The sequence below is a fragment of the Octodon degus genome, unplaced genomic scaffold (assembly GCF_000260255.1).
Source record: "Octodon degus isolate 3935 unplaced genomic scaffold, OctDeg1.0 scaffold00031, whole genome shotgun sequence".
Taxonomy (NCBI): Eukaryota; Metazoa; Chordata; class Mammalia; order Rodentia; family Octodontidae; genus Octodon; species Octodon degus.
The window spans coordinates 424,171-546,599 of NW_004524607.1; the positions used below are offsets into that span (position 1 = coordinate 424,171).

At 43.7% G+C, this 122,429-nt stretch overlaps 4 protein-coding genes and 1 non-coding gene across 11 annotated transcripts in view; 2 read left to right on the top strand and 3 right to left on the bottom strand.

The window, feature by feature from the left end:
- Positions 1–1,812: 1,812 nt before the first annotated feature.
- On the bottom strand, positions 1,813–16,230 carry LOC101569321 (retinitis pigmentosa 9 protein). Of its 3 annotated transcripts, none has more exons than XM_023713444.1 (6): positions 16,052–16,230; positions 13,720–13,750; positions 12,128–12,257; positions 5,932–6,023; positions 3,213–3,274; positions 1,813–2,366 (listed from the first exon to the last, which is right to left on the bottom strand). In XM_023713444.1, exons 1-6 carry the CDS (start codon positions 16,198–16,200, stop codon positions 2,168–2,170), a joined length of 663 nt encoding a protein of 220 aa, XP_023569212.1. In that variant the 5' UTR covers positions 16,201–16,230; the 3' UTR covers positions 1,813–2,167. The 3 variants fall into 3 exon arrangements, with proteins under 3 accessions (XP_023569212.1, XP_023569213.1, XP_023569214.1); XM_023713445.1 differs by having other exon boundaries at positions 2,254–2,416; XM_023713446.1 differs by having other exon boundaries at positions 2,339–2,420.
- A 6,181-nt stretch (positions 16,231–22,411) lies between these two features.
- On the top strand, positions 22,412–49,514 carry Fkbp9 (FK506 binding protein 9). Its single transcript, XM_004629648.2, has 10 exons — positions 22,412–22,701; positions 31,957–32,102; positions 32,460–32,649; positions 33,223–33,368; positions 35,998–36,187; positions 38,821–38,966; positions 44,708–44,894; positions 45,797–45,942; positions 47,536–47,699; positions 48,421–49,514. Exons 1-10 carry the CDS (start codon positions 22,475–22,477, stop codon positions 48,595–48,597), a joined length of 1,719 nt encoding a protein of 572 aa, XP_004629705.1. The 5' UTR covers positions 22,412–22,474; the 3' UTR covers positions 48,598–49,514.
- A 6,072-nt stretch (positions 49,515–55,586) lies between these two features.
- Nt5c3a (5'-nucleotidase, cytosolic IIIA) lies at positions 55,587–106,756 on the bottom strand. Of its 5 annotated transcripts, none has more exons than XM_023713441.1 (10): positions 106,518–106,671; positions 76,236–76,290; positions 68,164–68,262; positions 66,471–66,540; positions 62,500–62,546; positions 61,371–61,456; positions 59,313–59,402; positions 57,891–58,053; positions 56,361–56,561; positions 55,587–55,884 (listed from the first exon to the last, which is right to left on the bottom strand). In XM_023713441.1, the coding sequence occupies exons 2-10, from the start codon at positions 76,269–76,271 to the stop codon at positions 55,783–55,785; spliced, it is 894 nt and encodes a 297-aa protein (XP_023569209.1). In that variant the 5' UTR covers positions 76,272–76,290; positions 106,518–106,671; the 3' UTR covers positions 55,587–55,782. The 5 variants fall into 5 exon arrangements, with proteins under 5 accessions (XP_023569209.1, XP_004629611.1, XP_004629610.1 ...); XM_004629554.2 differs by lacking the exon at positions 106,518–106,671 and adding an exon at positions 79,733–79,788; XM_004629553.2 differs by lacking the exon at positions 76,236–76,290 and having other exon boundaries at positions 106,518–106,756.
- On the top strand, positions 103,751–103,854 carry LOC111816400. The gene has a single exon (XR_002820804.1). It is a non-coding gene; the product is annotated as a U6 spliceosomal RNA (small nuclear RNA).
- An 11,109-nt stretch (positions 106,757–117,865) lies between the features above and the next one.
- The window catches only part of LOC101592894 (RP9, pre-mRNA splicing factor), a 10,911-nt gene continuing 6,347 nt past the window's right edge, over positions 117,866–122,429 (bottom strand). Inside the window, 3 exon segments of the mRNA XM_004648900.2 lie at positions 117,866–119,043; positions 120,065–120,126; positions 122,353–122,429. Coding sequence (XP_004648957.1) covers positions 118,845–119,043; positions 120,065–120,126; positions 122,353–122,429 — 338 coding nt within the window. The 3' untranslated portion in view covers positions 117,866–118,844.

The window sequence follows — 122,429 nt, forward strand, 5'->3', positions numbered from 1 at the left end:
GGGCTGGCTGGCATGTGGTGCTGGGGGATTGAACCGTGGTCCCCGTGCTTTGCTAAGCTTGTTCTAAGTAGGTGCTTTAGACCACTGAGCCATCTCACCAGCCCCCTCTCATTACTTTTAATCTTTTCCCTGACAGGCCTGAGGGGAGGAGGGAAACCCAATTCAATGCATGACCAAAACCAATGCTAGTGATGATGCCACAGGCTTGTCACTTAGGCAGGCTCATGACCAAAACCAAGCTACTAGAGGGCTGGGCTCCTACCCAGAGGCCTCTGGGAGAGACCCTGCACACTTGTGAGGTTGGTGAGCACAGCTCCTGTGGCTGTGAGACTGAGGTACCCATTTGCTCATCAGCACCTGGAGTCATCATATGGCCCTGCGCCTTCACCATTAAAGCCAGCAAAGGCACATGGAGTCTCTCGCAGGCTGAGAACCTGATGTCCTCTTTGGTTACCAGCCAGGGAAAACTCTGGGGCTCTCGTGGTTTAATTGGAACACTGATCACCTCCTTCTCCCTGTCTTGTAACACTTCAGTGCCAGTCCTGGAGAAGCAGGAAGAGGGGGCCTGGGCTGTGCTGGACGCGCTGCACACCACAGGGCAGGCCAGGTTGGGAAGATGGGCTGGCGGGTAAGGGGTGGTGTTGGTGAAGTAAGTGCTGTTCAGATGTTCCAAGTCCCGGGCTGGGACAGGCAGGGAGCCAAGCTGTGGCTTACGAGTTGGCTTTATGAGCTCAGGTCCTGCTCAGTTTGGAGGTAACAGATGTATGGGAACATCAGTGAGCGTGGCTGATTGTGTGTGTGTGTGTTTGCGCACGTGTGTGTGTATTGTTGGGGATGGAACTCAGAGGCTTGGGCATGCTCATGAAGTACACTAACTGAGTTCTAGCCCTGTGTGATTTGTTATCTAGTAGCCTTGGTGTGGGATCCAAAACTTAATAATGACGAGTGGAAGGTGACTCCCCTCACCTTTTTGTTTGTAGAAGTCTTAAGGACACAGTGGTAGATCATTTGCCTTGTCTGTGGCAAGCCTGGAGTTCGAGCCGCAGAAAAAAGGAAAAAAAAGTTAAAGCAAAGTTAAGTCCTCAGAGTTCTACCCTGGACCATGTGTGTCTGGGAAGTCCTTTTCAAGACCTAGACCAGTAGCACTGGCAGATCAGTGGGATGGGTTCATTTGGTCCTGGACTGGCTGCTCTTTAAAAAGGAAGAGGAAGAAGTGGCAGTGTTTCTGGAACTCTGACTGAGACACACTGCCTTGGAGCAGGATCCAGCACACTGTAGCTCAGTGAGGACAGATACGCTGTTCTCCCGGCACCTGCCCACCCTGCCTCTGTAGCCAGAGTTCAGAGATGACTGCTTGAGCAGACTGGGCTTAGGCAGCAGGAGGGGAGTGGCCAAGCTAGCCCCACGTCCTTGGACCTCTTGAGTCACGGACTAAGAATTCTGGGACTCCAGCAGTGAGGTCTAGGCAAGCTGAGTATAGCGTAGCCATGTGAGGCTTCGTTGCTGTCAGTCACCTCTGTCCCCAGAGCAGTGAATTGTGTCAGGTCAGATAGCAGCACAGCTGTATGTGAGCTGTATGTGGGGACAGCCGGTTCACACTGCTGAGTCTTAAAGGGTCACGTGGACCTGTGCAGCAGCTGTGTGAAAAGCCCTCCCTGTCCATGTGATGAGTCCAAAAAACATCACCACACATTGGTGACAATGGTAGGCCTTTTGGAAGGACTTGGGTAAAGGAAGGAGTGTGAGTTTTCATGGCTAAAGTATTCTTAGCTTGAACCATATGCTTGGGTTCTTCAGAAATAAATGACTATGTTTGAAAAATAAATCACAAGCTTTTATTATCCTCAACAACACAGACAGCCAACCTGAAGCCAGGGGACGGAGCTACACTAGAACAGCGCACTCTAGACCAGGGCAGGCCCACATGGCCACCCAGAGTCCCTGGTCCTACTGCTCATGAAGGCCACAAAGAGGTCCCAGGTTCCTAGACATTAAGAGCTCTCCTGTGTGACATCAGGGAGGCCTGGCACGGGGAAACAGTGCAGCGTAACTCAGGAAGTGGTGAATATCTCCACAGACCTGATGTCCTCTCCTCACTGCTCTCCATAGGTCCCCTCCATTCAGGCCACAATGCTGGGTTTCTGAGGGGCTCAGCATGGTGTCTACCTTACTCCGAGTCCGAACTCTCATTTGACTTGGAAGATTTCTGCTTCCTTTTCTTCTTCTTTTTCTTTTCCTTCTTCCTTTTCTTGTGCTTCTCCTTCTTCTTCTTCCTCTTGTGCTTCTCTCTACACTCTGAGGACCCGGAGCTGCTCTCGTCGTCTTCTGAGGTGGAATCGGCCAGGAGCTGTTTCAGCTGCTGGATCCTAGGCGTGCAAGATCGGGCAAAGGACTCTTGAGTTTCCACTCAAGGCAGCTTCCTCAAATGAGTAAATGACTTAAAATAAGTATTAGGGTAGGGGGAGCTGTAATAACCTTGCTAAACACAATATTGATTTTCACCGTCCTAGTATCTCTCCATGTTTGTGGAGCCACTGAACTGTGACTTCTAACAGCCACATGCACTGAAGGTCCCCTACCACTCAATCTGCCAGTCATCACCCTCCCAAAGGGGTATGATTCCATGCAACCAACTGAAAACAAGCCCCTCTTTTGAGCACTCTATTTAATCATATCGAAGAATAAATTATAACAGAAAACACCTATAATCCCAGGTCCTAAGGCAGCTGAGACAGAAGGAAGACTTGAACCCATGAATTCCAGACCAGCCTGGATAACATAGCTCACTCTGAAAAAGATCAAGGCTGGGCATGTGGCTCTACGGTAGAGAAATTGCCTAACACATGAGGCCTTGGGTTTCATCCCTAGCATCACATACTAAAAAGTTCAGATCCTCAGTGATATTGGCAAAGATAAACCAAATCACATGAAAGAATAAACTGTACAATGCAAGCAGATGCCAAATAGCAGTGCCAATTGAATTCCAGTGGCACAAGTAGGCCTGGCCATGCCCACCACTGGACCCAGGCCCCATGGGAGCATACTGGCACGCCTGTCCCTGCTCTGGCTGCCCAACCCCACATTGGCCCGCTCAGCCTCACTTTCCCTGCCACTTACAGCTCAAGCCCGAGGTTCCAATATCACATGAGAACGGTTGTTCCAAGTCCTACTCAGTTTAAGACCAAGCAGATATCACCACTACCAGGACTCACCTCACGTCCTTCTCATGTCTCTTGTTCTCCCGAATGATGTCGTACATGGGATCTTCATGTGCCTTAAGGGTCAGAGAAAGGTAAGGTTTGGTTAGGCTTCATGGACACTAGTGAAGTAAGAAATATATGCCACCAAAATAAACAAGGTTTCTGGGGTTTTTTTGGTACTGGGGATCGAACTCAGGACCTGGCACTTGCCAGGCAGGCACTTTTGACGCTGAGATGCATCACCAGCCCTTAAACCAGGCTTTTAAATCATTTGATATAACTTTATACATAACATACTCAATTCATTTTTTAAAAGCCCCATCAATGTAAACTTACCAAAGATACAAAAGAAACTTTCCAATTAGATAAACACAGGGAATACCTAAATATTCTTGATGAGGAAATAACTGCATAATACAGTGGCATGGTCCCAGAATAAGAAAGTAGCCAAGTTGAGAATTACTGGGCAGATGACCAAGACACAATATTAAGTGAAGCAAATGCATTGCAATATGCTACAGAAGAATGACTCATCCATGTGTACATGTTGTAGACCCAAGTAAGTCAGGAAATACATATATAACACCCCTGACACCACTCTGCGGAGGGAGGCAGGAATGGAGTTGGTGGTAAAAATCCTAAGGCGAGGTTCCCATTTAATAAGGCAAATATGTTCTGTCTTTAATTAGTCTTTTTGAATCAAGGTTTCACCATGAAGTTCAGGCTGGCCTTGAACTCACTTTGCAGCCCAGGCTGGCCTCAAACTTGCAGTGATTCTCCTGTCTCTGCCTCCTTAGTGCTGGGATTACAGGTGTGCACTACTATGCTCAGCTTGGCAAATATATTCTTATATCATTTAGATGATTTAAAGTGGCTTTATATGTAGGGAAAATGCCACGCAAAGTATCTCAAGTGCCTTTTTAAAAAGCACATGTTTCTCATACAAATTACCAAAACACTAAAAAATTTTAAATCTTTTTCTATGAAGAGATAATTACTATTAACATTTATTATGGTAATGTATGCCATTTTGCCCTTTACAATTTTTTTTTTTTTTTTTTTGTGGAACCGGGGATTGAACTCAGGCCCTTGCGCTTGCCAGGGAAGCGCTTATTCTACTGAGCCATCTCCCCGGCCCTACAAGCATTTTTATACATTCTTCTAAAACATAATTGCTAATGTCTAAAAACTTACTACATTACAATGTTGTTATACTAAGATGCTGTTTCTTATATTACTTTAGTTTATTTTTTCTTAATCATATCAATATATAGTTGCTAATATTAGGCCTATATGGGACAGGGAGATAGCTCTGCAGGCTAAGCAACTGCCTGGCATGTGCAAGGACCCAGATTTGATCCCTGGTACCACATGCTGTGTTGGCCACTGAAACCAGGCATAGTACTGCAGGGCTATAATCCCTACTCTGGAGAGGCTGAGATAGCAGTCCTATAATCCCAGCTCTGCAGAGGCTGAGATAGCAGGATCACTCTAAGTCCAAACTACATAGTGAGACCCTGTATCAAATGAATGAATGAATGAACGAATGAATAAAAGATTTTTGAAAAAAAATTAGGCCTATAAGAGTTTTGTGATATAAGATAGCTCAGTGGCTTAAAAACCTGCCTGGCAAATACAAGGTCCTGAGTTTGATCCCTGGTACCAAAAAAAAATAAATAGTTTTGTAGGTACGGGCATTACATCCATATGGTAAATTTTTAGCAGTTGAACAACCAACTTAAAAAATATGTTAAGGTTTTTAAGATTTATCAACAAATTGTATTTCATATTATCTATACAAACTGACATCTTACCTTCATTCTCCTAGGTCCAGAATTGTTTTTCAAGTTGGGGACAGCATCTGCAGGCAGAGATGCTGTGGGATGTCCCCCTCCACACACAGTTGTCTGGAAGCTGACAAACTCTTTTTTTTTTTCTTTTTGCAGTACTGGGGATTGAACTCAGGACCCTGCACTTGCCAGGCAAGTGCTTATTCTACTGAGCTATCTCCCTGGCCCCATAATTGTTTTTCAAGTAAAACGAAAATGCAAAACTGGAGGCTGGGGAGATAGTTCAGTGGCATAAGTGCCTGCCTGGCAGGTACAAGGTTTTGAGTTCGATCCCCAGTTACTAACCACAACCACCACCACCCTGCCAGAAAGCCCCCACAAAACTTAGAAAGTCCTAAAAAGTCTGGAGGAGTCTTCAGGCTTGTGACATATGCTGAAAACCCAGTACAGTCACCAAGCAGCCCAGGCCACAGGACAGAAGCAGTCACTGAATGGTGAGGTGCCACCAGGACCCCTGGGAGTAGATTCTGTTAAAGTGAGAAAATGACATCTGCTCTACCATCATCCAGACAGGACACACACACACACACACACACACACACACACACACTTCTACCTGAAAATAGGAAGACAATCTTTAGATAAAACCTGAGAAATAAAAGTTCTGACTTTAATTATGAAACATGACTTTTTATTAAATGGGAGTTGAATAGATAATGTCTGCTTTAGGAAAAGTCACTGTTTCCAAGGCAGAAGCAAACAGTGTAATATGTAGTTTTTTGATAGAGTTAACTCACACAAATGCGTCACAGTGGAGAAGTCAATGTCACACACCCTGGCCAAGAGTCTTTGGGGAACAGGTATAGAGTGTAGGGCGCCGGCCAACTCACCAGTGGTCACCATTGCTGAGAAATGTAAACTGACACTTCAGGTTTACTCACCACTCTGAACTGTTCCAACTTTTGGTTGCCTTTGATAAAGAAAGGGCATTCTTTGTCACCTGTTCGGTGACCATACCGTTTGCAACGCCAACCTAAAAACAAATAAAGAGAAATATACCTATTAAGAGCTTCACCAAAGAGGTCATTTCAGTAGATTAAAGTTTTTCTTCAGTAGCTTAAACTTTAAAAGCAAAGGCAACCAGTGGATGGATGGCTTTTGTAAGCATCCTTGACTACTGCAGTTTGAGAAATATTCCATCACCAAGTATTTGTGAAGCAATTCAGTCACTTAGACCACTGAACTATCTCCCCAGGCCTTTTGTAAAGCAACTCAATATATCACTAAAAGCAAATTAATTTTTACATATCTCAGTATATTTTGGAGAGTATTTTCCATTAATCAAGTGGCTCTGATTTTCACTTATAAATTTAGACACAAGAACAGATAGATTATTTCTCAGGTTGAATCAACTACTATACAGATCCCTTACCTTCAAGTAAATAAAGTTACTAATTCTCTTAAGATGTTAATGCTGTCAGAATGCTAATGTAAGTTTATGCAGAATAGGGAAACTTTTTGAAGAGGTTTATGAGAAATAACAAAGCCCTCACAAAGGAGTATGAGGAATACACAAGCACGTTTCAAGGCCACATGGAGAAATGACATCTTCAGTGAGTATCAGTGATTATGGACAACAGGCATTGAGCTCTGGGGAAAAGGAACTAGGAACACAGCCAACTTCTCTCACCCGTGTTCGTCACTCATTTCCATCTGGATGTGGGTCAGCACCCAAATAGGTTCTTACTGAGCTCGCTGTTTTCATACAGTCTCCTAATTTGCTCTACAGTCAGATGAACTGGGCAGATGAACACAGGTGGATGTGAAGCAAGTTAGGAGACTATATGAAAACAGCAAGCTCAGAAAGAACCTGTCTGGGTTCTTTGAGTACTGATCAACATCAGGAAGCAGGAAGCCAGACCCCAGGGACGATCGGCCAATTTTTTTTTTTTTAAATGTATTTAGTGGGCTGGGGAGGTGGCTCAGTAGGATAAGTGCTTGACTGACAAACTCAAGGATCTGAGTTCAATCCCTGGTTCTGCAAAAAAAAGAAAAAAAAAAATGAAGACAGATATAATGAAAACACAGAATCAAAAATTACACTATGTTAAATGTATTTAGTACAGGTCTACAGGGTCTCACTACATAGATCAGACTTGTAGTGATCCTCCTGTTTTCAGCCTCTTAAGTGCTGGGATTACAGGCATGCACCACCACAGCCAGTCTCATTTGCTGGCCCAGCAGGGTGGGGATCGAACCCTAGTCACTGTGTTCTGCCTAAGCAGGCACTTTAGTCCACTGAGCTATCTGGCTAGCCCAAGATCAGTCAGTTAGGTTTGTAATGGCAACCACAGAAAACTTGTATGATACTGAAAGAAACAACTTGGCAAGGCGGCACATGTCAGTAATCCCAGCTACTCAGGAGGCTGAGACAGGAAAAGTACAAGTTGAAGACCAGCCTGGGCAATTTAAAGGAATTCTATCTCAAAATTAAATTAAAAAATGGCTGGGGATAGATAGCGCTCGAATGCTAAAATGCTGGTCTAACATATGTGAAGTCCTGGGTTTAATCCCCAGTGACACACAAAAAAAGGGAGAATTTTCCCTATTTTTTATTGGAGCAGATGCAGGAATTATTGAAAAGGGAATTCTGAGGAAGAAGTGTCTGTCTCTGTGGGAAAGATGAGTGGATGTGAGAAGCCGTGGAACACCGGTGCTAAGATAAGCACTAGATACCTGAGATACTGTTTCTGCTTAAAATCAATGTCCGATTCCAGGGAATATGACTGGTGCAATCCCATGCATGGTCCACAGCAAAGGGACGGCTCAACAAGAGACTTAGTCATGCAGGCTCTTAGGCTACTCAGGAATAATGATAAATAATTTGGGTTTGAGAAGATGTACGAGGGGCCTCCTGAGAGTGCAGCTCAGTGGTTAAGTGCTTATCTGTGTGTGAGGCCCTGGGTTTGACTCCTTGGCACTGTAAAAAATAAAATAAAGAAAAAAGATGCACTGGCTGACAAGATCCTGAGTTCTACCCCCAGCACCACAAAAGATAAGTAAAGCTGCACTGGTGATTTGTAGACAAGTTAAAAGTTCTAGAATCAGTTTTCTAATTAATGCCCAAGTTCTAGAACTCAATGCAAGTGTGTGCGTGCGTACATTTTCTCATCTGAGAGGGGTCTGAGTTTAATCAGATTTATATTATGTGGAAGAAAAGAGCAGCAAAGGCCGCTCAGGATCCAAAAGCAAAAATATCCCACTTTGGAAACTACCACTTGTGACCACGTGGATACATTACTTGGGGTTCTCCAGAGCCTTAAAAGGAACAAGTCAGGGAGATGAAACATAAGCTCCATTAACTTCTTAATAAGAATACTTGTGAGGGCTGGGATGTCACTTACTAGGAGGGCATTTGCCCAGCATGTGCCAGGAGCTGGGTTCAACCCCAGCACTGCAGGAGAAATGTGAAATCTTTAGCAAAATACAAGTTACTATATCTCCATACGAAACAGCATGGAGGGCTGAACTGGGATCCTCACACTGAGGTGCACCCCTAGCTCCTTTTGTGGTTTTTTTGAAACAGGATCCTGCTAAGTTCTCAAGTAGGCTCGAGTTAAAATTACCATCTTTGTGCCTTGGCCTCTGGATTACAGGTAAAATTTTTTAAAAGAAAAAAATTACAGATCTCTAGGTGATAGTGGGAACTTTTCTGCTTTCATCTCCTTCCATAAAAGTGATGACGATTCAGGCTAGGGAGATAGCAGGTGGTCATACCTGCCTGGCAAGCACAAGGACCCGGGTTTGATCCCTGGTACCACATGCTGTGCCCACCCTAGAACAAACTCTGAGTGTACTGCCAGTCACCGAAAGTGGGTGTGTTGGTGCATGCCTGTAATCTCAGCACTGGGGAGGCTGGGGCAGGAGGATCACTACGGAGTCCAAACTGTGTAGTGAGACCCTGTACCAAACAGAGATAGATGGATAAATGATTTTTAAAAATGATGAAGACTCATCTAAAAAATGATATACCATAGTGAGGCATGGTGATGTACATCTATTACTCAGTTACTACGGAGGCGGAGGCAAGAGGATTCCAAGTTTGAAGCCAGACTGGGCAACTTAGTATGAGTCTGCTCTCAAAAAATAAAAAGGGCTGGGGTGCTGGGCATGGTAGTGGACGCCTGGGTTAGATGACCAATACTGTGAAAACTTTGTCCTCCTGCATGAGCCATCCAAACAGCTGGGATTCCAGGTGTGTACTATCACATCCAGCCTAAAGGCCACTCCCAGAGGAATCATCCTACCAGAAGAAGAGAATGCAGAGACAAAAGGTGTGGAGGGAACACTCAGACACAGGAAAACAGGAGGCAGGAAGGAGAACTGGCGGACGGTGTGTCTATCCTGTGAGGCTGCCATACTGAACGCTACCACTAATGGCTTAAGGATAGAAACCATTTCCAGCTATGGAGGTCAGATTTCTGAGATCAGAGCAAGGCAAGTCTGTGGCACTGGTGTGGAACGGCAGTTCTTTCCTGCTTGCAGATGACTGTCCTCTCCCTTTGTCTTCCCAGGGCAGAGAGGAAAAGAGAGCTCAAGACTGACAGAAGAAAAAGGGGGATAGAGACTGACAGGTTCTGGCTCTAGTATAATTTGTTAAATCATCATGGTGGTCACCTAATATGGCTAAAGCCCTTGAAACAAAAGCCCATCTTCCCCAAGACCACCTGCTCCCTTCTTTTCCAACTTAGCCCAGGGTACAATTTCCTTTCATTCTTCCTGCCACCTCAAGGAAGACCCCCAATCAGCTCCCTCAGGTATATCTAAACATCCTCAAACTTCACCCTTGACAAAAGGCCATAAAAGCCTCAGCCTCCCTTTGTTCCAATTGAGAGAATTCCTTATCTTCTGCACATTCTCTCCGTGTCCTCAAAGACAATAAAGCCCCTTTCCTTTTTCTTTCTGCCTGTTTCTCTGCTGCACCAGGCACCTGAAAAAACATGAAGCTTTCTAGTGACTTTTTTTAAAAAAAAGGTTACTAATCACATCATGATAGCCTCAATCTCATGACCTCACCCAACCCAATTCCTGTGCTTCAAGATATGAATTTGGGAGAGACAGGTGGGAGTAGATGGTAAAGGCAGGTCCCTGCACAGCGAACCAGACGATGAAACTTACAGAACACCTCAAGTGTCAGAATCAAAGGTCTTGGATTCAAGATTGAGAATAAATTGATGTTGATTTAAAAACTAATATATGGAAAAAAATAGCAAAACTAAACTAAAAAATACTGTAGCATTCATTTTGGGATGGGGACATTATGTAGGATAGAGGGAAAGTAATCTGTTTATTCTGACTTACCTCTGAATATAACACAACAAATACCAAATTAACCACTGGGACATAATTACTGGGAAAATGAGATTCAGTAAGGGTACTTGTCTAATGAGGGCAAATGCAACAGCCACATTCTCATCTTTCATTGCACAATCAAGAAGTAATACCTAGATGGCATGGTGGTGCGTAGTTACAGTGCAGATCTAAAATGTAACTCTTAAGTCTCCAAATTCAGAGATACGACTTTCCAAAGGTAACTGGATCATGAAGTGCTGTACTCATCAATGGATTCACCCATCAGTGAGTCTATCACTCAACGTGCTGTGAGGAGATGGGGCTGGCTTGGAGGTGGACCACGGGCAGGTGGCCTAGCAGGTGCACTCCTGTCACGGTTCCTCCCTTACTTACTCCGCTTGCTCCATACCATACAGTGGGCAGTTGTTCTGTTAGGCCTTACTGCCATGGTGTTTCTGCTGCAGTGCCAGCTAATTATGAGCTGAATCCACTGCAGCCGTGAAATAAATGACTAACAGGGCCAGGGAGATGGCTCATTAGAAAAAGCGCTTGCCTGGCAAGCACAAGGGCCTGAGTTCAATCCCTGGTTCTGCAAAAAACAAACAAACAAATAAAAGACTAACACAGACAGATACCATGTAATCTCAGCTATATGAGAAGTTGAGGCAAGAGGACTGCAAGTTGGTGAGTGCAATCTCTAGTACAGAGAAAGAAAGAGGGAGTGAGGAAGAGCAAGACATGAGAAAAAAAGAAGAAAACCAAGTCTAAACCTAAAACAACAATAACAACAAAAGCTTTTTCTTTTTTTGTTGAAATTAGGATCCTCTCACTAAGCCATATGCCCTTTCCCCATCCTCCTTTTTTTAAAATTTTGAGAAAGGATCACACTAAGTTGCTTAAGCAAGACTTGAACTTCTGATCCTCCTTTCTTTTTTTTTTTTTTTTTGAAATTATTATTATTATTATTTTTATATATTTTTTAATTGAGAAATAAATATGAACGAGACAGTTTCACAGCTGATTAATTGATCCTCCTGTCTTAGCCTCCCAAGTGGCTGTCCCACCATGCCTAGCTAGAAAGCTCCTTGTGTTTTTGACACTTTCACAATGAATTCCTAGAACCAGGCTTGGTTTTCTCATGGACAGATTTAGAAAACACATAACCACTATTTGCCTTGCTGACATTTTTCTCATTTTAGACAATCTTATAAAAACAAATCCGTCGAGACAGCCTGGGACCCACGACAGGCAGGGTTTAGTGCTTTCCCACTTACTTGTTAGCAGGAGCTGGGACAGCCTGGTTTTGCCAGAGGCTGTCTTGTAGGACAGTCTGTGACACATCAGACACTGTTCATTCCAACTCCTCACACCTGCCCAGAAGGCAGCTATACAGGACCCTACATGTGTGCAGACCAACCTATGGAAATGGCTTTGTTCTGGAGGACAGTTCTTGTGCTCCTGAGGGGCCTGGTGACATGAGAAAAAGTACCACTCACACTCTTGACAGAGGGGACCAATATGCCAGGCTGCCCTTCTGCACGCCTGAGTGTATTCCCATGAGTATGCTTTGTGGGGTACCCCGGGCAGCCTAGTTCCCAGGAAGGACCCAGGATGGGCACAACAAGCCAGGAACTGAAACTGTGCAGCACCTCCTCCTCTAGCCATGGACACCAGGCCTTGGCTGTGACACAGATGCATAGAGGTCACAGAAAGGAGCAAATGCGTCTGTACAGTGTGCACGTGACTAATGTGTAACAGGTGCTCCTGGAGCCCCACTGTACTCACACTGCATCACTTTGACCTCCTTTCCCAGTGGCATCCAGAGTCCTTTTGTGGGCGCGTGAGCCAGGAACTCCCGGGCGTGCTCATTGCCTGGCACGTCAGGAATGCAGTCTTCTGGCTTGCTCTCATCTTCCTGCACGGAGGTGGGAGCACGTCAGCAACCTGTGCTAAAGCTTGGGCTCGCTCCTTCCTGCCTGGAACCCACAGGCCTGGCCTGCTCCTGCTCATCCTCACTAGCCTCGTGAACCACAGAGAAAAGCAAGTCACACCTAACAGGAGAGATGAGGAGGCAGGTAGGAAAGGGCTACACCAGAAACAGATACTGGTAGAGGAAAGCTCCTGGTGAAGCCCTGCCTGTCCTCCACATAACCCACGAAGGATCTGTGAGCTCCACATTCTCACTCCTAGAGCCATCTCAGCACTTTGGGAGGCCAAGGCAGGAAGATTGCAAGTTTGAGGCTAGCCAAAAATAACTTAGATCTTGCCTCAAAAAATAAAAAGTAGAGAAGGGCTGGGGATAAAAGTTCAGTGTAAAGGCCCTGGGCTCAATCTCCATTACTACAAGAAAAAAAACAACAACAACAAAAAAAAAAAAACAATCAAGATCAAAAAAGGTTCCCAACCTGCAAATTGTGGAGTGTGCCCAGGTATAGGAACTAACACACCCAGGTTTCTAGAACAATGGAGGGTGCAAGTTATGTCACAACTGCTCGCTATGCTGAAGGCCACAGCCATGCAGTGACCAGTAAGTAACTACACTTAAAACTGAGCTGCTTTTATTCTTCCTTTCTGATTTTTAAAAAATGTTCCTGTGAGTATTAAATCTATACTAGAGGAGCTGGGTATGGTAGTACACACCTATAATCCCCCAAATTCAAAAGACTAAGGCAGAAGGATGGCCATGAGAGTCAGGCCAGCTGTGGCTACATACGTAATTCTTTTATTTGTCTTTCTGAGACCAGGTCTTGCTATCCAGCTCAGGCTGGCCTTGAGCTCACTTTGTAGCACAGGATGCTCTTGAACTTGCAACCATTCTCCTGAGGGCTGGGATTACAGGTGTGCTCTACCGCACATAGCCTTATGTAGTTAATTCAAGGCCAGCCTGAACCACATAGCAAGACCCTGTCTCAAAACAAAGAATAAATAATTTATACTAAAAATAATGATTTTTAGAAGTGTTTTTTTTTTTTTAAATTGCAAGGTACCTATAAGATGAGACAGATTTCTTGGCTTTTGCCTGTGGCTGTTGATCCTCCCATGCAGCAGTCCCCGACGGCACCTGGCAAGGGTTACTACTGCCCAGAGGCTGCAGTGGTATCTAGGCTTCCTCAGGGGGCACTGTCTGAGCTAAGGACCATAGAGACCCCAACACAGTAGCCTGAGAAGCTGGGGGAGCAGACAAGGAAAGTGGTGTGGCACTCAGGACTGCAGGTTGGCACAGCACAGCCCTCAGCGGTGCCTGTCTGGTGGCTGCGGGGCAGAAGCAGGGGGCTCAGGACGGCAGGTTCACAGGCTGTGCACCCATCTCCCAGAGCAAGTTACTGCGTCTGCAGCACATGGAGCAGAACAACCAAGAGTGCAGGCATCGCACTGACCTTGATCAGCCCAGGAGGAGGCTTCTCATAACTGGAAAGCAAACACAAAACCAAAACTCCGTCAGCCACGTTGGCAGGAACATAGCACACTTCAAAGCATGAAAGGTAACTTCCAGGTCAGAATGCAAAGGCTGTTTTTAGTAAAACTTAAGGCCGTATTATAATCTGTTAACAAAACAGGCTGAGCATGCCGACCCTATGTAAACCAACTGGTACTATTACATCACAGCCTGCAGAGATCCAGAATTTAAATTCACTGCAAGAGTCAAGTATTGTCCCAAAATAGTGATTTTAATTTAGAAGGAGAGAAAGCAACAGAATGCAGAAGGTGATTCCAGGACCATGGTGGCTCTGTCTGGTGATCTACCTAGCTCCCTACCATGACTCTCCAGAAGTCAGGTGCCAGGGAAAGGGTGCTCTGTGTTCTACCACAGCTGGGGGAGCCAGGGCAGAGGCCCAGAGGTGGGCCTGCTCCTGCTCAGCCCTCCCCCCATGCCTTCTGCTATGTCTGGGTTCCAAATGACCCAAGGCTCATGCATTCAGAGTGGGTCTCTGGGAGGCAGCTGGATCAGGGGGCATCACACTCAGCAGTGGATGTGTCCACATGTAGTTCCAGCTGACTGTGCTAGAGGAGCAGAGGCCTGGCTGAAGGTGAGGAGCCCAGCTGACCTGGGTGTGCTCCTGTCCCCAGCTCCTCCCTCTCTGTCTCCCTCTCTGTTGTGCCATTTCATTAGGTCATAAGTCTCAGAACACAAGAGTGACTGCAATACTCTCCCTTGGCAGATGTATGTGCCCTGAGGATCCTATCCACAAGCTATAGCCCATTCCCTAAGACACTGTGGGAGTCGTAGGGCCCTGGCATCCAGAAGTCGCAATCCAGGCCTGCACTCTGGCCCACTTTCACTTTCTGTCACTCTGCTGAGACAGAAGAGGCTGCTAAGTTTAATTTGTCAAAAGTTTTAGTTTTAATACTTTCTTTGATTGAGTAGCAAACACCATGTAGGCCAATGATCACTTTCTGACTTAGTAGCCATGAGGGGTAAAGCACCTCATGCCAGAGCACAGGCCAAGGTAAGGCTGCTGTAGAGGTGATGGGCTTCTGCCAGTCACTGTGTGCCCGCCTCCACAGCAAGCCTTACCTGTATACAATCATTAATGTAGCTAGAATCCAAGAATGTTCTACTGTATGTTTGTCACTGGTGAGGACAACATAAATATTTTACAGAGCTTGAGTCCAGCTTTTTCTAAATTTTTTCCTACCACGATCACTGCTCATTTATTTGCATTAAGAGAGACTGGCTGTGGTGGTCCATACCTGTAATGCCAGCACCCAGGAGCTGAGGCAAGAAGACTGCCCCACATTCGAGGCCAGCCTGGGCTACACAGTGAGTTTAAGGTTGGCCTGGACTATGCAGTGAGACCCTAACCCAAAAATCAAAAAAGAAATGAGAGGTAAGAAGGGACATTAAGGAGGGATGAGGAGGGAAAGGGGAGGAGTGGAGAAGGGAAGGGAAGACAAAGAGGGGAAAGAGGGGCAACACCTCTAGAGAGCAAGGAGCTAAGGATGTTGCTCAGTGATAGGCCACTTAGGCCTTGGGTTCAACTGCTAGAACTCCCACAATGTGTACGTGCATGGCTCCTAAGTTTAGACAACACCCACCCAAAGGAAAACTGCTGTCGGGAGGAGAAACGGAAACTGTCTGGCCGTCTCTAAAGCAGGGGCTGAGCAGAAACTAAAACCACACCTGCGTGTTGATATCTGAACCACCATATGGTGGGTGCACAATTAATTTAAGGAGAGGAAAAACGTCCAGCCAAGGTACTGGAGGCACACACCAACAGATGTCAAACTGACAGAAACCAAATCTATAGTTTTTAATCAGATTTTCTTCTTGCGGCTCTTGAACACCAGCACCCCAAAACACAACTGCAGGACACCTGACCATCCCTGGTTGGCACATTGATTATCTGGAGCAAGCATTGTTGATAAATTGCAGATACACGAACAGGTCTGAACAGCTGGGTTTCGTCTAAAATGGACCACTACCTAGGACGTGCTCGGGAATGACGGCGCGAGCCCTCGTGCCACCGAGGTCCGGAGGCTCGGCGGGGACAACCCGCAGCGCCCAGCCAGAAACACCCACCCCGCCCCCGCCGTCCCCAGCCCCCCGCCCCCGTCAGTGACACAGACCGCCCCACGCGACGCCCCGCGTGCGACCTCCACGACTGGACCTCTGTGGTTGTCTCCCCGCCGCGAGCCCGCGAAGCCCCCCACCCGGCCGCGCGGCCACAGGCCCGGTGGCTCCCGTCCCGTAAGAGCGGCCGCGCTCACAAGTGCTCCAGGTGTCGCAGCTCCCGCAGCTGCTCCGCGTCCCGTCGCTTTCGCTTCTGCTCCCGGCGCCGCCGCAACTCGTGCTCGGGTTCCCGCGGCCGCCGCACGGCGCCCGCCCTCGCGCCGCCGGGCTCCGGCCGGGACGACATAGCAGACCCGCGCCGCGCCGCGGCCAAGATGGCCCCGCCTCCGCGCCGCGCGTCCTTTCCCGACCGCTGTCGCCCCCTGGCGGAACAAGGCGGAGCCGAGTAGGGATTGGCCGCGACCCTAGCAGGGGCGGGGCAGGGCGGGGCGGAAAGGGAGAGCTGACGAAACTTCCCTGGGACGGAGAAGGGCGGGGCCTGAGGGGCGGGGCCAGCGTGAAGCCTGGGCGGGATCTGAGCGACGCCCGAGGGGCTTCTTGGGGCCCTAAGTAGGGCGGGAGGGGGCGTGGCGCGCGCCAGGGAGTGCGCCGGGGCGGGGCGGGGCGGGGCGCGAGATTCGGGGCTGCCTGACTCTTTGGCCCCGGTCTCTTTACACAGATGAGACTCGTAGTGATCCTCTTTCTCACAGCCTCCCAAGTTTTGGGATTACGGACGCGCCGCACCACGCCCAGTCTCCATCGCCCTCTCAGCGCCCGGGGGGTGGGGCGGGGCCGGCATAGCTTGCGGGTATTTATTTATTTTTTTGGCGGAACCGGGGATTGAACGCAGGCTCTTGTGCTTGCCAGTGAAGTGCTTAGTCTGCTGAGCCGTTTCTCCGGCCCCGCGCTGTCCATTTTAGAAGTCAAGGCTCTAGGTGTAAATGCTCTAGTTTTCCTAAGCATGTGATTCAAAGTTCAAACATAGTGTATGCTGTCCTCACCAAGGTTTGGCTGCTGGAAGTGAGTTAAACCCTTAATAAAACTGATTTCATCGATTTTCCCCCCAGGGTTGGGCTGAAACCCAGGTCCTCACCGCCAGGTAGGCAACAGCTGTCGGACTGAGCTACTACCCTAATCGCAGAATTACTTCCATTTAAAAAGCGTAACTTCAGGGCTGGGGATGTAACTCAGTGGTAGGCAGCTTCGCTAGACCGCGCCAGGCCCTGGGAACAATCTCTAGGATCAAAATAATTAATAAAAAAAACCAATATATCCGCGGATGGTATCCTGATTTTATAGGCTCAGAGAAGAAAGTTACATGCCCAGTGACATAACTATTAAGGTGGGATACTGAAGTGTCAGGATGTGTGCAGAAAATGAAATGAAACTTTAACATAATGAAATAATCTAAAAAGGAAGTGAAAATAACAGCACAGAGACCCACTTGCCTTAAAAGTGGTATTCTCTGTGGCTAATACCTAAAATATATAAGGGGCTTTTTAATTTTATTTTTAAAATATTTTTAGGGAAGAGTTTACGGGGTGTTCAGGGTCTCACTACTAGATCGGACTCGTAGTGATCCTCTTGTTTACAGCCTCCCAAGAGCTGGGATTACAGGCGCCTGCCACCACGCCCAGTGTCAACTGCTTTCTCAGCAAGCCCCAGGGGTGGGGCTGGCATGGCAGGCCTGGGGAATCTAACTCCTGGCCCCTGCGCCTGCTTGCAGGCACTTTAATCCGCTGAGCTATTTGGCTGGCCCTTAAAGAGCTTTTTAAAATTTAGAATGGAAACTCTGAAGTGGATGTACAAAAGCCATGAAGAGATGTGACAAAAGTTCCATTTGGAAACAATACAAAGTTGGTGATCAGAACTTAGAAACCAGGGTGAGCATATTTGCACACACCTGCAATCCTAGTGCCTGGGAGGTTGAGACAAGAAGATCTCTGTGAGTTCGAAGCCATCCTAGGCTACATAGTGAGTCCAGAGCAGCCCGAACTATACAGGCCTGTAAATGGCCTGTAAAGACCTTCCCAGACATGGCTTGGCACCCTTGTTAAAATAACCTAGCCACATACATGATGGCTTATTTTGGGCTCTCTGTACTATTCTATTTGTCTGTATGGCTGTATGTTAGTGCCACACCATTTTGAAAATTATAGTTTTATAGTAAGTTTTAAATCAGAAAATGTAATGCTCCCACATTTGTTTTTTGGTCAAGATCTGTTTGGCTATTTGGAGTCTCTTCAATTCCTGTATGCATTTTAGGATGAGTTTTACATTTCTGCATTAAGTTGCATTGATATTTTGATATCAATTGCATTGACTGTATGGATCATTTCTGGTAGAATTGATGTCCTACCAATATTAAGCTTTTCAATCTATGAGCATGAGTTGCATTCCCTTAGTTTCCTTCCACAGTATTTTACGTGTTTCATTATACAAACCCACCTCCTTGGTTACAACTACTATATTCCTTACTATTTCTTTTCTTTTTATGCATTTGGTACAGGGTTTACAGGGACTCCAGGATTTCACTACATAGATCAGACATTCTCCTGTGTTCAGCTTCTGAAGGGCTGAGATTACAGGCATGCGCCACCAGTCTTAACCTCCATCTCAGCGCACCTGGGAGGGAAGAGCCAGCATGGCACGCAGGGGATCAAACCCCAGCCGCTGCGCTCTGCCCAAGCAGGCGCTTTAGTCCTCTGAGCTATCTGGCCAGCCATACTATTTCTTTTTGATATTATTATCAATGGAATTACTTTGACAATATTTCACATTCTTCATTGTTGGCGTATACAAACACAGCTGATTTATGTGGGTTTGTTTGTATCCTGAGATTTTTACCAAATTCATTGATTAGTTCTAACAGAGTGGCCCTAAGTTTTATTGAATTTGGGGTAGTGTCTTAGTTACTTTTCTCCTAGCTGAGACAAAATACCCAATGCCCAATATTAAAGGAGGAAAGGTTTATTTGGCTAACAGTTTGTACAGGCTCAGTTCATAATCAACTGGCTCCAACGAAGGGTGGCACATGGCAGAGGGGCAACCGCTCGAGTAAAGGAAGAGGCAACAAGAGAGAAGAAGGGTCAAGACTCTTTCTGTCCCTTATATTGTATATACCCCACCCTTAATCCCAGCATTGGGCCATGAATCAGTGACAAACTCTAGATTCAGCCACCTCTGAAAGGCTGCCCTGTGTGACTGCATGAGGCTTTGGGGGGACATCTAGACACCAGCCATAACAAGTGGGCCCCAGGTGACCTTCCTGCACAAGGTCCAGGGCTTCATGTGGCTTGAGCTTCCTCTCTGGTGCCAGGTGAAGGAGTGTGTGCTTTTTAATCAGCTCTCCCACCTGTGGGGCAGAGAGGACAGTGGAGGTAGAGCCTGAAGTTGTATATGGTTGAACAACAAAACTGGATTCAGCCGGGCACTGTGGCATGTGACTGTATTATGCACTCCTGATGATGCCAAGGCAGGAGGATTGCTTGGGTCCAAGGTTTTGGGACCAGCATGGGCAACAGAGACCCTGTTTCAATCTAATAATAGCAACAACAACAATAATAAGAGAAAGAATGATAGTAACAGAATCAGGACCACCTCAAGTCCAGTCCAGTTTTCTGATAGCGATGCAGTCAATGCAGTGGTGTCCCATTTACTAACCAATGAGACACAGGAATTCTTTCCCTGGTGGTCATAATTGTGAAATGTTATCTTTACCCATCACCCCTTAAGTGTGTGGCTTCAGAGCGGGTATAGTGCAGTTTGTCTCCAGAGGGCCAGGAGTGCACTGGGGATACACTGCCCTTGTGCTCAGGCGCCTCTTCCAGGTAAGGGTCTGGAAACACTGTGTACTCCATCCCAGTGTGCACCATGTTTGTGATCCCCTTAATCTCTTCTATTCTTCATCCCCCTTTTAAGGTATAAGTCATTCTTTTTTGTTCTAGGGCTCAAATTTGAGGCCTCACCTATGCTAAACAATACTGTATCATTGAGCTACACTGCCAGTTCTAGGTTTATTTTTCTCTTATTGTTTTGGTTTTTTGTTTTTTTTGGTGACAGGATCTCACTATGTTATTCAGGCTGACTTGGAACTCACTGTGTAGCTCACATTGGCCTGGAATTAGCATCAACCCTTCTGCCTCAGCCTCCTGAGTGCTGGGGTTGCAAGTGTGCACCACTGTGCCTGGCTCCAGATTTATTTTTTGATGCCAGCCAAGTGGCTTTGGCGTTGGTCCAATCATGGTGGGGCAGTTTAGCTGTTCCTTGACTGATAGAAGGACTTTCAGAATGAATAGTGGAAGTGTAAGCAAGACCACAGTTTTTTCTGCTGTACTGATCTCCTTTCATATTCTTTTGCTCTTAAGGTGTATTTTTGGAGTGGTTATTGCATCAGTGATCTTTTTCCCGCTGGGGAGGCAAGGAAAGGAAAACAGTGGGTAAAAGGGAAAGATGACATCCTACTGTATATTAAAGAATCATGGCCAGGTTAAAATTGGTTTGGTTGTTTTCTTGGTTTTTGTTGTTGTTTTTTGTTTGTTTCTGTTGTTGAATTGTTTGAGACCCTTCTATGTTCTAGAAATTAATCCCTTGTCGATGAAATATTTTGAAAATATGGTCTCTCATTCTGGAAGCTGGCTCTTAGTGGATTGCTTCTGTAGTCTTAGTTTCCTTCTTTTCAGTTTGATGGAATCCATGTGGAGTTCTGCTTTGTTTTCAGTGCTTTGGGGGCCTATCCTAGCCAAACAATCCTTGCCCAGATCGATGGTCCTGAAGGTTCCCATGTTTTCTTCCATTAGTTTTGTATCTTACACTTACACTTTTGATTCGATTTTAGTTGATATTTTACATATGACAAAAGATAGGAGTCTAGTTTCTTTCTCCTGGATATACATATCCGGTTTTTCAAGTACCATTTATTGAAGAGACTGTCCTTTATCTAAGATACGTTCTTGCTTCCTTTGGCAAAAATCAAGATAGCTGTAAGTATGTGCCTTCTTTCCTTCCTTTTTCCTCTCCCTTTCTTTTGTTCTTCCCTCTCACTTTTCTTTTTCTCTTTCTTCCCTTCCTTTCCCACCCACCTCCTTTCTTTCTCCCACTTCCCTTTCCTCTCCTCTCCTCCTCCCCCTCTTTTTTTTTTTTTTTTTTTCCTGGAGAGTGAACTCAGAGCCACACACATACATGCCAGCAAGCACTCTACCACTGACATATACCCTGACCCCCCTTTTCTTTTTCTTTTTTAGTTTTTCAGATCGAGTCTCTTTGTGGTCAGGCTAACCACAAAATCCTAGGTTCAGGCCAGGAAGATAGCTCAGCAGCTTAAGTTCCTGCCTGGGAAACGCAGGGTCCTGAGTTAGATCCCTGGAAAAAGTAACTAACTCACTCACTCTAGTCTCAAGGAATCCTCCGGTATCAGCTTCTGCAGCAGCTGCATGGGAATCAGGTCTGGCCACAGAAGTTTCTACTGCTTTTTGCTTTTACTAAAAGCAGAATCAGATGTGACTGTCTTCAGGACACAGAAAACAATGGGGAGCTGCGTTTTGTTTTTCTTTGTTGCTTTAGCTTAAAGCTATAAATTAACTTTTCTTATCTGTTTCATTCTTCTGTCTCTGGGCTGTAACTTAGGTTATCTCAGATTTCTTTCCACCAGAATAAGCTCTAATAGAAACAATAAACGTTTCTTTGTGTTGCCTGTAGTTTCTTGTTAAATCCCTAGAATCTAAAATAATCAGATCTATATTGTAATCATGTTTTTTATTTTTATTTTATAGGACACTGACACTTTATTAACTTACAGAAGGAATCCAAAGAATAAATCATGTATTTCATTTTTCCTTTAATACATTGTTGAATTCAATTTGTCCATTGAATTTATTATTAAATTCATTTATTAGTATTTTTGCTTTTGTGTTTATAAATTTGAATGCTGCTCCGTTTTCTCTACCTCCCTCGCTCTTTTTGCTGTCTTTGCTACATTTTGGTATCTGGATTATGTTTGTTCACAAAAATAAAAAGGGCTTTTGGGCTTCACTTTTATTATTACGAAGTTTTAACAAACGCTACAGCCTGTTTCGAAGCGAGGGTGCGTTTGGCTCCACGACACCCTGTGGCACTGGGTCTCAACCCCAGATCCTGCGCACACCGCGGGGGACGCTTGAGGTTCCGACGCTGAGTCGCTCACACCCTTGCGCTTGCGCCTTCCCTGGGGCTGCGGTCCGCAGCGTCCCTCACAGCGCTCTCCTTAGCTATTCAGAAACACCCTGGAGTCTCCTGCTGCGCAGAACCACCCCTGTAACTAAGTTAAAAAGAAAAACGGCTCTAAATCTCGGCCCTGCAGCCTCGCTGGAACTTCTCGCGGCTCCAAACCCAAGGTGGCCCAGAGGAGGGCGGCGTGGGGCGGGGCTTCGGACGGCGCCTTGAGGTGCCGCCCCTCCGCGGCCCCCTGCCCTCCCCTCCTTCCCTCCCCTCCTTCCCCCCGCCTCACCCCTCCCCTTTCCTCTCGCGGCCCCACCCCTCGTTCCCCCTCCCCGCGCGGGCGCACGCTGTCCACGTCCCCACCGCCGTCCCGGTGTTCCAGCTCCATGGCGCCCCCGGTCCTTCGCCGTCCGCCGCCGCCCCTGGTCCTGCTGCTGCTCTGGGTCACGGGGCAGGCGGCGCCCGTGGCTGGGCTGGGCCTGGACCCCGAGTCCGAGCTGCAGATCGAGCGGCGCTCCGTGCCCGCCGAGTGCCCGCGCGCCGTGCGCCCAGGCGACTTCGTGCGCTACCACTACGTGGGCACCCTGCGCGACGGTCGCCGCTTCGACGCCAGGTACAAGGGCACCCCCCGTCCTCCCACACCCGCACCCAGGACCACCCCTCCCCCTCGGGCTCGTTCCCGGAGATCCGGCGGCCTCGTTCTCTGGGCGGATTCCCCCCAGCATCCACACAGCGGGCGCTTACACCCCTGGTTAACGGGCCACGCTGGAGGCCGAGAGTCGCTGCCGGTGTCCGCTGGTCGCCGAGTGCCCCCCGGCCCTTGCCAAGATGCCGCCGACACTGGCCTAGCCTAGGACTGGGCGCACGTGCCCCGCGATGACTACCCCCCGCGGTTCTCCCTGCGATCCAGGGGGCCCCAGTGCTTTCCCAGGTCCCCGAAGTTGCAGCGTGGCCCTGCTCTCCCCAAGCTGCCCTTTAGGCTTCTGCAGTGCCCACTGGGCGCGTGCAAGCAGTATCGGGCCCTGTCTGCCTGCAAATTCCAGAGAGCCAGTGAATAAACAAAAGCTGTGCAGCGCTGAGAGTGGTGTGCATCAGGCAATAGCTTGGAAACACTCTTGCTACTTAATTATTGGTTCTGATCTGGGGATGAACCTAGTGCCTTGCACACTTGAGGTAGGTGCTGTGAACGGCACCCACCCTATCTGTGCTTACTAACGCTTCAGTTGCACCTTTTAAAGCTGCAGCTCTAAGATGTAATTCCTATACAGTTCACCCATGTACAGTGTTAAATTCAGTGGTTTCCATATATTCATACAAACATCGCAACTATCTAATTCTAGAACACTTATATCTCTCCGTCGGGAAAAGAAAGGCTGCATTCACAGCGGGCCCTTCCCATCTCCACCCACTTACCCTCCCTCCTTGGGAACCTCTGATCTATTCTGTTGACTCCACAGATTTGCCGTTCTGCACATTCTATATGCATTGAATCATGCAACTTGTGGCGCTTTCTGTCTATTTTTCACATAGTGTAATGTTTGCAAACTCTGTGGTGTTGGGGGGGGCGGTACTTCTGTTTCCTGGTTGTGTATATAACACTTGATTGTATGTCGTACCCTGTTTCCTCATCCATCCCATTCACCCACCATTTGGTTCACTGACACTTTTTGGCTGTTGTGAAGAGTGATCCTATGGATGCTCATTACAGGAGCTTGGGTGGGCACTTCTTTTGGGTGGATTTATACCTAGGAGTGGAGTGGAGGTTCATATGGAGTGCCAAACTGTTTTCCACCACCTTCACACTGCTTTTCATTCCCTCCAGAAGCGTTCTCCATTCTCTGTACTCTTGCGCACAGTAAGTAGTCTTTGTCCTTTTAATCAGGACGACCTGGTGAGCAGGGGGGCATTATCTCACTGTGATTTTGATCAATTCAACATTCTCCTAATGTTGAATTGTATCCATCACCTTTCCCTGTTCGTTGGCCATGTGTGTATCTTCCACGTATTCCATTTGCTACAGTACAGAGACTCTCAACCCACCTTTTCCCTCCTCTCCCCCTCCTTTCTCTCCTTGAGATAGGGGTCTTGTTATGTTGCCCAGGCTGACCTTCAGCTCACCGTCTTCCTGCCTCAGCCCTCTTCAAGCTGGCTGTGGAGAATTTTTGGTTGATGGTAATGAGTAATTCATGTTGCTCTGCCCGTTGGGAAGCACTGTGAGATAATAGAAATGCCCAAAGGAACTGTGGGCCTGCAGTGTGACCCCACTCTGGCCCACAGATGCTGGTGGAGTGGGGACAGTAACAAGAGTGGCACATGCAGACTGCGGGATTCCTACATAGTCTTAAAAGGATTCATTGAATCTCGAGACAGTGAGGAAAATGTCTCATTACAGATAAAAAAAAAAGTGAGGTTTGTGATTGTCAAATGGCATGCCCAGAACTCCTGACTACAGGGTGACAAGAGGACATGTTAACCCTAATGGGTTATGGCAATAACCTGTGGTCTATAGTTTCTTGATAGATATGGTAGATGAAAAGCATGAGCCCCTGAGAACACTCCTGTCTTGACTCTGTTGTGTGTGAAGCAGGGCAGGCATGTCAGAAGAGTCCTGGGACTCAGGGATAAAATCTGAGGACTAGTTACAGTTTTTCCAGGGAGGAGGAGCTGCAGGCAGAAGGGAGGCTGGGAAACTGAGTTGTCAGTGTGGGCTAACCTTGGAGGAGAGGTGAGAGATCAGGGGTGAAGGGACAGGTGGAAGGAAGCCAGAGAGGAAGGGTGAGCTAGTCTGCTTGGAATGGCTTCATCAACAAGTTTTAATAAATAGATGAGAACTATATGTATTCATGGGCACAGTGATTGTCAAGGGCCAGCTTTGGAGCCGAGGTGCTCCCTGGTGGAGGCTTTGTCTAAGGGATCAATGGCGAGCCATTGAAGGAGAGACTAACGGGTTCAGAGGCCCCTGCATTTGCAGGTAGGATGGAGTGGAGTCTGCAAGGGCACAAAGGCCTCACTCAGAGACCTCTTTTCCTTTGGGAATTTGTGACCTGTTAGGACTTGGCATTGAACCCCGGAGCAGATTGCAAGGAAGTTGGAATGGAGGATGTCACAGTTATTTTTTACTCCTTGCTGGGACAAAATACCTGACACCCAAAGTTAAGGAAGGAAAGGTTTGTTTAGCTCACAGTTTGCGGAGGTTTCAGTCTATACTTGGCTGGCTCTCTGGCACAGTGGTACATGGCAGAGGGCAGCAGTAAATGGCAGCAGAAAGCAGTGAAGAGCAAAATGGATGAGGAGCAAAGCTGCTTCTAACTAGCCTGTTTCCCCTCCTTGCAGGTAGGATGGAGTGGAGTCTGCCAAGCTACCCCCAAGCTACCCTGGGGCTGGGGTGTAGAGCTCACACAATGTCCATGCCCTCCTCATGCTCAGGATGAGGATGTTTACAAACTCAGGATCCTGGCTTTCTGCTGAGTCACTTAATTAAACTGCTAAACTTCACAAGTTGATACAATGTATCAACCAGTACAGAGGAATTTAAGGTTTGGCTACAGATCTGGGGACTTTGCCCAGAAGAACCCAGGGGTTTTGACTTTAACAATGCCACCCATGGGCCACAGAGGTCTTCATTCTCTGGAGCTTTTTCTCCAAGGCTTTGCCTGGCCCTGGGCAGAGGGTACCTTCTTGGCTATTCAGTGCCACTCACAAACCTCTCCCCTTGGCTGGCACTGACCAGGCATCATTTGATTTTGGTCTCTATGTGCTTGTTAAGAGTTGTGCAGGGCCACTGTCCTGGTGACTGGGTGGCAGCTGAAGTCCTCTCAGCCCACCTGGCTCTGCTGCTTAGGGATCAGCAGTTAACAGTGAGGAGAGACCATTGCCTTCTGGGGACAAAGTGAAACCTGTTCTACTGTTTCTATGCTGGTGGGTTAGTGTCCCATTGAGCCCCAGGGCCGGTGGGTTAGTGTTCCTTGAGGTCTGGGCATCAGGGAATAGGTTGGGTGCCCACCTGCTGCCTCTGCCTTGAGAGTGTATGGAGTCGAGGACGCTCGAACCCTTGTGTTCACACCTTGCCCAAATCAGAGCCACCTGCAGTGCTGTGCATACCCAGCTTTCCACTCAGCAGCTCTGAATGAGACCTGAGAAGTCACGTCTGTGCAAAGTTCCCAGTTGGTGTTGGTGGTCTGAGGAGTACCCGTTGGGGACCTTGGCTCTCAAAGAATATTAGGTTAGCAGGGTGTGCTAGTACATCTGTGTAACCCCATCTACTCAGGAGGCTGAGGCAAGAGGAATGCAAGTTTGAGGCCAGTCTGAGCAGTTTAGCAAGACTCTGTTTCAAAAAGAAAAAAAAAATCATAGACTAATTAGGAGAGGCCAACTCTATCTATGTATCTACGTATCTACGTATCTATGTATGTATCTAGCTACGTATCTTATCTATCTTTTTGAGATAGGGTCCTGCTATGCAGTTCAGGCTGACCTTGAGCTCACTTTGTAGCCCAGGCTTGTCTTGAACTTGGAATGATCCTCCTTCCTCAGTCTTCCGAGTGCCAGGATTACAGGCATGCACCACCACAAATGGCATTTAAATTCATTTATTTGCTCAATAAATATGTAGTGTGTGGCCACTCTTCTGAGTGCTGGAGCTGTAGCAGTGAGTAACACAGAAGCGCCTGCTGTGCAGAGCTCCCACTCTCCAGGGCTCAAGGGAGGCCGGATGCTCTGAACTCCAAGCTGTGCTGTGAGATAGAAGGTGGCGAGCGCTAAGGGGTTGGGGAGAAAGCCAGCGAGTGCTTCCTGAGCTCTGGGATGGGTTGGCAGGGATAGGCAGCCACCTTTGCCAGTTGTGTGGAGAGGAGGAACTTTTTGCAGAGGGAGGCCCTAGGGAAGGAAGGTTTGGGAGGAGCTGATGGGGGGATGGTCATCAACTTCTAGCATCAAAATGAATAAAAGTAATTATATGTGCAGACTTTTAAAGACTGGTTAGAAGCAATGACACACATTTGTAATCCCAGCAGTCAGGGAGCTGAGGCAGGAGGGTTGCTGTGAGTTTAAGGCCAGCCTGAACTACATAGCAAGACCTTACCTCAAAACAAACGAATGAACCAACAACTCCCCCCAAACCAAGGTTGGCTAATTCTGTAAAGCTTAAAATGGTAGTTGCCCAGCTGCTGATTGTGGGGTAGGGCTGAGTGGAGTCCCACTCCACATTCACCCTGGGGCACCCACTCTGTGACCCCAGCCACATCCCTGCTGCACCCCTAGACCTGTGTCTTCCCCACAGGCCAGCTCTGCACCTTTGCTCACTTCCCACCTCCCACAAGTTTGTTGTCGTCCCTGAGCTGTCTATTTGGGGCTGGCATAGCCTTGAAGGGCTTCATAGAGGAAGTGGGTTCACTTTGATCATTTTTTTCTGTTTGTTTTTTATGTGTCTGAAACAGGGTCCACAATGTAGTCCAGGCTGGCCTTGACCTTGACAGTCTTCCTGCCTCAGCCTCCAAAGATCTGGGTTTACAAGCCAGTCCCACTATCCCTGATTGTGCCGTTTGTTCTTCTAAAAATTCTTTCTTGCTATAGAGGCAGTTTACTCTTGGAAGTAGAGTCACAGTCTGTGCTTTAAGAAAAGAGCCACCTGGCTATTGATCATATGTAACATGTGGCGTGATAATGTGTCTCTGGAGACAGTTGATGGTGTAGTGACTTGGATATGGAAAGTTTTGCAAAGTGTCTCCTGCCTTAGTTGTCCTTGGGTGGATATTTTGTGCATGCGTGGTGTGTGTGTGTGTGTGTGTGTGTGTGTGTGTGTGTGTTGGGGGAGGATCCTGGGAACTGAACCTAGGACATTTGCACTGGGTCATGACCCCAGTTCTTTTCTTTTGTTTTTTTACTTTGAGATGGAATCTTGCTAAGTTGCTCAGTGAGGGTCCAAACTTGTGATCCTCTTTCCTCAGCCTCCCCAAGTGCCAAGATCACAGGTGTGCTGCTACACGGGGGCTCTTGGGTGGCTCCTTTTGAAAAGCATCATTGGAGGTTGTAGCGGGACCTCCTATCCTCCTGGGGTAGGCAGGAAAGGGTCTGCTGCAGGGTGTGAGCCAGTACAGAGGAAGGAGTGCAGAAAGCACGGGATGCTTTTCATTGCTTTCCTGAACCCTCTCTGCATCTGCTCTGCAGAACTCACTGTGAGAACCACACTCTGGGTTACATTAAGGACCTCACAGCGCTGTTATGTGGGGTCAGCAGAAGGTAGCAGCAGATGGGATGGGCGGGTCAGGTGGAGGTGTTTGTTCTCCTTGCTCCCTGCCTGCAGGGTCACTAAGGCTGTCCCTAACTAAACCAAAGCCTGTGTTCCTGCTGATAGCCCTGGCACTTCTCTGGCCCGAATGAGTAACAGTGCCCCCTACCCAGTCCCATCGGTACTGCACTGTGCCCTTTGCACACCTCTCTGATCGATGTCTTTGTCTTTCCTTTCAGCAATGTTCCTTCAGTTTGCAGTGCGTAAGTCTTTTGGCTACTTGTGTAAGCTTATTCCTAAGTAAATTGATGCATTTTTAAATAGGATTGTATTCTTAATTTCCTTTTCAAGTTATTCAGTGTTAGCATAGAAATGCAAACTTATCTCTGTGTTGGTTTTGTATCCTGTAACTTTGCCAAATTCATTCATCAGTCCTAATAGCTTTTTAAAGGATACATTGGGATTTTTTTTTTCTTGTGGAACTGGGGATTGAACTCAGGCCCTTGTGCTTGCCAGGCAAGTGCTTATTCTAGTGAACTATCTCCCTGGTCCCCATTGGGATTTTATACATTGGGATATCATTGATTTTATTTTTTATAATTTGTACTGTGAATTGGACTCAGGGTCCAATGAGCTATATTCCCAGCCCCCATATTATTTCATTGGTGAACAGCGAAATACTTTCTTCTGTCCCATTGGGATTCCTTGAATTTCATTTTCTTGCCTGATGTCTCTGGCTAGGAGTTCCAGGACTGCCCTGAATAGATGTGGAAAGGTGGGGCTTGGGCCCTATTACTGATCACAGGGGAAAGTTCTTTGGGTTTCACCATTGATGATGAGGTTGGCTGCATATGTTCCTTTATTAACTTTCCTGGAACCGCCCAGGTTGGGTGTGTCCTGTGTTTCGCCCAGGACCTGGGCTGGATGGCTGTCAAAGATATAAACAAGCCAGATGTGGGGACCAGCTGTGTAAGTGCTTAGTTAGTTCAGACTTTGCAAATATAATTTCCATGACCAGCTCTGGGCTTGATGCTGCCCAGGAATTGGTGCCAGTTGCCCTGATCAGCATAAATTTCCTATGAACAACTTTATTTTTCCATATGATAGTAGTTTTAAGCAATAGATAAGGCTGGATACTTCCATTTATAAGTGCAGGCATTTCCTTACAGAAAGGAAGTCTTTGCTTTTAACACTCTTCTGCTTTGTTGTTCAAGTGCTGAGGCAGTTATCAAGTGAGAAATTAATGCTGTCAGGCAGTAATGATTTTTACACACCATTTGGGAGGCCTTGTGCCAGGAGCTGAAGCATTTGACAGTCCTTGATGTTAGCTTTTTTCCCATCTGGCTGTGAGCTTGGGGGAAAATTTAATCCCCATCCACCTTGCAGTGTTGTATGAGGATTAAGTGAGATAATATCTGTGAAGAGCTAACCTTGCTCCCAGGCCTGACGCATACTAAATGTTCTGTAAATGATAGTTACCTTTAAGAGTTTTCATTAAATTTGAAGCAAAAAGGCTTTGACTCCACCTTTGCCATGTCTATTCAGGGAAGCCCTGGAACTCCTAGCCAGAGAAGGTAGGCAAGAAAGAAGTTCAAGGAATCCCAATGGGAGAGAAATAAATATCTCTGTTCAGAGATGAAATCATATGTATAAATTCCCAGTGCATCCTTAAAATTCAGTACTCCAGAAGCTCTGAAGAGTATGTTTTTAAAGTAACTGCCTAGCTGAGCATGGTGGTGCATGCCTGTAGTCGCATCACTCTAGGAGGCTGAGGCAGGAGGATCAAAAATTGGAGCCAGCCTCGGCAACTTAGTGACTTAGCAAGACCTTGTCTCAACACACACACACACACACACACACACACACACACACACACACACACACGAAAATGACCTGGGCATGTAGCTCAGTGATAAGGTCCTGGGCTCAGTCTCCAGCACCACTGATGAGGCGGATGCAGCTTTCTGTGTAGGCACATTGCTGTCTGCATGCACCCTGCACTCACAAGCCTTTGCAGCCCGGCTTTCTGCCCGTTGTTTTAACCCCAGGGAACTGTGGTGTCTGCGTGGCACAGAGTGGTCCAGTCAGAGGTGGAGGCTGGCGCTCTGAGGCATGGGCACAGAGCTAGCCATGTGCTCTTGTCTGCTGGCCTGGCTTGGACTTGGAATGCTGCTTTCTCTGTGGCCTTGTGGAAAGAAAGGCAGAATGGGCAGGAAAACCAACAGCAGTGCCTGAGGGCTGGATCTGAGGGCCTTTGGGCCAGGAGTGGACTGCAAGGCTCATCTAAGAAATATAGCATCAGAGTGGCTGTCCTGAAGAAGGGAGTCCCAGTGGCACCTTCGTTTTAGTGTCCAAGTAATTATAGGATCATTCTGAAGAGTGAGAGAGAATTTAAAGAGAAACAAATCCAGTCACCCAAACTCCTCTACCCACAGACTATACTGGTAATGTGTTTGCAACTGCCTTGTGGAGCTTTTCCTACATGTCTGTATATAGAAATTGAAAATGGGATTATTTTATCTGTGGCTTCTAACCTGCCCTTACACCTATTGTGTGTGTGTCCTTATATACCAATAAGGAGAAATCTGTTATGAAATGACAGAGCATTTGTATGTCTTTGCCTTCGATGCAATCAGGGTCATACCCTTCATTGTTGAATTTCTTAAGCACTGAGATTGAACCTAGGGAATGCTGAACTACTTCTTCAACCCTTTTATTATTATTAATTAGGTAATTTATTTAATGCATTTATTTTTTTTCAGACAAGATCTCACTATGTAGCTCAGGCTAGCATACTACAGTCTCCTAATGGGCAAACTTTTGTTGATTTCTAAATGCTTATTTGTGTATCTGCTTGTTTTTGTTTTGAGACAGCGTCTCCCTGCATAGTCTAGGTTGGCCTTCAACTTGAAATCCTCCTGTCCCAGTCTAGCACTACAGGTGTTCCACCAGACCCAGCTGCTTACTGAATTTGACATTGAACAAGCTGAGGACATAGGGCACAACCATGACATTATTTTCTGATGTGAAGACATCAGCTGTCAGCCTTCAAAACATATATGAATGATGGCAAGATTTCCTCAGTTAATTATTTATCATCAATATAAAAATGTTGGTATAAGCCTAAGGTTTCCAGTGTACTCTTCACCTTGTATAGCTCCTGAAATCCTGGATATAGCAGTTTGTATTCCTGTTTTTCAGTAGAGGAAGCTGAGAGAACTCCTTGCCTTTAAGAGAACTTTTTGCTTTATCATGCTGACCTGTGTTTGTCTCACCTGTATGATGTGTGTGTGTATGTGTGTGTGCATATGTGTTGAACTTGGGCCATTAATATTTCTCTATTGCTTTTAGGTACCAGACACATAGAAAATAGAAGACTCCATGGCAATTTCATAAAACTAACTTAACATCATTTTATTTCTTTCCATAGGAAGAGTAGAGCCAGTGCTAGTGGAACTGATTTTGCTAGCAGTGTTCAAGGGTATCTGAAAATCCCGACTGTGCCAGTACTGTCCAGGGCAGAGCTGTGCTGTACCAGGGGCTCCTTGGCAGCCGTCCCTGCTGTGCCCCGCATGAGTATATTTTCACAGATTCTTTCAATGAGGACAGAACTGTTTATACTTGTCTTTCCTCCATCCTCAGCTATGACAGAGACTCCACTTTTAATGTGTTTGTGGGGAAAGGACAGCTGATTGCAGGGATGGACCAGGCCCTGGTCGGGATGTGTGTAAACGAAAGGCGCTTTGTGACGATCCCCCCGAAACTTGCCTATGGGAGTGAAGGAGTTGGTAAGTTTTCACTGTGGGATACATCTGTAGAGAAGTAGGCCCTGTGCCAGCCACCAAAGTCATAAACCAGAAGAAGCAAAGGCAGTAAGCACGGTTAAAGTCTCCATCTTCAGTTTATCTCTTCTAAATGTGAGAGAAGGGGTCATTAACACATACGGTCAATGAGAGCCTTAAGGGGACAAGAATCTTGTTTCTTTCTTTTTTAATATCACTAAAGACAGGAGGAATGGGTCATTTTGGAATTGTGTGTCCACTGAATCTCTTCTGGTTTTTATTTGCCTTGACTGCATCCTGGGTATTTCATTATCTGGCTCAAAAGGCAGTAATTTCTCAGTGTGAATTCTTTTTGTTTTATAGCTGATGTGATTCCTCCGAACTCTGTGCTCCATTTCGATGTGCTTCTGGTGGATATTTGGAATTCTGAGGACCAGGTGCAGATTCATACTTACTTCAAGCCACCAAGTTGCCCTCGGACTGTCCAGGTGTCTGACTTCGTGAGGTACCACTACAACGGCACCTTCTTGGATGGCACACTCTTCGATTCCAGGTGGGTTCCACTGGTGGCCGTGTCCAAAAAAGGTACCTTAGCTCTTTCTTTTGTGCCTGCTTTTTGTGTTGTGAAGAAAACAGGAAAGGATGCTTGCCACTTGTAACCAGTATCAGACATTACAGAGAACTTTAGGATTAGTGTTTCACACATCTTGATGTCAGAGTCAACATTTAATACATGTTAGAAAAGTCTGGAAGCAAGGTTTGTCTTATTTAACAGTATTTTGAGACCTGACCATTCTGCAAAGGTTTGAGTGTTTGTTGCTTCATTCTTGTAGTTTTCCCATGGAGGGAGAAGGAAGAATGAAGCTGTGGGGAGGCTTGTGTGTGTGTGTGGTTGGTGGAATAGCTTGGCCTTTTTCCTTCAGTCACTGTAATGTAAATATGGGCTTTTTGCTTCTTCTTGGCCTTGAGGAATTCTTTGTGTGGGGAGTACAGATCTGTCTGGACCTGCCTTTCTTTAGGGCTGTTTGTAGGCTCCTTGTTTAGCAAGGATGCGGGTGACAAAATCCCTCCCCAGGAGGAGTTTGAAACACAGTGTAGAACTTCTCCCTTTCTCATTGGTTCTCAGTCACAATCGCATGAAAACCTATGACACCTACGTGGGAATTGGCTGGCTGATTCCTGGCATGGACAAAGGACTGCTGGGGATGTGTGTGGGAGAGAAGCGCATCATCACTGTACCGCCTTTCCTGGCCTATGGCGAAGATGGCGATGGTAAGCCCTGCCCCTTCTGGGATCCTCTTTTATCCTCCTCCCACCCCCATCTTTTTGCAGTGATTAACTCAGTTGTGACTACATGAAGCCCACCAGGTAGGCACCAAAGTGGTGCATACCTGTAATCACAGTACTCTCGGAGGCTGAGACAGGAGGTTCAAAGGCTTGAGCCCAGCTTAAGCAACTTAGTGAAACAAATGTCTGAAACATGAAAAAGGGCTGGGGGTGTAGCTCCATGTGAAGACCCTGGGTTCAGTTCCCTTATAGTGGAAAGAAATGAAGAGGAAGAAGGAAAGGGAGGAGAAGGAGAATGAGAAGAAATCGAATGTTTTGCAAGCTGTTTCTTGCTCTTGTAAGTACACAGAGCAGGAGAGAGGGAGTAGGTAGAATAGATGGAGTCAGTGTCTCCCTGTTCACTGCAACTTTTTCATGTCTTACGTGCTCAAGGTGCAGCACGTTTCTTAAAAGGAAGGTGGGTGGGTGGAATGCCCTACTAAAAGAAAAATGAAGCTCAAAAACCACTGCCATCAGTGCATCTTGCTTTCTTCCTCCCTGAGAAAGAAGTTATTGTTCTTTTGTGTGTTCACATGGTGCTGGGGTTTGAACCCGGGCCTCGTGGATGCTGAGCAAGTGCTTTACTATTTAGGTACAGCATCAGCTGCATGTGCAGGTTTCAGTGGGTGGATTGTATGGTACTTGAATTATATCTCAGTAAAGACGTATAGTATTGTGCAATTAGTACATGTTAATGCCAGAAAAAATTAAACCTGTTTAAGGACCTGTTAGTTATTTCAAAGCCTCTGTTTTCTAGCCTGGGAAGGACTTTCTTTTCAATGGCAAGAACACCTGCCTTGAATACTCAGGCTTCAGGATCAGACCTCAGTACCACAAAAAAGGGAGGGGAGAGATTACATTTTTCCTTGTCTATAGTTAAAAGATAAAGTATGCTCTTGTATCCAGGCTGCACTGGAGGCTGTGGTGGCTGCCTGCTTGCATGCATTCAGCACCTTCTGAGGGGAGGAGGTGCAGGCAGGGCTCTGCCCAGCTGGGAAGCTCGAGGTGCTCCTGCCACCAGGTCACTTCCCCCCAGGATTCTTGCACGGCACAACAAACTGCAAGGGGCAGGCACACTGAGGAGTTGGCTTGTTGCTCAGCTTGATGTTAGGCATCTTGCTGCCGTGGTTGTTTCTTGGTGGACACTGCTCCCTTCTGGAGGAACTAGTTCTCTGTGGGGTTATGGGAATGAATCCTGTTGCAGAAAGGTCCCGACTTGTGTGAGGAAGTGCTAGCCCCTGCCTCCTTGCACCCTGGCTTGGGGTTCCAGTTTCTCCATCCCTGTGAACTTCAGACAGTCTAAGGCAGTGGTGGCGAATCTATGACACCCGTGCCACAGCTGGCTGCTTGCTATCATTGAAAGCTTTAAAAGTTTTCCATCACTGGTCTACGGCTTCAGACACTGAGGGAGAAATGCAGCCGTGTGATGCTAACTTCTGAAGGCCTACCATTATAAATGCTTTCCTCAGGGCCAGTATGAGTCCAGCTCTGTCCTGCTGCCCTGTAGGGCTTGGTTCCAGGACCTCTTGTGGGTACCAGCATCCTTGACTGCTCAGTCCTTTGTATGAAACCAGAATGGTGCTCCTTCTGTGTACTTGAGGTGGCTTATGACATCTCATACAGTGTACATGCTGTGTGAAAATTCCTTTGCCATACTGTTTCAGAGAATAAACACAGGAGAAAAAGTCTATATAAGTTAGGTGGAAACATTTTATTTTCTATCCCAGGGATCAAAGCCAAGGGTGCTCTACCACTGACCTACATCCCCAACACTCTTTTATTTTTTGAGACAGGGTCTTCCTAACTTGCCCAAGGGGGACTTGAACTTTTAATTCTCCTGCCTCAGCCTCCCTCAGTTCTGGGATTATAGATATGCACCATCATGCTCAACTCAGACATGATTATTTTCTTGACTATTTTCTACCAGCAGTTGGTTGAATCCATGACTGTGGAGTTGTTGATAGGGAAGGCAGATTGTGCTCAGTACACCCTCACCCTAGGCACATGTCTTTCTTCTCTTAGTTTATGAAACTAGGGCCTTTATATTGAGCTACTTCCTCAACCTTTTAAAAGTACTGCATTTATTTTTGAGGCTGTCTCAGTGAGTTGCTAAATTGCCCAGGGTAAGCTGAAACTTGTGATTTTCCTGCCTTAGCCTCCCCAAGTACTGAGATTCTAAAGTGTGTGCTGCCCCACCGGCCTGCCAAGAGTGTGTGGAACCAGATCAGAGCTTTGGAATTGGCGTCCTTAGGTGTCTACACAAACAAAAACCTCTAGAAGAGTGTATTTGAGTTGCCTGTGGTTTCATAACCCCCTACCCTTGACTTCTGACGGTGGAAGAGCCCCGACTATCTGGTGGCTGCTTTGCCTGTGTAAGTCAGGCTTCACTGTGTCATGAACCTGCGGGTGGAGACTGGTGAGACCCTGCAGTGAAGATGGAGCTGCGCAAAGCCTCTGTGTCTGCAGTGTGAGAACTTCAAGGGATGAACATGACCAGCATGGGGTATAGTTATGGGGGTTCAGCCTTTCCTCGGTCTTGTGTCCTGATGGCGACCACATCCTCTGCTGCACCCAGGGAAGGACATCCCTGGGCAGGCTTCGCTGGTATTTGATGTGGTGCTGCTGGACCTCCATAACCCCAAGGACAGCATTTCCATTGAGAACCAAGAGGTGCCAGAGAACTGCGTGCGCAGGAGCCAGAGCGGGGACTTCCTCCGGTATCACTACAATGGCACTCTGCTGGACGGCACCCTTTTTGACTCCAGGTGAGTGGCCTCAACCATTTGCATGACTTCTCGGGTCGTAAGTCAGTCTGCACCGGTGAGCTGGGCAGGGTGTGCTGTGCACACTGGCCCCACATTCATCTCCAGGACCTGACCTTTCTGACTCCGAGGTTTTTCATGGGCTGACTGGACAGAGGGTTGGTGCAGAGATGCCTTCGGTAAAGTGAGGAGATTCTCCCCAGATGCCAACCCCGGTCACCTTTGCTCACTCAGGAGGGGCCGGCAGGAAGGACCAGGAGGCAGGGCCACTGTCTGGGTGCATTGGCTATGGCGGATCGCAGTCACCTTGGCCTTTCTCAGCTCCCAGTGCTTCCCTATATTCCTGCTGCAGCCGGGTTGAGTGGCTGGGCTCAGGAGACAGGCATGACAGTGCCCACAGGGGCTGCAAAGCCTCTTCCTGGGAGTCTCCTTCCTCAGGTCCCTTGTTTGTACAGCTGGGCCAGGTGTCAGGAGCATGTGGCAGAGTGTGGAATGTATTTCCTTGAAGCCTCTCCTTTGCCTTCCTATAAACAAGTAGTGTGGCACCCACCTGCCTACCTCTCTAGGTATCAGACTTCTAGTTTAGTCATCCTAAAGCCTCACAGAATGATTTTTTCTATGGCATTACTGTATTTTACTTCAATAATCTATTATCCTTAGTCCTAAGATCTTCTTTTACATTTCTCATTCACTTGCTTGTCAAATAGCTCAGTGGATTAAAGTGCTTGCAAGCAGGTGCGGGGGCCAGAGGTTCGATCCCCAGGCCTGCCATGCTGGCCCCGCCCCAGGGATGTGCTGAGACTACAATTGAGACTGGGCATGGTGGTGCATGCTTATAATCCCAGCCTCTTGGGAGGCTATAAACAGGCGGATATATAAATCCGATCTAGTAGTGAGACCCTGAGCACCCTGTAGACCCTTTCCTAAAGAACAAAAATACAAAAAAAAAAAAAAAAAGGTAACGGTCACATAATTCCAAATCAAAACACAGTAGGGTACAACACTGTGTGCCTGGCTTTGTCTGCTTTTCAAGTTCCTGCCCACACCACTGAGGTAATTAACCATTTTATTTGTTTCATTAGTTTCTTTTAAACAGGTGTGCTGGTACATGCCTATAATCCCAGCACTCAGGAGAGTGAGGCAGGAGGATTGTTGCAAATTTGAAACCAGACTGGGCTGTGAATATCAAGACCCTGCATATCAAGACCCTGTCTCAAACAAAAAAATCAATTCATTTCTTTTCATTCATCTATTGTGTAGACTTTTTTAAATGTAAATTTAATTTTCTCTCCTTTATAGTATATGGCACATAGAATATTACATATATAAAACATATATTCTATGGTGTATAGAATCTACAGTGTAGATTTGCCTTAGCTTAGGCAGGCAGTCTCTGCAGATTGTCATTTATTTTTTATTTATTTTATTTTATTTTTTATGTATTTGGTGCAGGGTCTCTGCACAGCTGGGACTCATAGTGATCCTCCTGTTTTCAGCCTCTCCAGGGCTGAGATTACAGGTGTGTGTGCCACCACACCTGGTTTTGGTGGCTGACTTAGTGCACTTGTGGGTGGGGTCAGGATAGTTGGTCATTTGTGTTGTTTCCTACCTTTTGAGATTTAGGTAGTAGATAGTGAAACATTGAAGTACACAACTGTTTCCTTGGGATAAATTTCTAGAGGAATCTTCAGGTCAGAAGTTATGTGATTTTTTAACAATTTCTGATTAATTGAAGTTACTGACTTAAAGTTATAATTTGAGGTTGTCCTTGGGGGAGGTTTTACTGCACCTCCTATGCAGGCTCAGTAACAATGTGCATCTTTTTTGGGAAGCTTTGCTGACTTGGAAACTACTGAAACTGATATCTTCTTTTGTGAATTATTGGTTTGTGTTCCATTCCCATTTAAAATTTTTTATTTTATTATTTAGCAGTAAACTAGTGCTTGAACCCAAGGCCTCATCGTATATGCTGGGCAAGTCCTTTAGACCACTTAGCTACATCTCCAGTCTTTTTGGATTTTTTTGAGATGGTGTCTCACTAAATTCCCCTCACTGACCTTGAACTTGTAATCTTCCTGCCTCCACCTTCGAGAGTGCTGGGATTACAGATGTGCACCAGCACCCCCACCCCTGTATGAGGTTTTATTATGTAGGCTTGGGGAGTAGGTCTTTCTTTTCACCAGACTTGAAGGAACCAGACTCAGCAGCTGGCACACAGCGTCTGTGTATTGAGCGGGGCAGAAGGGTTTCAGGGTTCTCGCCATAGGGAGCTCGGCGACCGGGTGCTGTGGCAGACACTCAGTCCTGCTGTGTCAGGACTGCAGGATCACACTGCTCCTGCTGTTATTCCGACAATCAGAGCACTCACCTCTGGAGCTGGCGGCATAGTGCAGAAGTAGAGCAAGCCCAGCATGCAGAGGCCCTGGGTTTAAGGCTCAGCATTAGAAAACTAAGAAAAGAAACTTGATGTTCCCAGACAGAGATTCTCCCCTTGAGAGGCAGGAGGCTGAGTGCAGGTTGCGTCCTCAGACCCAGTGTCCCCCATCCTGGGGTCTGGGGTCTTTTGGCATCCTGGTTCCCAATGCTATCCTGCTGCTGTGGTGCCCTCATGATCCCTTTGCCTTCTCCTGTCCTAGCTACTCTCGGAATCGCACCTTTGACACATACATCGGGCAGGGCTACGTGATTCCCGGCATGGACGAGGGGCTGCTGGGTGTATGCATCGGAGAGAGGCGGAGGATTGTGGTGCCTCCACACCTGGGGTACGGAGAGGAAGGGAGAGGTGAGTGTGCCTGGTTCTGCATTAATAGCAGCTTCCAGACAGGCAGCAGAGTGACCACAGCTCAGTCCAAGGCGTGACTGCCAGGTGGGTTTAGTTTCTAGAGTTCTGTTATTTTATGTCTCTTGTTCCCTCTAACCATTTTTATTTTCCTTTGGAAGAAAATTTTTTTGCAGTACTGAAGATTAAACCCAGGCCCTTGCACATGTTATGCATGTGCCCGACCACTGAGCTACAGTTTCCCCCCTGCTTTTCCATAAAATTTTGAGAAAGTCTTATTAAGTTGCCTAGGTTGGGTTCAAACTTGTGATCCTCCTGCCTCAGCCTCCCAAGTAACTGGGATTCTAGAAGGAGCTACCATACCTTTTGAAAAATTTTAGGCCTACCTCAGAGTTGCAAACTATATAGTGAATTCCATTCCATCTCACCAATTCTGAACATTTTGCTGAACCTTATGTTTAAATCTCTTTGCGCTAAACTTTGAAAGTAAGTAACTGTCTTTTTGGCTTTTGTTTTGTGTACCATGAGATTCACCCCTTTATGTATACGATCCAGTGACTTCTACTATGTTGAGTGAGTTATATACCGATCACCATAATTGGGTTTATCTTGGTTATTTTTTGTGTGTTGTTGCTGAGACAAAATACCCATCCCTTGGGGCAGGGGATATAACTTGGTCTAAGTGCCTGCATGGCAAGCACAAGGGCCCGGGTTTGATTCCTGGTACCACATGTCATGCCGGCCACTGAAACCGGATGTGGTGGTGCATGCCTATAATCCCAGCACTGGGGAGACTGAAAACAGGAGGATTACTAAAATTCTGAGCTGCATAGTGAGATCTTATACCAAATAAACAAATGAAAAATAAAAAAAATATATTTTGCTTTTAGAAAAAGAAAATGCAAATAAAACAGAAATCTCCTGTAATCTTACTATCCAGAATACATTTTTTTTTTTTTTTTTTTTTTTCCGGAACCAGGGATTGAACACAGGCCCTTGTGCTTGCCAGGGAAGCACTTATTCCACTGAGCCATCTCCCCGGCCCCAATAATACACATTGTTAACATGGTAGGCAGAAGATTGGCCTCCAAAGAGGTCCACGTTTGAATCCCAGAACTTGTCTTACTAAGAGGGACTTTATAGTTGCTAGTAAATTCAGAGTCTCGAAACAGGGACAATAATACTCTGTCCCATCCAGATGGCTTCCTTGTAAGAGGAAGGCAGGGGTGGGACTGGGGGACAGAAAAGGCCACAGGAAGTCAGGGGGGTCCAGAAGCCAGAAAAGGTGAAGAAGCAGGTGCGCCCCAAACCCACCAAGCAGAGCATGCTCTTGCCCAGACTTTGATGTACACTTGTGACTCTGGAGGCCTGAGAATTGGTTTGCATTGTTTTTTCTCCACTGTTGAGATAACTTTTCATAGCAAGAAAACTAATGCAACCAGCAAGGGTACGTTCTTCTGTATCTTTGAGTGTATGTACATGTTAAAATAGAAATACATGGTTACCTACACCAGTAAGGACTGGCAAAATGGGACCATGTCACTTTGGGATTAATTTGGGATATGGTCTCTATGTCACTATAATTTCTCTCACCACCTCATTTGTTGGGAAGGGCAGATATGTTGTGAACAACTTTCTTTTTTTTTGTTTTTTTAATGTATTTAGTACGGGGTCTGCCAGGTCTCACTACACAGATTGAATTTGTAGTGATCCTCTTATTTTCAGCCTCCCAAACGCTGGGATTATAGGTGTATGCCACCACACCCAGTCTTAATCCCAGTCTCAGCAGGCCCTGGGGACAGGGTCAGCATAGCACATGGGGATTGAATCCTGGTCCCTACGCCTGCGCAGATGCTTTAATGCACTGAGCTATCTGGCCAGCCCTTGTGAACAACTTTCTATGCCAACAAATACTTTCAGTGGCTGCCGAGTATTTTAGTTCTTTGTTGTTATTGTTGTCATATTTTTGCTTTTTTTTTATTTTTTAAAGACAATCTTGCTCTGTAGTTGAGGCTGGGCAGGGATTTACCCTAGAGGGATGCAAATATTCTTTTTTAGTATGTGTTTGCAGTACTCGCAGTTTATAGTCATTTTGGGAGTTGGAGCACATAACATTTTATAGCTTGTTTCTTTTTTTAATCTGATTCCTTCCTGTATCCCTCCTTCTTCTTCTAAATCTCCTTTTTCCATTTTCATCATTAGCTCGTGTTTATGACATACAGTGTTTATATTCATTGAGGTTACTAAGCTCCTGTACCTGGCACAGCTTTATTTTACTTATTTGCCCTTTTCCTCTCCCTCTGGCAATCCTCCTGCCTCGGCCTCCTCAGTTCTGGAATTACAGGTATGTGCCACCACAACCAGCTTCATATACCACTTTTTGCTGACTTGCTTATGAATGGTTGATGCAGTATTTGCTTTCCTTTTGTTTCCTTTTTGCTGGTGGAGTTCTTGCTGGTCTTGCTGGCTGTACTCCATTTCTCTTGATGTGTACTGTTTGGATCCTGGGAATTTTCCCTGTGGGGTTCATCCTAGAGGAACTAAGAAACATCAAGCTGGTAGGAAATGATTTATACTGGGGAGAAACTCTTCTTAATCCCTGATTTGAATTTCTGGTTTAAGCTGTAATGGATCAGCCTGAGTTGCACCCTGCTGGCTGTGCTTGCCCTCCTGTCCTCTAGAGTCTCAGCACAGCAGCCAGAAGCAGATCAGCAACTTCCTGCATCTGCCTCTTTCTTTATGACTGAGAGGACTGATCTTTCCTTACTCTGGAAAGAATGCACTGATGAAAACCATTTCCTGATGTTTTTTTCCTTTTGACTTTCCACCAAGTATGAGACAGAGTTCAGCTGCCTCCACAGGCAGCACTGGGAGGCGCAAAGGCCTGTGAGTTTCCTGAGTGTGGGATCTACCACGTAGTGGAGAAGGCACCTGGATGTGAGAGCCAGGCTCCCACGTGGGACCACGCCTGTCAGGTCCTCGGCAGCACCTGTGCCTCTGTGAGGCCCTTCGGACCCACACCAGTCAGGCTTCAGGACATAGATGTGTCTCGTTTTATCTTCTTCATCAGGGAGCAGAAGGCCAGGGACACGCAGCATGGCAGGAACGACGCCGGGCTCTGTGCAGTGGTCAGCATTTCTGTGTATCTTGCAAATGGTTCCTCTGCAGGAGGGTGGGAGAAGCCGCCTCTTTCTGTCGCAGGAACTTTCCAAATGCTTCTGTCATCTGTGTGTTGCTGAAGGGTTGTCCTGAAGCCCAGATTCCCTGAGGCAGGATGGTTCTGCCTGCAGGTTGCACAACCATTGCCTCCTTGGGTTGCTGTTGTCTGGCTCCCATATCAGCTTTTGAGGACTCAGATGAGAGAATGAGGAAAAGAGCCCCTGGGAATGTGCCCAGGCCCATGCCTGCCGGGCAGGGCTCCCACAGCACCTCCTTGTGTCCCAACAACAACGTCTGCTTCATTGTCCTTGGTGTTTAGGTGAAGTGATGAGGTCCATGGCACAAAGGTTGTTGGTGACAGGGCCAGAACAGGACCCAGGGTTCCGACCTCCTGTGTCACAGGCAGAGGGTGATGAGGAGGCAGTGACTCGTTGACAGTTGCGTGTAGGAAACAGAACTGAGTCAGAGGTCCCAGGGCTCTTCCAGAAAGCCCACAGCCTCCAGGAGCAGGTGGCACTGCCTCCTCTCCTCTTTGTCATCTATATCCCAACTTCTACCCTGGTGAAGAGCTCCCCTTCGGTGGAGGCTGGCATCAGGCCACAGCGAGGTGGCAGACTGTCTGTGCCAGTTTGCTGAGGGTGCATGCCCGTTCCACATGCAGCCCAGCGGTGGAACTGCAGCCATCCTGATGTCCACTCTGCAGCCCCAGAACTCCATGCACCACCAAGGGCTTGCTTGTGTGATTTTTGTTGGTTTGAGATGATGTTATGACTTTTTTCTTTTATTAGGTACAATTGAAATATACGGTGGATGTTTAAAAATTTAAATACATTAAATGCATCCCTCCTCACTTGGAACATATTAATCCAATCATTCTTGCCACTGTCTGCAGCAGTTCTGAAGTCCTCTTTCCTGAGGGTCTTCCACTATACTGACCTGGGATGCAGCATGTTTCCCTTTCATGTCATTTTGACCTTGGAGGAGCGCACAAGGTCTTGCAGTACGGGAGCTGGAGGAGAGACTGACTGAGGAGGCAGTGACTTGGGTACTGGATACTGCTACTGGGTGTGGGTACATTTTGGGAGATGGTGGTAGCAACCACATTGAATTGTGAGCTTTAAAACTCAAGTGGAGCCTTGGGAACAGGTCCCATGTCTGGCCCCATCCACTTCCAACAATCCTGTGCCTTGTGCCGACCACCCAAGCACATTCTCTTTCACTTTGGAGAGTTTAGTGAATAGCTCCTCTTGTTTCCCATGCCCGCTGCAGCAGCCAGTGGCCTGGGCTTTGTCCCTGGATTTGCCCGGCCTTTCTTGTCAGTGGCCTTGAGCAGCCCCTGCTGTGCATGGTCTGCCACTCCTGGTCTTCTGGGGAAGAGACTCAGGGCTCACACTCCTCCTCCCATAGTCCTGCTGGGTGGCTGCGCCCTCTGGTGCTCAGGTTTGCTTCTCCAGCATTGCCTGGAGCTTGGGCCAAGCTCCAAAATTGTGCCTTAGTTTCCTTGTCTGTAAATTGGGACTATCAGGTTATAAGAATTCATCGCCGAACGTGGTGGTACAGGCCTGTAATCCCAGCATCCTGTGAGTGGGCAACTGAATGGCTGAATAGCAAACCCTGTCTCAAAAATAAATAAATAAATAAATAAATAAATAAATAAATAAATAAAGGCAGACAGGCAGGCTAGGTTCAATTCTAGAACAACAAAAAAGTGCTGCAGGAGTTCACTGAAAGATTGTATGTGAAAACTGTTATAGCTCAAAAATCAGATGACAACGAGGCAAGTCCAAAAGTTAAAAGAAGCGCTTTATTTTAGCTGGTACCCAGTGGCGGTCTTTATGCAAGGTGCAAAGAGGCGCACCAGGCATTGACAAGGGGTCAGTATTTAAGCTTGAAAACCGCAAAAACAGGGAAGGGGTGGAGAGGAAGAAATGGCAGGGTCATTAGTTCATTAGGTGGTCCTTATTGGGTGGGGTGCTGAATTGGCAGTCATGAGTACATCGAGTGGGTGCATTGGGTGGGGGTGCTGAAATCACGCAGAGTTCTGCAGGACAAGATAAGGTTTGGGGAGCAAATATAAGACTTGAGTCACAGGGGTGAGGAATTGGAGGAATTGGGAAATTGGAGGAATTGGGAGGGGTGGGCGCATACAGAACAGGAACTCGGCGGGGTTAGAAGGGCAACAAAATGGAGTCAATTTTAACAGGGTATAACAAAAACCATGTTTGTTTGTTTTAAGACAAAGCCCCACGGTGCAGTGTAGGTTAGCCTTGAACTTGCAGAGATTCTCCTGCCTCCCCAGTGCTGGGACCACAGGCGTGTGCCACCATCTCAACAGAAAAATACTTCTATGAACTCTAAAACCTTACTCAGATGAGAGAAACCGTTTTCAAAGGTGGAGACGGGCCAGCCGAGCCGTGTGTGTGCTGGGCGCTGCGTGCATTCCTTTCTTCCTAACCAGCCCACCTCCCTCAGAGTGTGTGGGGCTCAGAACTTACTCTGTGACCCTAGATATGCCCATGCCTCAGTTTCTCTGCACAGCACCAGCTCCCAGGGTCCCATACTCTGCATCCCGTCTCTGTCTCTAGGGAACATACCGGGCTCGGCTGTGCTGGTGTTTGATGTGCATGTGATCGACTTCCACAACCCCTCGGATTCTGTCAGTGTCACCTCACACTACAGGCCACCTGACTGCTCGGTGCTGAGCAAGAAGGGTGACTTCCTCAAGTACCACTATAATGCGTCACTGCTGGATGGGACTCTGCTAGACTCCACGTAAGGCTGGGGGTCTCCCCTCTGGGCCTCCAGGACCAGGGCGGCCTCTCTGTTCCTGTATTGTGCTGTTCCCCTTGCACAACCCCAAACCATGACACTCAGGGACATCTGTTGGCCCCACACCTGGGCACTTACTGCCCCCATGCTACCACTCTGAGTCATACTGAGCTCTGCCAGTGGATTATCACTGGCCCTTTCCAGGGTCCCTGCGAGAGAGCTGATCTTATCTCCATTTATAAATGCATGAGGCCCTGGGTTCTGTCTCTAGCCCTGCCAAAAAGAAAAACACCAGAAAAGAAACTGAGAGACTTCACAGGGTCACACTGGGTGACAGACCCTGGATTCCAATTTGGGTATTGTACCAGTACTCCATGATGAGCAGAATCCTTACGTACTGCACCCAGGAATGGATACAAATAAAGAAATTCAGGTCTTGCTGAAACTAAAATCCAGGGTCTTAACTCTAATATGTAAAACAGAAAAATCCTCATGAAAATGCCTGGGCAAAAATCCCCACAAAAACACTTCCCATGGGATGATGGCTCTCGTGCCCCGTGTTTTCCCTTTTTGGCCACACTGAGAATGAACCTAGAGTCTTTCTAGATGCTAGCCAGAGTTGTGTCCTTGCTACTTCGAGTACCTGGGACACTCCTAAGGTGCTGGGACACTCCTAGGATGGCCTGTGCAGCCCAGGACCACCACTAAATTCGTAAAGTCCTCAGACCCTACCAGAGAGTCCCTTCTAGTGCCCCTCCACTTTGGGACAGTCCCTGGGAGTGACTGCCATCTAGCTGAGCCAGCTGTCTCTCTCTGAGGCTCTACTGCAGATGTGTCCTGGGGCAGCATCTCATCCGGGGGATGCCCCAGTGACTGTGACTAATGGCTCTCCAATTCGCTTTCAGGTGGAATTTAGGCAAAACTTACAACATTGTGTTGGGATTTGGACAAGTTGTGCTGGGGATGGACATGGGTCTCAGAGAGATGTGTGTGGGCGAGAAGCGGACGGTGATCATCCCACCCCACCTGGGCTACGGGGAGGCCGGTGTGGGTAAGTGGAAGCGCATGGGGTGGTGGGACACTTCCTTTTTACCTTTTTATAATTTTATTTTGAGAGTGGGACTTGGTAAGTTGGTAAATTGTCCAGGTTGGGTTCCGGCTTGGAAATCTTCCCGTGTCAGCCTTCCAGAGTGCTGGGATTGTAGGTGTGCACCACCATTCGTGGTTTGTGACACACTTACTATCTGAACTTTGTGTTCGGGGGTGCCATAGGAGAATTTCTGTGTGGGGTTTTGGATTGCATTTTTCTTTTTTAAGTTTTTGGTTAAAGACCCGAGGCACTCTGCAAGCCACTATTAAGAGTAGCGTCTACCCTCTAGAGAAGGCAGCTTTGGAAAGAAGCTGCCTTTCCACTCTGGAGGAGCCCTGCTGGGTCCAGCTCCAGCGCTGCCTCAGGCAGGGAGAAAGCGGCCACTGGAGCCTCTCCTTGCGCCTGACCTCCAAGCCAGCTAGGAAAATACCCTTTTGGCAGAGATTACTTTCACATTCTGGAAAAACTGGTTTCACTGTGTGGTACAGTGGTTGTGTGTGACTTTATGATCCCGTCTCCCAGTCTTTACGGTGCTCTCACTGTGGATACCCAGACCAAAGTCCCGACTGTGAAAGTGATTGGGTGCATCTCTCTCTGTCTCTCAGTCTCTGTCTCTGTCTGTCTGTCTGTCTGTCTGTCTGTCTGTCTGTCTGTGTCTGTCTGTCTGTCTGTCTCTCTCTCCCCCTCCTCTTTCTCTTTCCTTCTCTGTCTCCCCTTCCTCCCTCCCCCTCAATATTGGGGATTAAACCCCAGGCCCTTCACACTGAACTATGTCCTCAGCCTCTTTTTATTTTGAGAGAGAGTCTTCCTGTGTGCCATGAATTTGAGATCTTTCTGGCTCAGCCTCCCAGGTGCTGCAATTACAGGTGTGGGGTACCTTGACCAACTTATTATTCTTCCAAGTTCTACTGTTAGGTTTATTTAAAAGTTCTACCACTGTAGACTCTACTGTTGACTCTCAGATATTTTTCACTGAGACACACAGTAAGAAATACATCTTTTTTTCCAATTTATATTATACATAAACGTGTAGTTTAGATACTTAGCTTGAAAAATAAAATTGAAATAAAAGTTCCATGAAGAATACCAATTCTAGAGGGCAGGGACCTAGAACCATTGCACTGAGCTACAACCCAGCCCATTTTTTAATTTTTGAGACAGTCCTGCTAACTTTAAGTTCCCTGGGCTGGTAGTAGTGACCCTTCTGCCTCAGCCTCCACAGTGCTGGGGTGCTAGGTGTGCCACCACACTCTTCTGCCTGTCTTTCTTGACTGATTTATTTGAAGTGCTGTGGAGGCTGGGGGTGTAGCTCAGTGGCACAAGTGCCTGCTTGGCAAGTGCAAGGTCCTGAGTTTGATTCCCAGTACCAAAAAATAAAAAAATGAAAAAACGAAAAATGAAGTGCTGTGGGCAGAGCTCACAACTGCTGAGGGCTCACTGCCCATGTTGCCAGCCAACAGGCCCTGCCACCCTTGTCCCCGGCTGGAGCCTGGCCACAGTAAGGCTGGCCTGCTGGGCTGTAGCTGTGCTGACCCGTGTCCTTGTCTCGAGCAGCAGGGGAGGTGCCGGGAAGTGCTGTGCTGGTGTTCGACATCGAGCTGCTGGAGCTGGTGGCCGGCCTGCCTGAGGGCTATATGTTCGTGTGGAATGGCGAGGTATCCCCCAATCTCTTTGAGGAGATTGACAAGGATGGCAATGGCGATGTCCTGCTGGAAGAGGTAAGGAATCTGGGTGGAGGGGTGGGGCCTGTGGATGATACACTGTCACTCAGGACCTGGCAGCACGGGGAACAGACCAGGCCTGGGTGGTATTGCTGGACACCCGCCCCATGGCCCTGAGTCCTGCAGCAGGTGTCCGGCCACACATCACCTTGGCCACCTCCCTGGATGTTCTGAAGAAGTCGCACAGAGATGGCAGTGGGTTGCTCATATCACAGCCACCCAGAGCTTGACTATCTCTACTCTCAGTTCAGCCCTGCCGATGATCACTGTGCCCTCCCTCCTGGGGATTCAGCTGCTCCTGGCTCCCTGCTCCTCTTCACAGGAGCACTTCAGCTTCCTTCTCCCTTTGTGTCCCCTCCCTTCCCCTCCCCTCCCCTCTGTTCAGCATCTTATTTTCCCCTTTGTATTGCTCTTCCTTTGCCCATCCCTTCTCCTGCTCCAGTGAAGTTTGGCACGGGACAGGGTGTGATGTATTCTGGGTCCAAATCAGGCTTGTGGTGGTTTCCACTGTGGAAGAAGGCAGAGAAGGGACCCCAGGCTCTAGAGTCCTTGGTCTGTAGGTTTTCCACCTGCATCTTGCCAGTTCCAGGACAGTCCTGTCTGCTGTGGACTCTCACACTTAACCCAGCTTCAGCCCCCTTGGGTGGTTCCCAGTTCTGGCAGAGGCTTTGTGATCCCCACTGCTGGCTCACCTCTGTCCTGTCCCCTCTCTCCCCAGTTCTCAGAGTATATCCATGCCCAGGTGGCAACTGGCAAAGGGAAGCTAGCTCCTGGATTTGACGCCGAGATGATTGTGAAGAATATGTTCACCAACCAGGACCGGAATGGAGACGGGAAGGTTACGGCTGAGGAGTTTAAGCTCAAGGACCAGGAAACCAAGCACGATGAGCTGTAGTGCACAGCTGAGCTGGCTGGTGCCACAGAGCACATGCCACCCACCTCTGTCACGCTACAAGGGTACGAGGGTCTCCAGAAGTGAATGTCAGCGCTAGCAAGCGGGTCTGTGGTGCCTGGTGCACACGTGGGGTGGGTCTGGACCAAATCTGGGTGGGGCCTTGGCCTGGAGGACTGGAAAGGCTACCTTGCCAACCTTTGTCCGTGTGCCTTCCAGGACTCTGTAAGTAACGGGAAATGGCATCATCTTGGAGGAACAGGAGACCAAGTGTCTGGCATCTGCCTACAGAGATTAAAGTGTGTTTTTATGGTCAGTGTCTTAAACATGTTCTCCATGTGGGCAGAAAGGATGAGGGGCACATGGGCCCCAGCGTGATGCCCAACAGTGAGCCTAGGCTCTGCCCTCTCCGCAGCCAGCCCACAGGGCCCCTGCTGTGGCAGTGCTACTCTGGTCTGGAGGCGCTGTGCCACCCAGAGGATAAGGTGGGGAGCAGGGAGTGGATCCTGCAGCTGCTGCTCACATTTCCCTGTGCCCCTCTCACCATCCTGCCCCCTTCTGCACTCTCTTCCAGACGTGGGCACGTGAGGGCTGGTGGCTGGGCCTTGCTGAGATGGGCTTGTCCCCAAAGCTGCTGAACATACATGGAAGCTCCGTCCTGTCCCTAGTATATGCCCCAGGGCAGATCGGGGGCTGGGGAGCCACCCTGTCATAAAAGTGATGACACACACCTGGCACCCTGTCCCTCATCACACAGTGGTTACTCTGTCCCCAAGGGAAATCAGCACTTACCCTGAAGTATTAAAAGTCTTTTCCTTTTCAACTTATCCATTAATTTAAATTGTTTATCCTGATGTCCCGGGGTAGTTTGTGAAAATGCTATGCGCCTGTTTCACACAATAAATGTCAGAAATTTGGTCTTTTCTGGTATAAAGTACTGTTTTATTGCAAGGCTGCATGGTTGGAAACTCCTTGCTGGAAACTCAGGCCTATGCCACCCTGGTGGGGAGAGCATCAAGGCCCTGTGGTGTAGGGACCTTCACTTGCTGTCCTGGCTGGAAGTCAGGGGTTAGAGGATCCTGTGATATCAGTGTCAGCCACAGAGGCCATGGGAGGCAGTGGGGCTCCAAGCAGAGCCCTCAGGTGGACAAAGCTCCAGAACTGGGTTGGCACCATAGCCAAGGAGGTACCCAGACAAAGGGCCTCAGGGATCCTTGAAGACCAGGCAGAGAAGGGTGGGGTTAGCCCAGGGTAGGAATGACAGCAGCTAACCTGTTGACCATGGTTCTGCCCTGCAGCAGGGACTCCAGGTGAGCCCAGAGATGCCCTGGATGCTGGCACTTCTTGGCTCTGTCACCTCACTCTGTCGCAGATGTTTTCTGTGACAGCTCCTGAGTACTGTGGAGGTTAAGTGACCCTGCTCCTTGAAGGCTGGGCTTGCAGCGGACCCCATGCCCTGTGCTCGCAGCCTTCGTGAGGATAAAACCATATGCTCAGTTTTATTCATCCCTGTTTGGATGTCTTTGTGGGCTGCTTTGGATGGTGGTGGGTTACGGTTTGCAGAACCAGAAGTTTTTCAGGGAAAGGAGAGGGAGGCTTAGAACTCAGGAAAAGAGGCCATCAGGTGCTTCTGTTCTGCTGGAGGCTCAGAGGGCCCAGCTGAGCTGTGGCTTTGTGGGACACAGGACACGCAGGCAGGCAGGCTTTCTGCTGCCACTGCATATCTGCTGTATGTGTGTGTGGCCATGATTTAGGGTCTGGTGGGCTTGCACGATTGGACATGCAAAGGTCAAATTCAGGGTGGAGACCTTGGGCTCCTTGTCTCATCGTTATTGCTGCTGCTTACGGCAGGAGCTTCTGTGACACCCAGCTTCTGCCTGAGACAGCCTGAACTTTGGTCCTAGACACAAAGCGCTGAACTAAGACGTTGCAGGCATCCGTTTTGGTGGTACTGGGGATTGAACTCAGGAGCTTGTGCTTGCCAGGCAAGCGCTTATTCTACTGAGCTATCTCCCCGGCCCCAACACCAATGAACTCGGACCTCTGGTTGTTTACCAATTTTTGCTTTTCAAAATACTTTAAAAAAGACACCATTAGCTGGTCTGAATGCAAGACCTTAGAGCTAAGTGCGGCTCCCTGCCTCATACGTGACTTTATTAGCTGAAGTTTCTAGGAACAAACCACTTCTTTTGCATCCTGTTTCCTTGGTTCTTTTGGGAATCTGGAGACTCTTTATTTAATAACAAACTGATTTTGATTATTTATGGCTAGTTGCAGATGTGATTTACTAGTGTTTGGTTTTGTGTGCTCCTCATTATCGTTAGGCTTTTTGTTTGGTCAGCTTACCCTGGCCACATCTAAATCTCAGGTGCTGCTGTATGTTAGGAAGGTGGTGGGAGGAGGCAGGGCCTATGGGCCCTCTGGTCACTGGGGTGGGTCCATGCCCTGAGCAGACCTGCATAGTCTGTCTCCCACTTGCTGGCCATGTAGTGAGTGGCTTTGCTGTCACATGCGCCCATCATTGTGTCCCCCTTGCCACAGGCCCAAAGCCATGGGGCTGACAGAAGGTCAGACAGAACCATGCTCTACACAGAACCATGATGAAACCTCCCCCTTTGTGAGTTGGTTGTCTCGGGTTTTCTCTGGAGTAATGGAAAACTAACACCATACAGACAACACCAAACTTATACTTTCTGCTGAATTTCTCCTTTGTGCTCCAGGCTGTTTAGTGTCTCTCCTGTAGCTCTCCAGACACTTGTCACTCTGGGTGGCCAGGTGGGACATTCCTACCCCTCCAGAGGACTCCTGCTCTTCTCCTGTCTCCTGACACCCACCTTCTCCTCTTCCAGCTGGTGAATGCAACACAGCTGTCCCCCAGATCTACCCATATTTGCTGGCGTGGTGGCCATACAGCCCCTAATGGGTGTTCCTGTTTCACCCTGCCTGCTGTTCATTCTCCACATGTAGGGTAGGAGCTTTGTGCCATAGGGAGGCCAGAGAACCCAGTGCATGCGATCTGCGCTTCCCTGGGTGGCCCAGCAGCTACCACCCTCACCTCACTCCTTCCCATCCCCCATCATTGTTACCCCACCTCTCAGCTGTATATAAACACTGTGTGACCCCAAGGTCTCTGCTGGAACATCTGTCCTCCACCCACATGGCCACTGCTCCCTCCTTTCAGGGTTCTACTCCAGCATTGTCTCAGAGGAGCTTCCTCTATCCATCATCCCGTTGCCTGGGTTTTCTGTACAGCACATATCTTGTTATCTCCTTTTTCCTTGTCTTCCACTAGCAGTGGATGCTACATGAGAGCAGGAAGCCCAGCCCATTAACTTCTCGAGAAGCTGATGTGACTAGCTCTTTGCTTTGTCCTCACCCCTGCTCCTCAGTGCAGATGAGACACGGAGACTTAGAAGCTTGGTCCAGTCACAGAACACCTTGGCTCCAAGTGGATGCTTCATGTAGTTGGTTTTTTTTGTGATAGTATCTTGCTATGTAATCCAGAATAACCTCCAATACTCAATCTTCCTGCCTCAGCCTTCTGAGTGGCTGTGATTACAGGTGTGTGCCAACACACCCAGTGCCTAGCAGAGGTGACTTTTCTAAGTGTGTATCCCTTATGCCTTGAGTACTTTTTATCTGTCAAACTTTTACTGAAACACCAGATTAACTGTGAAAGTTTGCATAATGCTTGAATTACACGGTGACCATGGAGTGGTTTCAGTATTTGTCATCAAGATTATGTTCATCTTTTCTTTGGTGACTCTCCTTAATGTATGCCTTATAGGCTGCCTAAACTGACCGTCAGCAATCTTCATTTTGGTGTCTATTATGTACACCATGAGATGTAGACTTTTTGTGAAATTGCCCTGGAGAGTTGGTATCACCAATGATTGTTTTTCTCCTTTTTAAGTCAAAATTGTTCTAGCATTTCAAACTACTTTACCTGAGAAGGTAGTACTTAAATCCATGCAGGAGTGGTGGTGCACACCTGTAATCCCAACACTCAGGAGCTGAAGCAGGAAGAGCATGAACCTGAGCCCAGCCTGGGCTACACCATGAGGCCTTAGCTCAATAATCAAAAAAGGATTAGGGCTGCAGCTCAGTTCTATAGCACTTGCCTAGTGGGAACATGAGTTCTAATCTCCAGTACCTCTTCCTGCAATAATAATGGTAAAATTCAACCACTGGATGGCAAATGTGGTAGTTAGTAAACAATAGCAATGTTTATAGGAGCTGCAAAAGGCACTTCTGCTATACTGACTCAACCAGACAAAGGCTAGAGGGGAGGAGTGGAGTTCACTTAAAAAAAAAAAAAAATGTATTTAGTACAGGGTCTCACTACACAGATCAGACTTGCATGATCCTCCTGTTTTCAGCCTCCCAAGCATTGGGATTACAGGTGTGTGCCACCAAGCCCAGTCTCAGTTGCCATCTCAGCATGCCCTGGGGGTGAGGCCCGCACAGCATGCCAGGGATCAAACCTAAGCAGGTGTTTTAATCTGGAGAAGTTCACTTTTATGGACATAACAATATTGAATGGTTGGCCTCTGTTCTAAATTCAGACACATTTGAAATGCATGCAGAGGGAGCATATCCAATCCTCACACTCACTTCATAGATGGGCACATTGGGATACTGTGCAATAACTTATTTTCAGTGCTGATCATCCCAAAAGACCCAATCCTAAACCATCCTGGTTCAAACCTGCTAAACTCGGGATGAACAAAACCAGAAGTCTGATGCCACAGCCTATTTTTCAACAGCTGTAGTAAACTTTAAATTTTTTTAAAAATCATTTATTTATTTGGCACAGGGTCTCACTATGCAGCTTGGACTTGTAGTAATCCTCCTCTCTCAGCCTCCCCAGTGCTGGGATTATAGGCATGCACAACCAGCTGGTTTTGGTGGCCAACACAGTACACCCAGGGTTCCATGGCTGGCACGGCATGCAGCACTGGGGATCAAACCCAGGTCCTTGCGTTTGCCAGGCAGGCGCTTATATCACTGAGCTATCTCCCCAGCCCAGCTGCAGTACACTTCTGACACCAGAACTTGAGTACGAAATTATAAACATCAGTAGCATCACGCGTGAGATGTAACAGGTCACATGCCTGTCGCAGGAGACAGCACAGGGACCTTGGAGATACAGCACTATAGGCACATGCTGCGCTGAGGGCTGAGCCCCGAAGGGACAGAGGTAATCAAAATTTATAAAAAATGCTTAAATTTTAAAAATCTGTCATGTAAGACATTGCTGTGAATCTTCCTCAAAATCTTCCATGATTCAAACACTTGTACCATAGCTTTTGCCACTTTCTGAAGCAGTTCTAGAATTCTTCATGTGTCTTTACAAGGTAAGATAAAAAATATGATGAATACTGCCACTGAGGACCATCCAATAGAAAAAGCCAGGCTCATAAAAACGTGACACTGTGTCCTTGTCCACCTTATGCACCAGATCTGAAATCATGCAATTTTTTGCTTTTCCCTAAAGTCAAAATGACTGTGAAACATCAACATTTTGAATCAATTCAGACATCGTCAGCCACGAAAGTGTAACAAAAGACACAAAAGACTCCCAGAGCTGCATCAAAGTGCCAATTAAAAAAATTAAACATTCACTATACTTGATGATAATTTGGATCCATTCTATTTTTTACTCTTGCTTTTTGAGACAGTTTCACACTGTAGCAGGCTGGCCTTCAGCTCGCTGTGTAGTCTAAGCTGGTCTTAAATTCATAGCGATCGGGCTGGGGAGATGGCTCAGTAGAATAAGTGCATGCCTGGCAAGCACAAGGGCCTGAGTTCAATCCCCAGTTCCGAGAAAAAAAAAAAAAAAAAAGATCTTTAAATTCATGGCGATCTTCCTGCTGCCAGAGTGGCATTAGTGGGGCATGCACCAGCATGCCCAGCTGCTCGTGCATATATTGTCTCATTGTTTATTGTAAAAGGAACGAATGGCAGAGACTAACAATGGGTGCTGTAGGCCATGTGACTTTTCCTTTCTGTCACTTTGTCACTCTCCTGGGCCAGAAGCCCCATCCACAGCCAAAGTTCAGAGCCATCTGCTCCAGCTGTGTGGACTTCAGTTCGGAGGTCACAAGGAACCAGCAGGCTGCTGTGGGATGGGGAGGACCTGGAGAGGGAGTCGGAGGGCTGCAGGTGAGTCTCCTGCGTGAGGGTCTGCGCTGCTCAGCTTGTTTGTGATGTTTTGAGAATAAAGCACTTACTTTCCTCCATATTTTCAACTGGGGAAATAATTTTCATAAGCCTTGGTATGTTCTGAAGGGCAGAATAAACCTCTCCCACAAGTATCTTTTTATGCTTGAATTTATAAACATAAGAGCCACTATGACAAGGATGTTATAATTCACATGTACAAAATGAAAGAGCGAGAGGAACAAACAACAGGTAGGGTAGTAAATACAGTACTTGTTGAACAGTCTTTTTTGGTGTGTGTGGGGGCACTGAGCCAGAGTCCCCTGTGGAGACCAGCCTTGCCTGGTGCGTGCAAGGCTCCTGTCTGCCTCAGGCTCCCATGCACTGAGATTACAGGCATATGCCATGCCCGGCCTAAATAAGTCTTGACAGCAGAATTAACAAAGTTTTCATTTCATGTTTATTATCAGTGCTTCAACAGAACATTTTGTAGATTAGCAAGTGACATGTGGATACCAACAGTTTTTGCCAAGCTTCTGGTGAACAGTGATTTTGCTCAGACTGAATAACCAAATTTAATACAATGTTGGGAGATGGTGGAAACACTGGCACAATCCACCCAAATTACAAAATGACAATACTTAAAATCATGCACATTATTTCACCATTTCATAAAACACTTTAAATTCTACAAACTTTCTTGTTACAAAAAAAAAAAAAAAACCCTCAAAAATTGCATGATACCATGGAACTACAAAATTTACCTTGGAAAAGTAGGAAGTTACTTTTCCAATTCTGGCTGTAAAATTTCTTTCTTCCTTTTTCTTTTTAAGTTGGTTAAAAAACATGGTAAGGAGTGTGTTGAGAGGTGGGAGCGGAGTTACCAGTTGAGGGATGCACCGTGTCCGACTGAACACTTCAGCTGCACAAAGGGAGGACTTCACCACCAAGAATGCATCATAAATAAAGTCTTCTGCAGAAAGGGAGTTGAGCAGTCCAGGAGCGAGGCGCTGCTACAGACACCTGCTACAGAATCTTCTGTAGAATGGAATTGGCCACTTCCAATGACTCATCTTTTACTAAGACAATATCATAAGCGTCCATGTACTTTTCTAATAGCTCATCTACCTAATGAACAAAGTAACACAATAAAAATTAACATGCAGAGGGGAGAAGCAAGCCATTTCAATATTAACCCCCCTGTTATATTAGATCTGTTGAGCAGTCAAGTCATTTCAATTTCATAAAGCTTCTGAAATGAGAACCTTTAAACTATAACTCATTGCCAAGAATTTTTCCACATGGTAGCTTTTTCCCTAAGTGATTTCTCTCCAGTCCAGAGGTGATTCTGTCCTGAGAACTTCTGCAGTCTAGAGACTTTTCTGACTCTCATGGCCCCAGGGAGGGGCAGCCAGCAGGTGGTGCCACTTGCACAATGTCCACCCTCCTCACCCACACGTGCAGCATGGACCTGTGCTTCTCAGTGTCTCTCGGATCAGCATCAAAGCACAGTGTAAAAGCTCTTATGTGCCTATAGGGCAATTACCTATAAAGTTTCTTTTTCTTTTCTTTCTTAAAAGAAAATTTCAGACTTATGTACTTACCCGATCATTTAGATAGCCAATTTTCAGAATATGTTCAACATTGGCCACCCCATCTGCCATTCGCAAGTCTCCTTGGGAGTCTCCCAGCAGAATTATGTTGCTGTTGTCTTTTAGTTGACTGAAATAGTCTGTATTCTTCAAGGCACCATCATGTTTGTTGAATACATGAATTAGTTCTCCCTTAAATCCTATGAGCACCCCCTGTTAAAAATAGAAATGCTCTAAAGTAAGAGATCTTTTTTTTTTTTAACATTTTATTTTTTTTTTCTTATTTTTATTTACGAGAGAGAGAGAGAGAGAGAGAGAGAGAGAGAGAGAGTGGTGTGTGTGTGTGTGTGTGTGTGTGTGGCCAGCTCAGCCCACCAGGGGGCGGGGCTGGCTGGCATGTGGTGCTGGGGGATCGAACCGCAGTCCCTGATGCCTTGCCAAGCTTGTTCCAAGTAGGTGCTTTAGACCACTGAGCCATCTCTCCAGCCCCTCTAAAGTAAGAGATCTTTTAAACAACATTTGTTAGACTTTGCTGTTTTACAGTTCTTACTAGGTTCCACTATTATTTTATCAAAAGAAATTTACAGCCAGGCTTGGTGGTGCAAGCTGTAACCTCAGCACTTGGAAGGCTGAAGCAGGAGGATCGTTGCAAGTTTGAGGCCAGCCTGGGCTATACAGTGAGTTTAAAGACAACCTGTACTATACAGTGAGACCTTGTCTTAAAACAAAACAAAGCACTTAAATCTAAGTTGATCACATTCACAGGAGGTAGCAAGGGCTTCAGAAGTAACTTACTAACTAGTGACTATTTTAAATGGAAAAATTCAATGAACTGAGGATACAACTTTCATTTTTCACTTTGTTCTTAATCAAAGTATTTCATTTTATGAATTTTATAATATAGCATCTCTTGTTGAAACATGGTCTCACTCACTAGCCCTGGTGGCCTTGGACTCTCGATCCTCCTGCCCCAGCCTCCCAAGTGCAAGGGTTACAGGTTTAAATCATCACACCACGCTAAAATGCTGTCTTAACGAGGGAAACTTGTTTAAATAATGTCAGTTCTAACTCACTTTTTTTTCAACCAATGCATGTTAAATCTTCAGAACTTCCGCATTAAATTACATTAATAGAAGTCTTATAAACTGCAATTAGTCTATAACTTTGTGTACCAAAGTTTAAGAAGGTGCATTATCTTAAAAATACCATAGGTGCAGTAATATGAGAGATGAAGATGACAAGTCTACCAACCTGGCTTCTTTAATGAACATATTTCAAACAATAAATAAATTTACAAGATTAAAATATTTTCAGATTTTACAAATAACTGAACACTGAGTGGTGTGCATGCCTGCAATTCCAGATACTTAAGAGGCTGAAGCAGCAGTGTCACCAGTTCAAAGTTAGCCTGGGCAACCCAGGAAGACAAACCCAGCAAGATGCTCAAAAACTTGGAGATGTGGCTCAGTGCAAGGGCCTGGAATCAATTCCTGAGCTACGAGGGGGAAAAAATGCAATTGAGGAATGACCTGATATTCTTACATTTTCATCAAAATCCATGAAGTTGGAGACGACTTTGACATTTGGATGATAAACTCCAGCTTGACGAATAACTTCCTCTAGAACATCACCGATACCAGCCGAAAATATAAACACAGGGATACTGTGCTGTTGGAGTTTATCAAAGAAATTCTCGTACCCTTCCCTGTAAGTTAGAGAGACAACGTAATTGTTAAACAGTAACAGTTTATATCCTTTTCACTTAGAAGCTGAAAAGCAAAATGTTTCTACTGAATTCTATGGCTCACATATGTCCTCATTTCAAAATACTGCGTAGGAGGGCAGTTGCTAATACAGTTTTAAGTGAACTGTCACTTTAAAAACTTGTACTGTTAAGGGCATGGGTGTCAGTAACTGCCCTTCTGCCTTCTCTGTAATTAACTATAATAGCACTAACTAGACGTCTGCAGACTCATCCTGGCTATGCAAGCCTGTTAGTTCCAGTTTATATCATTCAAAGCAAGTGGTCAGCCACTTTGGGTGTGCTGGAAACCCCTGCCTGATGGCCAGCTGGCTGCTGTCCACTCCAAAAGAGCAAAGCAGCACGACTTTGCTGTATTCTCTTCACTTCTGGCCACTCTCTTCCCCCCATTTTTTTTTTAAAGAGCCAATTTATTTTATTTTATTTTTATTTTTTATTTTTTTTGGTGGAACCAGGGATTGAACCCTCCCCCAAATTTTAAGATATTTTTTTCTTTTAAATGAGGCTGTCACTATATATGAATAAAATACTCAAAGTATTGTTTCTGAAAGGTTTTTTTTCTTTTCTCTTTAGAAGTAAGTACCTTAAAAAATAGCATCCAAATGTCAGGCAGGTAGGCTAGGGTGTAGCTTAGTGGCAGAGAGCTACAAGGGAAGCCTCTGACTTTAATGCCCAGCACCATGAAAAAGATTAGCATCCCTGCAGTTCTTTAATAACAAGTTGATAATTTTATGATGTGGAAAATAGTACTGAAAACAAAAGCTTCTAATACATTTCATGCATTGCAAATATTTGTGTACCTTTCCCAGAAAGTTTTCAAAGAAGTCTGAGAATTCAGTAGATTCACAAATTTATAAACAATACATAAATTTATATCCTTTTTAACTTGATCTGTAAACATTCCTTTCATAATTAGTTCTTTTGAAAGTATTTTGCTAAAGAATTTCAAAATGGTCTTGGTTGGATAAATTTGTAAGTTAGTCTTGAATTTTTTAATCTGGAGAAAGGAAATACAAATTAGTACTTAACGCTTCTAAGGCTCTGGTCATCAACACTGAATCTCACACATCATCACTCTTCATTTTGCAACAGATGGCATATAGTGAATATTTTAATGGAACTTTATTTTAGTAAAAACATAGTGAGTAGATTTTTCATAGTGCACTTCTGTTGACAACAACAAAAGTACCCAAGAGACTTACTTGAGCATCACGTCAGATTCTGCCACAATTTCCTTGAGTTTAGCTTTTGGTATACGCTGCTCAACGAGCAAACCATGTGACCTTGTGTACCTGGAATTTTGACCAAAGAGGGAAAAATACATTAAGACACTTGTCTTTATCACATAGTGTTCAGTGACTTCTGTTCCTCATGAATGCCTATCCCAAATGTATCTCAAAATGTGATACGCTATTTATTTATTTATTTTTGGTAGCACTGGGGATTGAACCCAGGGTGTTTGACTGAACAGCGTCCCGAGCCGTTTTTAGTTTGAGGTAGGATCTCATTAAATTACCCAGGCTGGGCTGCAACTTGCAGTCCTTCTGCCTCGGCCTTCCAGGGCGCTCAGGTTATAGCTGCGCACCTCCTGCATGGCCTCGTGTGCATATTTTTACAGCATTTTATGGTTCTCCCAAACCCAGCCTTAGCTTAGTTAATATGGTAATAGAAGGACACAGAATGTAAGCCTTTGCTTAGTCTAAGAACTCAATTCACTGAGGCAGTGCAATAACTTCTGACTGCACAGGGTCTTTTTTTCATTTGTTTGCAGATTAAATTTTCCTGAAAAGTATCAAGATGCTTCCTAGTGAGCAAGAGTCCTTGGTGTGTACGGATGAGGCTGCTTTGTAATTATGTAAGAACACCTACAATTACAGCATCCTAGCATGAGGGCCTCTAGAATGTCTCTCTTACCCCTCCCCAGAGAGCCCAAACTACCCCTCAGTACTTCCAGCCGATCTTCCTCTCAGCCTGAGAGCTTCCTATCAGCCAGTGAGCTCATTCTCCAAGGAGGCTTCTTTCACTGCTAGACAATCCTAACTCTCAGACAGTCCTTTCTTTTATTAAGGAGAAACCATTCTTAACCTTTTCAAATCTAGTTCCAGTTTTTTTGGGGGGTGGGTGGGGGAGTGTGACAAGGGCTCATTATTATAGCCTAGGCTGGCTTTGAACCTGCAGCAATTCCCTGCCTCAGCATCTCCAGTGCTGGGGTCATAGGTGTGTGCTGCAACTCCCAGGTCCAGTTCCACCTCTAGAAGAGCATAAGAAAGTCTCTTTTTAAATTTAAAATCATAAGGATGATGAAGACAAATACTTCCAGTCTCTTCAGATTTTAAAGCTGTAGTCAGGCTGGGTGTGGTAGTGCATACCTGTAATCTCAACAAGCGGGAGGCTGAAACAGGAGGGTTGCTTTGAGTTTGAGGTTAGCCTGGGCTAGAAAGGGAGTTTAAGGCCAGCCTCAAATGCATAGCAAAAACTTGTCCCCAAAAGACACACACACACACACACACACACCCCAGCTGCTTCTCAAAGCAAGGCACCTTTTTGGGTTTTTTTTTTGGCTACTCATGCTGCCTTAAGGGCAGGTCTGCTGTAGCTTCTGGAGCTGGGAATCGAACCGAGGTCCTATGTGCCTGATTGCATTAGCACAAGAGGCGCTTTAAACAACTGAGCTATCTGGCACCCTCCCCCCTACACATACAAGGTATTTTTTTTGTAAACATAGAACTGAGGATCTCACCTGGAATCTGAAACATCTAGGCAAGTGGTCTGCCACTAACCTATATGTCCTTGCCTCACTCAAACCACATTTTACTCCATGAAATGCTCTTAAAATGAGATGGCTCAGGTGGATGGCTCTAGTTCTGTTAGTCAGAGTCTGTGATGGTAGTTTTCTCCTAGAGCCCAACACCACACTCAAACTGGGACTTGCTGGGAAGGCTGCACTATGATGAACGCAACATACATTAAAGGTCTCAGCAGCCGGGACAAACTGAATTCAGAGTCAATTATAACCCTAATTTTTTTTTTTTTTTTTTTGTACATTAAACCACATCTTACCCATATTTAAAAAGGTCAAGTTTGTCTTTTGTTTAGGGGCAAGGTCTCACTATGCAATTCAGACTGGCTAACTTAGCAGCCCAGGATGGTCTCAAACTTGCAGCGATCTTCCTGCCTCAGCCTCCCAAGGGCTGGGATACAGGTGTGTACCATCGTGCAAGGCTAACAGCTGCACTTGCTTTTCAGGTCCCAGCACTTACCATTCTACCATATAAGGGAACTTCTCCTCCACAGTAAGCACAGGGTCCACTTCAATAGCATAATACTGTTCCTTCAGCTGCAGTAGCTAGAGAGAAACAGGACTTCATCATGAAGGTTACAATCTTGTTACTAATCTGCTTTGTTTTATAGAAAGCAAAATAATATAAACATGTTTTCTATGAAGTGCTTTCTAAGTGAAGAATAAATTGGGTGGTGCACCACTTAAATCTACTAAGAACTATTCATCAGACTACCATTCAAAACAACTTTAGTTCTCACATGAAAGTATTAAAATTGATTCACCCTATGGCTCTTATTAGGTTTAAACAGAGACACTCCATCAAAATACTCTAATGATTTCCTGATCAAAGGGGAGCAAAATAAATAAATAAATGAATGTACTTTTGTTTTAATTTTCATGTAATATGTTAAAACATTTTACTAATCATTCAAGTTTTAAATCTAAGGTTTGCTGGTGTTAGGTCCCCCAAGGCCTCATGTGCTCTCAGTGGGCTTTTGGGAAGAGACTGGGCAGTGGGTGTGTCATACTGCCTTAGTTCTCTGATGTGTTTATAGCCGGATGTGACACTGGGAGGTGAAGTCTGGTGGGAGAGCTGGAGCACTGGGCGCCTTGCCCAGAAGGCAGTGTACGTCTATTCCTCCTCCCTGGAGGCTCTGCTGCCTGTCACTGTGCCACCCTGTTTTGGGAGCCAGCCAACAGACTGAAACCACCTTTCCTCTGTTAGCCTGTGGTGTCAGGTACTTTGTCCAGCAACAAGAAAGTAACTAAGATAGTTGGTTTGAAAAGTACTGTTAATTTTTCCTTAAAAATCCAGTAAAGATGAATAGCAAGGCATGGTGGTATATAATCCTAGCTACTCTTAAGGCTGAAGTAGGAGAAAAGTAAATTTCAGCCAGCCTGAGCAACTTACTGAGACCCTGTCTCAAAATAACAACAGGACTGAGGAGATGGCTCAGTAGTAGGGCACGCGCACCTAGGCATATAAAGGCCTGGGTTCAATTCCCAGTACCATACAGTAAAACAAAATATAGCATTTTGTTTTGTGTGAACAAACCTGATGCAATTCTCAGGCAACAGAGACTGACTGTGTTCCTGGTAGTGCTTACCTTTTTTCGACATTCATCTGTAACCAGCTTACAGTTATCAATGACATCTAGTGAGAAAGCAAAGAGGCATTAAAAGAAAATACTGTGATCGATGCCACCACCATCAGGAATATCTGGGTACTTTTCATTTTATATGCCACGTCAACAACCTCAGTTATTAAAGCTTTTGGTCTCCACTTGGACAGAGCGGCACATGCCTGTAATCCCAGCACTTAGGGGGCTGAGAAAGGAGGATCTCTGCAGGCTGGAGGCCAGTGTGGGCTACCCAGTGAGTTTAAGCCCAGCCTAAACTGCACAGTGAGACCTTGTCTCACAAACGAACCAACCAAAAGCAAACACACACCAAACCAAACCAGTGAAAAAAAATCAAACCCCAAAACGAAAGCCGAACATCTTTTGATCTCAATGGTTTCATTCACCTAGCACTGCTGTGGAAGCTAAGAGTTTTAAAATCTGAGATTTTGAGAATCCTTACACGCATCATTGATCCAAACAATTAAAGGTCTTCAAACACTGCTAGGTTCACCTTCCTTTTTTAATTAAATTAAAGCAAGAAATGTACCAAAGCAGGAGACAGGGCCTGGCAGAACTGGCTGGGGGGCTGGGGATACAGCTCAGCAGTATAAGTGCCTGCCTGGCAAGCACAAGGGTCCAGTGTTCAGACCCCAGTGCAGGGGGAAAAAAAAAAGATTTAAGGCTGGCGAGATAGCTCAGCAGACTACGTGCCTGCTTAGGCAAGCGCAGGGATCGGGCAGCACCAAATCTGGGTATGGTGGCACATGCCTGTAATCCCAGTGCTAGGGAGGCTGCAAACGGGAGGATCTCCACGAGTCTGAGCTGTGCAGTAAGACCCTGTACCAAATACATGTTACAACAAAACAAAACAAAACAAAACAAAACAAAACAAAACAAAACAAAACAAAACACTGGCTGGGGAAGTAGGAATGACCTATTAATCACACAGTCCCAGGACACATGCAGAACAGCTCCACAGCCCCATGCAGACTTCTCAAAGAGCAGTTTTTCCATAGGATGACCCAGGCCTGACATTAGCCTGTGTCCTCTCACAGTGGCCTGCCCTCATCTTGGAGAGTACTTTTTCCTAACTTTCACTTGCTCCAAACTCATTCTGCAAAGTCTGTTTCTTTTCCTACCTTTAATAAAGGTAAAAACTTCACCAGTTTATGCTTGTTTTGACCAACTCTTTGTTCAGAACCAAAACCACTGTTATACCCTGTCAAAACTGACTCCATTTTATTGCCCTTCTAACCTCGTGGTGTTCTTGTTCTGTATGCACCTACCCCTCCCAACTCCTCACCCCTGTGACTCAAGTCTTATATCTGTTCCCCAAACTTTATCTCAATGAACTCTATGTGACTGCCAACTCAGCACCCCCACCCAACAGGACCACCCCATGAACTAATGACCCGCTGTACCCCATGATTGATTTCAGCACCCCACCCAATGGGACCACCTAATGAACTAATGCCCCTGCCACTTCTTCCTCTCCACCTCTTCCCTGTTTTTGCGGTTTTCAAGCTTAAATACTGACCCCTTGTCAATGCTCAGCGCGCCTCTTTGCACCCTGCATAGAGACCGCCGCTGGGTACCAGCTAAAATAAAGCGCTTCTTTTAACTTTTGGACTTGCCTCGTTGTCATCTGATTTTTGAGCTACAACAACCACCTCTGGGAGACTGTAGCATCATAAAACCTGGTAACGGTATCTTTGAAGTACATTATTTCTTTTGAGGTGTGTGGTGGGACTAGTACTGGGGACTGAATCCTGGGCCTTTGCACTGACTACATTCCCCAGTCTTTTTCATTGCATTTTTACTTATTGTTTCCCTTTTTTGAGACGTGGGTCTCAGTATGTAGTTCAGGCTGCCTTTGAACTATTTATCCCAGGCTGGCCTTGAATTGCCAATAATCCCGAGGGCTGGAATTATATACATGTGCCACTACACTGGGTTTTTACTTGTATTACAGGATATTATTATCCTGTAATAAGTTAATTTAAGCCTCACTAAGTTAATTTAAGTCGCTCATGCTGGCCTTGAACTCCTGATGATCCACCTTCCTGCCTCACTCAGCTTCCCAGTGTACTGAGACTAGTCATGTGTAATGCCTAGCTCCACATCTTTCCTTCTTTTTAAAATTTTAAATTAAATAAAATCATTAAATTAATTTTTAATTAAATTACTGAGGATTGAACCCAAGACCTTCATAAGGAGTCACATTACAAATTTTTCAAATTATTTGTAATTTTTAGATACAAACTAAGCCACTGAGTTGGCCAGACTGAGGTCAAACTTGGGATTCTCCTGCCTCAACTTCCCAGAATACTATGATTAAAGTACAGTGTATGTCACTCTGATAAAGCAATAAACAATGTGAAAATACAGAAAACAGGCTTCTACAAAAGAGAAGAAAACCCGCACAATTTTACTGTTCAAAAATAAATTACCAAGGCTGGGAATATAGCTCAGTAGTATAGCACCTGCCTCACAAGTACAAGGTCTTAAGTAAATAAATTACTAATATGTAGATTTCCTTTCAGTATTTATTTTTATTTTTTTGTACTGGGAATTGAACTCAGACCTTGCACTTGTCCAGCAGGAGCTGTACCACTGAGCTATATCCCCAGGCCCCTTTTTAATCTTAAAGTGTTGTGCATTATCCATTAGAAAAGGGACCAAACCAAATCTGTAATTTTAAACTATTTATTTCATATTGCAGTTCATACTTTTCATGAATTAAAAACCATGCTAGCATGTATTTGGCCCTGAATTAATTCCCAGTATTACAAACAAAATGAAAAGCTCCATAGCTATCACCCATTCACAATGGTTACAGCTGCTGCTCTGTGGGTAGAACAGAATTTATACCACTGCTACTGTGTGAAGTGTTTTAGAATTTTTTTTACACATATACTAGCAGTAAGCAAGAAGACATATCATGGTTTCCTTGTGGGGTTAAATATTATTAAAAATGTCACTACCAACTTGGAAAATAAATACAGAAATATTAAAGTAGCAATACAGCCAGCTGTGGTGACATATACCTGTAATCCAGGCATCTTGGGAGACTGAGGCAGAAGGACCACAAGTGTGAGTCTAACATGGGCAGCTTAGTGGGATGCTGTCTCAAAAAGAAAAACAGAAAGGGATGGGGGACATGGCTTTGTGGTACACTGTGCCTGGGTTTGATTACCAACTGTAAGAAAATCTAGCAACACAATTTAAATTGTAGTTTATTTAATAGCTTCTTTTTAATAAGTGATAAAACTCCTAGAAAACTCTATGCGTGCATTTTTGACCTGGGGATTGAATATAGGGCCTTCTGCATGCTATGCGTGAGCTCTGCCACTGAGCTAAATCCTCAGCCAAGAGTATTTGGCAAATGCTTTTTCTTTACATTAATGCAGTTTAAAACCAGTTTGAAGCTGGGCGTGGGGATACACACCTACAATCCCAGCACTGAGGAAGCTGAGGCAGGACTGCCATGAATTCAAGGTCAGCCTGAGGTACAAAATGAGATTCTGTTTAGAAAAAAAAAAGCAAAACCAAACAACAGAACTAATTTAAATAATTCTTAAATACTCAGCACTCGAGAGGCTGAGGCAGGAGAATCACTGCGAGTTCTAGACCATCCTGGACTATGAAGCGAGCTGAGGGCCAGCCTGAACTGCACAGTGACAGCCTATCTCAAAAAGATCAAACCATAACAACAACACCTTGAATAATGTGTGAAATATTTTGAAGTCTCTCTTTGCTATCAAAACTATATATGAAAATAGTCTTTTATATAAGCACAGGAAAAACAATCTTCAAAATATAGTTACAAAAAGTGAGTTCTCCTCACTTCTGACAACCAAAAGGAATTTTAAAATCCCTAATAGGCAAAATGGATCTTAAAATACTTAAGTACTTATCATTACTTTAAAGTACTTTTTAAAGAGCATCAGACTTACTATGACATGTGGGGCATCTTTTCCCTTTGTAGGAAAATCTACTTAGTGTCATATCAAAGTCAGTGATGATCTGTAAGAAAGAGAAAGGCATTACGTACCACAGATTCCAGGCCGACATTTCTGTGGCTCCCAAACACAGGGTACTGCGTCCTAGAGGCTCAGGCCAGGTGTGGCCTCAGTCCCACTCCAGGACACCAGTTCATCCTGAGTCTTTGGCTGCTGTCCACACACAGTCTGGGGAGTGCCCTTAACTACAGGTGCTCTCTTAATTACTCATCTTTGTCACCAAATACGTTACATCTCTTTATTTTTTTATTTATTTATTTTTTTATTATTATTTTTTTTTTTTTTGCAGAACTGGGGATTGAACTCAGGCCCTTCTACTGAGTTATCTCCCCATCTTTTGTCACCAAATAAAATCTGAATATCAGTGTAGGAATTTTTAACAGTTGGTGACCTTGTTATCCTTTTTTCTAGAGATAAAACACTATGAAAACTTTGGCCAATGTAGTCAATGTACAAAAATGCACTGGATGAAATAAAACGATATGAAGTTCTTAGTTATGCTTTACATATGAGATTTAACTTGCTTATTTAAGGGAAATACTAATGAACACATGAAAATAGTTTACTAGCTCTTAAAACTTAAAGAGACGGAGCTAATTTTTTTTTTTTTCTTCAGTAGTAGGGATTCAAACAAGGGCCTTCACAATGATGTACATCCCCAGCTTCCTGCCAGCCTGCTTGTCCATCTATCCACCCACCCACCCACCTACCCACCCACCCATGCATCCACCTACTCACCCACTAACCCACCCACTGATCCATTTTGAGCCAAGGACTGTCATTAAGTTGGCCAGGCTGGGCTCAAACTTACAATCCTCCAGCCTCTGTCTTCTGCAGTGTACCATCACATTTACAGATGTGTTAAAAACATGCGTTGCTCAATATTCATACTGTCAGTATAATTTACATTTAAAATGCTTCTTTAAAAAAAGAATTAAGAGGGCTGGCACGATAGCTCAGTGGACTAAAGTGCCTGCTGAGGCAGAGCGCAGTGGCTGGGGTTTGATCCCCAGCATGCCATGCTGGCCCCACTCAAGGGGTGCACTGAGAAGGGGATTGAGACTGGATGTGGTGGCACATGCCTATAATCCCAGCACTTGGGAGGCTGAAAACAGGAGAATCACTAGGTGTCCAATTTATACAGTGAGACCCTGTAGACCCTGTCCTAAATACAGAAAAAAAAAATTAGAAAATACAAGTATTTCCTAATGAAGTTTATATTTTAACAGTGGCAGTTAAAATATGGAAGATCAACTTAAAATTATATTTTTAATTCTTATTCTTAAAATGGTTAAATACTTGTGCATGACATTAGCTAATAATAAAGAAAAGCTGGGAACTGGGGTGTAGCCCAGTAGTAGAGGGGTTATTCAGAATACACAAGAACCTGGATTCAACCTTCAGCACCAAACCCAACAAATTTGTGTTTGCATTTCTAACACAAATGTATTGTGTATTTTAAGCTAACCTTAGGTAAGTATTTTAGATTTTAGATTTTTTTTTTTTTTACAGGCAAAAACTGCCTACTTAAATTTGCTTATTAAGATTATCTCAATAGGAGATGACAGGTCTGCCTGAACATTAAGAATAAAACCTTCCTAATGTTGGCTTCTTGATAATTAGTCACCTGAAGTTTGGCAGCTCCTCCTTTGATAAGACCACAGATAATTTCTTCTACTCTTGTGGGGTTCTTGATGCGAACTGAACTTTTCTGGAATTCTGGCATCTAAAAGGCAAAAAAAAAAAAAAAAAAAAATTACTTTTAATTATTCTTTCTCCAGGTTATTTTAATACCAAGCAGAAGGTATCTTGCTTGAGTGGACAGAAGGTTGAGGTACTACTTGAAAATCCAAGTCCCCAAATCAATCCATTCATACACGAGACAGCACATCAGTAGCTTCTACCTAGACGACAAGACACACAACCATGTTGTAGAAGCTGGAAACAGCTGTGCAAGTGTGCTTGCTTACCATCTGCGAGGCTCTGTAAGGAGCCCCACACGTGTAAAAATAAAAGTGTCCAGAAAAGGACAGTAATTTACTTCCTTAGAAAATATATTTTTTCAGGATAGACCAATAGTTTACACTTGTTACTAAAATTACAGAAAATATATAAAAATGAAAATAAAATTGCCTACTTTTTCTATTTGAAAATAAATATTTTCGCTTGTTTCCTATTAGCTTTATAAATATGCAGTTTTATTTTATTTTCATTATATATTATAAAAATGCATTTAAACTGGGTGTGGTGGCATTTACCTTCAATCCCAGCACTCTGGGAGGCTAAGGCTGGAGGATTCCCGAGTTCATGTCCAGACTGGGCAACTTCATGAGACTGTCTCACAAAGTGGTCTGGAGACATAGCTCAGTGCAAGGGCACTGGGTACAAGCTCTACTAACACCGCCCCCCTGCTCAACTGTTTAACAATCCATTAGTCAAAACAGGATCCTAGAACTGAAGAAAGAATACGTGAACTCTGTGGTAAGAGTTATTTCTTCTAAGAATCTTGCTTACAATTTCGTTTTCCAACTGTCCTTTGTGGCACATGCCTACAGTTCCAGAAGTTGGAGAAGCTGAGACAGGAGTATGGCAACCTCAAGCCCAGCCCAGGCAATTCAGCAATTTAGTTAGACCCTGTCTGAAAACAAAAATTGGGCTCAATGCAAGGCCCTGGGTTCAATCCCCAGTACCAGGCATGCATATGTGTAAAAGATTCAGTTAGTTTGTAATTGGGATATAGGCCTTGTATTTGGAGTCCCAAATACTGGGAAGGCTGAGGCAGAGCCCGAGAGCTTGAAGGAAGCCTAGGCAACATAGCAACCCCTGATCCCATAAATATTTTAACTAACATAGTTCAAAAAATAAAGTATATGATAGGATTCTAGAAGTTACAGGCAACTACTACACTATATTATAGGACTTGAGCATTTAAGAAAAAGATAATTTATGTTAATATTTAGGTTTATAAATATTTCTGAGCAGAGAGAAAATATACAATGATTCCCCATATTTTACACAGATCACTTAAAAATACTTGAAATATTTTAAAATGTAAAAAGCTGCTTTAAGATCGTTGTTCCTTTATATTGTACTATATCTTAAATTATTTATTAACTGTTCTTGCCATAAATTTTACAAGACTTATTTTGAGTTGAGATAACTACCAAAATGTATTGGCTGGCTTGGAATCAGGATGCTGCTGTGGTGTTACAGCCCCTCAGAGCTGTTCCACGACCTCACGAGAAGAATGGCTTTTTGTTTCCGCCCTGTTTTGAGCAGCATGAATCAACACAGGAGTGACAAGCAGCACAGGGCTGTCCCAGCAGGTGGATTTATATCCTTTTATTTTGGGTTTGATAGTGCCAACATTAACATATTTCATGTGTGCTGGACATAAAAATTCTCTAGACTTGTCTCTGCCGTAAGAGAATCAGACCAGGGAAGTCTCAGATCCCACGTTGTTCCCATACATGGCCCAAAGCAGAAAAGTAAGAGAAGAACAAAGTTTGCTGAAGCCTGGCAGATGGCAACGAGGTGTAAAGGAAGAGGTGCCTACATTAAGATCTCCTTTAGGAATGGGAGAGCCAGACAGACCATACACTTATGTTTTGGACCCACAGCTAAACAGCAGCAGGATCACTTGCAGTGGGTCAGCTTTCATTCAGGGAATCTATGAACTAACACCTTCAAGAGTTTCAACAGAGTAAAGGTCTCGAAAAGATTAAAGGTTATCTAAACATCGATTACTGACTGGCTGGCTCCCTGATCACAGTAGTGGGCACTGAGCCCCAGGGCTTGGCACACATGAGGCAAGTTCATCTCTTGATGACTAAAACCTGCTGTTCATTTCACCTGAACTGCAGACACCCAGGCATCCTATACTTGATTCAGTAACTGATCAATGGGTTAATGTCAGGAAACGTGTTTCCACCAGAACACTGACACTTCCTGCAGGTGTCTGATGTTCTACACAAAGTAAGATGCCTCATTCAAGCAGGCCACATGCTCCAGCTCCAGCTGACAGACAGGAAGAAACACCAGGAGCTCCAACCCTCTCATCTAGTGCCTGCTGCTCCTCCCTAACACTCCATGATGGCTTTATTAGAAGATACCTTTGTCTTTTTATAAACAGTAATACAAATTTTAGCATTACATTTATTTTGGGGCCGGGGAGATGGCTCAGTGGAGTAAGTGCTTCCCTGGCAAGCGCAAGGGCCTGAGTTCAATCCCCGGTTCCGCCAAAAAAAAAAAAAAAAAAGTATTTTTCATTGTATTATAATCAAATTGAGAACTTCTGGGACAAATCAAAATAATTTGCTATTAAAATTTTTAGGGTAATTTCTGCTACACCAATCACTCATTGTAAGATCAGTTTATTCTGCATTATCACAGGCAAAAGAGAGCCATGGGCTGGAGGCACTCAGAGTGATGTGTCAGGCAACACAAGCCTACTGGCTCCAGATAAAAGACTGTGAGGACCCAAAGCATTGGGGAGAGTAGGTAGGGTGTTGGTACCAAGTGAGATGGCCAGAGAGAAGCAGCTACTTTCTCCAGAGAATCCAATAGGGTGGAAGTCAGCAGAGGAGGGTGGATGGATGGACTGCTTATGGCAGACTGCTCCTCTCTGCTGCAACACAGCACAGTACACTGATGCACTTCTCAGAAATTGAGATATTGGGCATTTTGTGAAATATTCTAGTGTGCAAGCTAAGAAACAGCTCCAAAGCTTGTAATATGGAATACATAGAAGGGTATCACATTAGAGCGTGCTAAAGGAGAATGCTGAAAAAAGTCACATGCTTTACTCCACATCGCTCTCTCCATATCCCTCTTGGACAGAAAAAGACCACTCTGGTGGTACACAGAAAGATACTTCAGAAACAAACAAACAAACAAACAAACACAAAAGCAATTCAAATTACAAGAGCAAGTCATCTTGAATTGTCTGAAAACTTTTCAGTTTGATATTATTATGAAAAATAAGTAAGGGCCTACAAAGTTTCATCATCTGCGGTAAGGCAAAGACTCCTAAAGTTGATTTCAAAATTACAGTATATTACAACCCAATAGCACTGTTCAGATTTTTTGACATCATATCTTACAAACATTAGGACAAGACAAAATGAGTACACAGTATGGTTACAACATTTCTGAGCTCGAGGTTTTTTGATATCATAAATTCAATAATAATGTCTCAGATATTACCCTATTATTCCAATGCCTGTGATAAAATGATAACAATTTTAAAGTTGCTGTTTGTAAATAGTAACTTTAAAATGTTATATCCTATTTATCACAATGCATTGTTAATTTTTTTTATGTATTTGGTACAGGGTCTCAACTATGAAGCTCAAACCCACAGTGATCCTCCTGTTTTCAGCCTCCCCAGTGCTGGGATAACAGGCATTTGCCACCATGCCTGGTCTCAGTGGCCAGCTCAGTGTGTTGGAGATGGGGCCAGCACAGCACATTGTTAATTCTTGTGTTGATTTAAAAAAATATATATATTCAGTACAGGGTCTACAAGGTTGTTTATTTATTTATTTATTTTATTTATTTATTTTTTATTTTTAGTGGAACCAGGAATTGAACTCAGGCCCTTAAGCTTGCCAGGCAAGCACTTATTCTACTGAGCCATCTCCCCGGCCCCTACAAGGTTGTTTATCCTTAAATTAACAATAAAACAGAAAATCAACTAAGGTTTAGTACAGTTCATGACGGACAGATGGTACAATTTGTATTTCAACCAAAGAAAAAGAACTACTCATATTTTCACATATGCTTATCTAAGTAATAAGTTTTTTTCCCTCATAATTTTATTGATAAACAAATAGCAATGAGACAGTTTCAAATCAAACTGGTAGGACAGTTTCAATAATTAACACATTGCATACATTCTTCCTAGTGGTTAATTGCTGTATAAGATGCAGACATGATACCCTATTTACAAACACCATTAGAACAAGTCACTCTATTCATTAAGAGAATGTAACTATATATCTGTCCTAACCACTCTGAATACACAGATACAAAATGGACATTCATCTGTATCCTCTTTTTTTGTTAAGTTCCGTTATTTGAATATTATAGGTATGTAAACTCAGCAAAATATTCTAAAAGAGTCCAGTAGCCCATAATAGTATTGGGTCTTCTGCTTCACTGGTAATGTCAGAAATTGTTGACCTGAGTCCCCTACAGCTCAACATAACAGCATGGTTTTACTTCTTATATTTCATTTTTATACTTTTCTGCTGGATGGTTAAGACCAAGGTAAAGCAGGACCTATGCAACAAGAGTTGTAGCTTTTGGGTCTGATAAGGTCAGTGAAATCCCCTCAGGATTTATCCTGAGATCCTGTACCTCAGATTGTAGAACCTTTGTCAGTGTCAGCCATGTGGATGAGTCACAGCCACTGGTAATAAGTTTTTAATTACCTTAATATTATCCTCTATTTTTCTGGCAATGGCCTACATAAAACTTAGCTTAAATAACTCAAGAATCTCTGAGATAACGCTTAAGGAAATATAATTTATTTCCATTGTTTATATTTGCAACTATTAGACTGCAATTCTGCACTGGCACAAAGGAGTTAGCACTACAATATTTATGTAACTATGTACGTACAAAGTACAAGTTTATCTGAGTGTGGTGGGGCACAGCTGGGATCTGGGAGAGTAAGGCAGGAAGATTTCTGTGAGTTCCAGGCCAGCCTGGTCTACATAGAAAGACTCTGTCTTTAAAAAAAAAAAAAGTATAGGTTTAAAGCCATCTACTCAGCCTGGTACATTTACCCACACTAATAGATGATTCTGTAGTTTATTTGAAAGACTATGGAGTATCACTTTTTTGTGTTTTGAGTCAGTCCTGCTGTGCAGTCCAGGCTACCCTAAAGTTACAATGCAGCCACTCCTTCTACCTCATCCCCCAGAGTACTGCGATCACTTACAGGTGTGTGCTCTGGTTCAAATTTTTAATAGCCATTTCCTCTGCCTGCCACAGATCTGGTCTGTCTGCACTTTAAGGAAGAGAAGGTCAAATTCATTAACCCATCCTTCAGCTTAATCAGTAAGTGTAAGACAAGTGCACTACCAGCTCTGGAGAAGAATCCACAAGACATGCATCTTTTGCTCAAGGTGCCCATTCTCTAACACAGATTATAATGTAGGAACCTATGGAATTAACACACTTCCCAGAAGTCCAGGTGAAATATAAGAAAAGCAGAGGACAAGGAGAGCACTTGTCTCAAGGCCAAAGGAGGAGGACTCAACTACAGAACTGTGGAAGAGCAACAAGACTTGGATATGCTCAGGTTAAACAGGAATCTAAATACATAATCTAGTGAAAAAAAAAAAAAAGAGTCTCTGTTTGAAACTTAGCTGTATCCAAGAAGAGGCTGCGTGATACGTCTAGAGGGAGAGATTTGGAGCCAGCTCACACACAGAATTAACACCCCCAGGAGTTCTAAATGTAAAGGGTCTATTAACATTTTTAGAAAGAAAACAACAAACCTAAAGTAAAAATTGTATAAATGAATGCAAATAATAGGAAAAAAAAAAGACAAATAAGACCCCACAATCTTTTGGCTTGTTTTCCTTCAGCAGTCTGAGTCATTGTGGCTGAATATACTGGTACTTGCTTCTAAAAGATGCACAAGCTGGAGGCAGCCAGGCCCCAAGGAATGATACACAACAGAAAGGCTACCATTAAAGTAACTTTTTTTTATGAAGGGGAATTTCTACATCACATATGTTCATTTTAAAAAATCAATTGAAAGAAGAAAATAATTTCTAGATGATTCAGTTCTACATGTAAAGATATGGCTTATCCCAATGAATCAAATGACAGTCATGCAACACATGCAAAGATCGAATCTGTTTTTAGGTTGGACCATAAAAGCTTAGCAATACTGATACTGGACACAGAAAAAAAGAAAGAAAAAGAGATGACTTCCATACACTTTAGCCTAATAACTAAACTAATGACTTAGGTCCTGCCCTAAGTCAACTTTCACCTTCATTTGCACACTGGCTGAGGAAAGGTAAGTTGAGATGTATTAAGTATGCCCAAGCTACCTATTTGCTAAGTCATGTAATTTACAGGCAGAAAAAAGTGGGACAGAAAGAGAATAAAATTTTAAAAAAGGGACAGCAACAAAAAGAATCAAAGGAAAGTGTAAACAAGAGATGACAGAGCAGTTTTCTTTAAAACAGGGTTCTAGGGTGACCCCAGGTGCTGGTTCGACTGGATAGGAGAAGTTCTAGATGGAAGCACACGGGTTCACCACAGGTGACACACAGGTCTGCATACCTCAAGCACCGTCAGAAAAGACTCTGAAGGTTTTCATCATATAAATGTTGAGGAGTCTGGGGATACAGATCTGTGCACAGCGCTTGCCTGGCAAGTGCAAGGTCCTCAGTTTGAGTCCCCGTACCAAAAAGTTGAGATCTGAACATCACACAAATGTGTGTATCAAAACATTATATGGTATCCCCTCAGTATGTACAATTTCCATGTATCAGTTGAAAAAACAAAAAAAAAGAACTTTAGGAATATAGAAAACTGATATACCCCCCAATAGGAATAATCATGCTACTCATGTGGCCAAAACGCTAATAATCTAGAAAATTATTATTCATTGATTGATGTTAGGAACTTTACACCCTTGTATCTGAGCAAGAATAGGAACTCAGGATGTCCCACTACGTCTCAGTGAGATCACTGTGCTTAGCCAAGGGTCTCACCACCACTAATATGAGTTGGGACTGAAGGCCAGTTCTGATTCCAACACCTATGTCTTTCCTACCCATCCTGCTATCACTTGCTGTCTATGAAATCCATTCTGAAAAAAAAAAGGGAAAAAAAGAAAAAGAAATCCATTTTGCAAGAGCTAGTTTTAAAAATGTCAATACATGCCATTTTTTAAAATACCTGACATTTTAATTAGAGATCTAAGATAAAATACTTTACCCCACATGTTCTGTGTTGTGGCTGGGCAAAGAAACTTGAGCATAAAAATGATATAATCATTTACATACTGAGCAGCATGATCAGCATGTATTCTATCTTGAGCAAAAACATTCCAGAGAATGGGCACAGCAGTACATTCCTGCTATTTCAGCTACTTGGAGAGTGAGGTGAGAAGATGGCAATTTTGAGGCTAGCGTGGACAACTTAGTAAGATCTGTCTCAAAAACAAACAAACAAACAAACAAACAGTAGGCTGGGAATGAAGTTTAGTGAATCACTTGCATGATTCTGCCTTGCATGCACAAGGCTCTGGATTCAACTGTCAGTACAGCCAACAAAACAAAACACAATGAAAAACCTAAAACTCTTTCAACGATAACCTGAAACTGAATATATCAAATCTTTAGCCTAGCACAGTGATCGATATCTATAATCCCAGTACTCAGGAGGCTGTGGCATAAGGGTCAAAATTTTAAGTCCCACCCAGGCAATTTAATGAGACGTCTCAAAATAAAAATAAAAGGACAGGGGATGTAGCTCACTAGTGCAGTACCTCTGGGTTCAATCCCCAGTAGTACAGGGGGGTGGGACAAAAGCATCTGAGACTCTACTGTGTCTCAAGCATTGTGAAGAAAGGTATGTTTAAAGTTTCAGTCCCATAATTATCTGGTTAGAAATAAAAAAGTGGTGAAGTTTCACCTTTAATAAATGGAACTGGAAATAAATACCCACCATTTTCACATACACAGCAGACTCCTGATTAGTCATTTCTTGGTTATCCAATCTTCTGGATTTTCCCAGGTGATATCACACCAAAAGAGAGAAAGAAAGGCATACATGACATTCATAAAATTCAGGCTCTATTTATGTATGCTAATGACATACTAAGGTGATATTTTTGCTATGATTTAAGCACTAAGGTATTGCAGGTATCTTCCAAGCTCAGCAAAGGATTTATTCTATGAAGCAGTTTTAGATTGAAAGTATTGTATGAAGAGTTTGAAGCTCTTCTGTAAGAACTTATAAGATACAGGAAGATCTGAATAGTTAACTTGAACAAAGCAAAATTATTAAAGCTTATAGCTTGCTCACTTACTCGTTCTTGCTTGATACTTCGCCTCTACAAGGGGTCTAGGTTTCTCAAAAGGCACTATTTAGATAGCAGCATTTTATTAGCTTGAAAATGAAGAATGTGAAAAATTCTACTGGTGATATTTATAAAACCACCACACAATTTGGGAAATCCTTGAAAAGCCTAAAGATTCAAGCAGGCAAGAATTGTATTTTAAAATCTGGAAATATAACATCTTTTTCTTATATACAGCCAAATAAAAATAGCACAATTCCCTCCCTACCCCCATGTGTGGCTTTTTCTGGAGCATTCATTTTTAGTTTAAAGAAAAATAATTTATTTGAAATTATTACTTAAAACCAAAGAATGAGGAGTGTGTGTGTGTGTGTTCTCATATTTTCAATCCCAGCACTTAGGCTGTAGAGGCAGGACTTTTTTAAGATCAGCCTGGGCAATTTAGCAAGATCTTGTCTGGAAAACAGCATACAAACAAACAAACAAACAAGTGAGTGATTATAAACACGGTAACAGGTTGGACACGGTGGTACACACCTGTAATCCCAGCTACTCAGGACATTTAAGCAGGAGGATACCAAGTGTGAGGGCACCTGGGCATTTTAGCAAGACTGTTTCTAAATAAAAAGAGCTGAGGATGTAGTTCAGTGACAGAATATACTACTTGGCACGTGTCAGATCTTGGGTTTAGTCCCCAGTACTGACAAAAACAAAACACTGATAAAGCATCACTTTTAGCAATTGATGGAGACTATGCAAATGTCAACTGAAGAGCTTTCATTTTTTCCAATCCTCACTGGCAACTGGATCAGAATTTATTCTTATTCAAAGATAATCACATATGAAATAACTGCAGGCCTACAGAAATCGCCTCAAGTCTGTACCATTACGCAAGTGTAAAGGCCAAGCCATCGGCGCCAGCGTTCTGGCACCATCTGAAGAAAGGCACTGGAAATGAGGGCAGGGTATTTTTAACCAGCAGGCATGTAAGCCTATGCCTGGTGCATATAAAGCTCTGGCTGTACCACAGTCATCTGTTGCAGATGCTCCAAGAGAAGAGCTGCTGGAAAAAACACATCAGGTGTAGAAGATGTGTTCAAAAATAGAAAAGGACTACCCTTGAACTATGAACTCTCAGCAAGGAAGTCTGGACCTGATAGGAATGGAAGTGGCAAAACTAGAAATACTCTGTGTGCTTTTGGTAGTGGTTAAGGTCCCTACGGTAACAGTGTTCATTACAAGGAATGTGTAGAAGGCTATACACGGAGTATAAGGTAAGCATCCCACTGAAATAGCATAAACTTAAGTGGAATTTAGTTGGGATATGTCAGATTCTGAGATAAGAGTATATAAATTGATTAATGAACAATGTTTGCATAAAAATTTACTCTCTTTAAGTCTTTATTTAATTTACTCTCTTTTAAGTCTTAAAGTATTTAAATGCAGACTGAATAATTTTAAAGTGCTATTTGACAGGCTAGGTGTGGTGGCACACGCCTGTAATTCCAGCACTTGAGAGGCTGAGGCAAGTGGATCACTGTGAATTTGAGGCCAGCTTGAACTACACAGCCAGTCCCTATCTAAAAGAAAAAAAAAGTGCTACTTGACAGTCATGGGAAAGTGAAGATGAAATTTGTTAATACAGCTTTAAAAGTTGCAGCTGTCCTGATTTGTTTCAAACACTGAGAGGTACTGAAATTTTGAGTGGTAAACAATTACATAAGAAAAGGCTGGCCTCACAGTGATATGGAAAGAGTCTCAGCAACCGTGCTAAACACATGATAAATCAAGTTTTATAGCACTTTTCCAGCTACTAATACTATTTGTCTTAAGCTTGCGTTTTAAAAATTGCCACTTTCAAGTGTGATTGGCACAAGGAAAATCCCAACTATAAATTTGTTTTTTCTGTAGGGTTATAATAAATTTCCTGGAATATTTAATTAATTCTCCCTAAATGTATTTTTCATTCAGCCATGGGAGAAAAACCCCCCAAAAACTGGAAAGTGAAACTATTTCGATACAGGCATAAAGCAAAAATGAAACTGAAGGGTGGGGGAGGGTAGGATGCAGAAGGAAAGAGAAAAAACCCTGCAAGGCTGGTTATTTAACAATGGACAATTTACAACCCTGTTCTCAAATGGTAAAACAATTCAGTCAGACTTTTATGGATACTCGTGAAAACAAACACCTTCAGAGCTCAGAGTATATTCACTGCCCTCCCAATCTCACTGCCTCAGCCTGGCAGCATAACAGGGATGAGTGAACTAAGGTGTGTGGACAGTAACCAGCAGCGACACCTGAGGCTCCGAGTTCTCCTGTCTTTCACTTTGTCCAACAGCAGCCAGGTGGCCAGAAACATCTAGCAATGCAGGGCTTAGATACAAGCTCTCAGTAAAAACAATTAACTGCTTAAAAAGAAATGGTCGGCAGCAGATCTATTTGTCTGATTTAAAGAAAATGAAATACATTTAAATGCAATATAGCAATAATGTTGAATCTTTACGATACTGCTTTTTTTTTTTTTTTCTGTCAGTGCTGGGGCTCGAACTCAGGGCCTAGTGCACAGTAGCACGTGCTCTGCCACTGAACTACACCTAAACCTTGCATGTTTGAATTTTAATTTTCAATATACCTGTTGTTATGTAAGCACTTCAACTTTTATCAATTCATAAAACGTAATAGTATAAACCCATTCTATATTATCTGGAGTAAGACTCACAGGCACAAAATAACATTAATTTTTATTATCAGCCCTAACAGATTGTTTCTTTCCTAGTGACACAAAACATGGAGCTTTCAGCAAAACTGAATCATACAGCAACTGAATAAAAAACAAAATTAGAACTTAAAAAAGAGTGTTTTCCCCAGTTTGGAAAGAAGCTTTTGGAAGGATTTTGCTTTTGCCTAACTTCTACATGTCAAACAAGAAACTTTTTAAATTACAATACGTAAAATGTAATTGCTAAGCCGAAGACACCTGAATCTTTTAGACATTCCTATCTTTGCAAACTACAAAGAAGTTAGACACTACGCTAGACCATTCCCATTTTATCCTCTAATTTGTATTTTACACTGCCCCAACCTTTAGTAAGATAAAGAATCCAGTAAGAATGACAGAAACACAGGAACAGTACACACTTACCCTGAAGGTAACTGGACAAGCTACACCAGCAAAAGAAAATTCTTCCTGTTTGAGAAGCACTAATATAGTCCAAGGTACACCAGGGGGCGGTTCCAGAAGCCTTGCTAAGCCCTATGCAAACACGGCCCTGTGGCAAGGCACACTGCTCATGCGTCACTGTGCTCCAGAGACAGCCTGGCTAGCTGGGAGCCTACAGAGCACATCAAGTGAGAAGGCTCCATAGGCTTTCATGAGGAGGTAAATTCTTGCCATCAGAACACAAGCAACGAAGTCAGCAGAAGTGAGGAGGAGCCTCTACACCAGCGTCCCAACACTGCTGCCTGTGCACTTTGGCAGGGTGCCTCTCTCCTTTTTTCTTTCTGTCTCTCTGAGATGGGGTTTCACTATACAGTTCAGATTGGCCTTGAACTCACTCTGTAGCTCAGGCTAGCCTTGGACTTGCAAAAATCTTCCTGCCACAGGTGAACACCATCACGCCAGGCCAGCTGGCAGGGTACTTCTGATAGCGCACATTTCTGTGTAAGTACTGTATTTTAATACAAGGGGAAAAGACCAGGTTTGGCTGCTGTTGCTGGGGAAGGATGACCCACTAGGCTATGCGAAAGACACTACATCGTTGAGAGCTGCTGCTCATTAGGGCACAGTCCCAGTTCTGGAAAATAAAAGTTCTGAAGGTGGGTGGGTGGGTAGGGCTGATGGTTGCACAGCACTGCAAATTACTTGATGCCCTCTACCTGTATGCTTACAGTTAAAACAGTACCTTTGACCTTATGTCTACTTTACTTAAAACTAAAAATAAAAGATTAACTTATTCAAGCCCCATGAATAAAGACCCGATGCATGGAACTATGATCAACAGAACATTAGTAGTGTATCATAGTGCATTGGGATTTAAAGTGATTTTTACATTTTCTTCATACTTCTCTATTTTGTGAATGTTAGTAAGACTATACCATAAAATACAAAAACCAATAGGGCCGGTTGGTGTAGGCCTTTATTCCTAGCTATTAGTGAGGATGAGGCACAGACTGTTAATTCCAAGCCTGCCTGGGCAATTTAGTAAGACCCTACATCAAAATAGTAAAAAGGGGTGGGGACATAATTTATGCAATGGAAATAAGGTACCATATGCAGATTTAATTGCAAAGATATACACTATAGATGTTGTATAATATGGTACGCTGCAAATAACCTAAATGCCAATACTTAAATACTTAATACTTAATTTAGGAGAGGTAGGGGCTCAGTGATAGAGGGTTTGCCTAGCATGCCTAAGGTCCCAGTTTTGATCCCACACTATAAATTGTACCACAAACAAAACCAACGTGAGAGGCAAATTGATAGTATACATTAAAAAAAACAGAGAACTGTTTAAAATTATTGCTGTAAATAATTTCAACTCATACAACTCTAAGTGTCTGACATTCTTTGTCCCAAATAATATTTGTAACATCCCTGGAAGGCATATGTTTTAATCTGCATTTTACAGTGAGTCCATGAAGGTTTCTAGCTGGCAGCAATGAATTCATATACAGATCCTTCTGACTCCACACTGTGCCTGTGGATTAGTAGACATTACTAGCTAGTTTGACAGTCACTGAGAGGTCCAGTCCCCTGCAGACATGCACCACTGGGGCACTTACAGGGAGAGTCCGACTGGGGGAGGAGAGATCCCTGTGTAAGAACAGGAAGGCAGGCTCCAAATGATAGGAACAGTGACAGGATTAAAGGGTCAGTTTTATAAAATAAAATAAACTTTTTTGGGAAATAAGATGGTCTGTTAAAATTTTTAAGAGCAGTAACACTAATCTGTCCATAATCAGAAAAGTTCAAAAGCCAGGCAAACAAAACAGAAGAGAATGAAAGAAAAAAAGGTAGTAAACCCCATATGAACAGAAGTATCTGAAACAGAACTGAGACAATGAGGATTCTGCCAGCTTGCTCTGCTGTCTAGCAGCACATCTGATGGAAGAGAAGGTCACTGGCAAGTGTCACGAGGCTGGTCTGCCTGTGGCACCAGTGTCTATGGGTGGTGGCTTCAGCCTTATTGGTGTTCCCTGCCCTGCTAGTCTCATGCCAAGGAGAACAAAGACAGGGAAACAATATCCTTCTAATCCAGTCACTGTGTGCATGCTGTAGGCCTGGGCCCCTTGAGGAATTTAAATTGATGAAGCACTTTACATTTACTGGCACTTTACACTGTCTGTCCAAGCCCTAGGAGCATCCAACGGCCCCTTTACAGACATTCTAATGTAATCAGTAGAAGCTTAAAAGAAAACAGCATATATCCCCCTTTCATATATAAGGAGTTTGAAAAATAGAGAAGTTGAATCACATTAGGTGGCTTGTATACAAAAGCTGTGACACATTTTGAATAGTTTTTCTTGCTGTATTATGCTATCTTAACACAGTAAGATACATGTTAACACAGTGAGTAGGTTGAGGGAGTGTACAGAGAAAAAGACAGGAGAAGTCACACAAATAAGTGCTTTAGCAGCAGGACAGATTTGCACCTCTCTATACAACCACTGGTCTTTGTCACCCTGTAGTTTCTTTACTTTTTCTCATAGAAATAGAAATCACTCCTATCACATCTAATGGGAAGCTCTCTATCATAAATCCATATGCCAAAGGGTAGAGATTTTCTTTCTTTCTTTCTTTCTTTCTTTCTTTCTTTCTTTTTTTTTTTTGTATTTTAGAGAAGGGTCTACAGGGTGTTCAGGATCTCACTACTACATCAAACTCGTCTGTTTATAACTTCCCAAGAACTGGGATTACAGGCATGTGCCAGCATAGGCCCGGGGATCCCCCGGCCCCTGCTTGCAGGTGCTTTAATTCGCTGAGCTATTTGGCCAGCCCGAGAATTTCTTACATAAAACTCAAAACTGCAAGACTGACTCTGCAACTGGATGTCTTTGTCTTTTAAAGCTCAATGGTTATATTTTATCAATGAAGAAAGGGATATCCATTTGTACCTCTGAGTAACAAGCTATGTTTTTTTTTTAGATATTATCTATTATTCATTCTACTTTAAATGTTAAAAATTATTCACTTCAGATTTTGCCATTAAGACATTTCTCTGAAAAAGCCAGGTATAGTGGCACTCAATTATAATCCCAGCACTTTGGAAGTCTGAGGCAGGAGGAGTACAAACTCCAACTCAGTTGGGGAACTGAGCAACTTAAACTCTACCTTACATAAAAAAGGCTGAGGACGTAGCTCAATCCAAAGGTCCTAGGTTCAATCCCCCAATAAAATACACCCACCCACCCCCACACATTTCTCTAACAGAGCCCACTATTATGGAATATACCTGTAATCCCAGCTACTTGGGAGGCCGAGGCAAGTAGGGGAATTCCAGGCCACACTAGGCTACATAATGAGATTCTGTTAAAACAAAACAAAACTAAAAATAGTTAATCAGAAATTCCAGAGTGGGAGTTTATCAGGAAATCAAATCTATCCATTTAAGCAATAATGGCTTTATTAATATGTCTTTAATATTGGAATAGGGAAGTAAAGGAAATAAAGATTGACATGACTAACAGCTGAACTCAAATCATATACTCCCACATGAAGCCTGAAGTGAGTATAATTATTTCTCAATAATTCAGTCTAATTAAATACTAACTCTTAATTGGGTTACCACAATCCAATTATCATTCCAACAAAGACTGTTTTTTTTAAACTTTAAATTCAACACTCTATGAAAACTATTTCACACAACAAAATGAAGTCTTATAAGGAAGGCAATTCAGTGGAAGATGAGATTCAATATTGTCTGTTGTCTGTAAAGACTCCTGAAAAACTTGCTTCTGCTAATTGCTCCATAGTGTGAACAGAAAGATGATTGTTTAAACATGCAATACCTCTGCCTACGGATTTGACTTCAAACTTCCCTGAAGGAAAACAACAGTGAGTTGATTTCAATCCTATGACTGTACAAAACAGAACTTAAGCAAGGTTATTACAAACGCAGTGCCTCAGTTCACAAATTTGATTCTATGATTCTGTCTGCAAATTAAGCTGGACTAGAACTAAATCAAATTCAATGGTTTGAATCAGTGTTGGCCTTATGGGGAAATTTGATTCAGTACTCATTAAGCTCCATTTGCAACCAGAACGCTGAAGTTGAGTTTTGAACAAAAAGTAACACTGTGTTTACATGAACATGTTCTTAATGGCATGTAAGACTAATTTTGTCATCAAGGTGCATAAAAACCATGGATCTGGCTAACTCATGATTACTCTTTAGAATATTTCTATTGATGAATTATTAATTTTAATTTTGAGTTTCATTATGTTAAACAATGAGAGCTTATCAGAAAAAAAATCACAAAAATAAAGTATTGAGTTTTAAATTTTTTAAAAAAATTTATGTATTTGGTACAGGGTCTCACTATACAGCGTAGACTTGTAATGATCCTCCTGTTTCAGCCTCCCCAGTGCTGGGATTACAGGCATGTGTCACCACGCTCAGTCCAAATCTGGGTCCTTTTGCTTGTGTAGGCAAGTGCTTAGACCACTGAGCTATCTCAATGGCCCTAATATTTTTTGAGTATCAAGAAGCATCAAAATTTTCAACATTGGTTGTTTTTTGGTTTAAGTCTAAAAAAAAAAAAACAACATAAACAAATTCTTAATGAACTACACTGAAAATACCAATAGCACTTTACAAAAAAAAAAAAACAAACCAAAAAAACCTTTACTGCAATTATCATGCCTTAGGGTGGTCTAGACATGACGACAGCCTGTTCCCCACGCACACATATCGCTTACACTGACAGCGCATGTCTTCTGCCTTCCTGGCTTTTTTGTAGGACATACTTGTCATCTCAGTTGCCCTGATATTTTGTCAGGAGGTTCTTATTATGTAGTATGTAGTTAACAGGAATGTAAGATATCAATAAAATAAAGTATCAAATTCTTAGTATGTTTTGTGTGTTTAAAAGAAACATTAACAATTTCATATCAGCTGTGGATTTCCTTACAAAACCCTACAGATAACTTTAGAAGTAAATTCCTGTATGAACTACAATAAAAATACCAATGGAACTCTACCACAAAAATAATCTTTGCATTAACCATCACATCAACGCAGTCTTCACACAGGACAACTGCATGTTTCATGCATGCGTCTCAACACTGCCAAAACCTGTACTTTCCTTTTCTTTCCTATGTGGCAGTCTTGTCACCTCTCCTCTCTTCCTGGTTTTGTCAAGTGCTTCCTACTATATTGTACAACATGCACTTAGCAGGGAAAGAGAGGAACAAAATAAATTATCAAATATGTAATGAGTCCTTAGAATAAACATCAACATTTTCACATCAGCGGCTTACTTGCTTATAAAATCTAAAAGATAACATCAAAAATAAAATCCTATGAGCTACAATATAAACAAAAGCCTCCACAGAAATAAGCTTTGCTTCAACTGTCACACTCAAGGTAGTCTCCATTGATGACAACTGCACATTCCATGCACATGTCTCACACTGAGAGCATGTATGTTTTGTTTTCCTGTACATTCTTGTAGGGCACGGCTGACGCCTTTCTTGTTTTCCTGTTGTAGTAAGTCTTTGTGATGCTGCACCTGTCTATTCATGTCAGCTCACCAGGGTGCTCCACAATACTTTTGCATAATTTCTTGGGCAGAAACCTTGTTTTCCCTCTTTTCTAAATGATCTCTTATGAGTTCCAGTCTCAAGCTTCTATGAAAAAATTTCTATCATATTCTGTACTTGTTATTTTCTTTGTGAGCTATCAAAGTATGCCACACATGCTCGTGAGGCTGTGTGGGGGGGGAAGGAACGTCTCCCTAGAAGAGAGCTCTTCCAGCTCTCCTTTTCAGTGCTCTGTGTTCTAGTATTTCAAGGCACTCAGCACTAAAATTATTATTTCCATTTTATTACAGCCGAATCTGTGCTTAAAACGCAACAAGATGAAAAGCTGTTTCTGTTTTGGTCTCTTCCACATCACATAGTCGTATTCCATTTACTGTAAAGAAACTGTACTGGTTTGGTTTGCTGCTTTGCTATAGGTTATATTAAATGCAATGATATAGTTATTTTTTATTTTACTTTCAAAATTTTTATTTTTAAAGAGAATATAACAAAAGAAAAAACAAGAACAAAGACAAAAACAAAGCAACAAGAGACAATAAAAATGAAACAGAATTTCAAAATGAGTTTTTATTTCCTTATCAGAGCACTGTGTCTGGTCCACCTACAGAGAGTACAAAAGGGCGAACATGCTATCCTCCCTTTTTGCTGTGCCAGGAAACACTAACAAGGACCAACAGGAATGCAGAGGCACGGGACAGCCTGTGCCTAGCACATACAAGGTCCTGGATTGAATTTCCAGCACCACAAAAACCTAAAAAATAATCTACTATGCTACACAGAAAGAATTTATTTATTTGGAGAACCGGGGATTGAACTCAGACCTTTGCGCTTGTCAAGGAAGTGCTTATTCTACTGAGCCATCTCCCCGGACCTGGAAAGAATTATCTTGAGATTCAAATCCATAAATTAAATATCAGTAGCTATACAAAGCTAATATATATAAATATATATAAACAAAGAACTGAAAAAAACTACTAACTAAGGGCCGGGCAGATGGCTCAGTGGAATAAGCGCTTCCCTGGCAAGCGCAAGGGCCTGAGTTCAATCCCCGGTTCCACAAAAAACAAACAAACAAACAAACAAAAGCTACTAACTAGTAGCAAATTATCTGAAATCATATGATAAAACAGTGAGTGAATTTAAACAGTTTATAAATTGAAGAAATCACAAAACATAGCTATCACAAAATTTCCATGAAGCTGGCCATGGTACATGCTTATAATCCTAGTAGAAGGATGGTGAGTTTGAGGCCAGCCTGGGCTACAAAAAATTTTACAATTCCATAAATATTAATAAAGCCAGTTGGTGTGGTATGTCCTTAGTCCCAGCTAGTCAGGAGGCTGAGGCAGGAAGACTGCTTAGCCTAGGAGACTGAGGCCAGCTTCAGGAACACTTGAAATACAGTACACATAAGTGGATAAATGAATACAATGTCATAAACTATCGTGCTTATTTTTTTGTGGTGTTGGGGATCAAACCCAAAGCATCTGCCAGGCAGGCACTCTATCAATGAGAAGCATCACCAACTTTCTCCAAGAACTTACTATGCACTTAGGAAAGTTATAATGGTACATATTATCCAACAATGAGATGTGTGTTCATAAGACTAGAACCTTTAATATGTTTAGCAGAGAATGACCCTTGAAAATCTTTATGGTCAGGTTTTACACTGTACAACCTTACACTTTTTTTTTTTTTTTTAGTTCTGGGGATGGAACTGGGGCCATGCACTGCACCACATGGCTGACACTTTAACTTTTCATTCTGAGGTAGGGTCTCACCAAATTGCCCAGGCTGATCTGAAACTCAAGATCCTTCTGTCTTAGGTTTTCTGAACAGCTGGGATTACATGTATGCACTGCCACAGCTGGGTTCAGACTATAATTGTTACCTTAATAATTAAGGTTCCCCTAACGATGAATCATGAGATTAGACATCCATGCGTGGACTAGCACAGTTGATTTTCCGACTGCTACAGTGAGTCACATGAATGTTTTGAGTTATAAGATGGGCTTGAAAATAAGTCAAACATGAAGAAGTCTAATGCTTGGTAATAACCAATGTTTCTCACATAATTTTACTGAAATTAAAAATAAAATAATTATATGTGTCATGCCCCCAAGGAGGCATGTCCAGTGACTAAAACTGGCATGCAGGGACTGGGCCCTGATTTCTAGGCATGTTAGGCACTCATGATAAATACTCTTGCTCAAAATTTGGCATGCTAGTCATAGTCCCAGGCTGGTCCTGAACTTGCTATCCTTCTGTCTCAGCCTCCCAAACAGCTGAGACTATAGCTGTGCACCACTACACCCAGGAAGATCATACCCACCCCCCTGCCCTTTTTTTTTGAGACAGGGTCTCACCATGTAGCCCAGGCTGGGCTTGAACTGTTGACTTTCCTCCTGACTCAGCCTGGGATTACAAGAATGCACTACCACACCTAGTGGAATATATTTTAATATTTTAAAGGAGACAAGGGGAAGAAACTATTTAGGAGAATCATTTGCATTCTAGGTAACTGGCAATTGGGTAACCTAGGTAACCTAGAATTTTAAGTGTTTTAGGCAGGTGTGGTGGTACGCCCTATAATCCCAGCATTTTGGAAGGCTGAGTCAGGAGGATTGCCAAGTTCAAGTCTGGCCTGAGTGTGATGATGGTTTAAAGATAAATCATTATAATGTGGCACAGTGTGATTTAAACCAAGGATTTAATAGCTACTAAGCAACCTCACTCCCTAACAAGATTGTTTAGTGTTGGAATCACAGGTTATATCATGTTCAAGATACTATGTATCAGCCCAAATAAACTACAACGCTTAGGAGAATATCCAGAACATAGAACACTCATGCAGCACTTGACTTCCCTATCCTATGTGACAAACACCACACACACACACAGACACAGACACACATACACAGACACACACAAGTCCCTGGGTCCAAAGGGGATTGGTTCTACAATCCCCACAAATACTCAAATCTCAAGATGCTTAAGACTCTATATAAAATGGCAGTGTTGACATCTAAAATATGTACACCATCCCACACACCTTAAATCACTTCTGATGCAGAAAGGGTTTTTTTGAGGTACCGGGGATCGAACTTGGGACCTTGTACTTACCAGGCAGGCATTTAAGCCACTGAGCTATATACCCTGCCCTCAAAGTACTTCTAGATTACTTACAATACCTCTTTTTAAGAATTGTGTCTTTTTGAAACAGGTTCTCACTGTATAGTTCAGGCTGGCATTGAACTCATGGCGATTGACCTATCTCAGCCTCTAGAATTCTGGGATTAAAAACGATGCTACCATGCCTAGCTACCTATTATACCTCTTACAATATAGATGCTAAACAACTATTACACTACGCTGCTTAGGGCACGACAACAGTAAAAAGAAGAATACATGTTCAGTAAAAGGTAATGTTTTACAATCCATGGTTGACTCTGAGGATGCAGAATCCAGGGATGTGGAACCCTTGGATGCAGAGAGCTAGCCCATATAGCTGTGCACAAAAAAGTATCTAACTTGGAAAGAGAAAAATCTGGGGGGCTGGCAAGATAGCTCAGCGGACTGCAGCGCCTGCTTAGGCAAGCTTAGGCAAGCGCAGGGACCGCAGTTTGATCCTCGGCACCACATGTTGCACCAGTCCCACCCCCAAGGTGGGCTGAGCTGGCCAGAGTCCAGGTGTAGTGGCACATGCCTGTAATCCTAGCACTGGAGAGGCTGAAAGCAGGAGAATCACTATGAGTCTGAGTTGCATAGTGAGACCCTGTAACAGCCAAATACATTAAAAAAAAAAAAAAAAAGAAAAGAAAAAGAAAAAAGAAAGAGATAAACATTTTAATTATCAAGCAGCTGGGGAAACAGCTCAGTGGTAAAGCACTTGCCCAGCATATATAAGGCTCTAAATTTAATCCTCAGCATCATCAAAAGACAAAAACAAAACACCCCAGAGTAACACATTTACAACTACATACAAAAAATTACCTCCAAAGGAGTAATTTTACCCAACGCTTTACTCAAAAGCTTCAAAAGCAGCCCAAAACATCAGGCTAAATGCTGATCCTGCTACTTACTAGCTAGTGCCTAAACAGGTTAGGAGAAAATTGTAACGACTAAGCTAGACGGGGGTGAGGGTTAAACATGCAGAACATATTTGCTCTTAAGCAGAGACTCTCAGACTCAACCACATGGGATGTTTGTACCTCTTTTCTAGTTCTAGTTCCAGTGTAGTCTCTTTTCCCTCAGCTTAGTGACACCAGTGAGTTTTTATTTTGCAACATTTCATCCTGTTATGCTGTAGCCCACAATGACTTTATTTTGCTCACAGAACTGGCTTTTATTTGGGAAGAAGCATTTTACTGTGCTGTCACAGGCTGTTTTCCAACTGTAGGCTCAAGCCTGCTACCCCGGCCCTGCAAGTCTTAGGTTATGGTCTTCTTAATCCTGTCCCCAACCTAAATTTCAAATGATAGGACACTTGAGGTGAGATAAACATGTGGGTTGTGATGAGACCAAATGTGGAGGACAAGACACGACAGGGACAGGAAGGATCTTGCCAAATAAAGTAAGCAACATGTCAACTGTAAGCAGTTGTGTAACCTAGGAACACCTTGAGAATGAGGAATATAAACAGCATACAAAAAAACTGACGAGCAGCAGTAAGTCTATCATGAATGAAGGTGGGCATCCTTGATTTATTTATTTATTTTTTGGGGGAGAAGGGTCTACAGGGTGTTCAGCATCTCACTACTAGATCAGACTCATAGTGATCCCCCTATTTATAGCCTCCCAAGAGCTGGGATTACAGGCGTTCACCACCATGCCCAGTCTCAATTGCTGCCTCTGTACGCCCCGGGGGCGGGGCCAGCACTGCAGGCCAGAGGATCGAAAACCCGGGCCCTACACCTGCTTGCAGGTGCTTTAATCTGCTGAGGTATTTGGCTGACCCTTATATTTTCACATTATATAGTTTAATAGTTTAAACGACCCTGAGAGGTAACATGTCCCAGCATTCTGGGAGGCTGAGGCAGGAGGATGACAAGTTTGAGCCCACCCCTAGCAACTTAGTGACTCAGTGGGGACCTGTCACAAACAAATGAACAAATAAGCAAACAAAAAAACAGAGTACAACACAAAGATTATTTTGACAAGTAGCACTGTGCTGCAGAGAAGCCTGCCACCTACTGACCAAACAATGAAGTTGCTTAAATTTCATTGACAGCTATTGTCATCAGAGGAAAAAAATCTCAGGTAAAGTTTATGACACTGCATTTCAAATGAATGGACTAAAAATTAAAAAAAATCACAACCCAGCAGTGGGGAGGCTACAACATGAAGATTCCATGAATTTGGGGTTGGCCTGGGCTACACAGTGAATTGAAGGTCAGAATGAACTATATGGTGAGACCTTATCTCAAAAAAACCTCCATGAGTTCTCCTTAGGGGAGTTTGGCCATTATTTTCAGCATTGCTTCCTAGCTCCTATGCAGATCCCTCAGTCTGCTACCATAGATCCCTCTTCTGGTGTAGACTTTCTAGCTTTCACACTGACCTTTGGGCCTTCCCAGTACATATCCTTCATACAGACTTTCATGAGACATATGGGCTCTGGGCATCTAGCTGGATTTGTGGAGGACATTGCCATGAGATCCAACCCCTCGGCTGGATTCTTTGGGTCTCTACTGTGTGAACTGATCTCTCATACTCTTTTTGCATCTGACTATTTAGGTGAATGTTATAAATTAATCTTATAAATAAAAAACATGAAAAATTATAACCTTTAATTGAAACAAGAATAAGGATTAACATTGGGCTTTAAAAAAAAAAAGCATTCAAGGGCTAGTGAGATACCTCAGTGCACTAAGCGCCTGCTTAGGTAAGCATAGGGTCTGGGGTTTGATCCCCGGCACACATTCGTGCCAACCCCGCCTCTCAGGGTACGCGGAGCTGGTACCGAGACAGGTCATGGTGGCACATGCCTGTAATCCTAGCACTGGGGAGGCTGAAAACAGGAGGATCAGTAGGAATCTGAGCTGTGTAGTGAGACCCTGTACCAAATACATAATAAACAAACAAACAAACAAACAAACAAACAAACAAACAAATAGAGAATTCAAGTAGTCCTTTCTCCTGCTGTTGTTTTTAGGAGTACTGGACATCAAGACCTGAGCCGTTAGGCAATAGCACCACCACAGAGCTTCCTCCTGGGCCATAAAACTTGGTTTATATTCTATGGGGCTGGCAGTGTAAATCAGTGGTAGAGTGCTTACTTAGCATGCATGAGGCCCTGACCTGGGTTCAGTTCCAGCACTGAAAAAGATGCTGTGGTACACACCTGTAATCCCAGCACTGGGAGTCTTGAGATAGGAGGATTGCAAATTCAAGCCTTGGCCTGGACTTTGTTATGGCTAAATTGTTTTAAGAGCAACAGGCAAATGGAAAATAATGAATTACTCTGATTTTAAAAAATCAGAGCAAATCATAGTAAATCATATTACTATGAAAAGTAAACTATGCAAGACAAACCAAAGCTTCATAGAAACTGTTAACTATAAACAGTTTCTAAAGTAGCTTCCAATAATATTAACACATATACGTGTGTACTTTCTCTGGAGGCACAACTGTCCTGGGGTTTATCCCTCCTGCCCCCATTACCTCCTCAACTTTTAAAAATGTTAATGCTAGCTATGTTTATGGTAGTTCATGCCTGTAACAGGGTACCCGGAAGGCCAAGGCAGGAGTATCACTGTGAGTCTGAGGTCAGTCTAGACAATAGAGAGAACCTGTTTCAAATACTCCCAGCCCCACCAAAAATGAATGAATACTGACTAACTTTTTATTTGCTGGTTTTTCTTTTGTCTGGGACAAGTCTTTCTTTTGTTTGTATGTATCCCAGGCTGGCCTTGAACTCATTATCCTCCTGCGTCAGCCCCCCAAAAACTGGGATTACAGGTATATGCCACTCTGCCCAGCTTTTTTAACAGCTGCACAATATTCAATTATACAAATACACCACAATTTGACCAATATATGCTGCTTGCAATGTTATATATGCAATTGTCCTTTTTTCTCTATCTGCATCACGGCCTTCTCTCTATAAAGCAATTGTTAGGCAGCCTTAGTGTTAACTACTTAGGAGCAAGTAACCATCGTAAGTTTCCTGACATGGAAAAAAAATCTGTATTTTGCTGGGGAGTGTCTTTAACATTCACTCCAGTGGTGCTCGAACTATAGCAGGATCAGAATTGCTGGGAGGTTGTTTACAGATAACAGGGCCCACCTACACAGTTTCATTGTTTGTTCAGCATGGGGCCAGATAATCTACATCTTTAGCAAGTTCCACATCTCTAGCAAGTTCCCACAAGATGCTGCTTTGAAGCCCTTTAATATAAAACAACGTGGGATCCTGTGTTACTGAGTGAGGCGCCACCCTTCTCTGTCATAGTTCACGCTGTAGATTGTGTGACGGAGGCAAACCTGCCCAACCTGCCTGTGGGTGATGGTTAGGAGCCAAAAGCAGAAAACAGAGGGAAAACTTGGGGCCAGGGACATGGCTCAGTAGAATAAGCACTTCCCTGGCAAGCGCAAGGGCCTGAGCTCAATCCCCAGTTCCATAAATAAGTAAATAAATAAATAAAATGCAGAGTGACCTCATGGTATGAGGGTCTCTGCAAGTGGGGTTCTCAGTAAACTTCACAAGTTATGAACCTGTTGAAAAGTGGTTTCACTGCAAAAGAAAAAGAGAAATCCTACAGCTACAATTGTTTTAGGAAGTAACTATTTGTAAGTATCAGATAAGAAATTAAATTTTCATTAAAGTGGAAGATGTGGTTAACTTGTGGCTGGAACACAGGAAACATAACTTGAAAGAACAAAGTCACATAGCCTGCTATAAATACCTCTACAGTTACACATGTGGGGATTCCTCCTTGATATATTTTTTTTGTCCATGTTAAGAGCTTAATGCACAGCCAGGCATGGTGGTGCATGCCTATAAATTTAGCAAAACAAACAAAACTAAACAGTTTAGTATTTGAATCCCTGTGTGTCTGAGGCCACTTGTGGGCTACACAGTGAGTTCCAGGCCAGCCTGAACCACACAGATCAAACAACCAACCAACCAAACAACCAAACAGAAAACCCCTTTATAGCTTAGAGAGCAAGAGACAGAGAAATTTTAATGTAGAGCCTGGCATAGTTGCACCTTAACCCCAGCACACAGGAAGTTGATGCAGGAGGACTGACACCATCCTACACAAGTTCAAAGTTAGTTTGGACTACAGGGTATGACCTTGTTTCAAAAACAGCAAAAAATAAAATAAAAGGAGTTTAATGTATTTTCCTTGTCTTACAATATAGTTTATTCACACTGGAGGAATCTGATTGCTAGTCAGGAATCACACCATGTCCTACAAATTTGAACTTCAAAAGTCTTTATCATATTTGGCTCTCTCCCTCCCCACAAATCCAGTGCCTCACACATGCTTGGCGAGTGCTCTATGGTGAGACACACCACCACCAGGCTCTATGTGTGGTGCTAGCCGGGACCTGCACTTGGAAAGCTACCCTCTAAATCTCACATGCACATATCTGGGAGTAGTTATGTCCCAAGGGTACCTCAAAATCGAAATAGTTCAGATGTGAAAGAATGCTTCTTTACTCTTGGGATGAACGTAAGATAAAAGCTATTCTGAATTTGTGTTCTCTACTTCTGCATTCCAAGGACTAGTAGTAAGTAATGGACTTTTCTCCTATTGACAGAATCCCAGTTGTGCTGGAGGGTGGCAATGGGGTCAGATGGAAAACAACCTCTTAGCTCCGCCTGTGAGGTGAGATCTGAAAACACGGGGAATGTTAAATTTTAACATTTTATTATAGTAAAAGACATATTGCTATTAATCTCACCTTGAAATCCACCCCCTCATTTCAAACACACTTAGCCCACCATTCTTGCCACTTTCTGAAGCAGCTTTGGAAGTCTTTCCTGAGTGTCTTTAATTGAGCTGTCCTGTCTACTGGGATATCCAGAATGGACTCAAATGGTGACCTTTCTGGTCATTTTGACTTGGGGGAAGAGCCAGAATATACATGGTGCCAAATTTGATGAATATCGTGGATGAGGACACACCATCATGTTTTTATGAGCCTGCCTTTCTGCTGGATGGCACTTGGCAGCAGCATTCACCACATTGTTTATCACTGCTCATAAAGGCAATCAAGAAAGATTTCCACAACAGTGTCTGAAATTGGCAAAGGAACTGGTTGTGGGGGCTCACATCTATAATCCTAGCTCTCTGGAGGCTGAGGTGGGAGGATCGCTGTGAGTTCAAGGCTAGCCTGAGCTACATAGTGAGACTATCTCAAAAACAGAAGTAAATAAATAACCCAAGAAAAGTTGAGCATGGTAGCACATGCTTATAAACATAGTACTTAGGTGGCTAAGGCAGAAGGACTAGGAGTTCGAGGTTAGCCTGGACTGAATAGTGAGGCATCCCACATACAATGTCTCAAGCCCTCTCCCAAAAGAAACAAAACTTGTGTTGCTTATTGAAGCCACTATTTTGAGGTTTCAGCTTCTGTTAGTCAAGAGTAACTGGTAATAATAATAATTTTTAAAAAGCGAGACAAGGCTGGTGTGATGGCACTAGGGAGGATGAAGAAAAGTATCTCAAGTTCAAGGCCAGCCTGGGCAACTCAGCAAGACTACCTCCAAATAAAGATGGCAGGGGTTGTACCTAGGTAGCACAGTGCTTGGCTAGCATGTGCACGTCCTGAACCCTGCAAAAAGGGAGGAATGGGGAACAAAGAAAAAGGACCATATCCATCCAGATCCCTAGAGAGCAGACTCAATAGTAAAGGATACAAGACACCATATAAATCCTTGGTTGTGAGAAAGCAAGAGACAATGCCAAAGCGTTACAGAGAACACACTACACAAAAACAATCACAACTTCTAAAAAGGTCCTGATGGATCCCAAATCTGAGCACTGATATAAACTAGGCAAAAGCTGAAACACAGAGATTTTTAAAAGTGATAAAGTTGCTTCACTGAAGCAGTGATATAAATCTTGTTTCTTCTCCCTTTTCTAAATTTAGACTCACTAGGAGGCTTGTCACTTGGTTTAGCGCCCAAGAACATCTGACCTCCTCTTACCATGGAAATTTTCAGTAGAAGTTATCACCCAGAAAGAAACACATCAGTTTCATAAAAACAGCACCGGCTGTTTAAGGAGTAACAGTTAATGTTAAGAAAGAAACAACAAAGGGGGTGCCCAACTCAGAAATGACAACTCTGGGGAGTGGGGTGGTCTTGACACTGCCCACTCCAGCTGTCCAAGTAATTTTTTACTTTTTCTTCTTTTGCTTATAGGGGGCCAACATTAAAACTGGATATTTGTTCTGGTTTTGTTACCTATATTTTACCTCATTGAATAGATATTCCTGCTTTGAGTAATTTAATAAATATAAAAATAAGTAAGACCAAAGCATCTCATCTTTTTTTGGATTGTTTCCTATTATAGAAAAACAGAAAATCTGTTAATAAGAGAATTGGAAAGCTAGATATAGTAGTGCACAACTACACTTTCTTCTTCTCCTTCTTCTTTTTCTTCTTCTTTTTTTTTTTTTTTTTTTTGGTGGTACCAGGGATTGAACTCAGGACCTTGCGCTTGCCAGGCAAACACTTATTCCACTGAGCTACCTCCCCAGCCCCAGTGCGCAACTACAGTCCCAGCACTTGGAAGGCTGAGGCAGAAGGCTTGTCCTGAGTGCAAGGCCAGCCTATTTTGGTTTTTTTGTAATGGTCTCAATATCTAGTCTAGGCTGGCCTTCAATTCACAATCTTCTTGCTTCAGCCTCCCAAATGATAGGATGCCCCTTCACGCTCTGCATTAACAATGTAGCCAGGATCAATGTTTACCTGGTAACTTTAAGGTCATTCTTCCCTGTAAGTGATCTCTTTAATGATTATGAACAATAAACTCTCAGCAATTTCCCAAGCACTGTGAACTCACTGAACTCCGCAGCTAATCTAGGTAGTAAGCAGGGCTACTATTATCTCTTCATTAGCAGATGAGGAAATGGAAGTCAGGGCACCAGGTACCTTGCCTGAGGTACACTGCTTTGTGACTGAGAACCTGGCTCAAACCCTGAGCTATGACTCCAGGGTCCACATTGCCATCAAGTCCTGCTTAGTCACCTCTGAGCTTCTCTATCTCCTGAGCCCTAACTTAAGTCCTGCCTGTTCAGTGGCCTAGTTCAAGGCCTCTAGCATCTTCCACAAGGATGCTGCCATCACCTCCCAACTAATGGCCTTCATTGCAGGCCCTCTCCTTCACTCTACCACATGCACGTTATGTGCATAAAGCTCTTTGCTAATTATGTAAGTATTCTTGAAAACTTGGATGCTGGGTTCCACTGTCAGCATCAAAACAACATACACCTTTTATGGCTTCTCAAGGCTTCTCCTTGCCTCCAAAATAAAGGGCAAGTGAGAGCAGGGAAGGTAGAAGAAATGCACACTGTGCTGTAGGGTAACAATTACATCTATTTATAAGCGGCTACTACAGGCCAGATGTGGCTGAGAATTTCACATTCACTAAATCATTTCATACCCACAACTAAAGATATATACTAGCACTTTCTTTTTTATAGACAAAGGAAATGAGATGAGGCTTAGAGGGATTGAGGAACTTTAAAAAAAAAATTCTAATTGCACATACCTGAAATCGTGCCAGAGGGTGAGGCAAAAGGACTGTCAATTTGAGACCATGCTGGGTGATGCAGCAAGTTTCAGCCAGCCTGAACTACCCTGAAAGACCTAGTTTTTTAAAAAAATGATACTTTGTTTAAGGGTTGGAGATGTTAGAAACTTGGTCAAGATAACAATACTTATTAAGTAGAAAAGCAAGGCTGAGGCCACCATATCTGCTCAAACCTGAGTTCCTGTTCTTAAAGGTGACTTGGGCATTCAATACTATGCCAGGGGTAACTAGGTCCTTTAGGGACAAGCACTAAACCCTTGCTTAAAAAACTGATCTTACCCAAAAGTTTTGGAAATCACAGTTTTAATTTTTTTTTCTTTTTTTCTTTTTTTCGAGGTAGGGTTTCACTATGTATCCTGGTTGGGATTCCTACCTCAGCCTCCAGGAAGCTGGGATTACGGACATGTGACACCGTACCTGCTGTTTTTTTTTTTTTTTTTTTGCTTTCTTTTCTTTTCTTTTTTTTCTGCTGGTTTTTAAGAATAGTAAAATGGAATGGGGTGTAACTCAGTAGTAGAGTGCTTTCCCAGTGTGTGTAATACACTAGGTTCAATTCCTGACACTACAAAAATAAAAACAACAGTAGTCCTGTAACCCTGGATTAGATTGCAAATTAAATGAATTGTAAAGCTAAAACAGGAAACTGAAAATGTGTATGTGGTTGTACACTTTGGGCTAACTCACACTCTCACTTCTCTGCTCTTCAGTTAGACTGTTTTGATAGGATGAGTCAGAGCAGCGCTTGGACTGTCTGTCTTATGAAACGGTCACAGGAACCCAGAAACCCATCAAGTTAGCAAAATGACTAGAAAAGGAAGGTTTACTCATGTGAACTGTTAAAAGAATGCTTCAGGTGCTGAGTATAGTGGTGCACATCTGTAAACCCAGCACCTGAGGAAGGAGAATCAAAATTCAAGACTGGTCAGGCAGTTTAGTGTCAAAACAAAAAAATATAAAAAGGAGTGGGGATGCAGCTCAGTGCAAAGGCCCTGGATCCAAACCCCAATCCCACAGAAAACAGACAGACTGTTCCATTAAAGCTCAAGGGAGCAGGGTGGGTGGGGGCTGGAGAGATAGCTCACTGGTCTCAGTGCCTGCCTGGCAAGTGCAAGAACCTTGGTTCTATCCTCGGTACCACATGCTGTGCTGGCCCCAGAACCCCGTCTGAGCTGTGTAGTGAGACCCTGTACCAAGTAAATAAATAAATAAAAGATTAAAATAAAACCCCAAGGGGCATAAGACTTTTCTACTATAAATTTGTACTTTAACTTAATACTAGCTTGATGTGAAAATGTGATGTCTATTCTAAACACTCATTCCATATTTAATTTTATTGATATCTTATTTCCCTGCTTAGTGCATGTTATGCAATATAGTAGGAATCACTTGACAAAACAGGGAGAAGTGAGAAGACTGTCATACTGGGAAAAAAACTAAGCACACACGCTGTCAGTGTGAGACATGCACATGGAACATGAAGTTATGTGTGGGGACTGCCTCGGGTGTGACAGTTGATGCAAAGCTTATTTCTGTGGTAGAGTTCTACTGGTGTTTTTGTTGTACTTTATATAGGAATTTATTTCTGATGTTAGCTTTAGGTTTTGTAAGGAAGTATACAGCTGATGTGAAAATATTGATAGTCATTCTAAATGTACAATGCACAGTGCAATATATATTAATAACTTATTTTTAAATTTAATTTATTTATTTGGAGACTGGGTGTGGTGGTGTGTGCCTGTAATCCTAGCTCTTGGAAGGTTGTAAACAGGCTGATCACTACGAGTTCAATCTAGTAGTGAGACCCTGAACACCCTGTAGACTCTTCCCTAAAATACAAAAAAAAAAGTCTATTTATTTGGTACAGGCTCTCACTACACAGCTTGGACTCAGTGATTCTCCTGTCTCAGCCTTCCCAGTGCTGGGATTACAGGGTTGCACCACCACTCCTGGTTTCAGTGTCTGGCTTGGCATGCCTGGGCTCTGGTGCCAGTGCAGCATGTAGTACTAGGGATCTAACCATCCTTGTGTTTGCTAGGCAGGTGCTTAGAATGCCAAGCTATCTCCCCATCCCTAATTTTTGATATTTTATGTTCCCATTAACTACATATTATATAATAAGAACTTCCTGACAAAATATCAAGGTAACTAAGAGGTCAAGTATGTCCTACAAAACAAAAAACAAAAAACAGGAAGGCACACAACATGTGCTGTCAGTGTAAGTGATATGTATGCAGACTACTTTAAGGTGTGATAACTGAAGTAGAGCTTTTTTAGTAGTGTCATTTGTATTTTCATTGACATTCACATAGGAACTTTTTTTAGACTTCAGACACCAAAAACTCCATGTTGAAAATTTTGATGGTTTAAATAAGTAGTGAATATTAAAAACTCAATACTTAATTTTTTCTATTAAGTACTGCTTAATATAATAAAATTCACAAAATTAATCTAACAATAGAGATATCCTAAAGAGCAGACCCATGTTTGTGCACCATGATGACAAAATTAGGCTTACATCCCTTAACATGAATGTGTTATGAGATGATGATGATGACTAAATTTTTTACATCTTGAAAGCAGGGAACCAGGCCCTGAAATCAGGTCAAACTAAAGTGCTGATACCTTGTAAAACTCTGAATATCCAATAAGTCTTTCTCCGTGGTATTTCTGTTTGTGATTTAATTCAGACCAGATATGTTTACTTGATAATAAGACCCTGTTCAAGCAGAAGTAATTACACTCTATTTCACACACTATACTTATACATACAAAGTGTTTGCTTTTCTGTATGTTCAGCTTTCTCCAAACTGATCATAAAATTTTGGCAGGAATTTATCCACTTCCATAGCAGTCAGGAAACTCCATAAAAGGTCAGTCAGTGACTAGTCTAAGGTCTATGACCCAAGAGATACACTCAAAGATAGAGAGGCATTCATTTAACACAAAACCAAATTTGAGCAACTTCACTGAGGCAATTCCAATGTAACTAGCTGGGTGTGACAGCGCATACATATGTCCTGCTGCCTTGGGAGCTGTGCGAGTATCACACAAGCCCAAGAGTTCAAAACCTGCCTGGGCAACAGAGAGTCTTCCTCAAAACACAAAATAAAACAAAACCCAAATACAAGCCGGGTGCCCTGGCATATGTCTGTAATCTCATTCACCCAATAAACTAAAGAAGGACAGCTGATGGAACCGTGCTCAAAAAGAGAACTTTTTAAAAAGGCCGAGGATACAGCTCAGTGGTAGAGTCCGCTTCTAGTATGCACAAGGCCCTGGTCCCCAGTGTGCGTATAGTTGGGGTGGTGGTAGTGGGGTGAACACATGGCAAACCACACAGATATAACTGACTTTAAAAATAACATTTCACTTGTCTTCAAAGTGGCCATTTCTTATCATCAAAATGTATTGCAACTCAGGTCAACAATTTCTGACATTGTCAGTCAAGCGGAAGACCCAATACTATTATGGGCTACTGGACTCTTTTAGAATATTTTGCTGAGTTTACACACCTATAATATTCAATAACGGAACTTTAAAAAGTGGGGTATAACTATGAATGTCCATTTTGTATCTGTGTATTCAAAGTGGTTAGGATAGATATATAGTTACATTCTCTTAATGAATAGAGGGATCTGTTTTAATGGTATTTGTAAATAGGATATCATGTCCACATCTGGTACAGCAATTAACCACTAGGAAGAATGTATGCAATGTGTTAGTTATGTTAATTATTGAAACTGTCCTACCAATTTGATTTGAAACTGTCTCATTGCTATTTGTTTATCAATAAAAGTATCGGGAAAAAAAGAAAAAAAATGTATTGCAAACGTTCATGTTTTTATTCAGTAAGTCTTAACTTTGTTAGTTATAGAAACAGCACAAATTTCAAACTAAGCTGCAGTGACCTTTTTTAAAACAAAAAACCATAAAAGTCCTCTTTTCAGATGATTACACTGTTAGTCCCATAACAGCATTTACAATCTGTTACTATTGTTCAGGGCTCAGATCTCCTTTGCCCCCGATACATTTGCTTGTGACAACCAATTCTATACCCTTAACTACCATGCCTGCTTCATCCCATCCCCTTCTCTTTCTTCACTCTGCTAACTATGCTTGCTGAGCTAAATCCTCAATCTTGGCTTCCTCCAAAACTATGTCAGGATCTGAAGCTGCGCTCTTATAGACATCTGGCTTTTGATGACAAACAGGATATTCTTAGATTTCCAGACAGTGACTCTAGTAACCCCTGTAACCTGCCCAAGACCCAGTTTGGACATAGCCCTCTGTGCCTTCTGTTTTGCTTTACCGACTGGTTCTTCATCACTTCAGCTGCTGCCGCCAGCTGGGCTTGTGTGGAATCTTGCTGCTTGAACTCTGGTACTGATTCATCACTGTCAGATTCTGTTCCAGACTCTGTCTCTGCCTGGGGCTCTGGCAACTCCTGCTCTGTAACAGGGACAGTTTCTGTGGCTCTACTGGGTATTTTGTGCAAAGAACGCGGAACCACAATGACCAAACGTTCGTTTTTAATTCTAATCTGTAGTAAGATTTTGACACAGCTCATCTCTGAACATGGTTTTCACAGGAGGGTGATATTCATGATACCTGAAATGCTGTCATGTTACAGTAAGTCGCTGTAATTTATAATGTGCTGAGAAGGAACAGGAAGGGATCCACTTGGGATTGAATCCCAGGAAGGGATTCATATTGGCTGCAATATGAATGTTGCATGAAAACAGCTCCAGACAAAATCTAAATGAACAAACATGACTGTATGCTAACAAAAATAATTTAGGACGAGAAGTTATGGTCTACGCTTGCAGTCTCAGCACTTGGGAGGCTGAGGCAGAAGACTCAAGCTCTAGCCCAGACTAGGCAACTAAAGAAGTCCCTGTTTCAGGGGCAGGCGAAATAGCTCAGCAGACTAACATGCCCGCTTAGCCAAGTGCGGGGAACACGGTTTACTTTAAAAATTAACTTTTTTCATTCTTGCAGAGTCACCTATTGGACATCCAATATTTCATTTTCAACTGGAAAAAGCTTATTGACTTGATGGAGGTATGGCAAGAATGTAAGAGTCAAAGGACAGAGCATACAAGAACCAGGATGAAAGGATGTCTCAACACAATAAAACAACCCTGGATTCTGATTCAACATGCAAACTAGCATCTGCAGGTCTGCACCTACAGGGTAACAACTGCACAGACAACAAGGAACTTACGTCTATGCCACACTCTGAAGAATGTGCAACAGAGCTTCCTACAATTTTTTTTTTTTGAAAAGCATGTCTTTATGTTCATTTAAGTCTGGACTTCACTATCCGCCCACCTCAGCCCCCCAAATGCTAGGATTACAGGCATGTGGCACCACACAGGGCTTCCCACTTTGGATACCGGCCAGATCTGATAGTGCATGCCTGTAATCCCAGCATTGGGTGGCTAAAACAGGAGGATGGTGACATGGAGACCAGCCTGGGTAACTTAACAAGACACTATCTTAAAAAAAAAAAAAAAAAAAAAAAAAAAATTAAAAATGTATGTAGCTTGGTGCAAAGGCCCTACATTCAATTCCCCGCATGGGGGCAGGGTGTGGACATCTCACAGTGATTTCCTTCTATAGAACACAGTGTATAAGGAAGGGAAGGAAAATAACTTTACAGAAACTACAAACTCCATTAATTGAAAGAAAAATGCAGACAAAAATCCAACTGAGGAATATTCTATTTGATACCAACCACAACTACTCAAAACTGTGAGAATGTAAGTAAAGTTTGAGAAATTGGCATAGCCAAGAGGAGGGAGGAGGCAGTGGATCTCAGTGGCAGAGCACTCGTGAAGAGGGACATTCCTGGAGGAGACTTTATGCAAAAACACTAGAAATCTGAATAAAAGTACAGACATTTAAGAAAGTATCAGTATTTATTCATTCACTGTAACAAACAAACCATGGTAATGTAAGATGTTAACAAGGGAGGCAACTGCATAGGGGACATATGAAAAGCCTATACCTACCTACTCCTTATTCCTCTATATCTAAATTGTTCCAAAATAAAGCTTACTTTAAAAGTGGGGGGCAGGGAGATGGCTCAGTGGAATAAGTGCTTCCCTGGCAAGCGCAAGGGCCTGAGTTCAATACCCAGTTATACCAAACAAAACAAAACAAAACAAAACAAACCACCAAAAAACTAAAAAAAGCGGGGTGGGGGTGGGGGCAGGAGATAGCTTAGTGGCATAAACGCCTCCCTGGCAAGTGATCCCTGGTAATACACACACACACACAAAATAAAAAGAAGACCTTTTAATACAATTTTTTTTTTCTGTGTGTGTGCGTATGTGTGTTATTGGGGATCAAACACGGGACCTTATGCTTGCCAGGCAGGCACTTACGCTGCTGAGCTATCTCCCCAACCCCTGAAATCTAGAACACAATTTTTTTTTGTGATAGTTGGGAAGGATTTTTTCTTTGTTTTAATTTGGCTGGCTCAGGCTGTCTTAAGGGTGGGTCTGGTAAGGCATGAAGAGCTGGGGATCAAACCAAACCGTGGTATCCTGTGCCTGACTGTTTGCATAAGCAGACGCTTAAACAACTGAGCTAACCAGCAGGCCCCAAGGAAGACCTTCTAGTGCTCACTTCAGCAGCACACATACTAAAATTGGGATGATACAAAGATTAGTATGGCCCCTGCACAAAGACTACATGCAAAAAAAAAAAAAAAAGAAGAAGAAGAAGAAAAGAAAAAGGTCTGTCCATGCATGGTGGCACACACCAGAAATCCCAATGACTTAGGAGGCTGAGGAAGGAGGGCCAAAAGTTCAAGGTCAGCCTGGTCAGTTCAGTGAGAGCCTGCACCAAAACAAATCATGCAAACAAATAACAACAAGAAGAACAACAAAAAACTGGGGGACACAACTCAGTCACATTGCTTATCTAGCATGCATAAAGCCCTGGGTTCAATTTCTAGCACCACCAAAAATTAAGCTAAAATAAACAGTTAACTATGCCAGATTAGTTAGCAATTCATGAAGATTTTGGGTGCTAGAGAGAGAAATCTACCCAGCTCCAGCCCCACAGCTAACAGGTACAGGAGGCTGTTTTGTGGCCTCAGAGAAAATGCAAAATGATGAACACAGTGTGTGGAAGGGAAGCAGCAACCACCTGCACTACCTCTGCCTGTCTCTACTCTGCTGCCTGCTGTGTAGGCCTCTGCACTAAGGCACATTTCTAGAGGCAGCCTGGGCTAAAAAGTGAGTTCAAGGCCAGCTTGAACTACCTTATGAAAACTTGAATCAAAAAGCAAAAAAAAAAAAAAAAAAAAAAAGTGCCTCGAAAAATCCCCTAGAGATAAATAACAGTGGCTAGCACTGTCTCACAGCCACTCCCCCAGATGCTCACAGAAAAACTTCTGAAAGCCTCATTTGAGGGTGTGGAAGTCCTAAGAGATGAAGGTGGGGAATGGGAGGGAGGGACTCCCTAAGACCTGAGTGTTGTAAAGACAGAGAACTAGAGCCAGAACCCACATTTTGGGGTCTCACAATTAAATACTTTTTCCATTTGAAAAAGCAACCTAGGAAAGTCACAAGAGTTTAAATCATAATTTTCCTTGTAAATTTACTTGCAAGCTATATGCATTAAAATATTGTATCCTGTCTGCGCGTAGGTGTGACTGGTGGCTACGGTACACTAAGTGAAGTTACCATTCTTGATGATTCTTCATTATTTTTCAAAGAGAGCAAATTCTTACTTAGGCTGTTGAAAGACCCATCCACAACTTAAGACAAATCACATACATAATTAAGTATTAAAAATAGAATATATTTGGGCTGGAGAGATGGCTCAGTGGTCTAAAGCACCTACTTAGAACAAGCTTAGCAAAGTGCAGGGACCGCGGTTCAATCCCCAGCACCACATGCCAGCCAGCCCCACCCCCTGGTGGGCTGAGCTGGCCACACACACACACACACACTAAATAAATAAATAAACTTAAAAAAAAAAAGAATATATTTATACATTTTGGGTGTGGGGCAAAAGAAAATCATTGTGTTTTAAGTAAGACAGCATCATGAACAAAAGGAAACTTCAGAGGCAAAAACATTTGTTGAGAATACGGAGGTAGAGAAAATAAATTATATAATCCAAGAGCACATTAGCTCAAAATCTAGGAATCTTACTGGAATGAGATCTGTGAGCATTTACTTCCTAAATTTGCTTTTTTCCCCCATAATTTTATTGAGAAACAAATAGCAATGAGATGGTTTCAAACCAAAGTGGTAGGACAGTTTGAATAGTTAACACATTGCATACATTCTTCCTAGTGGTTAATTGCTGTACAAGATGCGGACATGATATCCTATTTACAAACACCATTAGAACAAATCCCTCTATTCATTAAGAGAATGCAACTATATATCTATCCTAACCACTTTGAATACACAAATACAAAATGGACATTCATCTGTATCCCCTTTTTTTGTTAAGTTCCATCATTTAAATATTATAGGTGTGTAAACTCAGCAAAATATTCTACAAGAGTCCAGTATATAGTATTGGGTCCTCCGCTTGACTGGCAACATCAGAAATTGTTGACCTGAGTCCCCTACAGCTCAACATAACAGCATGGCTTTACTACTTATACTTTGCTTTTATACTTTTCTGCTGGATGGTTAAGACCAAGGTAAAGCAGGACCTATGCAACAAGAGTTGTAGCTTTTGGGTCTGATAAGGTCAGTGAAATCCCCTCAGGATTTATCCTGAGATCTAACTTTACTTTTAATAAAACAAAGCTGTTCCCACACCGCCCTTGTGCGGTGGGCCTTCACCAGCAGGACCACACCTCCTCCACCAGGATGAGCACACACCCAGCGCAACCTACACGGTGTTATCTACGAGCCACATGCACCCAGATGCTCACCTGGATGCTCACAGGAGCAGCGACCGACCTGGAGGGATCCAGGACTGTGCGCTCCAGATAAAAAACAGACTTGTCTATGTCAGATCTAGTTACACACTAAACAAACCCAACTTCGGAGCACGTTATCATATATCTCCAGTGGATTTTTGAGGCACTTTTTCGTTTTTGCTTTCTGAAACAAGGTTTCGTTATGTAGTTCAGGCTGACCTTGAACTCACTATGAAGCTCAGGCTGGCCTCGAACCCGCGGTGATCCTCCTGCCTCAGCGTCCCAGTGCTGGGATGACAAGCAGGTGCCACCACACCCGGCTAGAGATACCATTTCAACAACATCAGTGCAGGAGCTCTGAGAATACAGAAGGGGACTTCTGGTATGTCTGCGACAGAGGTGTAAGACTCGACTACGCAGCCCCCGACTCTATAGTGGACACCGGCCTCAGCAGGAGGACCCGCGCTCGGGTCCCGCGGCCTGCCCAGCTCACCATCTCGATGATCTTGGTCTTGCGGCCCGTCCTTCTGCGCAGGCTGAAGAGGTACTGCGCCAGCACCGCCCCCGCTAGCAGGGCGCACACACCGGCGCTGGCTGCCGCGCCCACCCGCACCACCGCCGCGCGGTCCATGGGCGGCCTCGTGCGCCCGCGGCCGGAAGCAGAGCTGTTCGCCGCGGCAGCTCCCTCCAGAGCGCGGAAGCCGCGGGCCTACTAGGCCCCACCCCGCGCCTCCGCAGCAGGGCCCGCCTCCAGAAAGCCCCACCCACGCTTTCTGCAGGCCTCGCTCCACCCGCGGAACACGCAGGTTCCGCCCCCAGGAAGCCCCGCCCCCGAGCGCGGCTCACGTAGGCTCCGCCCCAAGAATGCCCACCTAGAACGCCGATCCGCACAGGGCCCGCCCCACAGCGTAGCACGTACGTATCGCCCCTGAGAAGCTCCGCCCCCAAGAAGCTCCGCCCCCAAGCGCTAGTAAGCGCAGGCGCTCCCCAGAGGTAAGGGGCTAGGGGCACTGTGGACAGTGCGCGAGCTCGGGAGCGGGCGAGACCTCCGCGGAACCAGGGACTGAAGCACTGCTGCTAGAACCGGAGAAGGAAGTGTACTAATTAGCTCTCCCTGCTCTACGCAAGTAGGTGGTGGCTCAAATGAGTCCCTGTCCAGCAGCGATCAGATTCTATCCGTGGGCTACTCGGAGACCGTTTCCACCTTTCTCGCCTTAGCCGTGCTGGACCGCAACTCCCAGCAGGCACCGAGGGTAGTGTGTCTGTCGCCCTGGACACTTTCCAGGCTGCCCCTAGGCACAGCAACTGACCTGCTCAGTGGGTTGTTGCGACGACCCGGGAAAAGCAGCACCTTGTCTTTGACTCGGACCTGCGCTTGGTGCTGCACCCGCCTCGTCCATCGTTTTCTCCTCCTGAGCAGCGAGACTTGCCGGGTGTCTCTTATCTGGGGACTCGCGCTAGCTTTGTGGAGCGGGGCGGGGCGGCTTCAAGCAGAGAGGAGGCGGGTTTGTTTTTCTTTGAGGGGTTTTAGCTGGTCCAAGAATTGACACAAAGCAGATTAGTAGGAGAAGGTACAGTTTACATACTGGTGCATGGAAGTTACCCAAAAATAGATTAAGAATGCCCGATCTGGGTGTGGTGTCCCATGCCTCTAATCCTAGCACTCTGGAGACTGAGGCTAGAGGGTCTCGTGTATTAAACCAGCCTGGGAAATTTAGTGACTTATATTTTGTCCCAAAAAAGAAAAATGGGCTGTTATAGCTCAGTGCAAAGGTCCTGGGTAGTATGGGGGTGGTGAATGCTATCGTTAAATTTACAAATTTTAAAAAAATTAACTGAAAGCGTAATAAAAACTTTTCCTGGTTACTTCTTTCAATTACTCCAGAAGTGGTGTCCTGGAACCTCCAAGTAATGTGACTCTTCTTGCAGATTTAGCACTTTTAAAGTATGGTCCTATTTTTGGGTAAACAAATACATACATTGTATTTCTCAGAAACAGGAACCTCCTAAGCAAGGAACCAGTAGGCACGGGATTAGGACAAGGCAAACTGGCTGGGTTAGTCGACATGACCTGCTCATTCCCAAATTCCAAGACACACAACAGAGCATCAAACCTTGGTAGGACCAATCTGAGAGTGCTATTTTCAATTCTTGTTAGAACAGATTTTTATTTTATTTTAATATTTTTCACGACTGGGTTTCACTATTTAGTTCAGGATGCCTTTGAACTCTCTTTGTAGCTTAGGCTGGCCTTGGGCTCACAGTGATCCTCTTATCCCAGCCTCCTGAGTGCTGGGATTGCAGGCATGTACCACAGTGTCCATTTCCAGCAGGTTTTGATAGGACTGCCTAGATGTGCCAGCCAGAGGAGTCGGAGGTAAAAAGAAGGTGGTGTTTCTCATGCCCACTGTACTCTCTCTCTCACAGTGGTCTGCCCTCACTCTGTAGGGTGTACTTTTGCTACTTCGAGTTGGTCCAAACTCACTCTGTAGAGCAGGAATATGTATAAAGATACATTTTTGCCCATAAGACATCTTTAATAAATTAAGTTGTCATCACTTTTGCATTTGTCTGAACCAGTTCTTTGTTCAGAACAGACTCTAGAAACCGCCTTTAGAAGGTGACTGCAGTACCCCAAGATGTGGTAATATAACCAAGCAGACTGAAGGAATGACTAGGGAGAGTGAGACAGGAAGATCCAGAACTCAAGGCCACTCTGGTTCACATAGTAACTATGATTAAAAAAAAATACATGTAAGTCCAGCTTTCACTGTGTCCACTATTGAAAAGAGGAAGAGACTTAAGGCTGCAGAAACTGCTAATTTATGTACAGAATGGCCAACAGGTTGAAAAAACCAGCACAGAAATGTTGGGAGTGGCAGAAGTTGGAACATAATTACACACAATGAAATGAATCCAGTGAGAGAATGGGGAAGCTCCTCCAAGCCATGCATAGGGAGGTTGAAATTGACATTAATGTCAAGGGCATAAATAAACGTCCTACAGTTCTTGGGCAGGTTCCTCTCCCAGGTTCCACCTGATCCAGCTATTGTCTCTTGTCTTACATTTTCCTCATTGTCCACGCCATTCCTTCCCAGGTTACACTGAGATTCCAAAGGATCCCTACATGGGCAAATGGAGACTTCAGAATGGTGGAACTGGAAGCCATGGAAGTCAGTATGAAATGGCCCTTGTTAACACCCACTTTCAATGAGCAAGGGCCAGAGGAAAAACAACTTGTTGATTCCAAGGACTGTTTTCCAGCCCCTTTTTAATTTTGAGACAGGGTGTCACTAAGTTACTAAATTCCCCAGGCTGGGCTTGAACTTGTAATCAAACACATAATCACAGGTGTACACCATCATCCTGTTTCACTGGCTTAACTTTTTCTGCTTTCCTTACTTAATTGTAGTACTGGTGTTCCCATGGATATGAGTCCCAGACAGGTTTCTAGGTACCTGAGTATAATGAACAAAGAACTGAATGTGGTGCACATTAGTATGGAAAAAGTAAAGTTTTAATCAGGCAGTGGTACACATGGAGTGAGTGTGTTCATGCTGGTAGAGAAGAAAATGGTGGGAACGCTGGAGGGTGTTTGGTTTAAGAATTTACAGTGCTATGACAGGTCTAGGGTGCCTTCTGTGGAGCTTTCCAGGGTATGATTGATAATGTGATTAACAGGATGCTGAATCATGTAATAGAAAATTTTAAAATTACAGCTTCATAATTGGGCCATCAGACTCAGCCAGCTTTGACTAACTACCCAGCTGCAACTCAGAGATAATTTGACTCAGCTCTATCTGCCAGCTACACAATGGCCTGCAAACATCCTGTTTTGCTAGCCTGTTTCAGGCAATATCTACCCAGGACAGTATCCCTGTCAATGATACAGTTAATCTTACCTGCTTACCCAGATCCTGACTTCCCTCAGATTTTCATGATGAATGGCCCCCTTCAATTAAACCTGCCCCCACATATTTGTCTGAAAACCTGTAACCAAGTAGATGTAACCAATTATAGACCAACCCACTATCAACGTGTACTTGTTTACAAAATGTATGTTTGTACTCTAAGCTGAGGCTGGTGATTTGGACCCGGTTCCCACCAGCCTGCCAGTGGCTAGTAAAAGTTGTCTTCCAATTCCTTGGTGCAGAGTGTTTTCTATCCAGTAGGGGTACACATTCTGCAGCAATGTTATGTGTATTTACTGTGCATGTCCCTTCTCATAATTCACTGTTATAATTGTATGTATGAAACGCAATTCATATGCATAAACCTTCAATGAGCACAGAATGAAGATTACAGTAGGACTTATAGTATAGATCATGCCAGAAAGTCTGGCACACCTGCATCCTGGTTTGGGACTTTGGAATTTTACAATGGGGCTCAGGGGTTCTTATTTCTACAGTTAGGAAGGATTAGTACAAAGGGCAGAGGTAGCTCTGGGACATTTCTCTGGCTTAGCTGAGTGCAGAGGAGTGGAGTGGTCCACAGCTACAGTTGTGCTATTTATGTTACTGGGGATCAAACCCAGGATTTTCATTAGTGTAAGAATCTGAAAGAGTAAATAGAATTTGAAAAATCTGTTCAAAGGAAAGGAACACGTGGGATGAGGAAAAGGACAAAGAAGGGAGAAAGATGTATTTATGTATATATACAGCATACTTTGGATAGTTGTACTGCAGATTTCTGCCGGTCTACTGAAAGAAGTTAATGCTTAAGCGTTTTTTCTCTTAATGTTTTATGACTTTTTTTTAAACAATTATGCATGCTTATGTCTGGTGAGCTAAACAATAATTTGAAGACAATATTCAATATAACAACCATTGTTGAATTCCTATTATTCTGTTTAGTGAAATTCTGTATCATTTGTATTTTTTAAAATTATTTTTTATTCTCTTAAAAAAAGAAAAAAACAAAAAACAAAACAAAAAAAAAACAAAACAAAACAGGACTTCCTGCATGCTAAGCAAACAATCTATCCCTAAGCTATAACCTTCTTTCTTCGGAGATGGATCTAACTCTTTCTGAATATAAGTGTTCTGAACCATTTCTTGTCCATTTGATGTAAAGGACCCTCTTCCCCTCCCTTTCTGGATGGGGTTGCACAGTGTGGCTAACTGTGGCCACTAGCCCATCAGCTTTACCAACCCTTCCTCCCCAGGCTCTGGAATCACTGGAACCACAGGCCTGGGCAACATGCTTAGGTGATGTCAATCCTAGCTGTATAAAAGTTTCTTTTAATGAACAAATGAAGTTACAGAAAAGGACTTCTTACTTGTTTTTGTTTGACTTTAGCACTGAGGGTTGAATCCAGAAAAATTGCACCCAGGATCTTTATCTAATCCTTATTTTATTTTACATTTTTTAAAACAGGGTATACTGGTTGATGCGTTGTGTCAATTTGAGAAGTTTAGCAGTTTAATTAAGTGACTCAGCAGAGAGCCAGGATTCTTAAGTTTGTAAACATCCTCATCCTTTTCAAGAGGAGGTCATGGACACTGTGTGAGTTCTACATCCCCAGCCCCAAGGTAGCTTGTTTCTAATAGAAGGAGGGGAGAGGGGCTGGCTGGAAGCCACAGCTGCTGCCCTTCCTTTGCTCTTTGCTGTTTTTTGCTGCCATGAACTGCTGCTCTCCATGTGCTACTCTGCCTGGGAGCCAGCCAAATATAGACTGAAACCTCCACAAACTGTGAGCTAAATAAACCTTTCCTTCCTTCATTTTGGGTATTGAGTATTTTATTCCATGGGTAAAAAGAAACTGAGACACAAGATCTTGCTAAATTTCCAGGACTGGGCTCAAACTCCCAGTCTTTCTGCCTTAGCCTCTCAGGGTGCTGGATGATTCATGTGAGCCACCATGCCTGTCTTCATGTTGTGTAAATACTCTTTCCCTTGTTGTTCAGTTATACACCTGATGAAGGAGTTTGGGAAATGCTACCATAATACAATGAAGGAGTTTGGGAAATGCCACCATAACTAATAGGTGGTTTGGATGTCTCCAAAAACCTCATGCACACATAAATGAGGCTTGTAGGAGGTAATTTGATCATGGGAGTGTGAACCCCAATCAGTGTGCTAATCCACTGATGAGTTTATAGCTGAATGTGATGTTGGGAGGTAAAGCTTGGTTGAAGTGAGTCACTGAGGGTGTGGCTTGGAAGGGTGTGTTTTCCTTCCCCTCTCTTTATCTTTCTCTGCTTCCTGCCTGCCAAGCCAGAGGCTGTTGTTTCTCCTTTACCAGGTCCCTCTGCTATGCTGCCCTGCCCTGGAGCCAGCTGACTTTGGACTTAAACCTCTATAAACTGGGAGCCAAAAGTAAACCTTTCCCCCTTTAAATTGTATCAGGTATTATCTCAGTGATGAGAAAGTAGATAAGACACTTTGCTATCCTGATTACTTGAGCCAAAGCCATTTGAAAAATAGTAAATTGAAGAAAAAGCTTTCTCTGAAAACCATTATCTATGAAGGGGTTCAGGAAATGACACCCACACCCCAAATATGCAGTTTTGGTGTCCTGCAAACTTTGAACCAAGGACATCTACAGAACAAGGCACTGAGAGGAGGCTTTGGGGAACTCCTTATCTGCCTCAAGAAACATTGTGGACTCCCTCCTTAGTGGTACACAGTTAGAAACAATGGAGCTGGGAGAGACTCCCTTGCATCTATTTAACTCTCAACAGTACCCTACTGTCTTTGTACCTGTAGGACATATCTTGCTGCTGCTTTTCTCATTCTCCTCCCCTCCAGCTCCTCTTCCCCATCTTTACAAAAGCTTTGTGTGCATTTTTTCCTTCCATTCTCAATCCTTCTTTCTTTTACTACTCCCCCACTAGTTCCTCTTCTCATTTGAACGTTGTCTCCCAATTTCCCAATATCTGTTGTACATTTTTGTCCTTATTTATATATACGATTTCTTACAACCAAGAAAAAATGTCATATTTGAACACATGTCTGATTTATTTCACTTAAGAGTATGGTCTCAAGGTATATTCATTTAGCTAGATATGTCTCAGGTTTATCTTTCTTTATGGTAAGGTATTACTTCATCATATAAAATTTTTTCTGTATCCATCAATCAGTTGGAATTTGGGCTGTTTCCAAGATTTACCTATTATAAACTGTGCTATAGATATGGGTGTGCATACATCACTGGGGTATGATGTTGTGGTTTCAAGAAGATACCAAGAATGGGAATGGCCGGACCAAATGGAACATCTAGTTTTAGTTGTTCCATACTGATTTTTGCAATGGTTGCACCAGTTGACACTCCCACCAATGGTTGGGAAGGGCTTCTTTTTCACTACTAACATTTGTAATTGATTTGATTTCTTTCTTTCTTTCTTTCTTTCTTTCTTTCTTTCTTTCTTTCTTTCTTTCTCTTTCTTTTGTGGAACCGGGGATTTGATTTCTTAATCATAGCCATTCTGTCTGCAGATGGAATCTCAGTGTTACTTTAATTTGTTTCTCTCAAATGACCAGTGATATTGAATGTGTTTTCATATATTTATTTGCAGTTTCTTCTTCATCTGAGAAGGGTCCACTTCAGATGCCCATTTTTGGGTTGGGTCTTTACATTTCAGGGGTCTGATTTTTGTTTTTGAGTTCTTTATATAGATATTAGTCTTGTCTAAGGAACAGGTGGAAAGTTTTTTTTTTTTTTTTTTCACACACTGTGGGTTGTATCTTCACTCCATTAGTGGTTTTCTTTTGCTGTACAAAAGTTTTTCAATAAGATGAGACCCAAGTTATTCTTTGTGAACCTGGTTGTGGTGCAAACCAGGTTTTGTTCAAAAGTCTTTACCTACTCAGGACGTAGGAGAACCTGTATTGTAACAACATGTAACTCAGTTGTGCTCCAAATTTTCTGATCAAGAAGATTATGGAGCCACAGAGAAATGTGTTCGAGGATCTAAAGTGAGCCTGGGGAGAATCACATGGAGACAAAAAACATTTTCTCAAGCTTTCATAGAGAGCAAATTGGTCAAGCAATGGCCATGACTCATTCTCATGTCAGACACTGACAAAAGGATGTACAAAAGGTGGTACAGGGCTACAGAATTAATCCTGAGAGTACTTGGCTGACCTTATCAGATACAAAAGTTACAATTCTGGGTATATAGGTCTTGCTATATCTTGGTCTTAACCATCCAGTAGAAAAGTATAAAAATGAGGTATATAAAGTAAATCCACATTAATACGATGAGCTGTAAAAGGCTCAAGTCAACAACTTCTGAGGATAACCCACTAATATTATAGACTGCTAGACAGTATTAGATGTTTACTTGAATTCAAACACTTATAGTATTTAGATGCCAATAGAATATTCACCTCTGACAGGACAAATAAATAAATAAAAATTTTTTAAAAAAGAAAAAAATGGAAATGGAAAGAAGCAGTCAATGCTCTAATTAGCTTCGTCTCCTTTTTTCAATTGTTTGTACTTTTTCTTTTCTTAATTTCTTATACATTGCTCCAGTTTTTTCTTCTTCCAATATCTGGTAATATGAATAGCTGGTTATAAGACAATACCATGTATTACAACAAATACTGTGAAATTCATATTACTTTGTTAAGTAAAATTCTGTATGAGTTGTCAAAAAAACAAAACAAAAGTCTTTACCTATACTGATGTCTTTAGTAGTTCTACCTATCCGATCTTCCAGCAGATTTAGTTTTTCTGTTTTAATATTTAGGTCTTTGATCTATTTTTATTTTAGCTTATTGCATGGTAAAGATAAGCGTCTAGTTTTCAGTCTTTGGCATGTGAAAAGCCAGTTTTTCTAGAGCCATTTATTAAAGAGGCTAGCTTTCTTCCAGTGAACTTGTTTGGCCCTTTTGCCAAAGATGAGGTAGCTCAGCTGCCTAGAGTTGTATATGCATCTTTTATTCTGTTCCATTATTCCTTGGGTCTATTTCTTTGCCAGTACTATGCTGCTTTTATCACAGTAGTATGGTAGTACAGCTTCATGTTAGGGACTGTGATGCCCTCTGCCTTTTTGCTAGGAATTGCCATTGTTATTCTAGTTTTTTTCTGGTTCCAAACAAATTTTAGGGTTGTTTTCTTTAATTCAGTGAGATACACTTTTCTAATTTTCATAGGAATTGCATTAAATCTGTGTAATTTTGGGAGTATGGCCATTTTCACTGTTGGTTATTCCCACCCAAGAACAAGGGATATGAGATATTCTGTTCAATCTCCTTTTCTCAAGGTACTGTAGTTTTCAGTCTTTTACTTTGTTAGGTTGATTCCTAAGTATTTGATTTTTTGTGATGCTATTGTGAAAGTTGTTTCACTAATTTCTCTATGAGTTTGTTACTTGTGTACAGGAATGTTACTGATTTTTGAGTGTTGACTTTGTATTTAGCTGTGCTACTGAATTTGGTTATTAAATCTAGAAGTCTTTTCGTGAAGTTTTTGGAGTCTTCTATGTAGAGGATCATGTTATCCACAAATAATAGTTTAACTTCTTCCTTTATTTGTTTCTCTTATCTAATTGTTCTGGCTAATGTCTCTAGAACTGTAATGAATGAAAAGAAAACATTCATTGTCTTGTTCTTGTTTTAGAGGGAAAGCTTTCAGATTTTGGTCATTTAATATGATGTTAGCTATTGGTTTGTCATAGATGGCCTTTATCAGATTAAGGTAAAGACCATCTATCTTAATATTTTGTAGCACTTTTACCATGAATGGGTGTTGGACTTTGTCAAGTGCTTTTTGTGCATCTATTGAAATGATCATATGGTTTTTGTCTTTGGCTCTATTAATATGGTGTTATTTATTGTTTTGCATGTTTAACTATTTCTCTATGCCTAGGATGGCATATAATCTGAATGATTTGCTGCATTGTGTTTGCTAGTATCTTATTGAGGAGTTTTACATCTATGTTCATTAGGGAGATTGGCCTATAGTTCTCTTGATTGGATTCTTTAGTTTTGGTATCAACATAATGCTTGCCTCCAGGAATCAATTTGAGAGTATTGCTTCCCTTTCAATTCCATTAAAGAGTTTGAGAAGTAGTGGCATTGAGTTTGAGAAGTAGTGGCATTGAGTTGTGTCTACTGAATTTGGTTATTAAATCTAGAAGTCTTTTCGTGAAGTTTTTTGAGTCTTCTACGTAGAGGATCATGTTATCCACAAATAATAGTTTTTTGTAGAATGCAGCAGTGAATCCATCAGTTTGGGCTTTTCTTTGATAGGTTTTTTAAAAAATGTATTTAGTACCAGGTCTACAGGGTCTAACTACACAGAGCAGACTTGTAGTGATCATTCTGTTTTCAGCCTCCCAAGATCTGGGATTACAGGTGTGAGCCACCATGCTCAGTCTCAATCACTGTCCCAGTGTACCCTGGGTGGGAGGGCTGTCACAGCACACCTGGGGATCAAATCCCAGTCCCTGGGTGTTGGTTGGTTTTTAACCAATCTTCAATTTCATTGACTGATATTGGTTTAGGGTTTTTTTTTTGTTTTTTGTTTTGAGATAGGGCCTCACTTGAATTTACGGTGACTCTCCTTTGCCTCAGTCTCCCAGGTATTGGGATTACAAGCATATAATCCACCACACCTAGCTCAAATTTTCATTTTTAATTCAGCTTTGGCCATTCATATGTATCTAGGAATCTGTCCATTTCTTCTGAGTTTTCTGTATTAGAATAGTGGTTCTTGAAGTAGATACTGATGATCTGTATTTTTGTAAGATCTGTTGTGATTTCACCCTTTTCATTCCTAAAGCCATGGATTCCAGTTTTTAGATAGGGTTGGCTAAGGATTTGTCAAATGTATATAATCTTTCAAAGAAACAACTCTTTTATTCTTTGTATCATTTTCTTAGTCTCCACTGTATTAATTTCTACTCTGATCTTTAGAATTTCATTTTTCATACAAACTTTGGGGTTGACTTGCTCTTCTTAGTAGCTTGAGGCTCATGATTAGGTTGCTTATTTGGGCTGTTTTTTTTTTTTTTCTGATTGGGAATTCATTGCTGTACATTTCCCTTATAGTACTGCTTTCATGCATCCCGTAAGTTCTGGCATGGTGTATTGGCAGTATCATTTAATTGGAGCTGCTGTTTAACTTCCACTTGACCCACTGGTTGTTCAGGAGGGTGTTTATTTCCACATGTTTATGGAGTTTTTGTGGTTTCTTTTTCCACTGACTTCCAATTTTATTGCCCTATGGTCTGATAGATATGTGTGGGATATTTTCAATTCATTTGCATTTACTTAAGTATATTCTGTGAGCTAGTACGTGGTCTATTTTGGAGAATATCCCATGTGTAGCTGAGAAGAACTGTATTCTGGTGTTGTGGGATGGAACACTCTGTAGACATCTACTAAGTCCATTTGTTCCGGTAGTCACCGTGTACTTGCAGGTTTGAGCTGCCCCTCTGATTCAGTGAGTCAAGGATCATGGAGAAAGTGCTGTTTGCCACCTCCTTCCTCTTTGTTGAGGTCTCTCTTTGCTCTCCCCATGGGTTTCAAGACTTTGAGCTTCTTGTTGGGTCCCTGATACCCATTTCCCCACTTCTTTTTCTCTTATTGCTACAGTATAATGTAAGCTGCTTGCCTACTTGCTACTGGGTGTGCATTTGGTAAATCATTCCTCATCATACATAAGAGCTTAGCTCAGTGGGTTGAAGCACCTGTAAGCAGGTGTAGGAGCCAGGGGTTCAATCCCTGGGCCTGCTGTGTTGGTCCTACCCCTGGGGAGCATTGAGACAGCTATTGAGACTGGGCGAGGTGGTGTGCACCTGTAATCTCAGCACTTGGGAGGCTGTAAAACGAGAGAATCATTATGAGTCCAATCTAGTAGTGAGACCCTGAACACCCTGTAGACCTTTCCCTAAAATACAGAAAAAAAATACATTAGAGCCTCAACTGTATCAGCCTGTCCCACAGAAAAAGAGGGAGATAGGCTTGTAACAACAGGAAAGCCTGGACTCAGGTCAGGTGTCACCCAGCAGCATGTTTTGTGTGAGGTCCATGTGAGGACAGTTGCTTCACATTGCTGAGTCTTAGAAGGCACAGCAGCTGTGTGAAAAGCACTACATGTCTGAGACATGAGTCTGGAAGATTTTATCACATACTCTTGACACTGGTAGCTCTTGAGAAAGAAGTGTGAGTTTTCATGATCAAGGTATCCTTAGCTTTTACATCTGGATCATGTGCTTGGACTTTTCATAAATACATGATTATGTTAAAGAACTAAATCACAAGCTTTTATTATCCTCAACAACACAGATGGCCAACCTGAAGCCATGGGACTGAGCCAGTCCACTTTTAGCCAGAGCAGGCTCATATGGCCACCCAGAGTCCTTGGTCCTACTGCCCTTGGAGGCTGCAAAGGGGATCCAGGCTCCTGGGCACTCAAGAACTCTCCTGTGTGACATCAGGGAAGTGTGATGGGAGGGGCTGAAGCTGGACATTGATCATACGTGGGTGGGCAGGATAAGGCCTCAGTGCCTAAAACAGTCAAACTACCTCAGTCTTAAGAAAAACATCCTCCCTGAACAATTTCAGTCATCAGTCACTAGGTAACTTTGTGTCTCCCAATACTATATTTGCAAGAGTATAAATAAACTCCCCTACTATTGTTCTTTGGGTCCTTGCCAATCAGGCAAACAGGCCTCCACCTGACCCAGCTCTTGTCCATCCTTCTTCATGCCTACCACCATTTTTCCCTGGGGTACACTGAGAGACCAGCAAGTCCCCCCAACAGCACAGCGCCTCTCAGGAAGTGGTGAGCGTCCTCACAGACTTGATGATTCCTCCATTCAGGCCACAATGCTGGGTTTCTGAGGAGCTCAGCATGGTGTCTCTCTCACTCTGAGTCTGAACTCTCATGTGACTTGGAAGACTTCTGCTTCCTTTTCTTCTTCTTTTTCTTTTCCTTCTTCCTTTTCTTGTGCTTCTCCTTCTTCTTCTTCCTCTTGTGCTTCTCTCTACACTCTGAGGACCCGGAGCTGCTCTCGTCGTCTTCTGAGGTGGAATCGGCCAGGAGCTGTTTCAGCTGCTGGATCCTAGGCATGCAAGATCGGGCAAAGGACTCTGAGTTTCCACTCAAGGCAGCTTCCTCAAATAAGTAAATGATTTAAAATAAGTATCGGGGTGGGGGGAGTTATAATAACCTTGCTAAACACAATACTTTTTTTTTTTTCTAGTTTTTTTGAGACAGGGTTTTGTTATGTAGTTCAGCCTGGGCTTAAACTCACAGCAATCTTCCTGCCTCAGCCTCCCAAGTGCTAGGATTACAGGCATGTGCCAACATGCCTGGCAACACTTACTTTGTCTGTCTTAGTATTTCTACAGGTTCCCATAGCCCTTGCAAATGTGACCTCCCCCTTTTTCTGTGATACTGGGGATTAAACTCCGATCCTTTGCACTGAGCTACATCCTAGCTCTTTTATAATTTAAACTTTTTGACACATTTAATTTTAAACTTCTCACCCAGTTGCCCAGGCTTGGCTGGAACTTTTGATTTTCCTGCTTCAGCCTCCCAGAGGGCTGCAATGAGATGTGTGTCCCATCATGCCTGGCTTGCAACTGTGACTTCTAATAGATGCACTTACTGAAGCTTCCCCACACTGAAGCTGAGTCACTTCCCTCAACAGCTGCAACTCCATACAACCAATCTGAATGACAGAACACTAAACTTTCCTTTACCCTCTTTTTAATCAGGGCTAAGCTTTAACAAAAGCTTAGATCCTGAAGAGTAAGGAAGATAACGTAAGTCACATGGGAAAGCCAATTTCAGCAAAGAGTCCAACAGTAGGGGCACAAGTGTGCCCAGTCCACTGCTTGACCCAAACCTGTTAGGAGGCCATGGCCACCTGTGCCCATGCTGGCCTGCTCATCCTGACCACTGCCTGCGTGCCCCCCACCACCAATGCTGGCTGCCCAGCCTCGTACTTTATACCTGCTCAGCAATGGCTCATTCTCCCATCACTCACAGCTCGAGTCTACAGTGCTGGAACCAGTCCCTACATTGGAATGTTGGTTCCCAACCCCACACAGCTTACGATGTTAAGTGAATAGCCTCACCTCATGTCCTTCTCATGTCTTTTATTTTCCCGAATAATGTCATACGTGGGATCTTCATGTGCCTTAAGGGTCAGAGAATGGTATAGTTAGGCTTTGTGGACTGTTAAGTAAGAAATATATCCTTATATGTCACTGAAACTAGTCTTTTTGTTGTTGTCGATGCTACATTATCTAGGCTGACCTGGAACCTACTATGTAGTTATAACCAGCCTTGAACATGATCGTCCTGGCACAGCCTCCTGAGTGCCTGAATTATAGGCATATGCCACCATGCCAGGCTCATCTGGTGTTGGATACTGCTTTATGTTCAATATATTTTTCTCCTTAAGTACGTTGATATAAACTCAGTAGGGCTACAAAAGTAATTCTCCAATTAGAAAAATACAGAAAACAACTAAATATTCTTCATGAGAAAATAACTGAGCTAGGAGAGGTGGCACACATTTATAAGCCCTTCAGAAGGCTCACAAATTCAAGGCTGGCCACATAGTGAGACCCTGTCTCAAAACACCGCCACCACCACCACCCTAAAGAGAAAAAGACCTCCAAATAACTGCATAAAGAACAGCACACTCGCTTCTCATTTAAAAGAATTCTCAGGCTGGGGAGACAGCTTGGCAATCTAAGCACCTGTGTAGCAAGTGCAAGGACCTGGGTTCAATCCCTAGTACTGCATGCTGTGCTGGCCCCAAAACCCCGGGCACACCGTGCTGGCTACCAAAACCAGGTGTGGTGGCACATGCCTGTAATCCCAGTGCTGAGGAAGCTGAGACAGGAGGGTCACTACAAGTCTGAGCTATATAGTGAGACCCTGTACAAATAGATTAAATAATATTAAAATAATTCTCAGGTTGAGAAATATTGAGGTAATTTTCTTTGGTCTATGTGAACAAGTGGGTTGCACAATTATGCGTGAGAACAGTTGTAAGCATACAACAGCACCTGTTACCCCAATAAAACCCTGTAATAAATACATCCAACTGCTCACTGCAGGTTCCCTTGGGAGTCAGTGAGGGTAGACTTGATGGCAAAAGCCCTCCAGGGTTCTACTTCGTTTAATAATGCCAGTGTATCCTATTATTTCTTCTCCCTAACCCCCCAATATTGGAAGCTATATTTTCAGCCTTTTTTAAATGAAATTTTATTCAGAGATGGAGTCTGGTGAAGTTGCCCAGGCTGGAACTTACAATTTTCTTGCCTTAACTTACTGAGTAGTTGGGACTGCAGATGTTACAGGTATGTGTCATTGTGCTGAGCTACTTACATAAAACAGCTTCAAGTACTTGAATCCTTAGCTAACCTGGGACCTCATGCATAGTGAGAAGGTGCTATACAACCGAATTACACCCCAGTCCTCAAAACCTTTTTTAGTATCTAAAATTTCTGCAGTAAGCTTGTTATTCCCTTTTCTAATTGAGGTAATTCACACATTTCACATATTCCTCATGCATTTGTTCTAAGTATTTGAAGCTAAGAATTTCCTTAGGGTGGTTCTGGGGTGTTGAATCAGGGCCTTTGCATTGAACAACATCCCCAGGGTATTTTTATTCTTTTAATTTTGAGACAGGGCCTTGCTGAGCCTAGGCTGAGGATGAGCTTGTGATCCTCAGCTCCCTGAGTACTGAGATTATAGGTGCACACTTCCATGACCAGCTTCTCGTAGGTTTCCACAAGCATTTTCTCATAACATTACACATTCTTCTCAGTGTAGAGTGCCGGTCCAGTGCTCTAGGTGGCTCTGGGCTCAAAGTCCAATACTGAGACCACCAGAAGCTTGGAGAAGGTCTGGCCGCTCATTGGACACAGGCTGGTAACTTGAGCACATTACTCAGCAGCGACTCCACCTGGCAGCAGCAGTAACTGCAGAGTGAATCAAGGCTCCAGGAGGTGGCTTGGGAAAGATAAAATGAGCAAAGGACAGAAGAGTTTCACTGGCATCTAGAGAGGAAATTCACTTCTGGCTTGAAATAGGAAGGTGTCTAAGCAGTCTGGGAGGCTGAGGCAGGAGGACTGCAAGTTCGAGTCCAGCCTGAGTTTAATCCCCTTAGCAAGCATACACTTCATGCATTGACAGTCACACAAATACCTTTTTTTAGTGGAACTGGGGATTGAACTCAGGCCCCCCTGGCAAGTGCCTATTCTACTGAGCTAGCTCCCTGGCCCCACAAATACCATTTAACAAAGGTGCAGCTAACGTCACAGACTTTGGCCAAGAGTCTTCGGGGAGTGCCTCTGTGCAGTGCCTCACCATCTCTGAGGACCACAAACTCGCACCCAGGTCCACTCACCACTCTGAACTGTTCTAACTTTTGGTTGCCTTTGATAAAGAAAGGGCATTCTTTGTCACCTGTCCGGTGGCCATACC

What these genes read in the sequence shown, in the direction of transcription:
- Nt5c3a (XM_004629553.2), bottom strand. Translation starts at nt 106,655, where the DNA reads ATGGACCGCGCGGCGGTGGTGCGGGTGGGCGCGGCAGCCAGCGCCGGT. An exon ending in AGACCAAGATCATCGAGATG is followed by an intron (nt 68,263 to 106,517) that starts GTGAGCTGGGCA and finishes TTTGCCTTTTAG; the next exon opens with ATGCCAGAATTCCAGAAAAG. An exon ending in GAGGAGCTGCCAAACTTCAG is followed by an intron (nt 66,541 to 68,163) that starts GTGACTAATTAT and finishes TCTTTCTTACAG; the next exon opens with ATCATCACTGACTTTGATAT.
- Fkbp9 (XM_004629648.2), top strand. Translation starts at nt 22,475, where the DNA reads ATGGCGCCCCCGGTCCTTCGCCGTCCGCCGCCGCCCCTGGTCCTGCTG. An exon ending in CTATGGCGAAGATGGCGATG is followed by an intron (nt 33,369 to 35,997) that starts GTAAGCCCTGCC and finishes TGCTGCACCCAG; the next exon opens with GGAAGGACATCCCTGGGCAG. An exon ending in GCGATGTCCTGCTGGAAGAG is followed by an intron (nt 47,700 to 48,420) that starts GTAAGGAATCTG and finishes CTCTCTCCCCAG; the next exon opens with TTCTCAGAGTATATCCATGC.
- LOC101569321 (XM_023713444.1), bottom strand. Translation starts at nt 16,200, where the DNA reads ATGTCGTCCCGGCCGGAGCCCGGCGGCGCGAGGGCGGGCGCCGTGCGG. An exon ending in CTGCGACACCTGGAGCACTT is followed by an intron (nt 13,751 to 16,051) that starts GTGAGCGCGGCC and finishes TTTGCTTTCCAG; the next exon opens with TTATGAGAAGCCTCCTCCTG. An exon ending in AGTTGGAACAGTTCAGAGTG is followed by an intron (nt 3,275 to 5,931) that starts GTGAGTAAACCT and finishes CTGACCCTTAAG; the next exon opens with GCACATGAAGATCCCATGTA.